Genomic DNA, 130,533 nt, shown 5'->3' with positions numbered 1-130,533 from the left:
ATGAACGAGCCAGTTACATCCAAATGTGAGAGTCGATGAAGTCACTCACTCACTATTTCTTTTGTTTTTTATTGTTTGAATTATACAATATTTCAATTTTTACGAATTTGACGATTAGGACTTCCTTGCCTGAAACACAAGATGTTAAAATAATTTAATTCCACGTGTTCAGGGAGGAATGAAACTTCATTTCACATGACAATGACGAGAAAATAAAAATATTTCATATAATAAAATACAAAAGAAATAGTGAGTGAGTGATGTCATCAGTTTCCTCATTTGGATGTAACTGGCTCGTTCATATACCTATTTTGTTGAAAATAAGCGAAAGTTTGAAATGCCATAACTTTCTTATTTTACATCCGATTTTGATGAAATTTTCAGTGTTATGCTTGTTGAATTTTTCTCTTTTTTTTCAAATCAAGTTATTGTTGGGGTGGACTTGTCCTTTAATCTTTGACGTAATCTGTTACAAAAGAATCCATAAATAAGAATGCATCGGGGGAATACATAAAGTACCCAAATAACATTGCAGAGTTCATCGTTTGTTTTCTTCTTATCTACACTCTTAAGATGTTGGGTAACTACTGTCCATACAACAGTTGGTTAAACCTTTATCCAATTCTGGGTAGATCTTTGGGTGAAAACTGCACAGTATTGGTTGAAACCTACCCAGAGTCGGATTTTTTTTAACCCAATTGTTGTGTGGACAGTATGTTGCCCTGCATTTTAAGAGTGTATCGCAATATTGGTGATGGATCATCAGGAGTATATCCAGTTAAATAAATGCTATCAATCTAATAAAAGGGAAAGGAAAAATGACGGCGTGTCACAGGGGAAGGGGGGGGGGACACAACTCCCTCTATGATTTTACAAGTAGTGAAAAAATAAGACAGAGAGGAGAAACTCGAGGAATAAATAAAAATAGAATAGAAATTAGGTATAGGTTATGTAACTCTATAAAATTATTGCCTTGGTTTTTTTTTCATGAGAAAATATATGACATCTATCATATTAAGACTGTCTTGCACCCCCTAACCTGGCACCGCCCCTGTATACGAAAAGATCATTTGAACCAGACAACCCACTTCAAATTTTAATATTCAATCCTATTTTCGGTGTGGTCTTATACCAAACATGCACTGATTCGAAAAAGACAACCCAGTTCACATTTAAATGTTTCATCCCGATTTTTAATGTGATGTTATACCAAACACCGATTTGAACCAGACAATCCAATTTACATTTTAATGTTTCATTGCTATTTTCGGTGTGATATTATACCAAGCAGTGATTTGTACCAGACAGTAACATTCACATTGGGCAGCTTTGGTTTAAGATATCCTCATTTGAAGATTATCGTGATATTTGCTAAGTACGAAGACAAATGCTGATGGGATTGTTAATTGTTTGGATCGAGATAAAATTCCTCAAAAGCAAATAGGCCCATAGTAAACGCCCTAAATTACATAAAAGCCTGTAAACCATGATTTAATTCACTGTATACTGTCTTCCCTTTTCTATTAAAGAGGAAGTTTACCCTGACAAAAAGTTTATTGTAAAAATAGCAGAAAATAATTTAAAAAATATCATCAAAGGTTTGAGACAAAACAATCAAAGAATAAAAAAAAGTCATTAGAATTTTAATATTTAATTTGTAACGTCATGTGCAAGCAGCTTTCCCCCATATCCTTTGATAAAAAAAATAAATGAAATGTAATTTTCTCAGAAAATTAACGGTTTTTACTGTACCATCCGTTCAGTATATCTAGAGACAAATAATTTCACACCCGTTTTTAAAATTCAAGTCACCACGAACCATTAAAAAAATGACAATTATGCATTTTACACTACTCGTTTATGACGTCCCAAATCCAAACGTTTAAATTCTAATAAACTTTCTTAATATTTAATGTATTTTCCTCAAACCTTCACCAATTTTTTTCTGCTATTTATATAACAACCTTTTATTCAGGGTGAACTTCCTGTTTGAAGGAAAAGAAATCTGACCCTGAAGAAAATTTGTTGTTTTTGTTTCTGTTCATGCTATTTCAAAAAACATTGTCATGATATGCTTAATATACAGTGAATAAAGATTTATTCATTATAATTGTTATATCCTGTATAATTGTTATATTAGTACTATTATCATTATACAGTGGCGCGGACCTAGGTTTTTGCTAAGGGGGGGGGGGGGGGGTCGACAAGTTAGTTTGAACCAATGACGATGAGCTGAGACCCCCCCCCTCGTAGATCCAACACAGTTCTGCTCGCTCAACTCCACTCTCGTAAACGGGGAGGGTGTTTGAGTTACACTCCTTTTTTCAAATTATTTTTAGGGAGCTCGGGGTGGCCGGTTTTAACCCCCAATCCGCCCCCCCCCCTCCGAGACCCGACACTGTATGTCTCGTGATTTTGATTGACACTGTTATTATTGCTATTATGATCATAAATCTCATTAGTGTTGTAATATCGTGAAAATTAGGTCCCCCTTTCTCAGTTCTCTAAAACAACAACCGTTTCTTCTCAAATCCCCTTTTTCACAATAATTATATAATAATTAATAAATAATATAGCGCAGCTATCCACCTTTCTAGGTGCTCAAGGCGCTCCTATATTACCTCGGCTAAGCTTTATAGTCTACCGAGCTGGTGTGCACAGCTTTTGAGGAATTACTTCCTGCCGGTACCCATTTACACTCTAAGAAATGAAGTGCTAATTCAGCTCTTAAAGAGCGTGTATAGTGACTGCACTTCGGAGTGCTGATTTTTTTCGTTCAAATTTGAACTAGACAAATCAGCACTCCGAAGTGCAGTCATTTTACACGCTTTTTAAGAGCTGAATTAGCTCTTCGTTTTTTAGAGTGTACTTCACCTGGGTCGAGAGCAGCGCAGTGTGGATAAATTTCTTGCTGAAGGAAAACACATCATGGCTAGGATTCGAACCCACGACCCGTTTGATCTGTTTGAAAGCCGAGAGTCAGAACCACTAGACCACGACGCACCCAGTTATCTTATCTTTTCATTCTAATATTTCGTTCACATTCCTTCCATTTTTAAAATTCTTGTTCTTACTTTCCTTATAAAGGCAATGTCTAATAAATTGTCGATAATTTTGTATGCACTTATTTACAATTTTCAGTTTGATTTCACATGACTTACAATATACTCACAGTAATAATGAAATAATCGGGTGCACGAAATAAAGAAGCAGGGATAGACAATAAAAATGAATGCATATATCACTTTATTATTATCTCCTTCAATTCTCAGTCCAGTTTTTACTTCAATGTCTTCAGACTTCACATACAAGGCTCACGTCATATATGATCAAAATACAAGGTTGTACAGTGCGTCCCACAAAAAAGGAAACCGAGATTTATCGATGGTTTATCAGTACTTAATCACAAATACAATCGATAGACAAATGGCCTACCATTTTAAAGCTTAGAATCTCCTCTTTTACCTGAAAATACTTAAATTATTTTTCATTCATGCGTTAATGAGGAATAATCTAAGTAGTATCAGATGAAAGAGGAGATTCTAAGCTTTTCGTTAATTGGTTGGTCAGATCATTTGTCTATTTTATTTATGATAAAGTTATGATAAATCACCACTAAATCTCGGTTTCGTTTATTTTTTTTTTTATCTTTGTAGTTTTTATTCGTCATAAAAAATAATCAAAATATATAAAACATATCGTTGCACTTCAATAAAAAAGAACATTGTATAAGTACATACAACATAATCTTAATTTACAAGAAAATTGTACCCCAGCGCTGCCGACAGGACGATCCATTAACAGAAAAAGGGAGGGTACGGCCATACCTAACGGTCCAGAGTCGACCTGGCGGCATCGCCGGGGTATAGCGCAACAACAAAAAAAAAATTATGACAATTTCATGTATTAACATGACCGGAAGCACCACTACAACATGAACAGAAGATAAAACAAAGTCACAAAAAAGGATAACACAAAATATGAATCTACAGTGGTTACAATTTATGCAATGGAAAAATACTTGTTTATGTTTTGCCATTTTACATTGTGTTTACTGAGTTTGTTTTTCTTTTTTGCAATAATTTCTTCGGTAACTTTATAAGATAAAAGATAATAATTAAATTGTTTTAAACTAGGGAGAGTCTCTTGGTATTTACATCGCAAAATGAATTGTTTACCAAGTAAAATTAGAAAATTAAATGCTAAGGTGGATGGAGTAAGTGGTTCTAGTAATCCAAATAAAACAGTTTCTCGTGAAAGGAAATAATTAGGACTAAAGTCAGTCACTCTCGTACGCAACGCATTCCAAAAGGATGCTATTTTAGGGCATACAAAAAACAAATGATCCAATGTCTCGGGTGTCGCATTACAAAAAGAACATAATGCATCGGTCTTCTTTCCTATTTTTGTGAGCCATTCATTTGTAGGTATTAAGTTATTTAAAATTTTATAGTGTGTGATTCGAAGTCTGGTGTCAATAGTGATTCGTAATGGAAGAGTGAACAATTTGGAAGTCTGTTGCCTATCGATGTTGTAAAGTTGATTAAAGTGAGTAAACACCTTGGAGGTTTCAGAGTTATTAATGTTTAAAAAAGTGCGATAAAATTGCTTTGTCGATATATTCTGAATTTGTCTAAATGCAGATTCACAGAAAAGAGAAGGGAAATCCTCAGGTTCTTTTACAAGATGATGGTAGTCTTGTTGTAAAAAGAAAACTTTCCATTTCCCTGGCATTATTTTATAGCAATCTAACAATTCAAAATACTCAGTAAACTTTAACCCCCTTTCCTTCGCTTCCCTCCAGCGTAGTGGGCGTCCAAATTCATCTAACATATCAGTAATTTTGGTGAATCCCTTTTCTTTTATGTTTGGTCTATAGATAGATTTTCCTTTAAATGTGATATATTGATTGTTCCATATAAACTCATTGGTAATATCTATTTTCCTTTCCAATAAACACCATGTTTGTAAAATGTCCATCAACCAATTTGACACTTCAATATTCAAATATTTCATATCAAAATTACAATAAAAAATGTATTTTCCACCGACAGGTGACAACAATTCTAAACATATACCTTTCCAGCCCTTCGAAGTTGAAGAGAAAAGTCTCGAAACCCATTTCATTTTCTGAGCTTGAATAATCGATTTGAGGCAAGTCATCTTTAACCCCCCTTCATCGTATTCTTTAACTAAAACTTCACGTTTTACTCTATCAGGACCACCCCAAATGAATTCATACAGTAATGTGTTCACCTTATGAATAAATGAATAAGGTATAGATAATATGCTGGCTGCATATAACAGCTGAGAGGTAGCAAAAGTTTTTACAATTTGGATTTTCCCGTATAATGATAAATTCCTGGCTTTCCATAAATTTAGTTGAGATTTAATGTTGGATAAAATTCTTTGTAATTGCGCCATTCTATCCTCAAAAGAGTAAGAGATGTCGATTCCAAGAATTGTCAAAACGGTTTCGTTTATTCTGGGACGCACTGTATAATATGCCTACAGTTTGACTATGAAGGATCCTCCAGGGGACCGTTTCATCAACATTTTTGTCCGACAAGTTGTCAAATCTGACATCTTTCCTTGATTCTGATTGGCTGAAAGGCACTGTTACTATAGTAACTGTTGGATAAAATGGGACTTGTCGGATAAAACGTCCGACACTTCATTTAATGAAACGCTCCCCAGGACACCTTTCACCCTAAAAGCCAACCATTTAGAGCTTTTCATATTCATTCAACACTTGGCATGGTGCAGGCATGCAATACACGTTGACATGTGCTGTACATATACATTCAGGCCCTATGTCTTAGAATTATGCTTGCACTACATAACTTTCTTTTATTCAGGTCCTATGTCAAAGAGTTATGCTAATTACACTGCATAAATTTCTTTGTTCAGGCTCTATCTAAGAATTATGCTAAATGGTGGTGATTTTTTTTTACCTGATTGTTAATAAGAAAGCACGAATGCGTTTGGGAAAGCAACCAGAGGACCAACGGATTAAAGTCCGCTCCGAGGGACTTGGTAATTAGTGAGCATTAATGCCTTACCAAAGGGCACACGTGGGAATCGAATTATCCTTTAGGTGGCTTTAGCTGAGCTGCCTAGGCGCTCAAGCATTCAAGGAATTTCCCGGGGGAATTTCTTCCTACCGGGTATACCCATTCACCTCACCTGGGTTGAGTGCAGCACAATGTGGATGAGTTTCTTGCTGAAGGAAATTACGCCATGGCTGGGATTCGAACCCACGACCCTCTGTTTCAAAGTCAGAAGACTAATCCACTGGGTCACAACGCTCGACCTGTACGTTCTACATGTGTTCTTTGTCATGTGTAATAAAACTGCAGATTTTGTTGGATCTAAAATTTATTGCCAATTTGCCCCTACCCATGTAACATTTGTCCCTATATAGTAGGCCTTACCTTTTAATGTTTATATGACACAGGAGAAATAAACCGCTTGAACTAATCATCTTTCAATCTCTAATTTATTTCGCCTCCATTTTTTTTCTCTAACTGCTTCCTGCTAACCTCCCATCTTATAAATCTGCCTTCTGGGGCCCGTTGCAGAAAGAGTTGCGTTTAAACGCAAGCCAAAAAATCAATCGCAAGTCTAAAATGCACGCTGATGATTGGTTGAAAATCAAGTTGCGCATGATTTTTTAGAGCTGCGATTGATTGCAACTCTTTCTGCAACGGGACCCTGTTTCCAATCTCTCATATTCCATTTTCTATAGAATTTATATTCCCTTCAACAACGGTGTCTGCTCCATGCTAATTTCTTATCTTCGCTATCCCCTTTCTCTCACTCTCTCTCTTCTTTGTCTTTATAATTTCTCTCTTCTCACCTCTTGGTGTCTGCTCCCTGCTGACGCCTCCTCTTCTCTGGGGCCCGTTGCAGAAAGAGTTGCAATCGATTGCGACTCTAAAAATCATGCGCAACTTCATTTTCCACCAATCAACAGCGCGCATTTGCGACTTACGATTGATTTTTGGGCTTGCGTTTAAACGCAACTCTTTCTGCAACGGGCCCCTGATCCCTTCTTTCAAACTATCTCTCTCATATTTTCATCTCTATAATTTATACTTTCTTTTATCTCCCCTCATCTTCTCGCCTGTCCTTCCTCCGTTTTATTCTGTGCCCATACCCTCCCTCTATTTCCCCCACCTTTCTAAAAAAAAAAATCGTTTCTCCTTTCGGTTCCATCTCATTTGCTCCTGCAACAATCAATCCGATGGAAAATCGGTACATTATCCAAACTAAACCTTTCTATAAGCATTATCCTTACCTTTACATTATTCCGAAAAAACCCTATTACAATCCTAACTAACTCTATGTCCTCTGAGATATTAAGACCGGAGCAAAAGTCGCCGGAGCATATGTGTTCAAACACCATCATTCACATTTACCTTGAATGTTCACAACACATTCAAATTTCTGATCAATTACTTACAAAAATTCAAAATATTCAACAACATACCAAAATATTCAACACAAGTGCAGAACAAACCTGCAAATTTAATTCAAAATTTGAAATAAACAAGCCATCATGAATGGAACTTCAATTCTTTTAAAATACTTTAAAATGTAGCAATTATGAATAAATATGTTTAAGGTTAAATTACATTTGATTCGATCAACATTCTAAATTGATTACAAACTTACAGTAACTGTCGATAAAAACTTTCAAAATACGCAGATGTCATGAGTCCAACTGGAGAACAAAACAATGCCAACAATATTTTCATATTACCAAGCAGTTTATGTACAAAGCTAACATTTTAGGGGGTATTATTTATTTTACAATGAAAGTGATGAATATAATTTAAAAAATCATAAATTTTCATCAGGCTGTAATGATAAATTGAGGCTAAGACTCATATTATAAAGGTATTACTTACACTGCAGACATTTTCGAAACTTTTAACAGCTTTACAAATATATATATACATGAATCATCACTTGGCAGTACGAAACACCCAATTACTTGAAGTCTTAATAGTGCTTTCCATTGACTCATCATAATTTTGTTTTAATATTGATTTCCTTATTTTTTTTAAATGTAACTGAAGAGTGCATGGTGGTGCAGCAATGACATCCTGGTTTAAAGTATACAAAAAAGAAACATATATATCAGTTTTATTACATTTTCTCTAATAAGCATGAATGTATGTTAACATTCACTTCATCTGATAAGAATCCCCTCACATCCAATGACCGGGGTAATAATATGCTGTAACGCGCTTTGAGCCATTCTGGGAAAAGCGCTTTTTAAAAATTGGGTATTATTATTACATCAATTTGAAATGAATTGAAGAAATGTTCTTACATTCAGAATACATGAGATTTAGGAACAGTTACCATTTCAATTTTAAACCGGTATTATGCTCTTGTAAAAGGGGTAAGTTCTGTGAATTAAACATCTACCAGCATCTTCTATTTTTTTTTCAATATAATACAAAACTGTTGGGGTTATCAAGTTGATATTTTTTCTCTAGCTGCCTTGATTCAAATTTGTCATTTTAACACCACCTTTTGGGATTTTTTTGTATTAATAAATGGCCTTTTGAGCACTTACAAATCTAGTAATTGGACATCAGAAAGATACAGATTATTCAGCCCTTTTCATGTTTAAATGATCACTAGAATTAATAACAGTTCACTATGAATGAATACTAACCTTCTCTTAAGATTGAAATGTTATTTACCTAGTGCAGTATAGTTCACGTTATTGATCCTTGGCCAACACCTTTAGATACAAGTTCCTTTAATATAAGTGCAAATTTTTGTTTTAATGGTTATGAATAAAATTTCTATCATCTCTATTTTTTTCTCTAATATTCTTCTGTGTGAGAGTCTTTTTGTATTCTAATTTTATTTTAAAAAACATAAAGATAAATAGACCCTGTTTGGATCTGCATATTTTTGTTCAAATTGCGTGTTATTTAAGAATATATTAAAGATAAGTAATGAGGGAAATAAATAATATGTTTTCATTTTCAATTCAATTTTTCAATTCAATTCAATCTTTATTGCAACCGTATACAAGGTTGGATTAGGTACAAAATAAAAATGGTTGACAATTATAAATTTCATATCTTACAAAGATTGATATTTTTTTATATTAAATTTGAATACAAATAAAATATCTAAAGTTAAAAAATATAATTATACATTTAAAAGGAGTGAAACTTACAGACATACATAAAATCAGGAAATACTGTCCTATAATGCACGCCCATAATAATGCTATTAACTCAGTCCAGTATCAGTCTCAGTATCATTGCAAAATATATAAGCACCATGGAAATAAAACTATTTTTCATACCTATTGGTTTTACACTTTGGTAGGTCAAGATTATTGTTTTTTCTCACTGTGTATCTGGTTTCACGTTTTACTGGTAAAAGACAGTTAAGTTTGTGGTTTTGTACATGTTTGAACAAATTAAGAGAGAGCTTTTTTCGACGATTGCATAGATATTCAAGATTGAGAAATGAAATTGCCTCATCGTAAGACATTCCTGGAGTTATGATTTTCAGTGCTCTCTTCTGTATTGATTCTAACCTATCAGACTGTTCTTTAGTTAATCCTCCGTGATACACCTGACATGCATAATCAAATATCTTAAGCAGGATGAATCTCATGAATCCCTGCTTTTAAGGATTTATCATAATTTCAATTTACAATTTTAAATTACCATTTGATTTATTTAATTTACTATGGAAATTTGAATTCATGTATAACTTTGACATTGGTTAAGAACACCAAATTAAGTAAAATTATTCAACAACTTTATTTCGTGTATGTCTGACAACACATGCATTCAACTTATTACCACATTTTGAAACATATTTACATAAAGTTTTTATCAAATTGTACTTCAAATTAATATTTATATTTATTTGATAATGGTTTATATGTCAAAAATTTATCATATTGTTTCTAACACAATTCTATTTGGGAAGATGAATTTATTCACTTCTTTCATAAATAAACATTTAATCAGTTTAAGATTAAATATCAGAAATTCAGTGAAATTTTGAATGAAGAATCTTTCATTTTCAACATTTATGGCATATAGTTCACTCCCAAGGCGAATTTGCAATACGAAACAGATGTTTGAATGTATCTACAGATGTAGGCCAAATAAAATTTCAATCTAAAAAGAAAGTGATGAAGTTTAACTATCACAAATCAACTTAAACTTCTTGTTTCGGATAGCAGACCAGCATTGCAATTGATTTCAAGACTTACGATTGATTTTTTTTAAACCAAAAATTGACTTACAAGTGATTGCAATTTTATTGCGATGCTCTCAAGTAGACAAACATTCTCAAAAACAATCTGTAGGTGATTGCTGTGTAATTAAATAGAAATAAATTCCAATCAAATTTACATCTCATACTTGCATGTACATGTAATCTACAACAGGTAGTAAATTTCAACTGAAATATACTCGACCAATGAACATTTCTTTTTTTCTTTGAAGATAAACAACATTCCAATCCAAAGTACCTCAGAATTTACACTGGTGGAATTCAATGCACCTGTGTCTACATGTACTTGATTTTCTACATATTACACACATATATATATAATATATACATATATATATATATATAAATATATATATATATATATATTACACTGTTGATAGAGAACACTCAGTTGAAAAAAATAATAAAAAGTATAAATTAATATCTTTGTGATATATGGACATGCAATGCTATGAACTAATTAAGGGAAAAAGCAGATAAATAAATGATCAAGTTAATGAATTTCATTTAGATTAATTGTTTTCATTTCAAATTTGAAAGCTTCTAAATTCTAGAATGGAATCATTCGCTAAAAAAAATCTATTTATGCATTTGAAATATCATGTAATTCATATCCCAATTAAATGAATTTGGTAATTACCTAAGGAGGTTCATGTCTTGAAAACTGCATAATACACAAGGGTTATATTTCATTGGTTTGTATGACGTTCATTTCTGACTGCACAGTTTTCTTATTGCACTGTGTGTTTGCACCGAGACACTTTCGCTTATGTCTTCTGTAATAACTTCCATCGCTAAATGCCTTACCACATTGATCACATACATAGGGCTTCTCACCTGTATGGATTCGTTTATGTTTTGTGAGATCTGCATCTAGATTAAATGCCTTACCACATTGATCACATACATAGGGCTTCTCACCTGTATGGATTCGTTTATGTCTTGTGAGACTTATTTCTTGATTAAATGCCTTACCACATTGATCACATACATAGGGCTTCTCACCTGTATGGATTCGTTTATGTGTTCTGAGATTACCTTCTAGATTAAATGCCTTACCACATTGATCACATACATAGGGCTTCTCACCTGTATGGATTCGTTTATGTTTTCTGAAAGTACTTCCATCACTAAATGCCTTACCACATTGATCACATACATAGGGCTTCTCACCTGTATGGATACGTTTATGTGTTGTGAGATGATGTTCACGATTAAATGCCTTACCACATTGATCACATACATAGGGCTTCTCACCTGTATGGATTCGTTTATGTCTTGTGAGATCTGTATCTTGATTAAATGCCTTACCACATTGATCACATACATAGGGCTTCTCATGAATTAGTTTATGTTTTGTGGGATTGTGTTCAATAGTACACAATATTTCACCAACATGATTTTCTTTACCTTCTGAGTTATTATCTGGAAATTCATTACATTCTTTATCAAAAATATCAGAGTTCCTATTTGTTTTGATATTTTCAACATCACCTGCAAAGAGGTCATGTTTAGGTATCTTATTTTCATCAAAGCATTTCATCTCTGCTTTACAATAATTTCTGATCTTAGAATTAGACACAGCCTTGCTACCATGATTTATTATATTAGTGTTGATCTTCATCACTCTACTGAGAGCAGGTTTTCGTATTTCTCCTTTGATGAACTGTAGAATGTCCTCCTTGGGTGCATCTGCTGGAGGGATGACACCACGATGACCATGTTTGTACTTGAGATGCCTTGCCAGGACCAGAGGAATAGCATAGAGTGATCCACAGTACTCACATCTATAGACTCCAGAATCTAAAATGATGAGGGGTAATGCGGGAGGGGAGAATACAGACAAAGTCAATGACACAAATAAATTACATAAATTTCAATTTCATCAAAGCCTCTGTTCTGATAATGAACCCTTGCCTATAATCATTCACATTTATAAATATATGTTATGAACATAAATGTCCTAAGATTGTTATGGTTTTAATTTTGAATCACCTTACAGTGATTTATTGCCTGTAAATATTGAAGACTGGTATAATGACCAATACCTCAGGGCCCGCAAATACAGCAATTTATATCCGTATAGAGGCCATACTGAATTCATATTGCTTAAAACAAGTTTTTAATTCTAATAATGAACTTAATTAAGTAAATATACCAAAATGAATAATTTACATTATTTGATTCCATGTAATTTTAAAAAGACAATCTATTGATTCCAGTCATGATCTTCATAAGATGTAGACTCATTTTTTTTCGTAAATATGACTTACACATCAAACACATACTTCTATTTAGGAATACCTTTTTATATATTGTAGGGAAATTTCCAGTTCAATCTAATTTTAAGACAAATGTGCATGCATAAGGAGAATAAAAAAGACAGAAATGGAAAGGATACAGAAAAAGATAGAGGAGGAAAGGAAGAATCTTCTGAATATACATTTTGAAAGGTGCATTCCTGCTATATGGCAAATATTCCTGAATCAAATACCTGTTTCTACACTGAGTTTATTGAGCTGTGATGTGATACCGAGATCCTTAGCGTACTGCTCCCCATAGTAGACCAGTAGCTCCCTTCCTGGACAGATCGGTTTAAAGGTACGATAGTAGATCTCACCAAGGTACTGAAATGCTACAAGGTTCTGTTCACCCTCATTGCGTGCACAATTGATGTATCTCATCCAGTTTCCTGTTAGCTCACTGTTACTGTCAACGTAGTGGTGGGCTTTGCTTTCTGTACAGATCTAGCAGGTGGAAAATTGAAATAAACATTGTAATTGAACTTAAAGGGATGGTCCAGGCTGAAAATATTTAATTTCAATAAATAAAGTAAAATGCCGAAAATTTGATCAAAATCGGATAACAAACAAACCAATTGAATTTTAAAGATTTGCATTATTGTGGTGACTCAACAGTTCTAGTCATGTCTTTATCAATATTCAATAGGCGGGCTGATGATGTAATATTACCTACTTGTTATTTTGTATTTCATTATATGAAATCAGGTTTATTAAAAATTTTCTACCAAGAACTAAAACAATTGAATTGATAATTGATTTAGTGCATTAGTTAAAACTTTAAACTTCAATATCTTTGTTATTTGTTACCTAATTTTGATGAAATTTTCAGCATTTTTCTCTGTGAATTTTACTCTATTTATTGAGATAGAAATCTTTTCAGCCCAGACTTTAACATAGTAACTGAAATAGAGCTTGAACAAGAAGTTGGGACTGAAAATTGGACAGAAAATGTTAACGATTACACTTTGCAACAAAGTGACAAAATGGATTTTCAATCAATTTGTAGTCGTAATGGCATTTAAACTGTAACTTGAAATTCACATAAGAACAGAAAAGGGGAGTTACAAATTTTTAATCATGGTTTTGTGATAAATTAAAAAATTTAAGTGGAAATTCAGGGTCACATTTAGCTATCACATTAAAGGGATCATTGCCTTTTGTAAACAGCTGATTGAACAATTTTCAAACTAAAGATGATTCATTTGTAAGAGTGATTTTTAAATCAGAACAAATTTGAACGATGACTGCAAAGCTTCCACTCTTTAAGTAATGTCAGTGTTTAGAATCTGGACCATTTGAAAGGGGGCCTATTTCATAAATCTTGTTAATTTCATGATAAACAATTTGCAATAACAGAGAAGCTACAGAAATGATTCAATGTGATTGGCTGATGACTTAATATTATACGGGACCTACAAGCTTAGAATCAGGAAATTCATTTAAAACAATTAACCCTAACTAGGCCGAGCTTTTTTGGCTGTTCCTTGGCCAGGGGGGAGGGGTGGGTTGATTCAACCCCCTGAGATCTCGGCCGCCGATCGCGCGAGTGCCGCAAAAATTTGCATGCTGGTAGTGTGCGATGTAATCTACAAGGCTGTATGGTAAAATTTTCCAAAATAATGAGATTTTATTTTATATAAATTAATTATGCAAATTTATGCATAAATCATACTTTTTGCTCTAATTCACTAAATAAAGCTCCTAGAATGCTAATTTTTGGTGAAAATATTCTTTGTAGCATTATCTTAAAAATCGCAATTTAAAAAAACTTCGTTTTGGAAATCAATTTCTTATGTATTTTAATGTTTTATGAATTTCTAATGTAATTCTTTGTTTTTCAACCATTTTTTTTGTTTTTTTCACCAGATTTATTGCACAACCTTTTGAAGCATAATTATGCCAAAATCAATTTATTTCAGCTTTTTAAACTAAAAATAATCATATCTTTATTAATAAGATGAGCAAACTCAATTTGCTTTGACTTTGTAGACAAAATCAAGTTTTGGAACAATTTTGGGTCTGACATGCAACATGAAATGTTGCATAATTTCGGAACCGCATACTCATGTGTCGTAAATTTGGTGTCAAAAGATGCGCGAAACTTTAAAAAATAAAGTCTGTGAATGGCGCGGTCAAAAAATTTCGCGCGGCGGAATGATCGCAGAAAATGTTGAGGGGGTGGGGTTGATTCAGCCCCCCCCCCGGCCATTTTAGGATTAAACTGAGAACAATATCTAATAGCTTCATGTAAAGTATTGATATCAGGCATGTTTCTTGACAGAGAAAAAGATCAAGTAAAAAATCAATCGCACCTCCCAAGCATATCCACTATCATATCCGGTTTCCAGGTCTACAATGTCGCCCTCATAAGGGCCAAAACGATATCCTTTAGGAATGAACTTGGTAGCAAAGACTCCCTGACCAGCCCCTGGTATTGATGACTGCTTGACCATTAGACCATCTGGTAGAGTCTTTATTGCTCTGTCCTTACAGCCTTTAGCGATGGGGTTGTCTTTGATGATGGTGAGGGGATGTTTGGAACACTCACCCTCAAAGACCTCATGACAGTCCTCACAATCTACAGAAAAGATGAAGTTAGACACATCACTATCAATCACTGAATTTAACATACAAAGAATTCATCTCAGCAGAATTCATTGAAATTGGGGTAATCCTTGATAATGGAGAGATGTTTGGAACACTCACCCTCAAAGACCTTATGACAGTCCTCACAATCTAAAAGAGTTTATGTTGGCTATAGAAAAATAACGTTGCAGATACTATTTACTACTGCACATGTCTCTTTCACTTCTTATCCTACTATAACAAGACTTTCACTTCTCCTTTATCATTATCTTCTCTTATCTTTTTTGCTTCATTATTCTTGCCTTTATGTTCCTTTTCCTCCTTATCCTTATTCTAAATCTTCTCTTTATTGTCATGACCCAATCTTTTTTTACTTCCTCTTATTCTTCTCTCTATAAAAATCAGAATAAATAATGTACAAACACAAGGAATTTCACAAATGAGAACATCAAAACAAACAGTACAGAATTCTCACTCTATTCAGAGTCATTGATATACTAGTGATAGCCAATATAGATTTGTACTTAATCTGTAGGAAAATAGGTGTGTAATTAAGGTAATATGTCTCCATTATATGTTTACTTACAGATGTAATGATCATCATCAGGAACATCATCTTCTTTGTAGCACTTCCTGGATACGGATCTTCGAGGATACCTAGATTGTCTTGGCGATGGTTGGGATTTAGCTCTTCTCCTTTCTGAAACCAAATAGCACAAATTGATAAGGATCTTCTTACCTCATAAGTTACGGCAATGATTTACTATAAATATTTTCATCAAATAGTTTCACAGGACTCAATTACAAAAAAGATGTCTGCATTAAAAACAAATTCTATCCTCCTCTTTAACCCTATCTAGGCCGGGGTATTTTGGGAGTTCATATGGCCGGGGGGGGGGGGGGGGGGGGGGGGGGGGCCTCCCAAGCCCCCCCTTAAGATCTCGGCCGACGACCGTGTGATCGCGCCGAAAATTGGCACGTGGGTTGCCTGGGACATAATCTACAAGATGGTATAGTAATTTTTTTCATGCGAATTGGTATTGAGTGGAGCGTTGTGGCCCAGTGGATTAGTCTTCGAACTTTGAAACAGAGGGTCGTGGGTTCGAATCCCAGCCATGGCGTAATTTCCTTCAGCAAGAAACTGATCCAAGATGTGCTGCACTCGACCCAGGTGAGGTAAATGGGTACCGGTAGGAAGTAATTCCTTAAGAAGCTGTGTGCGCTATGAACGCCTAGCTTAGCCGGGTAATATAGGAGCGCCTTGAGCACCTAACAAGGTGGAAATGTGCGCAATATAAATATCCTATATTATTATTATTATTATTATTATTATTATTATTAAGTGATTATGCTAATTTATGCGTAATTAGTATGCAAAATCATTCTTTTTCCTCTAACTCCCTAAATAAAGCTCCAAATGTACTAATTTTTGGTATAGAAACTCTTTGTGGTGTTCTTAGCAAGTGTCCATGAAAAAAATTGCGATATCAAATCATTTTCTTATGTATTATATTTTTTTTGCAATTTCTTATGTATTTCTTTGTTTTTTTACCTTTTGTTTTTCATTGTTTTGTCAATGAAATTTGTTGGGGACTCTTCTGTGATCATAAAAAGCATAAAATAAATACATTTAGACCAGCAAAACTAAAAATAATCATGCATTTATGAATTTTGGTTGAAAACACAATTTGCATTGACTTTGTACACGAAATCACGTTTTTGAGCAATTTTTGGTCTGACATGCACTTACATAATGTTGCGTAATTTCGGAACCACGTACCCGGGTGACGCAAAATTGGTCTCAAAAGTTGCGCAAGACTTGAAAGTAAAAAGTCAGCGAGCGGCGCGGTCAAAAAATTTTGCGCGGCGAAAATATCGCGCGATTCGTTGAGGGGGGGGCCTCCGAGGCCCCCCCGGCCTAGATAGGGTTAAAAAGTAAGATTATAATTAGATGGGGTACCTCAAACAAAGAAGTTACATTTTATCTGTTAATCGGAAATTACTTTCAAATCTTAGACTGAAAAATCTGTAATGTTTCCTGAAACTGTCTTTTCAATAATCGATTACATTTGGAAAGTACTACTGGTATTTGAATGGTTCTTTAGCAACTTCATAGGCAAAACTGTCAGTCACACGTGATGTGGGAATTTTAAAGTGAAAGAAATTAAAACCTGGGGTCCGTAACACAAAGGTTAGCGATTGATCGCTATGTTCAAAGAGCAACTTCTGATTGGTTCATAGTAAGTCTACTTTAGCAAAATGCGCATACAATGAGGATCTTGATTTTGAGTGGTCATTCTATTAAGCAATTTATTGTTAACCTTTGTGTTATTGCATCAAGGTGATGACTAAGCAATCGGATTAATCTCTTTACAGAATGGGGTACCTTTGACATGAAGGTCTTGTGTTGGTGTGGGTCACCATTTCATTCAGAGTAATAATGATAATAATAACAATAACAGCAACAACAATAATACACTACTACTACTACTTTGATCTACTACTACTACTACCACTACTACTACTACTACTACTACTACTACTACTTCTACTACTACTATACTACCACTTTTATATAGCAATTTTTCCAGAGGATAAAAAGGACCAGCTTTTATTTTATAATAACAATACATTCAATGAAGAAAACTGATTGTGAAGATTCCTCCCTGAAACGTTAGATGGCAGAAAATTACCGTATTAGATAAAAACATTAAATTAAGTACTTATGAGATATTTCATGGACATATTTAGACCATGTTAATTTCACCTGACAGAGACTTGGCCTTTCCACCAGCTTTCCCCCCAACTTTCATGCAGGATTGGGATGGCTTGGAAGTCCGCTCCTCTGCTGGAGATGCTTCTGTCAAGGTTTGCTCAGTCTTCTGATCACCTGACTGAGGCCCCTGATCACCTGATGATGTTGGATTGGTATGTGTCTGGGTAGCTTCATCATAGTCTTTCCATTCAAGGAGATCGATGATCCGCTCTCCTCCGATGTGATTGGCATCATCCAGTGGATTGCCATCATCATCATACAGAGTACCTGACGTTACAGTGTGCTAGAATAGTAATCGAATGTAAAACAATGTTAAAATTTGTTTGAAAGTACTTCAAAATCACATATTGAACAGAAAGATTCTTGATTGCAGCATTATTGCTATTCAAATACATACATATCTTACGTCAAGTTGTTATCATATAAAGTATGAGCATATTATAGCATATAGTTCTGCAATTTAAGCATTAAAATAAATGATCACAAACCCTGATGTTGGAGTGTGCTAGAAAATGAATGTCCAGAAATGTTTAATAATAATAAAATATTGATCAGAATGTTCCAAAGAAAAGAACTCCACAACCATAATCTAAAGATTTGTTTAATATAACAAACTTTTGTGAGACCAACAGCTTCTCACTTACTCTCAGGCACACAAAACAGATAATGTGCAATCCTTGATTGTATTATATACATCTAACATCAATGCTGTTACCCTGGCTTAATGTAAGAGCATACTATAGCATAATGTTGTGCAATTAAAGAAGTCAAATAAAATTACCAAAGTGCCTTGTTTGATTGATCAAGCAGGACACTCTGAGAGAATTGATATTCGTAACTTTGAATGCATGCAGCATTCCATTTTTCTCTATCAAAATTGATATATTGCTTTACTTGTATTTTGCTCTTATCTTACATACTTATTTTGTGTTTTGATCTGTTTCTTTTTTTGATGTTTTTATTAGTACTCACTGGTTTTGCACACTCTTGAGATGATGTTTTCTTCTTTGTATGAACTGGTTTGGGAACTTTCTGCTGGACCTTGAATGGTGCATGAAAAGATCCTGCAGGAATGACATGCATAACAATATCAAGATCGCATCATCATCTTCTCATATACCATAATTATCATCATTTTGGTTGGGCATTAGAAACTTACCCATACTTCTTACCTTTGACATGTATAAAACATGTCAAACAAACGCCTTTTTTTCTAGTTCACATAAACAACTGTAACACTCTAAAATCAACAGGGATTGAACCTTGAACAATTCAAAAGCTAAAGCAAGCATAGGGGGATGGTGTTGATGACCAGGAAGGTGGGCTATTTGATTTTACAGAATACATAATATTCCACATTTATATAATGCTTAAAACATCAGAACAACGTCTCTAAGCGCTTTACTGATACATTATTTCCCTGGTCATCAGATCACTGCACGTCCGCATACAATGTATGCACCTTCTCCACTCCCTGGGGAGCATTCCAACAAGAGTTCTATTGAAGACTCAATTGCTAGGCATACTACATAATAGGCTTTCCCATCCTACTGGGTACCCATGTAACACCTGGGTGGAGAGTGGCAAATCGTTGAATGACGTCTTGCCAAAGGACGCTAGGCCATGGTGGGATTCAAACACACAACCCTCTGATTACAAGGCAAGAGCCAGAACCGCTACATGTACACCACGGGCGGCGCTTCCAATTAACCCTGGCTCTTACCTCTTGATTTCTTTTTAGCTCTCTTAGGTTTCCATTCCTTGTCCTCGCTGTCACTCTCCTCAACGATTTGTTTCTTTCTTCCTCGCCGAGGTCGCATGAACTCTGGAGGACCAACCTGTAACCCTGCATCAAAATAATAAATCATATCCTAGTCCAATTGATTTTTAAAAAATATAAAAAAGAAGCTCCATGTGTTAATGTGGTGAGAAAAAAGTCGCCTGAATGATACACAACCTGCTTGTAAATTTTCAACTAATATCATAGCATCAATTTTAACATAAGGGAAATCTCATATGAGGGTACTAGTCTAGCAGAAGTTCACAACAACTGCAACAATTCGTAATGACACCTTTTATATCGCATGACATGATACTTATTCCTTTATTTAGTTTCAAATCATTATTTAACATTATCTAAATATAATAGGAGGGGGTAATATAGGAGCGCCTTGAGCACCTAACAAGGTGGATATATGTGCGCAATATAAATACCCTATATTATTATTATTAAATCATTTGAATAGAATGAAAGCTTCAGTCTGTTTCACTGGTTGTTTCCCTAGACTCAGTTTTGCTTCACTACACTTAAAAGAACAATAATAAAATGATTGAAAAATCTATAAGATACATTTCAGTTGTAGATGACCGCTGATGAAATATAGATTTCATCATCGCACAGTTGTACCACTCTGCATTCTGGTTTTTTTTTTGTGTGTGTGTGTGGTCTAGAACAAGTTTTATAAGGTAGATCATGGCCATAATGCTTTAATGTAGATCTGCAATGTTTAGAAATATATATTTTCAACCATCCCAATAAAAAAAGCACAAAGCAAGCTGTTTTTTTGTAGGTTGAGATCTGATATGGAAATACTGCAAAATTTACCATTACTTAGGTCTGAAACAAATTGATAGAAAACACTGAATATGAAATTATATGCAGTAGTACTAAAAGTTACTGTGAAAATCAAATGTCAATGTACATGTACGTACTCAGCCTTAGACTACAAACACCTATACATTATTTTCTATAAGTTTACAAAAGATATCAAGAAAGTTTGATTTCACCATGTCTAACGCCTAAAAACTGCAGACAATTTACTTAATAAGATTCCCTATTTATGTCGAGCAATATATTGCACTTCTTTAAGTTCTATTCAAATATTTTCCACACTTGTTTCTTAATACAGAACTTTAAGATTAATTTTGTAGAACAAAATCTACATTTGCTGTCCACTGCGATCTGCAGTAGATCAAGAACAATTGAAATTTGTTAAGGATTCCTTTTGTAAAAAATGGAAAGAAACCAAATTACTTTACTCTATCACAATTTTTTCTTCAAATAGTAACTTTGGATCCATAAGAATCAAATTTACATTTTTACATGAAGTCAATTGTGATCTGCAGTAGATCGAGAACTTCTATTTCTTTTGGGATTCCTTTTGGAAAAACCCCTCCCTTTTCTGTTAATCTAGATTCAAAATATTTTTAATAATATCAAATCATCACATCTTTTCTTTGTAAGGTTTAGATCTAATATAAAAAAAACTTTGCAGTCAATTGTGTTCTAATGTAGATCAAGAACTCCTGAATTTTGTTTATACCTCTGGTCAGAATACTTTTTTTTTGCTATAAATAATCTAGCTTTTATATCAGTGAAGAAGATGTAGCCTAATACTGACAGTTAAATACAGATCCACAGTAGATCTCGATAGAAAAGTATTGCAAAACTGAACTTATCTGAAATCTCATCTTTAGCTTTCCATTCATACATAAATTGCAACAGGCATTCCAATTACAAATGCACAGATCCAGAGAAGATATGAACACATTGCAAAAGTTTTTAATCAGCATCCCTGAGCCAATGATTAGAAATTAAAACAGATGAAATTACTTTTGAAGCAGATGAATCTAAGATTTTGTAAATGGGGAGGCCCATCGAACTATTTTAAATGATTTTCTTTTCTTTAATGAGCTTCTTTTTGCATTATGCGAGTAATGAATCATAGGTAAATTGCAAATTCGTCCACTGCCATCTCATCCAGTCACCGCATTGTCTACCTTCATTTAGTCAAATGCCCTTTCATCCATCAAAATTTTGTATAAAAACCATTTTGTCCAATAACCATTTGGTCCAATCATCACTTCGTCTAATCACCATTTCGTCTATGACCATTTTGTCTAATAAGCAGTTGGTCTAATACCCGCTTTCCTTTCATTCATTCAAATTAGACCAAATGGTATATGGACTAAATGGCTATTGGACCAACTGGCTTTCAGACAGAATTGCATTAGACTAAATGAAAGTAGACCATGTGGTGAGTAGACAAACTGATAGACCAAATGGTAGTAGACGAGTTGGCAATTGGACAAATCGGCATAAGACGAATTGGAAATAAACCGAATAATAAACCAACGAACCCCAAATAAGTGATATTTTAAATTACACTCTAGAAAATGTAGAATACAAAAAATATCTTTGTTGAAAGTAATGTCAACGTGGTTGAAGATTAACAGGAACAATTAATTCTCTTTCATTGGTTCATCACTATCCCCATTTCCGAATTTCTAGGAAATTTTGACTGAATTTCAAAGGAAAAAGTACTGCTTTGGGAACGCTTGGGCCCCATCTTACAAAGCGTTGCAATTAATCTGATCAACCTCAACTATGGAAAGCCAGCAACGTCCACATCTAAATTGCATGTGTGTTAAAAAAGTTTTCTTCTAGATTCCTTGGTGGAGGGATTAGCTAAGAGAGAGAGATTATGAAGTATCAAGCATCCCATGAATTCATTGTTTTCTTTACAATTCAGTGCGTTCGACTTTGTTTACAAAGGACAATTTGCAAAATCATGACACTGATCATGGATATCCATAGAGTTACGATTGCTTGGATCAATTGCAACACTTTGTTAAACAGGGCCCTGGCCTACAGCATGTACATACCAACTTCAATCATCATCTCGTAGTTCTCTTTGATGTTCTTGAGACGAAGCTTCTCATAGTCACTGGTCTCTGCCCATTCTTTGGCTGTGAAGAAAGCCTTAACAGCCGAGTAATCATCCGGTGCTGGGAGAGGCATGATGACTGAATGGTCTAGATCAAAATCAAGCCCAAAGATTTCCTGTGGATAATAAAATGTAGATCTAGCCATTTAGGTCCAGATAAAAATAGATTTGGTAGTCTAGAGGTTGATGTTGTACATGTTGATTTAGACAATAAGGTACACTGTGGTAGGTATACTAGATCTAGAGGTATTATCTACAGCCTGAGTAACTGAAGATTCATTAATAAGAAAATAACAGAAATAGATCTACATGTAGGTGTAACTAGGGTCTAGAACTAAGATTCTCACTGGTCTAGTCTAAGTAAAATCTATGCTGGTCAATAAACCTAGATTCTAAAATAACCTAACGCTGGTTAGGCCTCGACACAATAAGATCTCTACGACCTGGATTTGTCTAGATCTAAATGTAAATCTTGTCTAGGCCTAGATAGAGATAGAGTATCTATAGGCAGCAATTTTTTTATTTTTATTTTATTTCTTTTTTTACATCACTACAGAAAAATTTGCATGGCGGTAGCCACTCACTAGAACCATTTTTCCAGATGGTCCAGTGGGTGGCCACCTCATGTAAGACAGAATATTTTTTTTGCTACCTACAAACTGCATGATTTTTTTGAATGGAAATTGAAGTCTTCCTTATATTTTTTTTACATGGCATCTTAATAGAAATCTTTTGTGATAAAACAATATCATTATCAAGTTTCTACTTTATTCTCCATTCTAATATGAGTAATAATTTGTAGAAATCTATAAAATCTGACCTTATGACCTTCTCCAATGCCATGTCAAAAAGTAAAGTAAGACTAGATCTACAAATCTCCAACAAAAACCTGCATTTGTATGGATTCAACATAGGTTGGCCACCCACTGGACCATCTAGAAAAAATGGCTAGGCCTAGGCCTATTGTGAGTAGGCCTACCGGTATAGTAGCCACTTCTTGGCACTTCCATGCAATTTTTTCTGTAGACCTAAATTTGTGTCTAAACAAGAATTTCTACAGCAAAATAACGACCATTGAATTCTTTCTCATAAATAAAAATCATATTAGAATCAGATCCCTTGACTTAATATCAAAGTGAACAAATAAAGTTTCTGTAGGCCTAGGCCTAAATGGCTTAAAAACATAAGATCTAGGATCTAATACTAAATTTGATGATAGATCTAGCTTTTTTAGATCTAGGGCCTAAGTTAGTAGGCCTAGGTCCTAGATCTACTAGGCCATATATATCTAGATCTAGTAGGTCCTAGATCTAGATCTATTTCTTAACTGGACCTAGACTAGAGTCTAATCAATTTCTTAACTGTCTTAGATTAGGCTAGATCTAGTACTATAGAAGTTAAGAAACTGCCATTTTCCGTCCTTAAGTCACTAGCATACCATCTGACCGAAGCCTGGGCCTAGGCCCTAGATATCATAATAATGCATGGTAAAAAAATTGGTACGGTAGGCCTAGCCTACCGATTTCTAAATGAAACCATGATAGGCCTAGATCTGTACTGGTAGACCTACTCTAGTTCAAGTTCTGCTTTCACCGAGTAGATTTAGGGCTCCATTACTGCGGCAGCCCGAACACGTACTGTCTGAAGACGTGTCGGGGTCCCGGGGCAAGGGCTCCATGACCATGCCAGATAGGCCTATGCTAGGCCTACTGCTAGTTAATAATTGGTGCAATAAACTAAGTTACTAAGTAGGCTATGGCAGTGAGTCCAAACTTCGCGCGTGTCCATACTTCGCGGACGGTCATTATCTCAAAAACTAGCCAATATCCTTAAAATCTGATATCATTAACGTGAAAAGCGACCTAAAATTACCCTTTGGTGAAAGTTTCTTTAGGATGAGTTCAGTATTCATGAAAATATTGGCAAAAGATCGGCAAATTTGTCACCGCTGGCGCCCGTTTTGAAGAAATCAACAAGCATCACGATATCACCATTTTGCAAGCAGAAATCATCAAAAATGTGAGTTAAATGTGGTACTAACCGATTCCATAGCATTTTGTCATCATTCTGATATAAATATTTCACTTTTTGAACTTGAGTTTTGTTTAAATCTCCACAAAAGCTTTGGTGCGCGAAGTTAGGTCACACTTTTTCTGAACGGTTTTCCAGCACAGCCCGCATTCGCCGATCGGAATAGAATTTTGAGATCGCGATACCGGCGAAACCCCTTGACCTACTTTACATTTTCGTCCATGATTTTATAGTTTATGATCTTGCCGTCAATGTGGTAACTGTTTCTTGAATTGGTTTTGTATAAATTATGAACATTTTGTGAACAAAATTAAGCCTGATGAATATTTTTGAAAAGTGCGCGAAGTTTGGACACCCCATCATAACGTTAACGTTAGAGACTAGATCCAAGTCTAAGTAAATTTCTGAAGAGATAATCTGCACACTACTTTTACTAGGCCTAGTCTAGATCTAGTCTTTTCTAGATCTATAACTCATACTATAGACTATCCTTTTCCTGTTGTTCCCTGTCAGCGGTTATCCGCAGATTGGTTGCGCGTGGCCGCCTGCCGCGGCGGCCAAGAAATTTAGCGCAGGCTAGGCGACGCCAGCTAACTTTTTTTAGTGCAAAAACAGTTTCGCTTAATTGTCTTATCTTAGGCCTGGCTACAGAGTCAGACTCAGAGGAAGGTCAACCCCCAAATTTCACACTTTTCTACTTTCAACTTCACAGCCTTGTATTATTATTTAATACATCATAATACAGTAATAAATGAAGGTTTTGCTTACGTTACTTAGACAGTGAGAGTCGGTAATCCAAATGAACGTAACAAAAGTGTAGGAAAGAGTGAAGTTGCCGCCATTACGCCTCTCAAGATCGATCCCGCTTTAATATCGCGATCGTTAACATACGATGTCCATGCATCGTCATCATGCATAGGGATTTTGGAGTTGAATAAAGTCGTTCGATGACTGCGCATCATAGAGTTAGGTTTATATAACTATGCTGCGCATATGCAGTCGCGATCAGTGGAGATGGAGCCCGGGGGTGCCACTCAAATACACACGCGTGATCAAGTAATTTCCAAACACCCACTAAACGAGTTTTTCTCTGTTTGAAAATAACACCCTAAACAAGTTTTCGCGGGCTTTAATTACCTACTCATTTTGGTTCCTATATAGGTTGTCGCCAAAATATGACCTCTGGGGAAAAAGCGGAGTGGGGGGGGATGCCCTCGACACGAATTGGCTAGTCTTGAAGCTTTGCCGAGGAAAAATAAAAACCTTATCGTTTGACCCCGCGATTGACCATTGACCATTTTTTTCAAAGCCACCCTTATTCTTGAAAATCTGTGGTTTTGATACCCTTAACGAGTCCAAGCGCGCGGACCGCGTCCAAAACTGACCCCCCCTCAAAAAAAAAATACCCCTCTAATTCTTACAGGCGTTTGACCCCGCGATTGACCATTTTTTTCAAAACCATCCTTAATTATTCTTGAAAATCTGTGTTTTTGATACCCTTAACGAGTCCAAGCGCGCGGACCGCGTCCAAAACTGACCACCCCCCAAAAAAATACCCCTCTAATTCTTACAGGCGTTTGACCCCGCGATTGACCATTTTTTTCAAAACCATCCTTAATTATTCTTGAAAATCTGTGTTTTTGATACCCTTAACGAGTCCAAGCGCGGACCGCGTCCAAAACTGACCCCCCCCCAAAAAAAATACCCCTCTAATTCTTTCATTAGATGTACGGTCCATTTTGCTTCAATTCTTTGGGTGAAATGCTGATGCAAAGGACTCCAGGAACCCGTAACACAAAGGCTAGCAATGGTCGCAGAACATTTTTTCTACCATTGATTGCATAGGCTACAATGTACAATCAACGTGAAAATCAAGCGTACGATTAATCGTATAACCTTTGTGTACCGGGACCATAATTCGCATCATTAACTTTTTGATGTGTCTCCTTGTTGCATATGACTTGCTGGCGACCAGTAATAATAGTTAATTTCGTTGTTTTGCCATTTGTTGTGGCCCTGCTTTGCCATATTGGAGGTTGCAGCAGCAAGCTGTTGTGTGGTGGATATTGCATGCAGTGGTTGTGTGTGTGTGCGTGTGTTGTGGGTGTTTGTGACTTGTACATAAACCCAGGGCAACACATTTTTTTTAGGGGGGTGGAGAGAATTCCTATGATTTTTAAAAGATTTTGGACAAGGAAAATGTTGCCAGTGCTAGCTGTTGAATGTAGTTTTCAATGCACTGAGCATGCCCAGTACGTGCTAAAAAAGGGGAAATCTCAGGTTTTGAGGTAAAACCCACAGTTGGAACCGTGCCATGGTTTAAACAAATGAACGTAGAGGGCAGCAACACGATTGTTTGTTGCTGCCCTCTACGTTCATTGGTTTAAACCGTGGGTTTTAGAAACCATCATCAGTGGAAACCATCGATCGTTTGTGAACCACATTTCATGTTTTAGAAACCGTTTTTTTTTCTTCAAAAACATGGTTTCTAAAAACCGTGGTTTCAAATGAAACCACTTTTGTGAATTCGGGCCATAAATATTAGGTCTCATGTTGGCCTAATAAAAATATTTTGAACACCATGAATTACATTTTTCCTATAAAAGGGGTCGGGAAATAGAATTAAATAACTTTTTTTTAGATATCATTTCTGGAAACTTACTTAACATGACATAGGGATTAGCTGCTTATCTGTGACATCGCAAATCAGAACTTTCGAAATTCATGAATTAAATATTCTATATTACGGATTTTCACTAAACCTTCACCAATATTTTCTATGATTTATAGTTTGCTATAAAAATCAACTCATCGTCAGGGTGAATTTCTCACTTACGGCATCGTGGTCTAGTGGTTAAGACTCTCCACTTTCAATCTGAGGGACGTGGGTTCGATTTTCCAAAGCCATGGAGCGTTTTCCTTCAGGAAACAAATTTACCCATATTGTGCTGCATTTAACCCAGGTGAGGTAAATTGGAAAAGGGTACTGGCAGAAATTCCTAAAAAGAAAGCTGTCAGTACCAAAATTGGAAGACTAGCTTAGCCGGGTAATAGGAGCGCCTTGAGCACCTATTTCAAGGTGGATATACTTGCACGCAAAATCCTAAATTAATTCATTTTATTTAACAGAAAAAATACAAAAATGGACAATAAAATGTCATTTATGACGTGGAACTGGCAATACTTTTTTGTGCAAAGTTCGTCATTGAAATTATGACATTGATGGATTTCCACATACTTGAGCTTGTAAGACTGGGCCCAGAATTCACTATTGTGATTTGATTCTATGATTCTAAAATACGGTTCATGCATAATTTATGCCCTAATTACGCTTTGATATATGCACTTGTATCAAATCACACTAAATTTGTGTTTGTTACCAAACTTATTGCATTAAAGGGGAAGTTCACCCTGACAAAAAGTTTATTGCAAAAATAGCAGAAAAAATAATAAAAAATATTGCCTAAGGTTTGAGAAAAATTCATCAAATATTTCAATTACTTGATTTGTGACGTCATATGCGAGCAGCATTCCTACATAGCGAATGGTAAAAAAATAAATGAAATCTCATTTTCTCAGAAAATTGAAAATTGTTTTCACTGTAACTTTTGTATATCTATAGACAAATCATTTCACACCCGATCATGAAAAGAAAACAGAATTAAGTCATCAGGAACCATACAAAATTTGAAATTCATACATTTTATATTATATAACACATGGGGCAGCTGCTCGTTTATGACGTCACAAATCCAAAATTTTGAACTCTAATAACTTTCTTAATCTTTAACGGATTTTCCTCAAACCTTCACCAATATTTTTTACTATTTTTTCTGCTATATTTACAACAAAGTTTTCTTCAGGGTGAACTTTCCCTTTAAAGAGTTAATACAATTAGATTGTAGGTTAGTAATATATTAAATTAGCGTCCTGTGGCAAAAGCATTCATTATTTTACCATTTCTGAATATATATATTATGCTAAATTAAGCGTATAATGAAATTCACAATCTTATAGCATGTATTTAAATTTTCATAGGTTGTGACTTAATTTGGATAAAGAAATAACCACTTAAAATAATTACCCTTCTTAAAATTTTGGCTCTTATTTGTATTCGAGTTTATTCAGAAAAAAATACACAATTAAGAAAACGAAGACAAATTCTGCAAATCATGTTTGGCCAAAGTAAATTACAAAGTACCTGTACATAGGAGCAATCGATTAAATCTCATGTAATAATCGTAACGTTCACATTGAATGAAAATGAGACTCGGGGCAAAGTTCATTATCATGCTCGCTGGTAAAAAAGATTCAGTCAGAAGAACCACAAAGACATAATACATATCCAGCTTCATGAAGAAGGAGGAAAATCATTATTATGACTGCTTGGTTCGTTCATTTACAATGCAGATTAAAAAAACACTTTAATTTAGAATGTGTAATGAATGGCTTAAAGGTAAAAGTAGCTGCAACAAACAATTATTTCATGAGAGGGTCTTTAAAATCAAGATTAAATGCCACCATATTACGACAAATCTAGATCTGGTACATTGAAATAAAGTTATCTTTGAGAAATTGTAAAACTTAACTGAAAACCATCATTCTGATGATCACTAACACAAGGCATACGTGGAACAGCGGATTAATATTGCTTGGAAAAATACCCAAAACTTTGAGGTCGTTACCACTACTGGCATTTATCTCCGTTTCATCTTATTTATGCTTTATTTTGACAAATCTGTGACAATTTCACTTCCACTAAATGACAATTTTCAAAAGCTGATCATTTACAGACAAGTAGGAAATATATATATATAACAAGGATTTTCAATTAATGGAAATATGAAGGAATCCTTAGTAGCAATGTGCTTGTAGATAAGGTTCCCTTTTAATCCTGACAGAAGACACTAAGAAATCCCGGTTCAAATGGGGTGTACGATACGTGTGTACACCTCGCAATACCATCGAGGTGCAAGTTAGCTCTTATGCGAGAGTATGTTTCTGTTGTACACCCCTGTATTCTTTGCGCACACCCCACCAGTCTCGCTGCTAGACGTACATGGTATGGAAAAAGTTGATTTGTGATCGAAGATTACCTGAAGTAACAATGCACTAACGCCACACTTTACCTAAGTGAAATGATTTTTAAAATATTTAATATTTATGTGATAATTGTTTCAAAAACACATTTGATTACGTATACAATTGGAGAAACAGTAAATAGAGCTACTTGAATCACGACTATCAGCACAAATCAAATAAAATTCGGATCATATCGCTAGAGACCTCATCCATTCTCAGTGCTTCTCGCTGGCATAGCGGGAAGAATCTTGACAACAGATAAAAATGAGGTGAGTTCGAGTCCCAACAAAAGTAACTAAAAAATCGATACAGAAATTGAATGGACCGGAAGTCTCGATAATCTTCGTTATTTTAGGTGGGTTACATTATGCACTCTAAGGGGTAGACGTGTACACCCTCTAATGGACACCAAAAATAGGGGTGCACACTGTACACCCCGTACGTGTGCACCCCTAGGGGTACTCGTATAGGGACAAGCCTGTGCGCCCCTTGGGGTGTAAAATTTAACCCAAATTTCTTAGTGTGTTCCCGACGGAGGGGATGCATTATCGCCACCCCTCAACATATCATGCAATAACCACTTGAAATTTCCTGACTGCACTGCTCACAAAAAAAAGGCTGTGAATTTTTTCGTCAAAACAAAGAAATACATAATAAATTTAAGAAACAAAAAACATAAGAACTCTATTCCGGTCCCATGATTTTACTATCGTAAAAACTGCTATAAAAGACATTTACACACAAAAAGTATCTTTGTAAAAGCTTCCTGTATCACAGCGCAAAACGTATGATTTTATTAATAAAATAGCTGAATTCATATAAAATGGTGACAATCACCTCTGCAATCACATTGATTCATATCATGTTCTTCCACAATTTATTGTCATTGAGAAGAGACCAAGAAAACGATACAACTTGAAGATTTATATTTAGCAGAACAATTTTTCTTTGTATTGTATCGCAATTTGCTCAATATTTTTGAAAGACTGCTAAACAGATGATTTCTGTGTAGGAGAATTTTACAAATGACCGGACAGAAACGTAGATGAGAGCATTTCTCTTATAAAGTGCTTATCAAATTTGGCAAGCAAAAATCACTCCATAGTTTTATGGAGTAATATAAACATTGCCAGGTAGGTTGGACAGACAATTACTGAAGAGCATACTGTTTCTAACAAGATATTGGGAGTTATGTAAAACTGGAGAATCATCAGTGAAAGGACCCTGTGAGAATTTCTGAAGTAATTCATGCACACAATGAAAAGACATGGCCCAAGAAGGGATCCTTGAGGAACACAATGAAGTAGATGTTTAAATGATGCACTAACACCCTTAAAGTGTGAGTCGACATCAAGACATCAAGGAAAAGTTGATTCAAATAAATTAAGAAAAATCAAACAAGCCTAACACTGAAAATTTCTTTAAATCGCTTATGAACAAAGTAAAGTTCAATGCACTATATGCACAAAACAGTTGTATGAGCATCATCAGTGATGAACTACACAAATGAGAAAGCTGATAATGTCACATACTCCCTATTCATTTTGTATTTCATCATATAAAGTACACATTATTTTTTTTCTACTTCATAATAAGGTTTTTCATTTATTTTTCGATTCAATCATGTAAAGATGCAGCAATGATATTTCCACATTTTCAGGGATAAATCAAACATAATATAACATTATATTAGAGGATAACAAATGTAAATTTGCATACAATAAAATACCAAACATATAGTATTTGGATAAGCCCAATTCTTTTGTAATCTGCAAATTATAAACAGTACCCTTATTTGCATGCTTACAACCTCACTTACGTACACGTATATCACTCTGCTGTTCTGTGAACAGAAGCAAATCATGAAATGCAATACTTCTGTAACCATAAGTTAACCATAATTCTGTGAAAATAAGCAAATCATGAAATGCAATACTTCTGTAACCATAACTCTGTGAAAATAAGCAAATGATAAAATGTAATACTTCTGTACCACACAAGTTTACCGTAATACTAAAGTAAGCAATCAATTTAGATTAAATGCTTGCATTGCACACATGCCCTCTATATTACCCTTCAGTGAAAATGAAAATCATTAAAATGTAACTGTCATTTTGATCAAATTTTGATATTTTTCAGTCACTTTTCACTGAATTTTCTGAACACTAAGTCAATGTCTTTTAAAAAGCATTCTTACACAGTAATGTTTTCAGGTTGCCCTTGAAGGTGGTTGCTGAAGTCTTGGTTTTCAAACTGTGTTGGAGAGACTTACATAGGCTAGGCCCTGCATTCTGAGCAAAGGCCCGTTTTCCCGCATGATTTGTTAGCAACTGGAATTTGTAAGAGATTATATGATGAGGATCATATATATCTTGAGGGATGGTGATTATGCATCAAAGACTAATTACAACTGTTTGAGACTAAAGATCACAAATAAAGGGCTTCAGTCAGACCGCAGGTCCCTATGCTAATGAGCAAAAAGGCCAGATTCATCCAAATCATCTCGTGGCGGAATCCTCCTTGCAAAATCTCATGATTCGTGAGATTTTCTTTCTCTAAGAATTTACCTGTTTCAACCTCCAGTTAAATGAAATATTATTGCACCATCAGATAGAGTAAAAGTTACTCTTTCATTTTGGTCATTTATTTTGTATACAATATTTTGTTAAATAAGTAAATTTCTGGCCAGAAAGTGTGCCTCAAAACTGAATTTTCTTCCTCTGTTTTCTTTTGCAAATTGTGCAAAACTATTTATTTTGAGCCTGAATGATATCTATATCACCATAAAGCTGAACTTCTGTACTTTCTCACAATGCCACTCTTGATATGCGGCACTTTTTAATCGAGTCAAGATCACACTTTTCCCACCAAGGTACAAGACGAGATTTCTGAAATTTTGTACTTGCATGAAATCCAGAGTCCTGATTGGCTGGATAAGGTTCACAGAACAACAGGCGCGGGGTATTTGAGATTACCACATGGGAAGTGTGACCTTCCCACGAACCCAGGCACTGGAACCGTTGGAATTTACCACTGGGTGGTCTCTTTGACCAATCAGAGTGCAGTATTCTTGTTTTCAAACTGCTTTCTGTACTTGGCAAATGAAAAGTGTGATCTTGACCCGATTAAACCAATTCTTATTTTGAAACCTATATCATTTCAAAGCATACATATTCAGCTTTATCATGATATAAAAATCATTTGGGCTCAAACATAAATAAAGTGTGAAAATAGCAGCTTTTGTCGGGTGAAAATATTTATTTTGTAGAATACCTTAGATCGAAATTTTAACCTATATTACAGAATCTTTGAATAAATCCAAACACACGACCTGAAAGAATGATTCTTCTTCTTTACAATGGTACCAAATTCATGAAATTCGATGCACAATTAGAGCAGCAATGACCGAATGAAAAGAGGTGTTTTGGTCCGCATCAAGCTCATTAAATATGCAAAACAACTCAAGTCATGAATATCACTTGGATGAAAGAAGCCACTTTCTTGGGACCTGCAGTCTGACTGGCTTCTGGCCTGTAAGTTTTCTTAAACAATTCTATAACTAAATGGTTCACAACACTTATCACACAAAAAGGGCTTACCGGTATCACATGTATAGGTTTACTTTTTTTCTGAAAGCAGTTACATCTCTATATATGCCTTACAACTGTATCACTTCAATGGCCTGAATTCACAAAGGTCGGTTTTTAAAACCCACGGTTGAGTCCATGGTTTATGCAGATTTCCTGTATAAATTACGCTTAATGTAGTGTGTATCGGGCTCGTTTAAAAAACATATCCAATGCTGATGCGCGCTTTTGTTACAGTGCGCCAAATTGACGCCTGTTGCAGTGGTTATCCACATATTTTATTCATGAATAAAATTGCGTATCTTACCATGGTAACAGGAGTACAATTTGGTGCACTGTGACAAAAGCGGGCATCAGCATTGGACATTTTTTTAAACGTGACCGATACGCACTGAATTAAGCGTAATTCACACAGGAAATCTGCATAAACCATGGATTCAACCGTGGGTTTTAATAACCACCTTTGTGAATTTGGGCAAATGGGTTTGTTTGTGTATGGTGAGACTACAAGATTGACTTAATGCCGTATCACATTGTTCACACATATTAGGGCTTCTCACCCATATGGGTTCGTTTATGATTTCTGAGATGAATTCCTTGACTAAATGCCTTACCACATTGATCACATACATAGGGCTTTTCACCTGTATGGATTTTTTTATGTGTAATGAGAGTAGATACATGATTAAATGTCTTGCCACATTGATCACAAACAAAAGTTTTCTCACACACAAAGCCTGTATGTAATTGTTTGTGTATTCTCAATGCACTTCTATCACTTAATGCTTTACCACATTGATCACACACATAGGGCTTCTCACCTGTATGGATTCGTTTATGTTTTGTGAGGACATTTTCTTGCCAAAATGCCTTACCACAAAAATCACATACATAGGGTTTCTCACCTGTATGGATTCGTTTATGGTTTGTGAGATGATTTTTTTGACTAAATGCCTTTTCACATTCATCACATACATAGGGCTTCTCACCTGTATGGATTCGTTTATGTGTTTTGAGACTAGACTCGTGTCGAAATGCCTTACCACATTGATCACAAACATAGGGCTTCTCACCTGTATGAATCTGCATGTGTCTTCTGAATGCACTTCTATCACTTAATGCCTTACCGCATTGATCACACACAAAGGGTTTCTCACCTGTATGAGTTCTTTTATGGCTTTTGAGGCCATTTTCATATCGAAATGCCTTACCACATAGATTACATACATAGGGCTTCTGACCTGTATGGATCCGTTTGTGTTTTATCAATGCGCTTCTATCATTTAATGCCTTACCACACTGATTACATACATAGGGCTTCTCACCTGTATGAATTCGTTTATGATTTCTGAGACGGATCTCTAGACTAAATGCCTTACCACATTCAGCACATACATAGGGCTTCTCATCTGTATGGATCCGTTGGTGTCTTGTGAAATGGGATTTTCCATTAAATGCCTTTCCGCATACATCACAAACATAGGGCTTCTCACGTGTATGAATTCGTTTGTGTGTTATGAGTGTAGATACACAGCTAAATGCCTCACCACATTGATCACAAACACAGGGTTTGTTACCTGTATGGATTTGTTTGTGTCTTCTCAACGCACTTCTATCACTTAATGCCTTACCACACTGATCACACTCATAGGGCTTCTCACCAGTATGGACTCGTTTATGGCTTTTGAGGCCATTTCTCTGCCTAAATGCCTTACCACATAAATCACACACATAGGGTTTCTCACCTGTATGGATACGTTTGTGTTCTTTGAGACGGGATTTTTCATTAAACGTCTTGCCACATGAATCACATACATAGGGTTTCTCACCTGTATGAATTCGTTTATGAGTTCTGAGATGAATTTCGTGACTAAATGCTTTACCACATTGATCACATACATAGGGCTTCTCACCTGTATGGATACGTTTGTGTCTTGTGAGATGGGATTTTATATTATATGCCTTGCCACATACATCACATACATAGGGTTTCTCACCTGTATGAATTCGTTCATGATTTCTGAGACGAATTTCGTGACTAAATGCTTTACCACATTGATCACATACATAGGGCTTCTTACCTGTATGGATTTGTTTGTGTCTTCTCAACGCACTTCTATCACTTAATGCCTTACCACACTGATCACACTCATAGGGCTTCTCACCAGTATGGACTCGTTTATGGCTTTTGAGGCCATTTCTCTGCCTAAATGCCTTACCACATAAATCACACACATAGGGTTTCTCACCTGTATGGATACGTTTGTGTTCTTTGAGACGGGATTTTTCATTAAACGTCTTGCCACATGAATCACATACATAGGGTTTCTCACCTGTATGAATTCGTTTATGAGTTCTGAGATGAATTTCGTGACTAAATGCTTTACCACATTGATCACATACATAGGGCTTCTCACCTGTATGGATACGTTTGTGTCTTTTCAACGCACTTCTATCACTTAATGCCTTACCACACTGATCACACTCATAGGGCTTCTCACCAGTATGGACTCGTTTATGGCTTTTGAGGCCATTTCTCTGCCTAAATGCCTTACCACATAAATCACACACATAGGGTTTCTCACCTGTATGGATACGTTTGTGTTCTTTGAGACGGGATTTTTCATTAAACGTCTTGCCACATGAATCACATACATAGGGTTTCTCACCTGTATGAATTCGTTCATGATTTCTGAGATGAATTTCGTGACTAAATGCTTTACCACATTGATCACATACATAGGGCTTCTCACCTGTATGGATTCGTTTGTGTCTTTTCAGTGCACTTCTATCACTTAATGCCTTACCACACTGATCACACTCATAGGGCTTCTCACCAGTATGGACTCGTTTATGCCTTTTGAGGACATTTTGTTGACTAAATGCCTTACCACATAGATTACATACATAGGGCTTCTCACCTGTATGGATACGGCTGTGTCTTGTGAGATGAGATTTTTTACTAAATGCCTTTTCACATTCATCACATACATAGGGCTTTTCACCTGTATGGATTCGTTTATGTGTTGTGAGACTATAAGATTGACAAAAGGACTTACCACACTGATCACAAACGTAACGTCTCCTTTCAAGTATATTTTCCTTGTTTCGTATTTTCAAAATTCTCTTTTCGCCAGGTGTAAAATCATTAGTTTTGCACATGGATTTTTGTATTTCTCCTTCAACAAACTGTACAATGCGTTCCTTTGATGCATACGATGGCAAGACAACACCATTAAGCCCATGTTTGTACTTGAGATGCCTTGATAAGATGAGAGGAATAGCATAGACTGATCCACAATACTCGCATCTGTAGAGTCCAGAATCTATCAAGAAAAGACAATACATACCCTTTATCAACTATTTGAATAATTCTCTAAAAGTGCCCGCATTGAAGAATGCCAGTGCAGGAAATCTTATAGCATGACTTCTCTGTATTAGTGCATGCATTGTCCCGACACATTCACGACACGTTTCAGTAATGCACATAGTTTATGCAACGTTCATGCACTGTACCCACATGCTTTCAGCAAATATTCCCAACACCTTATTTTGTAATGTATCTTGCCAAAATTTAAATATTACTACATGTACACCGATCTTGTGGTCTGCACAAAAATTTTTGCGCATATCATTTGCAAACTATTTTTAGCCTATGCGCAAAGTATGAGTGCCCCGCCGTGAGCTTGTCATGAAATGTACACTATTACCCCGGGGTGTGCCCACAATTTTTTGCACCACAAAATTTCTATTTTTCAACGCCAAGCAGCGGCACACACTGGCACGGCTAATGTAGTGCATAGTTTACAAAATGGTTCATGAATTTGTAATACGTCCCCAAATTTTGACACTCATTTCACGCACAGGTATATATGCAAGCTGGCATGCATTTTTCCCGCACTGGCCAACATAGTGCATGCCAATGTCCAAACTATGTGGCAACCACAATGCATTTGTCCTTCAGACTTCATTAGGGATTAGGACAAGAATAGGCCAGTTCGTAGTTCCACTCTGAATATGATCAGAAGATTCTGCCCATGACCAGAGGAAAGTCATTGGTGGTTTAAAACTTAATGAAAAAAGCACCAACTTCGAAGTCATGACTTTTCAAATATCCTTTTGAATAGTGTTTTTCATTGACATACACAAATTAATGCATCCACGAATGACTGGTATTCACAGTTTGCAAAGTACATTGTACAACATGCTATAATATCAGACCTGCCAACCTGAAAGAGAACATTTCAGTATTTTTAAAGCTGAAAATCAGTATTTTGGTGAGGAAATCAGTATTTTCAGGACAAGACAAAAAGCTGAAATTAAAAAACAATCAGTGTTTTACATGAAACAAACAGCATTCTTCTCTCTTTTCAGTACTAAATACTGAAAATCAGTACTACTTGGCAGCTCTGTAATATGCATTCAAAGTAGAAATGCAACAAATTCCTTTTCTAGAGTGTTCATTGATGTGCTACTGGTCACCTGGTCTATTCCATTTCTCCATCCTGACATGTAAGGCATGCTAAATCTATCGCAATGAAAGAAACGAAAGGTCATTTGACCAAAATTATCCATGAAGTAACTAAGTACTGGTCTATTTGTCACAAGATGGAGACTTGTTTCCAATATACTATGCAAGTCGTAAACTGCTAGATCGCAAGCTAAGGTATTCAATGGTTGAGGGTGAATGCTTAGCTTTGGCATGGGCAGTTAAGGAGTTGAAAAAAAATGAAAATCCATAATTTATTGTTCGAAATAGACATGAAATTAAGTACTCCGAAAATTTGCTTTGTCCAATTGATCGCGGGCCCGGCAGTCACTGTGCAGTGCCAGATCGACAAGGCTCTATCCCTTTAATCGTTGAACGCCAAACAGAGTAGCAGCAACTCCCATCTTTTAACGTCTTATGGTCTGATGTTGCAGGGGCTTGAACCCCTGACCTCCCGGTTGTGAGACGGACGCTCTACCAACTGAGCCAACACACTGGTAGTTTACCTACTACTTGTGCAGAAAGAAATTCAGATACCAACTTATGTCCCATTTCATTAAGCTTGATATAACAAATATGCAATAACAATTTAAAGGTACTGAAATCCTGCAATTTGATAAGTTGATTCAAAATTTGTCATAGAAATTTTGCCCTTGTTACTGTAACAAGCCTTTATGAAACCGGACCCAGATCATCATCCTCTGTCTTATCTATCAAAACCTCAACTAAAGAATACAAGACTTCCGTGCTTGGGGCTCGGATTGCAAGCATATATGCACAGCATTCAGGGAATAAAGCCCAGCCACAGCGTAATTTCCTTCAGCAAAATATTTATCCACATTATTCTGCACTCAACCCAGGTGCTCTTGCATTCTTAGGATTTAATCCTGCCGGGTACCCATTCACCTCACCTGGGTTGAGTGCAGCATGATAGAGCGCTGAAAGGCTCGAGCTAAAGCCGGGATAAAAATAATAACAACGCGTGTCGGAATAGAATATTACACAAATGCATCAGGCTTTGAGAAAGTATTAGTGGGATATATTTTTCCAAGGGTGGTCTGGCAATTACTATTTTTTCCCCAAGAGGCGAAGCCCGAAGGGTAGAATAGTAATATTGCCAGTCCAACTGAGGACTAATAATTCCCACTATTCATTTGAAGGAAACGTCTGATATATTTGTTTTTCATCCCTTCTTTAAGGGAGAACTGTTGTGTAACCAATCTGGACCAAAACGTTAGATCGTCCCAGCTAAAAAACAGGTCTAGACCTGGCGCTTGAGCTAATGCTATCCAGCTTCTGCGTAGGCTGTGCACGGCTTCTACCCAACTCCAGTTTATGAAAGGTCCGCTGCGCTGTGCTCCTGCTGTTTTTTTTTCACTCAAGTCAAATTGCAACGCGCTGGCCGGCTAACGTTAGTTACATCAGATGTTAATTGATCAAATGCTTCTTCACAATTTAATTATCCTGTATGAAGTTGCAGAATAAAGCGATCTAAAACTCTCGATGATCAAAAGATGGCACTTTCTGCAAGTGCCAGGGCATACGTAGCATCCCAGCGCAGCTCGCCGAAACTTTCCTGTTGCATGCAGCATATACACAAGTCTGGTATATTAGTGCTATCTAGCAGCTTTAGTGCGTCGCATTGCACAGCTCGCGAATCGAGGGGGGGGGGGTCGAAAAAACGCATATTTCATTCTTACCCTCTGGAAACAAGTGGAATGCCTCTGGCCGTCTCACCTGCATCACGCGATTCAACATAGCAGCAGTGCTGACTTTGAAAACTACTATAACTCGCACAAGATGTTCAGTGATACTTGGTTACTCTTATTTCCACGTTTTATGAACTAGACCAATACACTTACAGAGACAGGATGGTAATTCAACAAATACCCCCAATGTGGCCAAAATTCATTGACCTCACATGACCTTTGACCTTGATCATGTGACCTGAAACTTGGACAGGATATTCAGTGATACTTGATTACTCTTATGTCCAAGTTTCAAAAGTCAGATCAATAAACTTGCAAAGTTATGATGGTAATTCAACAGATACCCCCATTATGGCCAAAGTTCATTGACCTTTGACCTTGGCCATGTGACCTAAAATGCACACAGGATGCTCAGTGATACTTGATTACTCTTATGTCCAAGTTTTATGAACTAGACCAACATACTTTCAAAGTTATGATTGTAATTCAACAAATACCCCCAATTCGGCCAAAGTTTATTGACCCTTAATGACCTTTGACCTTAAACTAGCACAGGATGTGCAGTGATATTTGATTACTATTATGTCCCAGTCTCATGAATCAGATCCAAAAACTTTTAAAGTTTTGATTTTAATTCAATAGATACCCCCAAATCCGCCAAAGTTCATTGACCCCAAATGACCTTTGACCTTGGTCATGTGACGTGAAACTCATGCAGGATGTTTGGTGATACTTGATTAACCTTATGTCTAAGTTTAATGACCTAGGTCCATATACTTTCTTTCTAAGTTATGATGAAATTTCAAAAACTTAAACCTCAGGTTAAGATTTTGATGTTGATTCCCCCAACATGGTCTAAGTTCACTGACCCTAAATGATTTTTGCCCTTGGTCATGTGACATGAAACTCTAATAGGATGTTCAGTAATACTTGATTAACCTTATGGCCAAGTTTCATAAACTAGGTCCATATACTTTCTAAGTTATGATGTCATTTCAAAAACTGAACCTCAGGTTAAGATTTTGATGTTGACGCCGCCGCCGCCGTCGGAAAAGGGGCGCCTGTACAGTCTCACTCTGCTATGCAGGTGAGACAAAAAATGGACTATGCGTGACATCAGCAAGGAAAATGAACTATTTCATGGCAAATATATTATTTTTCTTCTTGTGCACACTCTCAATGCGACATATCTTAAGGGTATAATTCTAGATAGATGGCGCTTTATAAATGCCTATTATAAGGGAACAGAGAATAGGTGCACATAATACAAGTAGATGTTCTAAATTCTTTTTATTTATGGCTTTTGTCGAAAAGGAAGGGGAAGTTTGTAACAAGCATTATTTTTCATTTTGACACTCAGGCAAAATCAAAATTTTTTATTTTCATTAAGTGTTTAATGAGAAAATATGAAGGTGTAATTTTCGCATACATTCGTAATTCCGAAGCTTCATTATTTTGAAGGTTTGGATATTCCGAAGGTTCGTAAGTCCAAAAACGAAATGAGCTTCGTAATTCCGAAGGTTTGTTAGTCTGAAAACAAAGTGAGGTTCGTAATTCCGAAGGTTCGTTAATCCAAAGACGAAATGAGGTTCGGAATTTCGAAGGTTCGTTAGTCCGAAATTATAATGATCAACAAACCTTATTTCGCTTTTGGATTAACGAATCTTCGGAACATCGAACCTTATTTTGTTTTCGGATAAACAATTCTTCGGAACAATAAACCTTATTTTTGCTTTTGGATTATCGAACCTTCGGAATAACACCACAAATGTTTGGATTAACAAACCCTTTTACGTTTTCGGATTAACGAACATCGAGGTATAGGCAATTTATGTGTTTCGGAATTACGAAATCGTAATCGTAATTTTGAGAGCTTAGTAAAGGCATGGACCTGCTACAACTAGACATTCAACGAATCCCTCCTTTAGGTGTAAGACCATTATCATCAATATAAACAGAGCCCTGGCAGCTGACGACCACCAAGACAAACAAACATCATCAAACAAGCCTTCACTGAAGGACAGCAGAAATCAATTGTGCCTCATACAAATCACCTTTTGACCCCTACATCTAGATTACCTTTGACCCCATCACTCTCACAGGGTCACATGTGGTACATGTATTACCCAAAGAGAATTGATGCAGAAATAAAGAAATTAGAGCAGTTAGAACAAAAACTTAAACTTTTGATCCCTAGATGACCTTTGACATCATCATACGTGTGAACTTAATTGATGCAGAAATATAGAAATGAGAGCAATTTGAAAATAAACTTGAACTTTTGACCCCTAGGTGACCCTTGACCCATCATCCTCAACAACACACTCATGCGGTATTTCCAAAGGATCCGTGGAACCAAATGTGATCAAGATTGACGGAGAAATAAAGAAATGTGAGAAAGTTGAACAAAAAACTTCACATAAGAATGAACATGACCACATATCGTTTGACCTTTTGACCCCTAGATGACCTTAGACCCCATCATTCTCATGGGGTCAAATGTGTACTACCCAAGGATCTTATGTCCAAGTATTACCAAAACTGATTCACAAATAAATAAAGAAATAGGAGCATGTGGAACAAAAACTTCAACATTTCGGAACAGACTAACAAACCTACAAACAGACAAATGGACTACCAGCCAAACTTCACACAACTTTTTATAACCATGGTTGGATTCCCCCTTTAACCGAAGATTCGTTAATCCAAAAACGAAATAAGCTTCGCTGTTCCAAAGGTTCGTTTATCCGAAAACGAAATGAGGTTCGTTGTTCAGTTTGTTTTCGGACTAACGAACCTCCTTTCGTTTTCGGATTAACAAACCTTCGGAATTACGAACCTCTTTTCGTTTTCGGATTAACAAACCTTCGGAGTTACGAACCTCATTTCATTTTCGGATTAACGAACCTTCGGAATTATGCCACAAATATTCAGATTAACAAAACCTTTTTTGTTTTCGGATTAACGAACATCGAGGTATAGGCAATTTACATTTTTGGAATTCCGAAGTGTAACCTGATTATCATGAGTTCTTCTACATGTAGTTCTCCTTGTGAGAGGGGGCATGTTAGGAAGCAAGGTACCCTTTAGAACAGTTAAAAGATGCCCGAGGTGTAGCCGAGGGCATTTGGTCTGCTCCAAAGAAAACAAGTGTGTGTAATCATTCCAGTCCTCTCTGTTAATAATGAAATTAATAATAATAGCAATCTAGTTTCCTATTCAATAGCGCACTTTATATTATCCCGGCTTTAGCTTCAGCTGCTGATAGCGCTTGGTGCATTCGAGGAATCAATCCTGTTGGATACCCATTCACCTCACCTCGGTTGAGTGCAGCACATTGAGAGTATATTTCTTGCTGATGGAAAACACACCATGGCTGGGATTCAAACAAACGTCCCTTTGATTGAAAGACGAGAGTTGTAACAAGACCATAATGACCCATATTACCATTTATTTCACAAAATATTGTACTAAAGAGTTTCCAAAGCTGTTGTCCAAGTGACTTCTCCCACTTTAGTTTTCCAGACCCCAATTTTCCTGTTGCACTCTAGTTTTTAAGAGCCAAATTAGGAGATGGACTAAATCATCAAGCCCCTTTACGAGAGTCGTAAACAAGACCATAATGACCCATATTACCATTTATTTCACAACATATTGTATTAAGAGTTTCTAAAGCTGTTGTCCAAGTGACTTCTCCCACTTTAGTTTTCGGAAAATTTCCAGACCCCAATTTTCCTGTTGCATTCAAGTTTTTAAGAGCCAAACTAGGAGATGGACTAAATCATCAAGCCCCTTTAGTCATAAGCAAATTAATTTTTTTCAGGGTATGGTTTAAGATTTTGGGGTCACACAAACTTACCCTTTTCAATTATAGACTGGAATTGGGTTGGAGTCTTGCCGTCTCCTGAAGCTTCTTCTGCTTTCTGATCACATGATGGTATTGGATTGGATTGTGTCTGGGTAACTTCATCATAGTTCTTCCATCCCAGATCATTGATTTTTCCTTCCCCATTGTGATCAGCCTCACATATTTCTGCCTTCTGATCACATGACGGAGAGACAAGATCACCTGACTTGGTCCTCTGATCACCTGATGATATTGGATTGGATTGTGCCTTGATAAATTCATCATAGCTCTTCCATTCAAGATCAGTAATTTTCACTTCTGCATTGTGATTAGCCTCACATATTTCTGCCTTCTGATCATCATCACATGATGGAGAGGCAAGATCACCTGACTTGGTCCTCTGATCACCTGATGATATTGGATTGGTTTGTGTCTTTGTAATTCGATCATAGTTCTTCCATTCAAGATCATTGATTTTATCTTCTGCATTGTGATTAGCCTCACATATTTCTGCCTTCTGATCACATGACGGAGAGACAAGATCCCCTGACTTGGTCCTCTGATCACCTGATAATATTGGATCGGTTTGTGTCAGGGTAATTTGATCATAGTTCTTCCATTCCGGATCAGTAATTTTCCCTTCTGCATTGGGATTAGCCTCACCTAGCAGATTGCCATCATCGTCATACTCGGCCTCTACTTTTATAGTGAACTAAACATGAAAAAGGGAATAAAAAAAGAAACTAGTTACTAAACATTCCAAACATGAAAATAGTATGATTTTCTTATTCACTAGATAACCGAAGACACCTACTTGTTATGCTTAAGTTCCGCTATTAAAGCGCAAACCATCCGAAAGGTACACCAATTCTTTGCACCAACATGCAGTCTTCCTTTGCGCTCATGAGCAGCCCATAAGCAACACCATTCTTCTTCATACTGAGCCCACGACACCAGGGGCACGCTTCCTTGTGGAAGAAGCTGATGGGCAGAAGACCTTGAGTTCTATAAATGGGCTTGGCACCTGGTAACGGCCATCAATCCCTTCTTTTTTCTTTTTTTTAATGAGTTTTATTTGTAATTCACATTTTAACAAACATACAGTCGTCCTCAAAATTATTCATACCCTTGTTGATATTTGTGATTTTTCATGTTTGTGATGAAATGAATGCATTTTATCAATTTTCTCTATGATTTATGTGTGACCTACTAGTGAAAGAATAACAACAATGCACAATTCAAGAAATTTCTCTTTTCAGGGGTATTTTATTCATAGATATTCAAACAATGTCATGTTCAAAATTATTCATACCCTAGGTTTTCTGAGTCCAATGTCTTTCATTAATAGTCAATAGCATAGCCTTTGTTCTTTACGACTGCTTCTAGACGATTCCTGTAAGTGTCCACAAGCTTCCTGCACGTCTCCTGCGGGATGTTGGCCCATTCTTCCTTGGCGTAGGCCTCAAGCTGGGTCAGGTTGGTCGGGTTCCTAGCCATCACTCTGACTTTCAGGTCTCGCCACAAGTTCTCGATCGGATTCAGGTCAGGACTGTGACTTGGCCATTCTAGGACGTTGACATCATGGTCCTTGAACCATTTCTTCACCAGCTTGGCGGTATGCTTTGGGTTATTGTCTTGTTGGTACTTCCAGTTGGGGCCAAGCTGGAGTTTTTCGGCAGATTCCTTCAAGTTCTCATCAAGGATCTGGATGTAATCCTCCTTTTTCATGATTCCTTTGACTCTAACGAGGTTCCCTGTGCCACTGGAAGAGAAACATCCCCATAGCATTATGTGCCCACCACCATGCTTGACGGTTGGCACAGAGTTCTTTGGATTGTATGCTTCCCCTTTCTTCCTCCAGACGTATTCAACATCCATATGGCCAAATAACTCCAACTTCGTCTCATCAGACCACAGGATGGTTGACCAAAAGCTTGGATTTTGCTTCAGATGACCTCTAGCAAAGGCCAGTCGAGCCTTCAGGTGTTTCTTCCTGAGCAACGGTGTCTTCCGAGGCCTGCGTCCATGGAGACCTCCTTTGTGCAAGACTCGCTCGATGGTGGACCGGGACACCTTCGTCCCTGACAGGTCAAGCGTTTCAAGTAGGGCCTTGGTTGTGGTCCGGGGGTTGTTGTTGACCTCTCTGCAGATTTTCCTGGCAAGTTTAGGAGACACCTTGCACTTCCTGCCACGCCCACTAAGGTTCTTCACAGTGTTGTACCTCTTGTGCTTCTTGATTATGCTCTGGACTGTTGCCACAGGGACGTCATACTGCTTTGAAATGGCCTTGTAACCCTTTCCCTCAATGTGGGCATTCACAAGACGTTGCCGTAGGTCCTCACTGAGCTCCTTCTTCTTGGCCATGATTATCAGAGACTGAGAATTACCAGAATGCTTTCCTCTATTTATACCCTTTTAGAAAGATGTTATTTTCCATCATTGTTTAATGGCTTGTTTAACAAAGAGGGTATTTAATTCATTGGAACATCTTGAAATAACTATAGAACAAAGAATAGCACATTCCCAGACAGTGAAAATAATGCGCATTGTCATAAAAGGACATTTTTGTTGAGGTATTGGCAAGGGTATGAATAATTCTGAACAAGTGCAAAAAATAACTTTCGACCCTATCTATTATTATGCTAATGAAGACTTGCCAGCTCATATGTCAAATCATGCATAGCAAAAAGCAGACAAAAGATACAAAGAAAGTTACATCATAATAGCTTTTACAAGTAAAGAATCTACCAAAGAATGTTTTTCCACAAGGGGTATGAATAATTTTGAGGACAACTGTATCTCAAAAAAGATACAAATTCTTTTACATTCATATAGATAAACACCATGCTAGGTTGAAGTAACATACAACAGATCTAATTCAAAACAACAAAAAATAGATCTATACCCTTTATTCTTTCAGAGTAATTATATTCCACTTTTTCCTGTGAAACTCTGAACGATTATGTTTAAAAGAAATGAAGCGTTCTGTTTTTTCTAACTGTGTTATCAATCCCTTCTTTGTAAAGTGAGGCCGCTCCTCCCCCGAAGAGGTGCTCATCTTTCCAGCTGCCTCAAAAGATAAAGCCTTGAATGTCCTTGGAAACAATCAACTTAAAAAAAAGCTGTTCCCTTCAGGCGAACTACGCCGTGCCAGCTGCAGTGGTAGGCTGTATTCACTGACCCGAGATTAGTTACAAGAGGTATGCTAACGTTCGCCGTGACGTTCCACTCTGATGCTTGAGCCTGTAAGCCCAGCAGGGCTCCAGAAATGGAGTGAGCTCAACTGATCAGCGGGTATGATGCCCCTTTCTGAGATCTGACCTCTGTACAGCAGAGAACTCTGGGAAAAGTGGTGTCTAGTCTAGCCCTTACACGACAGAGTTTGGAAGAGTAGGAATTGTGGCAAAAAACACCTTCTAATCTAATAAACGGAAAAGAATTTGTCACAGCCCAGTGGCATCCCCATGAGAACGGTGGAGGCGCGGGCCTGGTATGCTGGCCTCTCGGAGGCAGCCTTAAAATCCATCATGAGCGAGGGGTCCGAGGCAGAAAAGAGGGATACTTGCACTCCATCTACGAGGCCAATCAGGGGGTAGATGTGAGGAAGGATCCGCTCGAGGAGCTCAGTGTCATCCTGTGCGGCAGGCGAGAAGCGTAAAGCCAGGCGAGTCTGTAAATGGTTTATCAGAGGACATAACCTGCACAGCCCGTGGATGACTCATGGGCAGATATGGGAGTCTGCTGACAGAATGGGGACAAAAACCAGTGTGTCGGTAGCACCTGCATATTAGTGGGGGTTTTTCGTGCAGACGAGTGGGCCGGCAATGACGAATCTCTATGAGACTCTCCAGAGTATGGGATGGCGAGCATGTGCTTAATCTGAACGGAGCTCGGGGACACCAGCGACAGAAGCTGACGTGGAACATGGGGGAACAAACCCACACCACTCGATGGTGTTCTGGGGCAACATATAAAGTAACGACACCTGTCCATTGGCACAAGAATCAGAAAAAAAAGGCCTGCGCGAGATAACAAAGTTTACAATCTTAGTTTTCTACTTCTTTTCTTATGCAAACTCCTTCGGGGGAGCAGAAGGTACAGAAGACTGGGGAGAGAGCGAGTTTTCTTTGCGGCGGCAGAGAAAAAATGTCTCATAAATCTGACGGGTAAGATTTATGCGTCAAGCTCAACGAGGTAGGACTCCTGTGTATCCTACAACTAAGGGCTGGTAGCCCTGTCCCTTAGGGAGGCTGACAAAGCATCAAGCCCAGTCAATGCCAAGAAAAGAGTCCTGCTCTCTTATCCCAGTCTTGTTGACCCGATAGCCGATAGTCGAGCAGCCCTGCAGGAGAAGTTTTCTAATCTAGTACAGACTTCTCGCCAAAAGAGTGCCCGACGAGGGATCCTTGGCTATCACTTGGTGGGTGCGTGGCCGCAACCTCATGATTCCACCTTATTCTCCTAGTTACGTGACCGTCTGGGGCACGTGGACTCGCAAATCCACGGCTCCTCCCTTCTTCTCTGTAAGGAAAAATAAAGTATTTATTTTTTAATTAATATGAATCAAGTGTTGCTAATTAATTAAGCAAAAATACCGCTTAGAATGAACAGGTCAAATGACAGAAGAAGCCCTCATGAAAAAAAACCCCAAAAGACAGATTAATTATCGTTAATTCATTAAAAACAATAGAAGGCTTCTGAGAAACAAAGCCAGAAGACAAGAAAACAAAAAAGACCATCTACAAGAACAAAATTTTCAAGGAAGGCTGCAGACCATCCATAAGAAAATTTTGTAAAGACAAGAAATTGATAGCACAGATTAACCTAGAAGGACTGGGCATGGTGGCATGTAAATAGCTGATGTGGTTTATGGTACACCATATGGAGTATTATAGGAACAGTGGATAGAAGAAAAATAAATGGATAGGCAAGAAAGTGGAAATTTGAGAGTACAGTAATCTTTCTTTAATGTAGTCCTGAAAAGGACTGTAAACCAGAAGAGATTGATGAGTTGAAACAGCTTGAGTGGTAAGATGAATGAGGAGATGCTGGATTACAGATGATTAGCAGAAGCATGAGAGACTCAACGTTTCAGTCAGGTTGACTGTCCATCTTCAGATGTGAAGACAGACTAAGCAACGCCAAGACAACTCCATCAAGTACAATTAATTCAAGACAAGGCAGGAAAAGATTCAAAGCAAAGCAAGAATTCAAAAGCTAGCGTCGCACATAGAGCACTGAACGCAAAAAAAAAATAGTAACACGAGACCTCCGGTCGAGAAAGCATGAAGCGTCCCACCTGCTATGACTGATGAGAGGCAAAGCAACATCCCGGAAAAAGAGAAACAAAATATTATCAAAATTTTGGTGAGGACACTCGTACGGAAGACATTACGATCATAATAAAAACACGCTGGGTAAGACTGTGAGTCGCTAAAATTGTAAAAAGCGCTATAACCATGAACAAAAAAATTGCTAGATTTAAGAGCATCAAGCTGAACATCCATCCATGATGGAGGGTGAAACAGAAAGAGGAAGCAGTATGGCATTGCTTATACAATGGGCTGCATACAAGCACAGGGTAGACTGCAAGCTGGCATAGAGAAATGGTGTACCTTTCGGATGGTCTGCACTTATAATAATTTAAATTCAACAATTCAAATTCAATTTATTCTTATTAAAATATTATCAAATTGTACATTCGTATAATATCATTACAAGAAAAGGAGGGCAACAAAAAGGTTTACGGTTGAAAAAGAAGAAGCCTCCAAAAAATATAGTTACTGAAGTAAATTATAAAACTGAACATTTTGAAATGTCAAATGATGCAAATAAACACATGCTTTTAAAATACCGTAGAAATTACCATAGAAATGTGGGATTATTATTTAAGCGTAATAGCCATGGATTAAAAACTGTATTACATGTATCTTGTAATGGTTGTCAACTCAGCATGTACTGACATTGGCGGCGGAAGCCAACTTTAGGAGGAGTCCACCTGAAATTTTGTGATGGACACATGTAAAAAATTTGACAAGCAAAAAAAAAAAAAAAAAAAAAGTAAGGTCATCAACCAAAATTTTAGGGGGGTTTAGGGGGTCCAGATGAATTTAGGGGGGACGCAGGAAACAAAATTGACAAGCAAAAAAAAAAAGTTTTCAACTCATAACTTTAGAGGGGATTGTCCTGTCCCCCCCATCCCCCCACCTATATATACTGATCTGTCCCAATGAATGAAGAGTCTTGCCAATATTTTCTTGAATGCTCGTACTTACTGTATTCAAATTCTCTTTGTGTAATTCATTCTTCTCTATAAGACATGGATTGGGATCATGAACATCGGAAGATCCTAGAGAAGAGATGGATTAATAACTTCACAGTCATATACAGGGCGTTCCACAAAAAAAAACGAAACCGAGATTTATCATAACTTAATCACAAAGACAATGACAAATGACCTACCATTGTAAAGCTTAGAATCTCCTCTTTCATCTGATATTACTGAGATTATTTCTCATTCACGCATGAGTGAGCAAAAACAATTTGAAGAGGGGATACCAAAAGTCATTTTGGCGAGCTGTATCTGGGTTTCAATAAGAGAACTACATTTTCAGAAATAATATCTGCTCTTTAATTTGATACCTTAATTACAGAAAATGGTCAAGAAATAAAAAAGTTCTGGTTATTTGAAATTCAATAATTTCATAAAATGAAGAGGTTTTACAGGCTAGCGTTCACAGGCTTTCTTTTTCAAATTCAGATACACCCCGCGTTTTTGGTATCCTTTCTTCAAATAGTTTTTGCTCACTCATGCATGAATGAGGAATAATCTAAGTAATATCAGAGGAAAGAGGAGATTCTAAGCTTTACATTAGTAGGTAATTTGTCTATTGTTGTGATTAAGTTATGATAAATCATCGCTTAATCTCTGATTCGTTTTTTTTCTGGGATGCACTGTATACATATTGTTATAAAATGGGTACCATGCATTAGGAATCATTGTACAACGCCTACTTAGCTTGTTGTACGCAATCAAATGGGAGGCTGAATGTCACACATTCGTACCGTTGCACACAAGACGTACCATCCAAAATGTACCATTGCACGGCTTTAGGAGGTGACGTCACAATGCGATTTCATTGAATAAGGTAACAATGCGCGTACAGCCCGCTGGCTAAATGCGCAATGCTGTCCAAGATCATGTGCGCTTGTGGGCCCGGCTTGTGGGATTTTGCTTTTTGCTTTCAATATTTTTGCTCCCTTTTCATAGATTACTGGAGGGAAAAACTCTTGTGTTTTTTCATATTTTCGCTAGATTCCGAGGCGTTGTACAACACAAATAGCGAATATTCTTATTCGTGCAATGGTGCGAGATTTCGCATTCGGTGAAAGAAAGAAACGCTCTATTCAACTCGGCTAACTCCTCGTTGAATAGAACATCTTTCTTTCACCTCATGCGAAATCTCGCACCATCGCACTCATGCCTATTCGCTATTTGTATAATGACATATGGCTGGTCATGTATCCAGTCATTACTTGCATGCTTTATTACCGGATACATGGCAAGACAGGTGTTGGTAATGACTTATGCATGGTTGTACAAAAGTGATTTTTCTCCAGAAAATTCCACCATTATATAAAACAAATGATACACAGGTTTGTTTGTGCATCGGTCAGGCTACTGAGCACGCGGTAACAATGGAAACTAGTCTAAACCCACCCGGCTGAGACTCGTGGGTTCAACACTTTCACAGTAATACCTTATGCCCACAAAACCAACCAATGCACTCACATCTGCATATCAGTTAATGCCATTGTCATTGCTCATTTAAAATTACATACTCACTTGACTTTAATTTTTCTGGTAACATAATCTTCTGGAATCATCATGTTCAAACAATGAACCAAGTTCAATTCCAATCAATCAGCCGAAATTTAATTCTGACTCTGGACAATTGAGATACATCAAACAACACTTGAATAGCATTTGTAAGGCCTTCATACCCGAAAGATCAGACCGTTGAAAATCACTTCAAAATTTAGTGCTTGACTTTCACAAAGGTGATATTATTTTTTTTTTGAAGTAGGCCTACCTAAAAAAACAATTTACCTTTGCATAAATTGCCCAAAAAACAATATACGTTAATAGAGCTAATCACAATTTGCATAGTGCAAACTTCTGTTGCTATTATATTGCTAAGTTAAATTCACAAACCTCTTGTCTCTGCCCCCTTATCCTCACCTTCCTCAATTATCTCTGTCTGTAATCTCTGCTGACGTTGCATGAACATTGGTGGGTTGACCTGTACCCCTGTGTATATAAAACAATTTTTTTTCAATGTTGGTATGAAACACCAATATTATTGACAAAAACAAATTGAAATATTGTTCAAACAAATTTCCAGTGAAAAGATGATAATCTGATTATCTATAATGCGCTTAAAGGGGAAGTTCACCCTGACAAAAAGTTTGTTGTTAAAATAGCAGAAAAAAATAATAAAAAATATTGCCAAAAGTTTTAGAAAAATTCATCAAAGAATTAAAAAGTTATTAGAATTTTAATTATTTGATTTGTGACATCATATGCGAGCAGCATTCCTACATACATGTAGGGAATGGTGAGAAATTAATGAAATCTCATTTTCTCAAGAAAATTGAAAATGGTTTTTACTGTAGTTTTCGTATATCAATATACAAATCATTTCACACCCGATCATGAATAGAAACAAAATTAAGTCATCAGGAACCATACAAAATTTGAAATTCATGCATTTTATATTACATAACATACGGGGCAGCTGCTCGTTTATGACGTCACAAATCCAAAACTTTGCATTCTAATAACTTTCTTAATCTTTAACGGATTTTCCTCAAACCTTATTTTTTCTGCTGTTTTTACAACAAACTATTCTTCAAGGTGAACTTCCCCTTTAAGATATACATTGAACTTACATGTACAGTATCTACAGATTTATTTAGTGTTACCCCTGTCAATAAAATCAAGCATTCATTCCTGCACACAATGCATGCACATTCCCCACTCCCTGGGAGTATTCAAGCACATAATTAAAATAAAATGCCCAATAATAGTTACATTTGTAATATTGCGCTTCATATGACCCTGGTCATCAGATCCCGGCATGCCCACACACAATGTACAAAAAGCACTTTCTCCACTCCCTGGGAGTGTTCCAAAAAATAGACTTTCACACCCTAACAGGCAGGCCTACCCATACAAGACCTGGGCCCCATTGCATAAAAGTTACATGGTAAGTTTACCATCCAATCAGTGGCGTACCTAGGATGTTCCACAGAGGGTGGGGGGGGGGGGGAACCGTCCGCCAAAAAAATTGACAATCTTGAGAAAAATGAATAAAAATTATCAAACACAAATAGAGGATTTCGTAGCACATCAATAATTGACAAACAAAAAAGGGTTTTCAATCATAAAAAAAGGATTTTGTACCAGAAAAAAAATTGCTTCATACCAGAAAAAAATTGACAAGCAAAAAAAAAAAGTCTTCAAGTTCGTCAAGGGGGGCAATAGGTATTCTAGTTCTTCCGGGGGGTGGGAAAAGTCTTTCAAGCTCGTCAGGGGGGCACTTTGAATGGGTGGTGGCTCGTCAGGGGGGGCGGACTGCCCCCTCTGCCCCCCCCATAGGTACGCTAGTGCATCCAATGGTAACAATGGTCAACAGCCAATCAAAATCAAGGATTCCATGAAAGATACCATTGCATGGCTAAGTTTCCATTATGGTAACTTTTATGCGACGGGCCCTGGATGGAGAGTGGCACGGTACGATAGATGCCTTGCCAGAGGACGTTCGACTGAATTGGGATTCACACACCTGACAAGTGGCCTAGCTTCAAAGAATTAAAGGCCTGGGCTACCTATACTGCATAAAAGAACACCTCCAGATTCCTCTAACAAAAGAGATAAGACTCTAGTTTGCTGACATTACAGCTCTCACTTTAACATGTAGGTTGTTGACTTGTTGTAAGCATGGAAAAGCCAAAATAGAACCAAACTTTAGTGACTCAACTGATAAAATTCTATTGGGTAATTTTATAAAATGTCTACACCCGACCCCATGCTTTGGGTACCTTCAGGAAATTTTATGTTTATGAGTCCTTGCTCTTTTGACAGTCTGTAATGCTCTCAAATGATGAATTGGTCAGTTTATGAAGTGATGTAAAACTTGAGAAAAAAATGGGGGCCGGATGTACAAAAAGGTTATTTTATAGAATTGCTTTATTGACAACTAATTGTACCAATATACCTTCTCTCATTACCCCCAAATTTTCAATCAACATTTTTTTCCCCTGAAATAATGAATGAACAAAAGCTCCAGTGACAAATTACTGCACTTACCAACTTCTATCATCATCTCATAGTTTTCCTTGACATTCTGGATACAAATCCTCTCGTAATCGCTGATATCTGCCCATTCATTGGCTGTGAAGTAAACCTGGACATCTGAATATTCATCTATCTTTGGCAGAGGCATGGTGACATCACTTTACTTGGAAGCCGAAGTGAAGTTATCAAGATTATCCTAGGATGGAGAAGGATAAGACCAGTATCAATTAGGTTCCGCATACATTCGTAATTCCGAAGGTTTGGATATTCCGACGGTTCGGATATTCCGAAGGTTCGTTATTCCGAAGGTTTGTATATCCGAAGGTTCATAATTCCTAAGATTTGTTAGTTCGAAAACAAAAAGAGGTTCGTAATTCCTAAATAAAGCATGAACCTAAGGTTACACTTTGTAATTCTGAAGGTTCGTAATTCCATAGGTTCTTAATTCCGAAAGTTCGTAATTCCAAAACACGTAAATTGCCTATACCTCGATGTTTTTTAATCCGAAAACGTAAAAGGGTTCGTTGATCCGAACATTTGTGGGGTTATTCGGAAGGTTCGTTATTCCGAAGTTTCAATAATCCGAAAACAAAATAAGGTTCGATGTTCCAAAGGTTCGTTAATCTGAAAACGAAATGACTAACGAACCTAATATCGTTTTCGGACTAACGAACCTTCGGAACAACGAACCTTATGATGGTTATTTAACAAAAAAAACCCAGCATGGCTCAAAGTTCATTGACCTTTGACCTTGATCATGTGACCTGAAACTCGCACAGGATGTTCAGTGATACTTGATTACTCTTATGGCCAAGTTTCATGAATCAGATCCATAAACTTTCAAAGTTATGATGGTAATTCAACAGATACATCCAATTCGGCCAAAGTTCATTGTAATCAAGTATCACTGAACATCCTGTGTGCATTTCAGGTCACATGACCAAGGTCAAAGGTCAATGAACTTTGGCCGAATTGGATGTATCTGTTGAATTACCATCATAACTTTGAAAGTTTATGGATCTGATTCATGAAACTTGGACATAAGAATAATCAAGTATCACTGAACATCCTGTGCGAGTTTCAGGTCACATGATCAAGGTCAAAGGTCAATGAACTTTGAGCCATGCTGGGTTTTTTTGTTAAATAACCATCATATCTCTGTAAGTTTATTGGTCTAGTTCATAAAAAGTGGACATAATAGTAACCATGTATCACTGAACATCTTGTGCGAGTTAGAGTAGTTTTCAAAGTCAGCACTGCTGCTATATTTAACTGCGTGATGCAGGTGAGACGGCCAGAGGCATTCCACTTGTTTTATTTGTAATGTGAGACAAAAACTATTTTCCACGTAAATCGAGGCAAAGCCTTACGCGAAGTCAGCAAAGTGTCCAATCTTTTTACTGTAAAGACTTTGGTGGAACGTTTTTTGCAGGGGATCGTCCCGTATGTTGCTCCTTGTCCCAACAAACCCTTCCCGGGTCCCGTATTTCAGAATATTGAACAAAATATACATTATCATAAATGACGAATTTTCATCAAATAACCAACAGATGATGAAGCAGAGACAACATTAAAATTTACTGTAATCTTTTGCGAGTTCTGCATGCGATGATTTTCTTGCTAACCCAATAGTCAGTACATTGCAATAAACTGGCCTCCTGCCTCCGTGTGACAGGCAACTAGCTAGGCATGTAGGACCGTAGCAGATTCTCAATGGTGCAACAAATCACATGACAGTTTTTACACCAAAATAATCACAAAATCGGCGGGAAATTTTTATAATTATGTTATGAATAATGCCTGGATCGCTGATCTGGAGATGTATCAGAGGAACAAGTTGTTGAGTTTTCAACTAGATCTAGTTGTTTTGGCTTTCGTTTTGAGACTTGTTCCTGGTCTTGCGAAGTTTGACAATGTTTCACTTTGATATATCATTCGTTTCTAAAACATTTTATTTCAAAATTTAGAAAAATATATCAAAAAACACCAAATATTGATTTTTGTTAAATGACAGGATTTTTTGTTTGCTTGACGTTTGAACTTTTTTCTTCTTTCTTTTCTATCCTTCTTTCTTCATCTTTCCTGCCCGGGGGGGGGGGGACTCAGTATATAATGCATAGTGGGTATGTGCCGCTGAGGGGACCCCCATTTTTACACCCAAATTTCCGTTCCAAGGGATAGCATTTTTGTCTTATTGAGAAAAAAATCAAAGAAAGCCGCTCCAAGGCATAGCATTTTGTTCTTATCGAGAAAAAAGAAAGAAATCCGGTCCAAAGCTTCGCATATTTTTCGTTACGCCATTCCGGTCGCATTGATCTGCTGCAATTTTGGTGAAAAGCGGCCGCCAAGCACTGTCCGACCATCGTCTCTGTTCGAGCTCACCCGGCGGAGGCCGCGCTAGCTGCATTATGCACGCATACCCATTCCATAGGGGTGCATACGCACGTACTCGCACACTGGCGATCCATTCCAAGGGCACCTGTTTTCACAAAATTGTAGTTCTGAAGCCCTTTCCGAGGACCCTACCTTTTTACAAAGGCCCCCGTTTTTGTCTCGCCCGCGGCACACCCCTACCACTTTTTTTGTCGAGTGCCCCCCCCCAGGCTTTCCCCTTTCTTGTTCCATCTGTCTTTATTTCCTGATCCTTTCTCTCTGTGTTCATTTTTCTTTCTTTCCTTAATCTTTCCTTTGCTTCCTTTTCCCTTCCTCTCCTTTTCTTTTCATTCTTCTTCTCCTCCCATTACTTGTTCTTTCCACTTGTTCACTGCTACCACCCTGCCTGTGGGGAATCTAGATGTAGGACTATGGTATGCCAATGTTGTACAGAGCACACACTTTAAAAAATCATTAAAATATCACTTTTGTGACCAAAATTACTAATTTCCATACAGTTGCAATTTATTTTTCATTACTAGTAACTTAAGAATAATTTTTTCATTCACCAGCACGCTCAAAAACTTGAATTTTGGGCATATATTTGTGTGCACCCTCTATTGGTGGAAAGTAATATGGCAAGAAAATTTTCATTTTTTGATCTCTATTTTTAATTAAGAAAAAATGATTTAAAGAATCAAATTTAAATAAGAGCCAAGTTGTATGAATAATAGGTGTATTGGAAACTGTCAGTGTAAAAAAATCAAGCATTTGCCCCAAAGAAAAAGAGAAAATAAAGTTTATTTTCTCTTTTTCTTTGGGGCAATGTTTGGTTTATTATAAACCAAACATTGCCACCCTTATTCAGTCAGAAAATTGGGATCGTCCCAGTTTACAGGGACTGTCTCAGTTTATAAGGATTTCTTCACACAAGAAATCTAGGAAAGTTCTTTCACCTGTTAAGTGCCGACACCAATCAAGTGTGCTAGTCAATGTAAACATATCAGGTTTCATAACAAGATTATTGGAAGACGGTAAGTCATGAAAAATAGACGGTGAACTGGGGGGGAATTGAGGTCACTGAATCTATTTTTAGCACTCTCAATTTCCGTAATTGCTGTCTTTGTCCCGTAGGGGGAAGTGAAAAAAAAACATCCCCATAAACAAGGACAGTCTCAATTTATCAAGACATGATTTGTCTTGGTTTATGAGGATATCCTTGTTTTCTGGGACAATCCCAATTTTTGGACCAGTGCCTCTGTTATTTTGCCACAAATACTGAGAACAAGGTTATATTATAACCTTGTTCATTGAATGAGTGGTTCTTTCATTCTCTCCTCCCTCCATTCTTTGTTCCCTCTCCTTCATCTTTTTTTTTTTTTAAATATTTTCCTACTAATTTTTTCCATTATCCCTTTCTTTCCTTCCCTTCCTCCTACCATCAATCATGACCATTCCCTCAGTCAGGCTCAACTCAAGTTCCTGTTTTTTCTTCTTTCTTTCAAACAATGAGGTTAAAATTAACATGAAATTAAAAACTTCGTTCGTAGGATGAGTGGTGCTGGTGCGAGGTTAGTACTAACCTCGCAATACGTGTGAGTGCATCAAGTCATGCCCTTGAGTGGCCATGGCCATGCCCATGGGCATGGCCGATCCACGCCGTATACGAGTATACGTACGTGCCGCACGCCACCGGCACCGCTCCGTTTGAACTCGACCATCGACGCGACGTGACCATAGCCCTGGCTATGCACTGTCTGATTACTTACCAAAAACGATCTCCGATGAATACATTGGAAAAATTGCAAAGATCTGCGTTTATACTAATAAGTTTCTTGTCGGATTGAGAAAAAATGGAAATTGGCACGCCTATCGGAATACAACAGTCGGTGGAGTAACCACCAGCATGCAATTTTAGATTTTTCCCTTTTTGGTTTGTATTGTTAAGCGTACAGTATAAGGGAAGTATGGAAAGCTATTTGTGCGCGCAAACCACTGATCTCTCCCCTAATACATGTAATAGGGGAGAGATCAGTGGCGCAAACTTACGGCAAATCACGAGCGGTCACTGATCAGTATCCCAATGTTACATAATAAGCCTGTTAGAACAACAAATTTGCAATAACAATCTGAAGCAACGGAGATCATTAATTTTGATTGGCTGATAGTTAACTTGTTAAAGAAGTATGCATTTATTATCATAACTAGTCTCAATGAAAAAGGGATCATAATCAATGCAAACATTAATTTTTATTTTTTTTTTGGGGGGGAGGGGGATTGATCACCTGCTATCCTTATAGAAGGGTCGCTTCATTTTTTTCTTCTTAATCCTAGTTAGGTTTGACTAGAAATGACTACTGATTTTTTGTGAGGAAGTAAGGCCGAACCTAATTTTCAAGCCCATATATATGAAGAGTTCACTTGCACTCAGGGTGACCAGATTTCACAAAATGAAATACGGGACAATCGACAAAAGGATCAACAAAAATACAGTGTTAGACTTGTGTAAAATATAAGAATTGAAAGGGAGGGTAAATGAAAGAATGAAGGAGAGAAAGACAAGACAAAAGAAAAGAGATGAATTGAAAAGAAAGAAAGAAAAACGATATGAAGGGGAAAATGAAGAGAAAAAATGAAGAAAGTTAGAATAAAAGAAGGATGAAAGAAAGAATAAAAGAGAGAGAGAAAAAGTTTCCTTCATTCTTTAAAATGAATATAGAAAGAAAGAAAAACGATAATAATAATAATATAGGGTATTTATATTGCGCACATATCCACCTTCTTAGGTGCTCAAGGCGCTCCTATAAAAGAAAAGGAAGGGAAGATGAATAAATGTGTGAAAGACAAAAAGGAGAGAAAGGAAAAAAGAAAATAAGAAAAAAAGGGGTGGAAAGAACGAATGAAGGAAAGAAAAATGTTTCTTTCATTCTTTGGAAGAAAGAAACAAAGAAAGAAGAAAACAGGAAGGAAGGGAAAGAAATGATAAGGGAAAATAATTAGAAGGAAATATATAATAAATAATGAAAGAAAGGAGGAAAGAATGAAGGGAAGAGAGAATGAAAGAAAGAGAAATAATGGAAGGAGAAAAAGAACAAAAAAGAGAGAAAGGGGAAGGAGGCAAAGAAAAGTTTAAGGAAAGAAAGAATGAATTCAGGAACTAAAAATGAATATTTAATAACTTAGGAAAGTGTACAGAGAGTGTACAAAATCATCATATTTTATGTCCGGCCTCTCCTACATTAAAAAAAATCATTCTATATTTTGTGTTTGTTATCTTTTGCCTGAAAACTCAAGCAGAGGCCACACAGAAAAGGTTTTTGATAAGTTACTATGAGTATCAGGAGTCTATATAGTTTCAGTTTTCCTCATTTAAAACAAAACAGTAACCAAAACCATCATAAATACAGTTACATCAATTGAAATGTAATAAAGAAACGTATGTACATTGATCTAAATTATACATTTGAAACCTCAATATGGATCATGAAATATTTGTGGCTGAAAATAACATGCTGGAAATAGATAGGCTTCAACGATAGTGGTTCAAGCTTAATAAATTTGTGGTATATGTATACCTCTTCATGGTATCACAGCCCTTTACAAGGAAACTTATGCTTTTCACACTGTACTTTTTTTTCCTAAATTGGTGGGGTAAGGGGGGGGGTCTTAGCCCCACCAATTTCCCGGGGTTAAGCTTAGCCCACTTCGTTTTCACACTACGTTTTAGCAAAGTGGGCTAGCACGGTAAATAGTATGGTACTATCTGGCCCTGCAAAAAAGCAGGGTTAGCCGGCTTATTGTCGTGCTAGCACAATTGCGGTGCTCAGAGATGCAGTGTGAAAACGAAACAGGGCTAAGGAAAGTGGGGCTATTAAAGCATTAACCAATCACAGAAGTCGAATTGCACATTAATCACACTCTGTATGGTAAAATCATCAGTATTCATGAGCTGAGGGATAGTCCGGGGTTAAGGCATTAACCACGGTTGAGCAGATAGTATGGGGTTAAGAAAGACAGTGTGAATCGAAAAAAAGATAGTATGGGGTTAAGGATAGTCCGAGGTTAAGGATAGTATGGGGTTAAGGAAATGCAATGTGAAAAGCATATTAGTGCACTGGTAATGTCAATGTGAACGTACATGTAGGGTACAAGCCGGAGTACAAGTCCACACCAACAAAAACTTAACTTCAATAAAAAGAGAAAAATCCAACAAGCACAGTTGCAAGAATGAAAAATTCATCAAAATCGGATGTAAAGTAAGAAAGTTATGGCATTTTCAAGTTTCGCTTAATTTCACATAACAGTTATATGCACATCCTGGTCGTTATGCAAATGAGGGAACTGATGATATCATCCGCTCACTATTTCTTTATATTTCCTTATATGAAATATGAAAATTTTATCAACAAAGTTTTATATCTTCCCTAAATGTGAAATTACCATTGTTTTAACATTTTATGGTTCAGTCAAGTTGGTTCTTATTGTCAATTCTGTAAAATTGAAATATTGTATATTTCAAACAACAAAATGAATTGTGGTTTATGTTAAACCTGCCTTCAGAATACAGGCCTATGACTTTATGACATTACCAATCCTGCAATATGCAAATGGTCTTTGTGGGATAGAGGAGTTTTCTTCTATCAAAGTAATTTTTTAAAGGACAAATCCACCCCAACAGAAACTTGATTTGAATACAAAGAGAAAAATTCAACAAGCACAACACTGAGATCACTCACTATTTCTTTTGTATTTTATTATATGAAATATTGTTTTTTTCTCGTCATTGTAAAATGAAGTTTCATTCCTCCCTGAACACGTGGAATTCCATTATGTTAACATTTGTGCTTCAGGCAAGGAGGTCCTAATTGTCAAATTTGTATAAATTGAATTATTGTATAATTCAAACAATAAAAAACAAAAGAAATAGTGAGTGACATCATCGACTCTCTCATTTGGATGTAACTGGCTTGTTCATATAACTATTTTGTTAAAGATAAGCGAAACTTTGAAATGTCATAACTTTCTTATTTTACATCAGATTTTGATGAAATTTTCAGCATTGTGCTTGTCTGATTTTTCTCTATTGATTCAAATCAACATTTTTCTGAGTTGGACTGAGGTGGACTACGAACCTTCAGAATAAAGAACCTTCGGAATTATGAAGTGTAACCGTATCTTTGTTACTCCTAGTTCGATTTTGATGAAATATTCAGTTTTATTCATCAGAATTTACTCTAGCCATTAAAATCATATTGTTTTTACTTAGCCTGGAACGTCCGCTAAGGACTTATATGAACATCAGAAATAATAACAAAAAATAAAGAAATCAACAAAATGCATTAATATTTCACCAATTCTCTCTTTAATATGGCAACGTTCTCATAATATATTTATTTAGTTTACTCCTGATATTCTTTTGAAGTTAATAATGCATTCACATTGAATTCTGATCTGTAGCATTTTTCTCAGGTCACATGGTCCTAAAAATAAAGTATACTTAAAAACAAAGCACCATTCATCAACTATTGAGAATTGAGAAGAATACATGGTGAATAGGACGTATCAATCGTATGTCAGTAAATAATTTCAACTTTCCTTGTATGAGGAAGTAAAAACTATCCATTCTCCACATAACTTATGCGAGAAAAAGGCAATCAAATAACAGGGGGTTTCTATTTTACTACATGTATGCATATATAGGATACAATAATGTCTGTACAATGCATCCCAGAAAAAAAGAAACTGAGATGATTTATCATAATGTAATCACAAATACAGTAGACAATTGACCTACCATTGTAAAGCCTAGAATCTCTTCTTTCATCTGATATTACTTAGATTATTCCTCATTCACTCATGAGTGAGCAAAAACAATTTGAAGAAAGGATACCAAAAAATCACTCTGCGGGGGGGGGGGTATCTGAATTTCAAAAAGAAAATCAAATGCCTAAAAAGTTCAATATCTGCTCTTTTATTTGATACCTTAATTACAAAAAATGGTCAAGAAGTACAAAAGTTGTTCCCTCGAAACAAGGCTTGTATTTCCATAATTTCATTAAACGTGTTTTCACCGGTTTCCCACAGAAGCTATCGTATGGTTAACAAAAGACTTAATGCATGGCTGATCGTTAACAAAAGTGAGTTCGAACGCAGGCCTGTAAAACCTCTTCATTTTATGAAATTATTGAAATTCAAGCCTTATTTCAAATAACCAGAACTTTGTTATTTATTGACCCTTTATCTGTAATTGAGGTATGAAATTAGAGAGCAGATATTGAACTTTCTAAAAATGTGGTTTTCTTCTTGAAATCAAGATACAGCCCGCCAAATGACTTTTTGGTATCCCGGCTTCAAATTGTTTTTGCTGACTCATGCGTGCATGAGAAATAATCTAAGTAATTTCAGATGAAAGATGAAATTCTAAGCTTTACATTGGTAGGTCATTTGTGTCTATTGTATTTGTGATTAAGTTATAATAAATCATCGATAAATCTGTGTTTCTTCTTTTGTGGGACGCACTGTATTATACTTATATATATAATTCATCTCATGATTGATGCCAGAAGTATCAGTCAATGTAGTACTTCAAAGACGAAAAAGGGACAGTTGAATCCGTATACATTCGTAATTCCGAAGCTTCGTAATTTCGAAGGTTCGGATATTCCAAAGGTTCGTTAATCCGAAAGCGAAATAAGGTTCGTTGTTCCGAAGGTTCGAAAATCTGAAAACGAAATGAGGTTCGTTGTTCATTTCGCTTTCAGACTAACGAACCTTCAGAATTACGAACCTCATTTCGTTTTCAGATTAACAAACCTTCGGAATTACAAACCTCATTTCCTTTTCTGATTAACGAACCTTCGGAATTACGCCACAAACGTTCGGATTAACGAACCCTTTTTCGTTTTCGGATTAACGAACATCGATGTATAGGCAATTTACGTGTTTCGGAATTACGAACCTTCGGAATTACGAAGTGTAACCATTGAATCAACATAGGCCTAGATCAAAAGTCTTAGGGGAAAAAGAAATCCCCTGAAATGGAAATTTGGCAGAGAAGTATGAAGTGTGGGTTTTAATTTTTTTGTTTTTAATAAACCACAAAGGGCTAATCACCTGTATGGACTTACTTGTGTATTGTGAAACTATATGATGGACTAAATGCCCTTTCACATTGATCGCAAACAAACAGTTTCTCACGTGGATGGATTTGTTTATGCCTAACCACAATGATCACATACATAGGGCTTTTCACCTGTATGGATGCGTTTATGTGTTTTGAGACAAGATTCTTGATTAAATGCGTTACCACATTGATCACAAACACCGGGCTTCTCACCTGTATGGATTTGTTTATGTACTGTGAGATTGGATTTTTCATAAAATTCCTTACCACATTGATCACATAGATAGCGCTTCTCACCTGTATGGATACGTTTGTGTACTGTGAGATTTGACTATTGAAGGGCTTGTTACCTGTATGAGTTTGTTTATGTGCAGTGAGCTGTTGTATTTGATTGAATGCCTGCCCACATATATCACATACATAGTGTTATATATAAGAATAATTGTAAAAGAATTTTAAAAGCAATTACATTCATCTATTAGTTATTTCCCTTTAAGGATAGCCAAGAATTGTAAAGAACATTCTAGAATGTCTTTTTATTATGCAGGCCTTGCCTATTTAAAGGCCAAGGAGTTTTATTGTTGAATAGGGAAAAGCCAAACAATAGAATTGTATTGGTAGTGGAAATGAATAGGCTTAGGTATTTTGTTTACACATGTTGATTTCAATGAGGTCATTCAAGAATGTTTTAGAAATAAAGAAGCTTCCAGAAGAGTGAATTCTAGAAGCTTGTAGATTAGTTGAAATTTGAGAATGATCTAGAATACTTGTAATTAGTATATAAGGCTGGCAGATTTTTCAAGATCATCATCACATCATATGAGAGTAGGAGATCACATCACATCATATGAGATCACTTCACCAGATCAGATAAAAGCAGTTTATTTCCACCTGGAATATCTATATTGTGTGGAATTATTTGCCCACCATCAATGAACTGTTTGCAGTTATTTTGAGAGAGAAATTATCAGTTCTCATCGAGATCATCAACATCATCAACCTGTTCAATGAACACGCTTCAACCCATGGATTGCTGAAATTGACTGTTAATCATCATCAACATCGTCTTCACGGACATTTCAACTCGTTACAGTGACTCTTATTATTCATCGTACTTCAACATCAGTTTCATCATCGCCATCATCAATAAGGAATCTTCCCAGCCTACCTGGAATATATATTGGACTATAACAGTGAACTATAACCCTGGATTGTACATCAGACACTTCAAGAGATTAATGTAAGATTATTTGGTTTTATTTTGTTTAAGTACATGATTTATTTCCTGTAATAAAAAAAGGGAAATTTAAATTAAATCTTGTTTGTTATTTGTTGCAGTATCGTAGCAATATGGCGTTTCACCAGTGTGGACTCGTTTATGTCTTCTAAGGCTACTTTTTCGACTAAACACCTTACCACATTGAACACATCGAAAGGGTTTCTCACCTGTATGGATGCGTTTATGATTTGTGAGATCATTAGATTGATTAAATGCGTTACCACATTCATCACATACATAGGGCTTCTCACCTGCATGGATGCGTTTATGTATTGTGAGAATGGATTTTTCATTAAATGCCTTACCACACTGATCACACTCAAAGGGCTTCTCATGAGCATGGACTAGTTTATGGGTTGTGAGGCTACCTTTGTGATTAAACATCCTACCACACTGATCACAAACATAGGGCTTCTCCCCTGTATGGATGCGTTTATGTGTTGTAAGATGATATTTTTCACTAAATGCCTTACCACACTGATCACACTCAAAGGGCTTCTCACCTGTATGGATTCGTTTATGTCTAGTAAGATCTCGTATTTGACTAAAAGCCTTACCACATTGATCACATACATAGGGCTTCTCACCTGTGTGGATGCGTTCATGTGTTTTAAGATAAGATTTATGCTTAAAAGCCTTACCACAATGATCACAGAGATAGGGCTTCTCACCTGTATGGATACGTTTGTGTACTATGAGATTTTTTTTTGCATTAAATGCCTTACCACAATGATCACATACAAAGGGCTTCTCACCAGTATGGACTCTTTTATGTATTGTAAGAGTATATTTATGATTAAACGCCTTACCACATTGATCACACTCAAAGGGCTTCTCACCAGTATGGACTCGTTTATGGTTTGTGAGGCTACCTTTCTCACTAAACACCTTACCACATTGATAACACTCATAGGGCTTCTCACCAGTATGGACTCGTTTATGTCTTGTGAGGCTACCTTTTCGACTAAACACCTTACCACATTGGATACATAGAAAGGGTTTCTCACCTGTATGGATGCGTTTATGATTTGTGAGATCATGAGATTGCTTAAATGCGACACCACATTGATCACATACATAGGGCTTCTCACCTGTATGGATGCGTTTATGTGTTGTAAGATAATATTTTTCACTAAATGCCTTACCACACTGATCACACTCATAGGGCTTATCACCTGTATGGATTCGTTTATGTCTGGTGAGATCTTGTATTTGACTAAAAGCCTTACCACATTGATCACATACATAGGGCTTCTCACCTGTGTGGATGCGTTCATGTGTTTCAAGATAAGATTTAAGCTTAAATGCTTTACCACACTGATCACACTCAAAGGGCTTCTCACCAGTATGGACTCGTTTATGGATTGTGAGGCTACCTTTATGCCTTAACGCCTTACCACATTGATCACACACATAGGGCTTTTCACCTGTATGGATTCGTTTGTGTATTATCAATGTATTTCTAACACTGAATGCCTTACCACACTGATCACACTCAAAGGGCTTCTCACCAGTATGGATTCGGTTATGTCTAGTAAGATCTCGTATTTGACTAAAAGCCTTACCACACTGATCACATACAAAGGGCTTCTCACCTGTATGGATTCGTTTATGTCTTGTGAGATGATATGCAGTAATAAATGCCTTACCACACTGGTAACATACATAAGGTTTCTTTTCAAGTATCATAGTTTCCTTATTTCCTGTTTTCAAAGTTCTCTTTTCACCATGCATAAAATCATTAATTTCACACATGGATTTTTTTATTTCTCCTTCAACAAACTGTAGAATACGTTCCTTTGATGCATACGAGGGCAAGACAACACCATTAAGCCCATGTTTGTACTTGAGATGCCTTGATAAGATGAGAGGAATAGCATAGACTGATCCACAATACTCACATCTGTAGATTCCAGAATCTATTAAGAAAAAACAATACATATGCATCAATAATTTTAATGATTCATTGAGGAGACAGGTGCCCTATTACGTTAATCTATCATTGAACTAAAACTCACCTCCAAAACACGGTAACCTATGTATCTCAGGCAACCCCTATTTCATCTTCCTCGTGTAAGAACTTCATTTGCCAAAAGGAATATCACTTTTACAGGCCCTAAATTTTGGAATGCCCTCCATGATGATCTTTTACATTCACCCTCAATATATGTCTTTCGACGAAAGCTGAAACACCATCTTCTCAAGGACTATACTTAGCACGAACTCAGTTGTGTACCTTTTTAATTAGTTATAGCCTCATTCCATTTGCTTTACAGGTTTATACCAAATTGATTTTTTTTATGTCTTATTCTTTCATTGCTCCTCTATCGTCGTTGCGCGTGGGTTGTCTTAATCCTTGAAGATGTCCATTCATCTTATTGCTGCCTTATGCCATAAATTTTCCATTTCCCACTCTTAGCAGTGTTTATTTCCATTTTTCTACAGGCTCGAATTCAATTCAATTTGTTGCTTTCTACTCTTATTTCTTCCTACTCATCATATATGTATTTGTGTATCCCTATTTTTTGTTTACTTTTTGTTTGCCCTTTTATTTTTCCCTCTTGTCGTATTGATATTTTTACGGGACTCTCACTGCATATTCCTTGGAGCCTTCAACCAACAAGCTCTGCTTCTACTTTTGGCTCCCCATATCTTCACCTCACATTTTCTTTCACTGTCATTATATCACAACAATTTACAAGAATGCATTTTAGTACTTTTTTTTATATATTAAATATACTTTTCATATTTCACGACATTTATTTATGCTTACCTATAATAATTTGTATTGTATGTTATTATTGTTTGTTTTGTATAATATTATTGTTGACACTGTTGAAAGTGTGGTATGCTTGATATGAATAAAAACCTTGAACCTTGAACCATGAACCTTGATTTCGTTTTCCCCATTTAATAAGTGGTCAGCACCTTGCAGCTTCCCATGAGAGATTATTTCCTTCAGCCGTACTCCTCATTTTCTTACATCCGAGTTTAAACTCTTCCTGGGGTTTTGCCCAAAAAGGATAGGAAAAGATAGGAAATTATACTTGTTTAAAAATAATTCCTTGTCCAAAAGTCACGAATACCAAAATGAAAGTCTGAACAACGCAAAATTACGCAAAAATTGCGATGCAAAAAATTTTAACTGAAAACTAGCCCTGCAAGTTGCATAGCGCTGGACACATGAGGAGCTAGCTGTGCTTTTTCTCTCTAGCTCTCTCCCCCTCTTAAAGGGGAAGTTCACCCTGACAAAAAGTTTATTGTAAAAATAGCAGAAAAAATAATAAAAAATATTGCCGAAGGTTTGAGAAAAATTCATCAAATAATTAAAAAGTTATTAGAATTTCAATTATTTGATTTGTGACGTCATATGCGAGCAGCATTCCTACATAGCGAATGGTAAAAAATCAAATAAATGTCATTTTCTCAGAAAATTGAAAATGTTTTTCACTCTACCTTTTGTATATCAATAGACAAATCATTTCACACCCGATCATGAATAGAAAACAAAATTAAGTCATCAGGAACCATACAAAATTTGAAATTCATGCATTTTATATTACATAACAAATGTGGCAGCTGCTCGTCTATGACGTCACAAATCCAAAACTTTGAACTCTAATAACTTTCTTACTTTTTAACGGATTTTCCTGAAAACTTCACCAATATTTTTTACTAATTTTTCTGCTATTTTTACAACAAAGTTTTCTTCAGGGTGAACTTCCCCTTTAAGGAGGAAGATTACAGTGTGCCCCAATTTACGTTATCTCAGTTGTGTCCAAAGTTTTATCAAGTATATATGCTAGGTTTTCATCCTGCTATATTATTGTGCTGAAAGGACTAGGTATGTTACAAAGGGCAAGAATAACACACACAAGGTACATGTATCCTTGGAACATGGGAGCATTACATGAAAGGATTTGTCAGATATTTTATCCTACAAGTACTGTTTTATCTGACAGTTACTATGGTAACAGCGCCTCTTTGCCAATCATAATCAAGGAAAGCTGTCAGATGTGAGAACTTGTCGGACGAAAACGTTCATGGAATTGCTCCTCAGATCTATAACATTCCACATTTCGCAACATATTAAAATAAAACATTTGCCAAAGCTGTAGTTGTCCGAACCATAGTATCACACATGACAGTCGAAACCCATTTTAGAGTAAATCAGTCTCAAAGTTTACTATAATTTCCACACTTTGTTCCCCAGCCTTACAACTTAATCCTTGAAAGAAAAATATATGATTGGAAAGATCAAAACAATTGCTTGACATTTGTAACTTCATTTATACATAAAACCAAGAATCAGGGAAAATATCGCAAAAGAGCTACATACTTATGATTTTGGTTTGAGCCGTTTATATTTTCTTTGTACAAGAAAGACATAGGAAAAACAACAACCCTGACCGTGAATTCAATGCGCGGTTTCAGTCAAAACATATTGCTGTTCCATCTGCAAAGTCAATGATGGTTTGGCTTACCATGTATTTGCATATTAAGTGAGCACATCTGTTTTTTGCTTTGCTACTGTACTCGTTTCCAATGGAATTTGCACATTTTATCAACAATTTGTACAGCATCGCCATGAAAATCCCAACATATTCCTGTTGCATTCTAGTTTTCAAGAGCCAAATTAGGAGATGGACTATAACATCAAGCGCCCCTTTAGTCATAAGCAAATTTAATTTTTCAGGGTATGGTTTAAGATTTTACATGTAGGGCCACACACGCTTACCCTTTTCATATATGGATGTGAATTGGGTTGGAGTCTGGCTGCCTCCTGAAGCTTCTTCTGCCTTCTGATCACATGACAGAATGATCTGATCACCTGACATGGTCCTATGATCACCTGATAATATTGGATTGGTTTGTCTCTGAGTAAATTCATCATAGTTCTTACATTCCAGATCAGAAATTTCCCATTCTGCATTGTGATTAGCCTCACATATTTCTGTCTTCTGCTCACATGACGGAGAGACGAGATCACCTGACTTGGTCCTCTGATCACCTGATGATATTGGATTGGTTTGTGTCTGGGTAATTTGATCATAGTTCTTCCATTCAAGATCAGTAATTTTCCCTTCTGCATTGTGATTAGCCTCACATATTTCTGTCTTCTGCTCACATGACGGAGAGACGAGATCACCTGACTTGGTCCTCTGATCACCTGATGATAATGGATTGGCTTTTGTCAGGGTAATTTGATCATAGTTCTTCCATTCCAGATCAGTAATTTTCCCTTCTGCATTTTGATTAGCCACACCTAGCAGATTGCCATCATCATCATACTCGGCCTCTACTTTTATAGTGAACTAAATGTAAATAAAAACAAAGAATAAAAAAAATCAACTTACTAAACATTCCAAAAATAAAACCAAACATTTTGACATGTCAGATCATGCAACAAAAAACATGCTAAGAAGAAAATATTATAGAAATATAGGATTATATAAGTATATGCCAGAACTTAGCTCAGGACATCGTTTCATAAAACTGTTCGTACGTTAAGAGCGACTTCAAGAAAGACGGTGAACCCTTCCTACATGCTAAATCATCGCCAATAACATTTACCACAACAAAGGATCACCAGTCATTCTTAAAGTCGCTCTTAACTTACGGACAGCTTTATGAAACAACCACCTGGATTTAAAAATCTATTATGTTGTAATCATTGGCAGTTAAGAATGTACTAATGTGTCCTAATAAGCTCAGAGACATGCAAATATTTTCTTGCATACTCGTACTTACTGTATTCAAATTCTCTTTATGTAACTCATTCTTCTCTGTATGACATGTATATCCCTGTTGATTATGAACGTCAGAAGACCCTAGAGAAGAAAAGAGATGGATTACTATCTACCTGCAAATATATATAGATATAGAATGATTACCATGCATCCAGTAATCACTGACGCATGGCTAGCCATGCATCCGGTAATTACTTATGCACAGCAAATTTACTGGATGCATAGCTAGCCATGCGTTGCCAATTACTTACGAATGGCCGTAAATATTGATTTTTCTCCAGAAAAGAATTCTATAAAACAAATGATACACAGGTTATTGTATATTAATCAAAAGCCACAGCCATTGCTGATGTAATTTACATAGTCACTCAACTTCAATTTTTGTTACATACAATAATCTTCCGGAATCATCATCCTCAATTCCAATCAATCAGCAAAAAAAATTTCTGACTCTAGACAATTGTGAATATTTGTAATACATCATACAACACATGACTCCTTAGGCCTTTATACCTGAAAGACAAGACAATTAAAAATCACATCAAAATTTAGTGTGTAACTTTCACAAAGAAGGTGATATTCTTTTCATTTTTTGAAAGGACACAAAAAAAAATTTACCTTTGCATAAATTGCCCCCAAATCATTATCTGTCGATACAGCAAATCACAATTTCAGTGTAACATTCTGTTGATTTTATATTGTTAGGTTTCATGTAGAAACATGGTACATTCACAAACCTCTTGTCTCTGTCCCCTTATCCTCACTTTCCTCATTTATCTCTTTATGAATTCCTTGCTGACGCTGCATGAACATTGGTGGGTTGACCTTTACCCCTGTGTATTAAAAGCAAAAATTGCCTTTTCAATGTTGGTATGAAACACCAATATTGACAAAAAACAAATAAACTCTTCATGCGTTCACCTGTAAACCCCCTGTGTGTTGCATTATTTTAGCGTGATCCCCTCTACGCAGTATAATACACTGTTATTCAGGGTGCAGTAACTTTTTATCTGATCATTTAGAAAGAAAATGTTGGGTAGCAAACCTGTAGAGTGTTTCCTGGGCTTTCTTATCGTATATAAATTTATTGGATAAATTATGGAAAAATGTATAGTAATTTACATTTTCTAAATGCTTTCTCCTAATACTTCCAACAAAATTTGTGCCATGAGTCACAGACTCCTAACAATAAACCTGGCCGTGGTATTGTTTGTGAGAATGGTTTTTATTGATTTTCTCCCCTCCTTTTTCAATGAACTTCCTGGCTGTGATCAGGATGTATTGATTTTTTGTGAAAACTCAACGATTCTGTAATTTGTAAACTGCGATAATCCGTCGAACGCTAAACTAATGTCACGCGCCATTGGTCGATCGCTACACATGTACGGTATACACAAACGCCAGGCTATACATTGTAGCTAGTCACGCTCCGTGGCATGCAATTGTTCCAAAAACAAAGGGACAGAGGACGTCTATGGGAAATGTGTGGTTGTGCAAAAATGCGAACAAAACACGCCTACGGATGTGCAATAATGCGAACGTAATGCATGAAGAGTTAACTGACATTATTCAAACAAAATTCCCATGAAATGCTAGCAAAACTCTGCTAGCAAAACTCTACAAGCAGGGGGTTCTGTCTAATCTGTCATAGAGCTGTTCGTAAGTTAAGACTGAGTTTAAAGGACAAGTCCACCCCAATGAAATGTTGAAATGAATACAAATAGAATCCAATGAGCATACCAATGAAAATTTCATCAAAATTGGATGCAAAATAAGAAATTTATGATACTTTAAACTTTCTCTTAATTTCACAAAACAGTCATATGCACATCCTGGTTGGTATGCAAATGAGGAGACTGATGATGTCATCCACTCACTTTTTCTTTTATTACAGTATGAAATATTTCATTTCTCCTTATTGCCAAGTGAAACAAACATTAATTCCTCACTCAACATGTGGATCATTGTTTGATAATATATGTTTCTGTCAAGTTGGCCCTTATTTTTCTCACTTTCAAAATAGATCTAGGAATGATGAGGTTCCAGGGCATCTATTCAATAAGCCAGTTCGTAGTTCCTTTCTGCGCATGATCAAAAGATTCTACGCATGATCAGAAGAAGGTCATTTACGCGTACTAAATTGAAATGGTGCTTTAAAAGCTAATGAGATAAGCACCAACTTTGATGTCTTGATTATTCATGTATTCTTTTGAATTGTCGTTTTCATTTACATCCACAAAAAACAACAATGCTTCCACGAACGACTGGTATTTCACAGTTTGCAAAGTACATTGTGCAACATGCTAAGATATGCATTTAAAGTAGGAATGCAACAAATGCCTTCATTAAGTGTTCATTTGTGTGCTATTCTAGTCACCTGGTCTATTCAATTTCTTCATCCTGCTATGTAAGGCAAGCTTACGTAATATCTTGCTTTGAAATCTGCCTATCATGATGAAAGAAATGAAAGGTCATTTGACCAAAATTTCCATGAAGTAACTACGAACTGGTCTATTGCAACGATTGATTTTGTAGATATTTTATGCCTACTTAAAAATTTTACTTGGCTTGTAGAAGTATTTAAAAATCATGTTCAGATCACATCTAAGTATTTTAGTTTATAAAGTAGGTTCAGTTTTGTAGGTATTGTACTTAAAGAAAAATGAAACCTTTGGAACAAGAAAGCTTATGAGCATTTGAATATTGCAATCACTAATGCAATGGAGGTCCTCTAATTGGCAATGCGACAGAGATGTGTGATGTCACTTGTGAACAACTTTCCCATTACTTTAGTATATATTTCACTTAAACTGCCTCTATTATCACATCTATCAGAAGATCATGGATTCTTTCTATAGGAGGGCATGTATTTACAGATTTTAAAAGAATACATTAATAATAATTAATATAGGGTATTTATATTGCGCACATATCCACCTTGTTTTATTTGAAATTATTTATTGGTATATATGCACATAGGTTAGGTGCTCAAGGCGCTCCTATATTACCCGGCTAAGCTAGGCGTTCATAGCGCACACAGCTTTTTAAGGAATTACTTCCTACCGGTACCCATTTACCTCACCTAGGTTGAGTGCAGCACATTGTGGATCAGTTTCTTGCTGAAAGAAAATTACGCCATGGTTGGGATTCGAACCGTTTCAAAGTCCGAAAACTAATCCACTGGGCCACAACGCTCCATAATGAATAAAGAGTTTGTATCACCATAAGAAAGAACAAAAAGAGACATTTTGGGGGTATTTTATAGTCCATCAAAGGGAAAGTTGTTCACATGTGACACACATCTTTGTCGCATTGCCAATAGGAGGATCCCCATAGGATTAGTGATTGCAATATTCAAATGCTCATAACTTTCTCATTATTCGTCCAATTTTTCTCAAACTTTCTTTGTTCTTCTTCTTAGATTTTTCTATTTCCACCCAAGCCAACTTGTTCGAAAGGTTTCATTACCCTTTAACACTTTCATTTGGCTCGAAGAAATATTTAAAACTCATATTCAGATCACATCTAACTATTTTAGTTTATGAAGTCAGATTTAAGCAAACCATTGTGACTTCATGAAGTTTGAGCCAAGAAAAGTGCAATGACTGTATCCATGTGTGTGCAGTATGCATGACTGCGTGTATCATAACTAATGTTGCACACAAGCCAGACTTAACTCTAATTCTCCCGGGGGGGGGGGAGATTTTTTCGCGATATATCTGCCGCGCAAAATTTTTTGACCTCGCCGCTCTCTGACTTTTTACTTTCAAGACTCGCGCAAATTTTGAGACCAAATTTGTGACGCCCGGGCACGTGGTTCCGACATTACGCAACATTATGTAAGTGCATGTCAGACCCAAAATTGCTCAGAAACGTGATTTCATGTACAAATCCAATGCAAATTGTGTATTTAGCCAAAATTCATAAATGTATCATTATTTCTACTTTTACTGATTAAACTTAATTAATTTTGCCTTGTTTATGGTCAGAATGAAGTCTGGAGTGATTTCCATCGAAAAAACAATAAAAACAAAGAAATACATAAGAAATTAGAAAAACAATAAAATACATAAGAAATCGGTCTTGAAATCAGATTTTTTTTCATTTTTAATTGTTAGAATGCTATAAAGAATATTTTCACTAAAAAATAGCATTCTAGGAGCTTTATTAAGTGAATCAGAGCAAAAAGTATGATTTCATGAATAAATTAGCATAATTAATTCATATAAAATAAAAATATATGAATTCAGTGAAATTTACCAATGCAACTGCGTAGATTACATTATTCTCTACCATCATGCAAATTTTTGTTGTGATCGTGCAATCCGCGGCCGAGATCTTAAGGGGGGGCCATAATGCCCCCCCCTCCGGGAATGACAAGAATCAAAATACCCCGGGAGATTTAGGGTTAAGTCTGGTAGGCAAAATTACAGTTGAATACCAAAGATGGTTAAGTATTTTACTCGAGCAAAAATGCTGAGTAAAATACTTAATATTCTGGCCTAAGAATCGAATTGATTACCGACCCAGGTCTTGAATTAATCTAATAACCAAATTTCAATGACTCATTTTTTTTTCCAATGAATGGAAAAAAGTTCTTTTGACAAATTACTGCACCTACCAACTTTTACCATCATCTCATAGTTTTCCTTGACATTCTGGATACAAATCCGTTCGTAATCGCTGATATCTGCCCATTCATTGGCTGTGAAGTAAACCTGGACATCTGAATATTCATCTTTCTTTGGCAGAGGCATGGTGATTTCACTTTACACGTTTGCAAACTGAATGCACCGAGATATCTCTGTACCTAGGATAAGATGGAGACAGAACCTGTGAGAAAGCTTTTAAAAAAATAACAAGTGGAAGGCCTCTGGCAGTCTCGCCTGCATTACACAATTCGATACACAGCAGTGCTGACTTTGAAAACCGTTCATGAAAAATTACTCACAAAAGAAAACATTCATATAATAATTGAATATTCAGTCCATTGACCCAAAATGACCTTTGACCATGATCATGTGACCTAAGATGTGTGTGAAACAATCATTCATACAACCCTTGTGTCTATGTTTCATGAACTACACATAGATCCATAAACTTTCTAAGTTATGATGCCAATTCAACAAATACCCCAACATTGCCAAAGTTCATTGACATTAAATGACCTTTGATCGTGGTCATGTGACCTGAAATGTGCACAGGATATTGAGGGATACATGGTTGCTCTTTTGTCCAAGTTTCAAATTAGTTATGATGACAATCCCACAAATACCCTCAATATTACCAAAGTCAAATGTATTGCTGTACACATGCATGACCAAATTATTTCCAATCACCCCCTATACAAGTTTTTCTCTGTATGCGGAATAACCTCTTAATAATAATAATCCGCTTTTATATAGCGCTTAATCCATCGGAACGACGTTTCTAAGCGCTGAAGCCTGTAAAAAAATTGTTTAAGATCTGTAAAGCCTTTACAGATCTTAAACAATTTTTTTACAGGCTTCATTTACACATTTTGGCCCTCAAAACAAGTTGTCGCCAGAATATGACCCTTACCTTAAGTTTTGTCTACTAGCTAACAATAAGCTTAACTACACAAAACTTAACTTATGGGTACTGCATCCCCCCCTGCAAAACAGTTATGGTTTAAAACTGGAAAAAAAACATCCCTTCAAACCCTTTTTTTGGTCACGCATGTGTACAGCAATATATTTGACAGCCCCCCCCCCCCCCCCCCCGGCTGGACAGTTCTCAGTTAACGGGGGTGATAGTAAAAAAATGTCTGTAATTGTTGAATAAATCCCCAGAAACGACGATTATTCCTGTCTAGATTATGGCATCTTGCTCTCTGATACTTCTACCTGTGGGGAAATAAGGTTGCCAATGACCAATTGATGTTTGACTCATTTTCTCTTGTTCTTTGGGGGAAAAATGCTTGATTTTTTTGACACTGTCACTGGCATTTAGACTCTATATTCATAATATACCTTGGCTATCTTAAAGATCTAGACCACTTGTCTCAGCGCTCGTTTCCAACTGAGCAAAGCTGTCCAATATTTGGAGCCAAAAGAGGTCCGTTTGGTAAGTAAATTATCATTTTCTGATTTCTATATCAAAATTATTGATAGAAATAATTAAAATCCGCATTTCAGCAGGTAAAATAAATTATTTTATCAACAATTAAGCAATTATTTTGGGATCTAGAGCGCGATTTAAATCGCCGAAATTGTTCGCGGCGCACAACACTTTATGTGTCCAATATTTAGAAACTGCGTCCAATTTTTGGCAAAAAACAAGTTTCTGGTAATTAGTAAATTATTTTCCATTTACCATAATTTTTTCCATTATATTTTTTATGACAATAACATTCAAAATTTGTACTACTGAAATAAACATGATTTTCATTTGATTCAATGGTTGTATTTTTGTTTTGGTCCAATTATGCTTAAGTGTGACTGTCCAATATTTGGGCACTTTTATCGGAACACAGAATCCTGACATTGAGGCACAAACTGCACTGGACCCTCAAAAAAGGAAAAGTTAGACCTCTATGTTGCCTTCGGTCTCAGTATCCATCAGCCATTTTGTTTTCAATTTTGACAGCGGGAGTACGAACTAGACAGAACTTAAGATTTCCTTTTTTTGAAGGTCCAGTTTGTACATACGTGCCTTGATGTCAGGATTTTGTGTCCGGACAGACTTTCTTTCATTCATATACCATCAAGGTAAGTGCATATTTTTTCACCCTTTTATTTGGAGTGCTATTTGTGACCACATTCTACCCCATTTTGGAGAGTATGTTTGACTTGTACGGACGAGTCCTGGCCCTGCCCCTGGGCTCCTGCCCACTTTGCCAGAGCTCCATCCCTGTCCCTGGGTTAGGGATTGCCATGATCGGTCGATCCGAATCACGCTGCATCGTTTGAACTTGACCACACAATGCACTGAATGAAATTAACTAGGCATGCATTCTCCTGGTTTAAGTCACCACTCAGTTCACTGCCGTTCATTTCGTCAGCGTGGCGACTTCTTTCCTCTCCCATTACCTCAAGTGATGTTCCTGCAGGCTCCACTCCACTTCTGCTCCACCTACCCGAACATCAAGTCGGTGACTTTGTTTGGATACTCGGAGTGGCAAAGTTGGGGAAAAAAGGGATATTCATTGCAAAAATAATATGAAAAAGATGGCTCAGAATTGAATAATTCTGGCATTCCATCCCGCGCCATCCAATACAATATAAATATTCATGTTGTTTGACCTGCGACCTGCGCATGCAATATTTTGAAATCGGCCGAGGGGTCTTCTAGCATCCAAACAGGTCAATATACAGAAAATAAAGAAGATCTATTCTATTTTCTTTTTTGAGCCGTGAATGATACGTGCGGGGAATTACTGGAATATATATGCGCCGATCGTACGCGATGTTTTGAAATCAGCGGTGAATAATACGTGTGAGGAAAAATATACTGGCCCAAAATCACCAATTTTTAGGATAATCGGATGATGGAAACGGAGTGAAATATGGGTGAAGAGTAAGAAATTATAAGGATAACTAGTTTTCTCATATTTTTTTCTTTAATCCTTACGACAAGAGTGTCGCTAAGACAAGCACATAATACGCTTGTCTGTACCGCCAAAAAATGGAGCCATTGGTCAAGCAAGAAAAGTGGAAGATGGCGACTTCACCTTTGACCTCCTGACCTCAAAATCAAGAGAATTGCTAGGATCTATGCTAGTATTACACACACCAAACTACATGAGCCTAATTAAGTTCAACTAAAGTTATTGCATTAACTAGGAGTTCAGAAGGATAAGATGAAAACATGTCACTCTGATCTTGACCGTTGACTTTTTGACCTCTAAATCGATAGGCTTGCTGGGATCCATGCTCGTATCATACACACCAAATTATATGAGCCTAGGTTAAGTTCAACTTAAGTTATTGCGTTCATAAGGATGGCAGAAGAGTACAACGAAAATAGGTCACAGTGACCTTGACCTTTTGACCTCCCAATCAATAAGCTTCCCGAGATCCATGCTAGTATCATACAAACCAAATTATATGAGCCTAGGTTGAGTTAAACTTAAAGGTCAAGTCCACCTCAGAAAAATGTTGATTTAAAAAATCAGACAAGCACAATGCTGAAAATTTCATCAAAATCGGATGTAAAATAAGAAAGTTATGACATTTCAAAGTTTCACTTATTTTCAACAAAATAGTTATATGAACGAGCCAGTTACATCCAAATGAGAGATTCGATGAAATCAGTCACTCACTATTTCTTTTGTTTTTTATTGTTTGAATTATACAATATTTCAATTTTTACGAATTCGATGATTAAGACCTCACTGCCTGAAGCACAAAATGTTAAAAATGATGGAATTTCAGGTGTTCAGGGAGGAATGAAACTTCATTTCACATGACAATGATGAGAAAATACAAATATTTCATATTTCATATAATAAAAAACAAAAGAAATAGTGAGTGATGTCATCAACTCTCTCATTTGGATGTAACTGGCTCGTTCATATAACTATTTTGTTGAAAATTGTTTGAATTATACAATATTTCAATTTTTACGAATTCGATGATTAAGACCTCACTGCCTGAAGCACAAAATGTTAAAAATGATGGAATTTCAGGTGTTCAGGGAGGAATGAAACTTCATTTCACATGACAATGATGAGAAAATACAAATATTTCATATTTCATATAATAAAAAACAAAAGAAATAGTGAGTGATGTCATCAACTCTCTCATTTGGATGTAACTGGCTCGTTCATATAACTATTTTGTTGAAAATAAGCAAAACTTTAAAATGCCATAACTTTTTTATTTTACATCCGATTTTGATGAAATTTTCACCTCGTTCGTAGGATGAGTGGTACCATCCACTCATTCAATGAACAAGGTTATGATATAACGGTAACATCCTGCCTGTGGGGAATTGCCAATGCTGAACTATTTTGGTGAAAGGCATTGGATACAGCCACACGCGTGTGGTTATATCCAGAACACCTATCTGTGGATACCGCCACACGCCGCCAGTAATAACAGTAAAACACGTACCGCGGTATGTAGGTCTGACCGTCTATATCACGATCAAAATAACCTCATTTCTTCATTAAATTCTTACATTCTAAACCCCTTTGATTTCTTTAAATCGTTTCAATTTCATTCTCACCGTCTTCTTTCCTTGCTTTTCTTGTCTTGTTACAAAAGGCCGCCTGTTAAATAGCAAATTTCCACACTTTTTCTACTTGTGTTGATTCTCTACTGAATCTAGGCTATGTGCGCGTACGTACGAAACCCAAACTGTGTATGTCTACTACTGCGCTGCGCTAACGCTGTATGGCCTTATGGGTCTGCCACCGCGAAGGAAGCCAGAATCGGCACAAGTAAAAAAAGAGAATTTGCTGTTAAACAGACGACCGTTTGTAACAAGACAAGAAAAGCAAGGAGAGAAGACGATGAGAATGAAATTGAAACGATCTAAGGATATCAAAGGGGTTTAGAATGTAAGAATTTAATGAAGAAATGAGGTTATTTTGATCGTGATATAGAGTCAATAGACGGTCAGACATACGTGTTTTACTGTTATTACTGGCGGTGTGTTCTTCTTCTTCTTCTTCTGTGTAGTCTGCTTCCTTCAATCCTGAAGATTCTTGCAGAACTTGGTGAGGTGTGTGTCACAAGGATAAAGTGCATGTGCCAAATATATACATGGTGCAAGTAAAAACAGGTATTGATCTAGCTGTTGTTGCCTTTCGTCAGTTGCAGACGAAAGGCTTCGGTTGATGGTGCTGTCACAACATTTACTGGGAGAGTGTTCCACATCTTGATGGTTCTGGGGAAGAAAGAGCATTGATGTTGTTGGGTCCTTGATTGAGGCATCAGATATCCTTGAGTGTGAACAGCTCTTGTTGATCTGGTACATTTGGTGATGTATGCATCAGAGTTGAATGGGACAAGCTCGTTGTGGATCTTGTAGAACATCACAAGGCGAGAGATTTCCCGTCGTTGTTGAAGGGATGTCCATCCTAGCTCCTGCAGCATCGATGACACACTTGATGTGTTGTGATATCGATTCAGCGTGAATCTAGCTGCTCTGCGTTGGATCATTTCAAGCTTGTAGATGTTCTTGGAGGTTGATGGATCCCAGACAGTAGATGCATATTCCACCAAAGGTCTGACGAGTGATTGGTATGCTGTAGCTTTCAACTTGGGAGAGTTTACTCGCAGGTTTCTTCGTAGGAAGGCAAGGGTGTTGTTAGCCTTTTGACAAACATTGCTGATGTGACTGTTCCACTTCAGGTCTGATGTGATAGTGACACCAAGATACTTTGTTGCTTCTACAGGAGTAAGGATAGCACCTTTGAGTTTATACTGGTGTACAATCCTGTTTCGCTTCCTGGTGACTGTGATGACTTCACACTTATTGGTGTTCAATTCCATCATCCACTTACTGGTCCACTCACATAGTCTGTTGAGGTCTTGTTGTAACTGGTCAGCATCAGCATCTGACTGAACTGTGAGGTAGATGATAGCATCATCAGCAAACAGTCGAACTCTTGACTTGAGTTGATCAGGCAGGTCATTGATGTAGTAAAGAAAGAGACAGGGGCCGAGGACAGAGCCCTGTGGCACGCCTGAAGTTACGTCGACTTGAGATGAACTACGACCATCCAGGAGCACCTGCTGTTTCCTGTTATGAAGAAAGTTAGCAATCCAGCGGTTGTTATGTCCTCTAACTCCATAGAACTCAAGTTTCCGGAGAAGGCGCTGGTGACCGACCTTGTCAAAAGCCTTGCTAAAGTCCAGCACTAAGATGTCTGTCTGCTTTCCACCTTGAAGGTTGTTGGTCAGATCGCTTACCAGTCCTAACAATTGTAGCTCACATGACCTGTGTTGTCTAAAGCCATGCTGAAGAGGGTACAAAATATCCTGGTGGTTTCCATGCTTCATGATGTTACTTGCAAGGATATGCTCCATCAACTTACATGCGATGCAAGTTAGTGAGATGGGTCTGTAGTTGCTTGGTTCCGCTCTATCTCCCTTCTTGTAGACAGGCACTACGTTGGCATTTCTCCAGTCCTCTGGTATCTCCCCGGTGCTATAGGACTTCCTGAAGATATCCCTCAGGGACGGTGCGATAACACCTGATAGCTCCTTGAGTACTCGAGGAGTGATGCCATCAGGACCGGGTGCTTTCCTTGGCTTCAGGTTGTCAAGCAGTTTCTTGATACCATTCGTTGTGATGATGACATCTGGCATGGTTTCATAAGGCGAAGAAGGGGGAAGCAAGTCAGGAGGCACTGGAGTCTCTTCAGTGAATACTGATTGGAATTGATGGTTGAGTGCATTGGCCTTATCAGTGGGGTCAGTAAGCTTCTTTCCAGCTGATTTAAGATGGGAAATTCCTCCACTGTCACTTCGGTTGAACTTAATGAAGCTCCAAAATCGTTTCATGGCCATGAATTGATTGTCTTCATCATCAGATCCATCAAAGATAGACTCAAGATATTTCCAGTATTCTTTCCTGATCTCTGACTGGATGATCTTCTTAAGACTGTTACTATACTCTTCAAGGTTATATGGAAGAAGTCCTCTGGATTTCAAGATGTTTTTACATTTCTTGACAACCCTACTCCTTTTCTTGATGAGCTTTCTAATTCTTGCAGTCACCCAAGGTAGGTTGGCTCTGGGCTTCAACATTGCATGAGGAATGTGTGCCTCTATACCATTCTTGATTCCTGCTTGAAATATGTCCCACAATTCACTAGTGGAGGCTCCCTCGAGCTTGGATGATATTTCATCAGCTACTTTTGACATGCTGTCCTTGAACCCTTCCCAGTCTGCTTTGCTGTAGACTGGAACCTTTCTAGGCATTTGATGTCTTCTTGATGGTTTCATGTCAAAGGTGAGCAGAGGACAGTCATGATCCGATATGCCAGGAAGAACACACACGTTGAAGGCAAGGGTGGGATTGTTGGTGAGGAACAAGTCCAGAGTGTGATGCCGTCTTGTAGGTTCTTCTACGAGTTGGGTAAGGCCATGATCATCCAACATTTCCCCAAACTTATGATGAAGAGCAGGATGGCTGCACGCTTTCACTGTCTGGCTTGTCCAGTCCCAGCCTGGAAGGTTAAAGTCGCCCCCGATGACAACAAGCTGACTTGAATTCAATCTTGACAGTGATTGTTCAAGCGCAAGCAGGCTGGTTTCATCACCTTCGTGTGGTTTGTAGTATGATGCAATATGAAGCGTCCTGGATCCAGCCATCTCAAGCTTGCACCATACAATCTCGCAGTTTGTCTCCAGTTCTTCGACTCTGCTAGAAATCAAATCTTTCTTGGCTGCGATAAAAACACCTCCATGGGCATCGCCTGGTCTGTCCCTCCGATAGATGTCATATATTTCAGTTTGGAAAATTTCATTATTTAGAATGTTATTTGAAAGCCACGACTCTGTACCTAGGATGACATCTGGGTCATGTTTTGCGATGAAGACTTGAAATGACAGTTTCTTGGCCCGAAGGCTTTGACAGTTGACATTAAGTATTCGTAGCTGGCGTCCCTTTTCTTTTGTAGCCTTTCGAAGTGGTGCCATATTGGGTCTGGTTGGAGATGAGGCACGACGTGGCAAGTCAAAGCTTTCGTCCAGTGATAAAGAGGTAGACGATTCAATACCATCATGATCCAGGGAGCTGTAGGCATTTTCTTCACTGATATCAGCCAGTCCTGAGACAGAGAGGTTGGATCTGCTTATGTTGTGGATACCGCAATGATTACATATCCAGACCACTGAGCTGTTTCCAAAAGTATTGTACTCCGTGGAGTTAAGTCCTCTACACTCAGAGTGGAACCACAGTTCACATGGTCCTTCACATTGTACACCCTTTGACTTCCAAGTCACTGCCTTGTGACATAGGCCACATGGAAATTTGGGCTTCCTGGGCATGACCAATATCAGATTATTATTACAAAGTCAAAAATAGCTGGTTGAACAGTAGGCTTGTTCTCGTATCGAGAAATTTAATTTAATTATTTACCACAAGCCATAAAGCATTAACATACTGACAAACCCGCTAATAATGCTTCATGCATCGTAGATATGAAATTGTGATCATCAATATGATGGGCAAGAGAAGGGCAAGAGTCCAATACAGAAGACTAAACAGAATAACATGTAGATGTAGCCTTCAGTTTTCAGCCACCAATAGCAATCAATACATGAATGAAGTTATGATAAATGTCACTCAGCAGCTATTTTCAACAAGTACAGAAGGGCTTTGTTTCTCACATCAAAATGCCCTGAAAGCTACAGAAAAATTGGCACATAAAAACCTGGTATCTCGATCTGGTTTTTCTCTAGATGAACAATGACTTGTGCTTCATCTCATAGATAGGCTGAAGTCCTTCCAAGCCAGCAGTGTGTCAGCTAAAACTCTGTTATGAGTTGATCATCAGACACTCAAAAGCAGTACATGGGACTGTACTACATATACCATAAATCATGCCTTCAATCCTTGATTCCAATATTGATCCTCAAAGTTCCTTTTCATGCAGAAATTCTCTCCAAATAGCAATTATGTGACAGATAATGACATCCTACACTAGATTCTTGAATGGATTCCTGAATATTGATTAGGATGTGGAAGATATTTGTAGATTTTGAGAGGAGAATTTTAGATACCCCTTACCCCAGTGACACACACACACGTGTGGCGGTATCCACAGATATGTGTTCTGGATATAACCACACGCGTGTGGCTGGATGGTAAAGACACACGCGTGTGGCTGTATACTGCCTTGTTGAAAATAAGCAAAACTTTAAAATGCCATAACTTTTTTATTTTACATCCGATTTTGATGAAATTTTCACCTCGTTCGTAGGATGAGTGGTACCATCCACTCATTCAATGAACAAGGTTATGATATAACGGTAACATCCTGCCTGTGGGGAATTGCCAGACACAATTTAAAAACTCATTTTAAATATCACTTTTGGGACCAAAAATACTAATTTCCATACAGTTTCAATTTATTTTTCATTTCATTAGTAACTTGGGGGGAATTTTTGTATTCACCAGAGCACTAAAAAACACACTCACACCCACTCAGTACTCATTCAATGACAATGTCAATGAACAATATTAATAAATCACTCACTCAGTCATGTCAGTCACAGTCACAACTCACACACTCACAGTCACAAGTCACAACACGATCACGAGAAGAGAGGTGATTTATTTTAGGATAAGGCCATTAACTCACCAAAAATTATTCCGACGAATATTCTACATTGGAAGATTGCAAAAATCTGCGTTGATGCTGATGGATTTCTTGTCGGACTGAGAAAAAAGTGGAAATTGGAACGCAGTGGCCGTGTACGGTGTCAGAACGGTCGACGGCTGGTTTTGCATTTTCAGATTTTTCCTTTTCGATTTGTATTGTTAAGCGTACTGTATAATGAAAGTATGGAAAGCTAAATTGTGCGCGCAAACTTTTGGCCAATCGCGAGCGCGCGCAAGTGGTAACTGATCAGTACTACCACCCAAATGTGACACTTCCCTTGTATTTGCTGGATTTCATGTTTGAAGCTATATCTCTATACAGACAAGTGTCCATCGACTGACTGAGGGGCCCTTGTAGGAGGAAGTGCTTCCCACAAGGGCCCCTTTTTATTTTCCACTTCAGGTAGGTTAAAGGCGTTTGTCCCCGGTTTGTCCCCTGGAAAGATCAAACCTCAAGATGTTGATGGACCTGAATCCACCGACGGGACATTCGTAACCCCGTAACTCTGGTACGGATGTGGGAGGGGGCTCTTCTTTCTTTGCCTGTCTCTCTTTCAGTCATTCCAAATCAGTTCATTTTTCCCTATCTTATCACTTCTTGATCTCATAAATCCTTTCTTCCTCTGTCTTTACGTACTTTACGGGTCAATAAAACCCCAGAAAATTATCATAGGCCACTGAGATTATTGAATTGTAAAGAAAAAAAAAACAAATATAACACAAATGATGTTTGGTACACTGAAAATTCAGAGTACAGAAAACTTGTTAAAAAGTTAGCCCCTCCCCCCTTGTTAGAATGATTTTCTTAGATCATCGATCAACGACCTTATAGTATTAAATGTTTTGTTTTGTTCGTTTTTTCATAGAAAAAAAGGAACGAATATACAAGAAATGATTGAAAAAAAGGGAAAAAATGAAAAATGAAAATGATATTAGTCAATAAAATTGTTACCCAACTCTTTATACAGTGAGTGGCAAAAATAGTCAATTATGACTTATTGCTAAATAAAAACAAGGAATGGAATGGACTATTATCCTATTGCCCACTGGATAAGGGCCCATATCAATTTGTTGTGTACAAAAAACGCTCCTTTTATAAGGCATAGAAATGGGACGTTTAACGCACAGTCACTAATACGCGCCGCTGTCTTCGCATCGTGCAGGCAATCTACGTGTATAGTGGCGGGCTGCTACATTGTGGTGCAGGGGTGTTCAACTTACATATCGTGAGCGCACTCAGCTGCGTGTTTTCACTTCTTCTCCTTTCTCTCCTTTTCTTGTCATTTTTCCTCGCATTACTTGTTTTTATAAATTTCCCTCTCACTTTCCTTGTTTTCTCACTCCCTTCAGTTTTGTAACTCTTCTTGATCACTTGCATTCATTGGCACACCCCCCGGTCAAAAGTGGTACGGTCCTATCCAACATACACTCAAGTCGTCGCTGTACGAATAATGAAAACGTGCAAAATTCTTCACGCGCTGCGTTGCCTAGCTATGCGTGTGTACTGTGTACACACAATGCCATCGGCTGAACCCGCCAAACTATAGTGACCAATTATTGCAAAAGCTTTTGCAAATGTGAAAAGTGACAGAGGTTTTTTTTATCCAATCAAAATAATTCTTAGGTATTCGCAATCTACAGCATTTTCTGCAAAATGTCTTTTTTTGATAGGGTCTATTGTGACGTATATATTTTTTTACAACAATGTGAAGTCGCACCAAACGTTTCGTTTCCTGCACTTGCCCATTGGCTCATGTACAAATGGATTTCCAAAATCATCAAGAAAGGTTCCAAAAACCTTAAAAGTGACAGAACTTAATTTGACTAAAATTAAATGAAAATCATATCATGTTCAAGGTGAGAATCTGCTCTATTCTATTCTGTTTTGATAGATCACCTTGTTGACGCGTTTGGGAGATATCTTAGCAAATCCGTCAAAAAGGCGTATTTTTCTATTATTCTCCATAGGGAAATAATTTAACACGCTACGCACTGCAAAAAAGGAGCGCAAACAAATTGATATGGGGGGGGGGGGGGTCTCACGAAATAAGGCATACTGGGATGTGCCGCTGAAAATAATGGGTCGCTTTCTTGGAAGAAATCTTCAAAACAGCAAAGTATGGTCTTATGCTGGAAAATCCCTAGACATATGCCCCCAAATCTATAGATACTGATCCATGGCCCCAATTTTTTAGATACTGGCCTTAAACATGGATCGATTTTCTCCTTATATTTTGGATGATATCCCCTTTTTTTGCTTGTCAAATTTTAATAGTTCCGTAATAGTGGGCACCTTTTTAGCTCAAATGACCCATAAATATGGGTAGTAACCTTCAACCGCACACCCCTGTCCAAACCAAATACCCCCCCCCGGTTGGATATAACCTGTTATAATAACAAATTTAAAATAGAGAGAGGGGGGGGGTGAAAGTTTGGGTTAATGCATTTTTTCCTTTCATCTTTGAGCAAATATTTTTTCCTTACTTCCACGGAGCCCCGGATATATAAATGGTGCGCCCCTAAAGCAATGGAGATCATTCGTTTTGATTGGCCGATAAAAGTATACATTTATTATCATAACAAGTCATTCTTTTTGAAAAATGGACCATCATTGATCAATCATAACATTCAAGATTCTCATATACATACTCGGAAGGGGGGTGGTGCCCTGCTCTCCAAGAAGGGTAAGGGAGTGACCTGCTATTACTTTTCTTCTCACTCAGTTGGGTTTGATTAGAAATGTAAGCTGGCCGAACATTATTTTAAGCACAAATATATTAAAGATATGAAATAATTATAATTTTGTGTAATAAAATGAGCAATTAGGAGTGGGTGGGGAGAAGAGGCATCATCAGGCGAATTATTTTATGAGGAGAGGGACGGTAGGAGTTGAGGTGCTGTGGCCGAGTGGCCGGTCTATAATTAAGGCACCGTAGGCACGTTTAAAGTCCGGGGTTCGATGCCGTCTACGGGTCACGGCAACGGTGCTCTAGTTATCCAAAATTCAAATAGACTAGATGGAATTCTATATACATTGGTGCTACATGTGCACTATTTTTTTAATATGGCATGCTCAAAACATTTTTACAAAATATTGCACATCTTTAGAGTTTAATAAATTCGATTGTTTATCAGATTTTAATGGAATTTTTGCTCATCACTCTAGGATTTATTTAAAATTAGTTTTATAGGCCAGAGTACCCATTTAATCCCCTCATTTCATAAGCAACTTGTGTTCCTAAGGGAAGGACGGTGCACATCCGGCCCGTGCTCTCCCCCCTCCACCCCCCCCCCCCTCTTTCCTGGAGAGGCACAGAACTGGAGGAATATGACATGCATGATGGTCCTTATTTTTTGCTTATCAAGTTTCTCTTTGCACACAAATATCCCCACCCCCTCTATACAAAATCCTGGATCCACCCCGGCTCGGTGTAAAAATGGCAGAAGAAAAATGGTAAAGGTAAAAATAGCAAGGGTAAAAATGGCAGAGGTAAAAATGGCAGAGGTAAAAATGGCAAAGGTAAAAATGGCAGAGGTAAAAATGGCAAAGGTAAAAATGGCAGAGGTAAAAATAGCAGAGGTAAAAAAGGCAAAGGTAAAAATGGCAGAGATAATGACAGCCGTTATAATGGCAGAGGTGAAAATGACAGAGGTAGCTATTTGGATTTTTTGGCATGGGAGTTACTCCCATGCCAAAAAATCCAAAATCCCCTCCATGCATACACTTATGTTCTGAGAAGAAAATTGCAATTATAATGTTTGACTAATGGAAAGCGTAACATTTGTAAATAATACTGTAAATTTTCTGCACTAAATTGAAACTTTTGGAATGATGAGAAAGCCCGAGGTGGATGAGCCCAAAGATCTGCCTGATCTGTAGTGATTGGTAAATGAAAGACTGTATTGTGGTGCTGATCCACGAATACTACATGGTGTAATAAAAAATATAGGCCTATATGAAAATGTCATTTTCTTTAAAAAAAAAATTAAATAGTTTTTATTGTACCTTAAGTATATCAACATAATAATCATTTCACATCCGCTTCCGAAAGTATTTTTTTTTTGGGGGGGGGGCAATCACGAACCGCTGATTAGAAAAGTATATATTTTGGTAAATAGAATACTGGGCAGTTGCTAGTATATGTCGTCACAGATCAAAAACTAAAACTTCTAATAACTTTCTTAATCTTTGATGGACTTTCTGTAAACCACCAATTATTATTCTGCTAATTTTACAGTAAACCATTTGCCAGGGTGAATTTACACTTAAAAATAGGTCGATAGAATGGTACCTAAGAAACACCTATGAATTTAAATCCCTGATTCGCTACACATTTCAAAATTCATGCGGTAATCGTTACCATAGAAACTAGTTTAGGAACCTGACATCCACTAGGACTAGGTGTAATGAGGTATTAATCTAAACAACTGAACACTATATTGCTATTATTATATCATTTACATTAAACTACATGCGTATCATATCAATGATGATGTTGAAATGTAAAAAAAAAATTATTACGGAGCATTTTATTATTTTTCTGTTATCCAACAAGTTTTCTTGTCTTTTCTTTTCACATAAAAATCCTGATACTCTTGTAAACATAGTAAATACTGAACTCAGATGTATTCATGAATGGATCTGTTGTAACAAACTTTCTTTAAATGTTGCAAAGACCCAGTGCATGCTTTTTAGTAATTCAATCACAGCTCTACCCAGGAACGTCTTTCTTAATAATATTTTAATCGATATTGTCGATTCAACGAAATTTCTTGGTCTATATATAGATAACAAATTTTCATGGAAGCCGCACATTACGTATTTATCAAAACTTTTATCTAGAAATGTTGGCGTCATAAACAAACTAAAAACTTTTTTGCCTCCAAACGTTTTATCAAATTTGTATAATACCCTTATTCTTTCTTACTTAAATTATGGGATATTAGCTTGGGGCAGTTCCTCTAGAAATCAGTTGGATAGACTACTACTTACACAGAAAAGAATGAGAATCATTTGTCATAAACACAGATTAGCTCACTCAGATCAATTGTTCTTCTCCAATAAAGTTTTAAAAATACAGGATTTGTACTCTCTTCGCCTGGGCTGCTTTATGTTTCAGTTAAACCAAGGAGAGCTGCCAACTTCCTTAAGTTTACTGTTTTTAAGAAACGAGATTTTGCACAGCTACCCCACCAGATTATCGTCATCTTTCCATCTTCCGAAGCTCAGAACTTTTTACAAACAGAAGACTATTGTTTATACTGGTCCCCATCTTTGGAATTCTCTAGATGAATCTTTAAAACTGACACCAAGCTTATTTTCGTTCAAACATAAGCTTAAGACTACACTGATAAATAACTATAATGTTACACTATGATTTTCCTGCAGGAGGCTGTTCATTGTCCCATGTGTGTGCTTGAGTTGTTCTGATGTACTTGTCCCGTTTAGTGTAGTCTTGTATCGTCCCGTCTAGTTTGTATCTTTTTATACCATTTTCATTAATTAATGATACTGTAATATTATTTTGGGGAACCTGAATTACAAGCTCCGCTTTCCAAGGTTTCCCCCACAATATACAGCTAGCATTTAAGTTAAAACTGAACTTTCTAAAATTCAATTATACATTATATCTGTGTACTGGACCTTTGTGAACTATTTCAATATTTCTAATTGTTAATTTATTCTATACTCACATTTCTGTTGTAAAATAATTACCTTTGCTGTTATTGTGGAAATAAACGAAATGAAATGAAAAGTTACGCACGTGGTTCGAAGAAATCCCAAACTTGTCTATTTCAGTGTGTTAATGGTAGCGCACATTGGTGTTAACATTAAAATTGGTTGGGTATGTATGGCATGAAGTGCTGTTCTAATATACGAACTGGCCAAGATAAATTCTTTCATCAATCACCAATTGAAATCATTTTGTCATGAAAATGTTTGAGTTTAATCATAACAACGATAAAGTATAGACCTAATATGATGACAAAAAATCATTAGATCATAATACTCATTTTGTCGAGAGGAGTCAATTTAAGTTCAATAACGACTGATATTAACCGAAAGGCTCTGTCTTAATTCCCTGTTGATGTAGCATGTCATGATCTTTAACTCTGTCTTTTATGCCTCTGCCATTATGCCATTTATTTACCTCTGCCATACCTCTACCATTTTTACCTCTGCAATTTTTAACTTTGCCATTTTTATTTCTGCCAATTTTACCTCTGCCATTTTTACCTCTGTCATTATTACCTCTGCCATTTTTACCTCTGACATTTTTACCTCTGCAATTTTTACTTCTGCCATTTTTACCTCTGCCATTTGTACCTCTGCCATTATTACCTCTGCCATTTTTATCTCTGCCATTTTTGCCTGCCATTTTTACCTCTGCCATATTACCTCTGCCATTTTATTACCTCTGACATTTTTACCTCTGCCATTTTTACTTCTGACATTTTTACCCGGCCTCCACCCCGAGGGGGAGGGGTACGAAATAAGACATACGGGGATATGCTCCTGGAATGGGTCACTCTTTTGTAAGAAATTCTAGAACATTGGGTAACCTAAACTTCTAATGGTGCGTCCCTCAACCCTATCTAGGCCGGGGTAGTTTGGGAGTTCATATGGCCGGGGGGGGGGGGGCCTCCCAGACCCCCCTAAGATTTCGGCCGTCGACCGCGCCAAAATCTAGCACGCGGGTTGCCTGGGACATAATCTACAAGACGGTATAGTAATTTATTTCATGCGAATTGCCATTAAGTGAATATGCTAATTTATGCGTAATTATAATTAAATCATACTTTTTCCTCTAACTCCCTAAATAAAACTCCAAATGTAATAATTCTTGGTATATAGAAACTCTTTGTGGTGTTTTTAGCAAGTGTACATGAAAAAAATTGCGATGTCAAATCATTTTCTTATGTATTATATTGTTTTTTGCAATTTCTTATGTATTTATTTTTTATCTTTTGTTTTTTCAATGAAATTTGTTGGGGACTTGTGATCATGAAAAGCATAAAATAAATACATTTAGACCAGCAAAACTAAAATCATAGTCATGCATTTATCCACAACGACTTGAACAGTTGAAAATCCCAACTCTGGCGTATCGAAGAGTTAGGGGTGATATGATTGAAACATATAAACACTTTAATAGTTATGATCAATGTACGAAACTTAATCTAAAAGAAAGATATATTGAACATACCAGAGGTCACAGTAAAAAATTGTTCATACCAAGGACAAAGACCCAAAAATATAGGAATTCTTTGTATGTTAGAAATACTGGAATAGCCTAAATAATGATGTTGTCACTGCCCCAAGTGTGCACAGTTTTGAAGCTGCCCTGGATTGATGCTGGAAAAAATTTAATGAGCCAATAAAATATGACTACGAAAGCCCTGTTCCCGGAAGTGAGCCAGCCATCTTGAGGAGGAAAAACCTAGAACTGAATACAGAGGCATAACATGCCTACATTCATAAACTTCTTAGATTGTTGCGTAATTTCGGAACCACTAAGCCGGGTGATGCAAAATTGGTCTCAAAGGTTGCGCAAGACTTGAAAGTAAAAAGTCATCAAGCGGCTCGCTCGGTCAAAAATTTCGCGCGGCGAAAATATCGCGCGATTTGTTGAGGGGGGAGGGGGCCTCCGAGGCCCGGGCCCCGGCCTAGATAGGGTTAAATTGTTATTTTAACAAGTTTTTATCCAACGGGGGGGGGGGGGGTACTTTGATTTTTTTTTGTACGGGGTGTGCGGCTGAAGGTTCCAAACCCATACCCATATTTTTACGGGCCATTTTGGTTAGAAAGCTAGGTGCCTAGCTAATATTGGCAAAAAAAAAAGAAGTTATCACCCAACTTGACCCAAGATTGGAGAAGTATAAACCCATGTTTAAGGCCAGTATCTAAAATCTAAAATTTGGGGCATGGCTAGGGATTTTCCAACATAAAGCCATACTCCATGTTTAAGGATTTCTTCAAAAACGGTGACCCATTCTAGCTGCACGTCCCATTATGCCTATTTTGTAGTAACCCCCCCCCCTCCGGTTTATCCAACAGGCAATTCAATGGGCTCATGATTGGCCAAAAGTTTGCACGCACAATAGCTTTCCATACTTTCCTCATACAGTACGCTTAACAATACAAACCAAATAGGAAAAAGCAAATCTGAAACTGCATGTTGGCGGTCGACCGGCCCGGTCCGATACGGCGTCCCAATTTCCAGTTTTTTTTCTCAGCCCTACAAGAAACCCGGTATTAGTATCAACGCAGGCTTTTGCAATTTTCCAATGGAGGCCTAGACTATTCATGGGGATTATTTTTGGTGAGTTAATTTCATTCATTGCATTGACATGTGGTCGACCGTCGAGTTCAATCAAACCTACACAGTGCCCCCTAGGGCGGACGCGGTAGCCCGTAGCGGGCATTTGAGGGGAGCGGACGCGGGCGTCTTCCCGCGTCCGCTCCCCTCAAATGCCCGCTACGGGCTACCGCGTCCGCCCTGGGGGCACTGTAAAAAAATGAGTTGAAAATGAGTGCCCTAGGGAACTGCCCGCGTCTATCCCCGGGGCACTGTGACGTTTCCCGCGGCCGGCACTGTAACACTAAAACTTTTCAAAAACTATCTTTCAAATCGGAAGCAAAACATGCAAAAGGTAGGCCCTAATAAGAAATAGAAAACTGGGAGCCCGGACTGAGAGAAGGGGAAAGGGGAGAAAGAGAATAGAGGGGGGGGGGGGGGTGCAGCGTTCTCGCCAGGATTTTTCTTACGCGTGTCGCAAACCCGCCGATTCGGTGGTGGCCGATTTTACACGTGATGTTTTGATTTTCACATGTGCTTTGATGATTTGATCCCGGTAAAGTCAAGTTTCATTGCCAATCCGCGAAGTTCACTGTAATATTCTAATCGGCGGCGCACACCAATACCTAAGTTGATATCAGCAAAATGTTGAAATGTTAAGTTGCTGTTTATCTAAAAATGTATGGGTCTTTTTGTCTGGAATGACTGGAAATGTTTTAAAGTGTTTTGAGCTGTATTGACTTAAAATATATTTGAAATACCTGTCGTTATGGACTCCCGTTCTCCGAGAAGAAATATAAATCACGCATCTATCAGGACATGTTTTAACATTGTTTTGAGGTGCTTGAGTTGAAATATATTTGATATGCCTTTCGTTACGGACTCCCGTTCTCCAAGAGTAAATATAAATCACGCATTTTTCTGACAACCGCGGGAAAGAAAAATAAAAGAAAATAGAAGTCACAAACATCTCAGATTAATGAACGATCAATTAGGTATGTTGTAAAATTGTTTTGAGGTCCTAACGAGTTAAAATATATTCATATACCTTTCGCTATGAACTCTCTAAGAATAAAAATCACACATTTATTCTGACAACAGCGGAATTGAAAATGAAAGTATAGAAGTCACAAACATCTAAGATTAATGAACGATCTATCGGGACATGTTTTAACATTGTTTTAAGGTGTTGAATCAAAATATATTTGATATATCTTTCAGTACGGACTCCCGTTCCCCGAAAGGAAATATAAATCACGCATCTATCAGGACATATTTTAACAATAGTAAATAGTGGTAGTAAAATACGAGCTGTGATTGGCTGGATTTGTACCACGTGACCTCCCTTCAAAAAGTTATATTGTACATATGTACAATATAACTTTCGATTTTTGGATGGCAAAATCCATGATGGGGGGCTTAGATTGAGGGATCTATTTACTATAATAAATAGTGAACGTTCTATCATACAATATTACTGGACTATATGAACTCCAAATATAAAATTATCCCTCGTGCAAGCCTATTTCACCTCGGCCTTCGGCCTCGGTGAAATAAACCTGCACTCGGGATAATTTTATATTTGTCGTACATATAATCCGGTATATTGTACAATAGATTGTACACTATTTATATATTGTTTTGAGGTGTTTGAGTTAAAATATATTTAATATGCCTTTTGTTATGTACTCCCGTTTTCCAAAAATAAATATAAATCACGCATTTTTCTGACAACCGCGGGAAAGAAAATAAAACAAAATAGAAGTCACAAAAATCTCAGATTAATGAACGATCGATTAGGTATGTTTTAAAATTGTTTTGATGTCCTTACGAGTTACATGTAAGATATATGTTATGTTACCCCTCCCTGGGTGGGATGGGCGTTAAACTGTAAATAATAATGAAGAGAGAAACAATTGTCAGTCACATGTAGCTTGTATGGGCATCAACAAGGTAATGATCATACATGTACGTTTATTAAAAAGAATGTCACAAGAACCATTTCAAATAACAATTAATATCAAGAATAGACATAATCTATCAAACTAATTTCTCAACTTATGATTATATAATATATTCACTTGTTCTTTAACATACTTAAATAATAAACGAATGTAAGTACTAAAATCAATACAAATATAACTGCTAACAATCAGTCTAAATTATATGAATTAGAGAATACTTCCTAATTCTTATTAATAGTCTCTAATTCTAATAACCAAACATTGATGAAATAAAGTCTGAACTACTAGACTAAATGATAAGAGAACACATGGCCAATTGATACAGGGGAATACATCCTAAAGCCTCAGGTCTAAACTGTTAAGATGGTCCCTGATTCTTATGGAACTTTTATGTACAACTTGAGAACTTTCTTTGTTCTGACATCCAAAAAGAATCCCTTGCCATTTCTGAGGTGATCCCTTAATTCTCTCCAAGTTAACTCTTTCACTCTTGGAATCAGTAACCAATATACACTAACATACTAACAATGTCTTCCAGCATGCTATATGGCTTAATAACCCCTAATCTACCACTAACTCCTAACATATCTTAAAAGTAAACACAAGTTCCAGGAGTCAAGGTAACAAGCTGAAAGTTGAAGAGCCTATTTACATAACACGTTGATAACAGATACTTTCTTGAGAAGAACAAGAAGAAAGGAGTATACAGTATAGGTATATGTACATGCACCTCTGACTACAGAATCTAATATTATATACAGTTCAAGTACACATTAGAAGGAAATGTCAAAATAATATACTGATCAATACCTATTTCTATTTCTATACCAAAAGCTTCAGTAACAACTATAACTAATGTTTTCACTATTAATTGGTGAATATCTCTGTATTGAGATGCCAGTGATATATAACAGTATACTCTCAATTATAATGTTCATCCTACCCAATCAGTCTATATACTTTCAGGAAGACATATCATACAACAAAAGTATCATTACAATCATATAAACAGAATATATATATATATACAACAGTTTTGGGTATTAATAACAATAAAAATGTATCTTTTCTTACCTGTAAATAATAATGAAGAGAGAAACAATTGTCAGTCACATGTAGCTTGTATGGGCATCAACAAGGTAATGATGACCAACCACATGCTTGACAACTGAGATGGAGGTTTTGGGTTGCTCCACTATAAAATAGGGGTGTGCAAGTGTTCTAATTGAGGGTTATATAATACACAATAATGAATGGGTGGTATATGTGAATAAGTAGCTGAGTAAATTTTGTAGGGGTGCCCTATTTTTGGAGGGGCCTCACATCTTTCCCTCCTCAAAGAAATGTCGTCCTCGACATTTACGACAATATTTACAAGTAACAAATACATAGATGCTAATCAACGAAAACAAAATATCGATCCAAAAACGGCTGTCCAAGTAATCAAGGGGATTACTCCTGACACAAAATTCTGAATAAATTTGTATACAAAATGGTTGTGTATAAACACATGTCTACTCAATGAATTTTCGCAGAAGAATAATATCCTAAATATGGCAAGTTTAAGAACATTGCGTGAAAAGTGTAAACATACCAGGCGGCCTTTCCTGATAGTCTACAACTCTCGATCAGTTAGATCTTTATACGAAAAAAAAAAATTCATACAGCACAATTAGTGTGTTTGAGCAGTCCATTAAAAAAAATCACTTGAGAGAGATGCCTGATAACCAATGCATTCTACATTTCATAGCTATATAACTATAAAAAATGAAATTTAGAAATGCCTATGTCTCTATCCCAACTGCGCAGTGTCTAATTTAAGTTTCTGTGCATCTCATCTCCCAAAACAAATCTCTATCTGATCATTAAATAGTTCTTCCAAAACTATTAATTTCGGAAATGATTTTCAATCAAAGTTCTTTAGCACACGAAATTCGGGTACACATGCTGATTCAGTGTGGAATACTGTGATGGTTGATTTAGATATACTCCACCTTGGTTGGGGTAAGAGTAAATGTTATTACTGCTTGGCACATATTCTGGGGCATACACCGTCTGTTGTGGGGGCATGTGGACATACATTCCACCTATATTTGAGTTCATACTTTGCCTGTCTGGTTCTCCGAGTCCACTGTAGGTGAATTGGTTGGGAGGTCGTCGATCCCTGGCGGGCCATCGTGGCAAGTTAACCTCATCCGGTGTAAGGACCTGGTCTGTTGAGTTGTCCACAGGCTGCATCTCATCCAGTCCGGTTGGCTGCAAATCAAGATAAGCATCAGCTCTGGGATACTTAGATGCTTCCACTGTTGGCTGGTTTCTGTCTACAGTCACTGTTGGGTCTGGTAAAGGTTGACCTCTTTCAGAAGTAGTACTTCCATCAAGAGTGGTGCCCTCATGGAGACGGTTTGCAGGTTCAGGAATTCGCAGAGGAACATCCTCAACCGGGTCAGAGCAGTCTAAAGGTGCCTGTTCTGCCAGCGGTGAGTCTACCCTGGCTGTCTCATCTAGTGCATCAGAAGTTGCTCGACGATAATACTCAGTCAAGTATGCATCTTCGTCATCTGAGCTGTCTAATTCTGCTTGATGGGATTTCTCACGTTGTTCTTCCTTCTTAATAGAGCGTCTGTTAACCTTCTTAGTTGTAGTGGGAAGTTGTGTCGTCTGGCTGCTTTCCAACGAGTCACAGGGGAAGAGAAGATTGCGGTGAAGAGTCCGGGTTCTCTTTTCACCACTCTCAGATCGCAGCTCATACACTGGCAAGTCATCCTTCCTCGCAACTACCACGTAGATGTCATCTTCAAAATAAGCTCTCAGCTTACCTGGACCATTTCTTGGTTTACAGTTTTTGATGAGCACTCGATCTCCAGGCGAAAGAATGACGTTTGCAGTAGTCTTCCGGTCATGATGCTGCTTTGCTTTCTCTGACGACTTCTGTGCATTCTTCCTGGCAATAGCATAAGCCTCATTGAGTCTGTCCTTCCATTTCCGCACATACTCTCCGAGGTCACGAGGCGGAATGGACTGAGCAGGGGTCAAACCGAAGGCCAAGTCAATGGGCAGTCTAGGAGAATGCCCAAAGAGAAGGTAGTGTGGAGAAAACCCAGTAGTCTCATGCCTGGTGTTGTTATAGGCATGGATTACTTTGTTTAGATGCTGTCTCCAATCTTGCTTCTGTTCATCAGTGAGAGTTCTCAGCATCGACAGCAGGGTGCGATTGAAGCGTTCCACTTGACCATTTCCCTGGGGATGGTATGGTGTAGTCCTTGAGTGCCCAACACCTGTCAGTTCCCTCAGCCTTGCGAAGAGATTGTTTTCGAATTCCCGGCCTTGATCATGGTGGAGACGCCTCGGATAGCCAAATTTCAGTACAAAATCATTGAAGATTTTGTCAGCAGCAGTTCGCCCAGACTTGTTTGAAGTTGGATATGCTTGAGCAAATCTCGTAAAATGATCCATGACGACGAGAATATATTCGAACCCTCCTTTACTTTTTTCGAGATGAAGGAAGTCAATGCTGACAAGTTCAAATGGTTCAGTGGTGATGATTGGAACGAGTGGAGCCTTTGGTTGTCTGGTTGGTACTTTCTGCTTGACACAGCTACACCTGCTAGCAATGTAGGTGCTAATGTAGCTCTCCATGTGGGGCCAGTAGAAACGGTCCCTCGCGAGATGGAGTGTCCTGTCTGTGGCCAGATGTCCCATCTTCCCATGGAGTTCATCACAAATTAGGGACCACCACTTTTCAGGTACAACTAGTTGTGTCTTGGTTTTAGTGTGCCGTCGGAGAATCCCGTCGTCTCCCATCCTCAGATTTCTCCATTCATGCATCATTGTGGTGGTGTTCTTGGATTCACCATTTCTCTCCTGAGTCTTAGGCCATCTATCTTTCTTTTTGTAAGATAGAATTCTAGAGATAGCAGGATCTTCCGCTTGAGCTCTTCTGATTTCGTTTGGACTGAAGATAGCTGGTTGCATCTCTGCATCTATCCCTGTGATTCCGACATCAAGAGGTAAAGACTGGGCTAAGGAGAAATATGGATGCTCCGTTATTTGAACCCCCTGGATGGCTGCTCCCATGACGTCCGGCGAGATCTCTTCCGAGAAGGTCTGGTTAGCATCTTCAGGGTCATTTGGCATCCTGGAGAGAGCGTCAGCATCTCCATTCTGCTTGCCAGGTCTATAGCGAATGGTGAAGTTGAAGTCTGCCAACTCACCTACCCATCTGTGTCCTATTGCATTCAACTTGGCTGTTGAAAGGATGTACGTGAGAGGATTGTTGTCGGTGTAGACCACAAAGTTCTTGGCATAGAGGAGGTAGCTCCTGAAATGATCTGTTATGGCCCATTTCAGAGCAAGAAATTCCAACTTCCCAGAATGGAGATGATAGTTCCTCTCTGCTGGGGTCAAGGTCCGGGATCCATATGCTATTACCCGCAACATTCCTTCTCTTTTCTGATAAAGCACGGCACCAAGACCTTCCTGTGATGCATCTGTGTGAAGTATGAATTCTTGGTCGAACTCTGGGTAGGTCATGACAGGTGGGTTGATAAGCTCCTCAATCATAGAGTCGATAACAGCTTGATGCTTCTGAGTCCATATAATTCTAGTACTGGATGGAGCTTGGCCATGTTGCTGCTTCTTTCCCGACTTATTAGACTTTGCTCTAGGCTTCGGGGTACTTGGTGGATTCTGTGATTTTAGAAGCTCGTATAGTGGCTTCGCCCGCTTGGCATAGTCCTGAAGATACCTTCGGTAGTAGCCTGTGAGACCCAGAAGTTTCCTCAGATCACCTACAGTCTCTGGCTTCTTATCTCTGATGGTTGTGAGGGCCTGTGTCTCCTTGGGATCCGCTCGATACCCTTCTGCTGAGATAATTCTTCCCAGGAACTTGACTTCGCTCTGGAAGAGACTACATTTTGATGGTTTAAGCTTTACCCCATGCTCACTTAGGCGTCGCAGGACAGTTCTAAGATGGGTGAGATGTTCTTCAAAGCTCTGGCTATACACAGTTATATCATCAAGATATACCTCACAGATGTTGTGATTCAAGCCATCAAGAATTGTCTCCATGCATCTCTGGTAGGTTGCTGGTGCATTCCGTAACCCAAATGGAATCCGTTTCCATTCATGAAGTCCCCATGGAGTTACGAATGCTGTCATTGGTTGACTCTCCTCGGCCATGTAGCCTTGGTGGTACGCCTTACCCTGGTCCAGAGTAGTAAACCAGCGATTTCCTCCGAGACTGTCAAGGATATCCTGCATACGAGGGATCGGCTGTCTATCAGGAATCGTCTTCCGGTTCAGCTCACGATAGTCAATGCAGAGACGTAATCCTCCATCTTTCTTTCTCACGCAGACTACCGGGGATGCATAGGGGGACTCTGACTTCTTGATCCACCCTCTATCCAGGAGATCCTGTAGGTACAGTTTTACTTCCTGATACAATGGGCGTGGTATAGACTGGTAAGTACGCTGCACTGGAGTATCGTCGCTTAGTCTCAGAGTCATCTGCAATTCAGGAATTGAACCCATATCTTTGTCACCCCTAGAGAAACTTGCCTCTTCCTGTCTGAGTAACTCCTGTACTACTGATCTCTGCTCCTCAGGCAAATGGGGGAGTTGAAATGTCTGGTCATTGTTTGAAGAGTCGGCAGACTCTGCAGACACTGAACTAGTGTTGACGAACATCTCATCACGTGCAGGTGGAGGGTAGCCAGGCAACACAGAACGAACATGGAGTACCTGGCCTAGTATAGTGCGGCATGGAATGACGAGTGGTCGGTCAGAATGATTTGAAACAGGAATGTCAATCCGACAGGAGTTCCCTTGAGGAAGTCGCAGTAGATACGGCTCAATCTCCAGTCCCTCAGGCCATTCGCCATCACAGTTGGGCTCAAATAAGACTTGGGTGTCTTTGGTGTTAGACCTGGCTCGTACTCTAGTAGCTAGGTTGATTGTTGAGTTGGCTGGTACTCTCACAACTGACCTTCCAGTCAAAACAAAACAGATCTCTTCAGTCTCCCTTGCTTTGATGATGTTCAACAACTTCATGGCTTTGTCTTCGGATAGGTTTGGAATTGATGCTTGTAGAGTACTGAGTGGGATTTGATCACCATCAAAATTGTTAATTACTTCTCCAATGACATTGGAGCCAATGATGGGTTCCCGGAGGTCATCTGTCGCAACAAGGAATGGCACCGACAACGTTGGGCTCCTAGAGGACAACTGCAAATCAATTGGAATCCATCCAATGTAAGGCATGACAGTCTCATTTGCAGCTGCCACCCTGAGTCCACGTCCAAGTAGATCATCTACCTTCTGAAGAGCAACATCAGGTAGCTTTTCTTTCCACCTTGCGTCTGTCACCACAGACACCTGAGCTCCTGTGTCCCACAACGCTGTTGCATCCATGGCGTTCATGGTGCATTTTACCAGGCAGCGTTCTCCAACGAGTTCAACAAGTTTCCGGGGTCTTGGGGTTGAGTACATCTGGTTCAATGCCACATTCTCTTTGGGGAGCTGATCAATTAGGGTTAAACCCGGTCCCCTCGGGTTGACCCTTGCCCGTTTCCCTGGTTCCTCTTCCTGCATCCACGGGCATAATGTTCAGATGAACCACACTTGAAACAATGACGGCAGTCATTTCCCCGACCTTGCTCTCGGCATCTCTCACATCCCTTAGGCCGGGGCGGCCTGCCATCTGCCGGCGTTGGTCCCGGTGCAGGTGTCCTATCCTGCAAGGCTGCCACACACGCTTTGAGTTCGGCCAGTTGTGCCGCAAAGCCCTTCATCATCTCAAACTCCGGGTGCTGGCTCTTATTCCTTTGCTTTGCAGGTTCTGCATTGTCCTCCGTGATGACATTCACCCGTGCTGCGGGTCTGATCCCAGCTTTCAGTTGCCGCTTTGATTCCAGGGCAACTGCAGTGTGCAATTTTTCCAGGAGTTCCTCATCACTGGTTGCGACAGACAAAGATGACTTAAGATCTTGTCTGATCTGGTCATTGCACAACCCAGTAATGATCGTGTGAATAAACATATTCTGCACCAGGCTGACGTCATATTTCAGCCCAGTTGTTGTGTCCTCGGAGGCTCGGATTATCCGCTGGCGCAGATCCAGAGCCCGCATCACGAAGCTCTGTGCTGATTCAGTCTTCCCCTGGGTTGCCTGAGAAAGCTCTTGATACAATTCAGTTGCATCCTGCTCCTGATAATGCGATTTTAGAAATGCCTTTAGAGTACCAAGATTGAGGTTGGAGCAGCTTTCCAAATACGATCGAAGCCTTAGGCTGGGGTGAATGGCCTTTAGAACACTCTCAACCACCTCAGCTTCTGAATATCCTTTCAAAAGGGCTGCATCTATCTGGTGGTTGAGGCTAGATAGAGTAAGCCTGTCCTTGTGACTCGAATCACCCACTTGACCACTGATTCGCAGCTCCTTTCTGATCATCTGCATGGATTGAACCGGAACCGGAATTGAAGGCTTCTCCTCCACCGCATCTTTTACAACAGGCAGGTGCAAGTCTGGTACCTCTTCTAGACTCTCGTCCTTCAACCCTTGCAGAATGTCCTTTAATGCAGCCAACGTGGCCGCACCAGCCTCATTGTCTCCCAGCTCCCTCACTAGCCGTTGAAGTCGACGGACCAGAAACTTCCTGGGCTTCCCCTCTGTCTCCGATGATGGGATAGCTAGATGGGTGCAAACCATTGGCAGTTGTCCTACTGCCAGACCAAATATCGCCTCCTCCACCTCGAACACCAAATCCTCGATGTCTGCCATGTTGACGAAAGCTATGCTGTGGATCCTCTGACTGGTCCAACTACCACTGGTTTGCCCTTTTAGAACTCTTTTAGGTAGTCTTGCAGTTCCCTGTCCACAGCTTTCTTCCAGTCACCTTCACAGCATCAATGATTTGAGTTCAGATGTTTATACTTCAAATGGGCCTGGTCGCATCCTCACCGATTCCAGGTGGTCGTCCTTAGACAGCAGTCTTAAAGATTTACATCGAAAGTTGCTGTCCTGGCAGGGTCGCCAAAATGTTACCCCTCCCTGGGTGGGATGGGCGTTAAACTGTAAATAATAATGAAGAGAGAAACAATTGTCAGTCACATGTAGCTTGTATGGGCATCAACAAGGTAATGATCATACATGTACGTTTATTAAAAAGAATGTCACAAGAACCATTTCAAATAACAATTAATATCAAGAATAGACATAATCTATCAAACTAATTTCTCAACTTATGATTATATAATATATTCACTTGTTCTTTAACATACTTAAATAATAAACGAATGTAAGTACTCAAATCAATACAAATATAACTGCTAACAATCAGTCTAAATTATATGAATTAGAGAATACTTCCTAATTCTTATTAATAGTCTCTAATTCTAATAACCAAACATTGATGAAATAAAGTCTGAACTACTAGACTAAATGATAAGAGAACACATGGCCAATTGATACAGGGGAATACATCCTAAAGCCTCAGGTCTAAACTGTTAAGATGGTCCCTGATTCTTATGGAACTTTTATGTACAACTTGAGAACTTTCTTTGTTCTGACATCCAAAAAGAATCCCTTGCCATTTCTGAGGTGATCCCTTAATTCTCTCCAAGTTAACTCTTTCACTCTTGGAATCAGTAACCAATATACTCTAACATACTAACAATGTCTTCCAGCATGCTATATGGCTTAATAACCCCTAATCTACCACTAACTCCTAACATATCTTAAAAGTAAACACAAGTTCCAGGAGTCAAGGTAACAAGCTGAAAGTTGAAGAGCCTATTTACATAACACGTTGATAACAGATACTTTCTTGAGAAGAACAAGAACAAAGGAGTATGGTATAGGTATATGCACATGCACCTCTGACTACAGAATCTAATATTATATACAGTTCAAGTACACATTAGAAGGAAATGTCAAAATAATATACTGATCAATACCTATTTCTATTTCTATACCAAAAGCTTCAGTAACAACTATAACTAATGTTTTAACTATTAATTGGTGAATATCTCTGTATTGAGATGTCAGTGATATATAACAGTATACTCTCAATTATAATGTTCATCCTACCCAATCAGTCTATATACTTTCAGGAAGACATATCATACAACAAAAGTATCATTACAATCATATAAACAGAATATATATATATATATACAACAGTTTTGGGTATTAATAACAATAAAAATGTATCTTTTCTTACCTGTAAATAATAATGAAGAGAGAAACAATTGTCAGTCACATGTAGCTTGTATGGGCATCAACAAGGTAATGATGACCAACCACATGCTTGACAACTGAGATGGAGGTTTTGGGTTGCTCTACTATAAAATAGGGGTGTGCAAGTGTTCTAATTGAGGGTTATATAATACACAATAATGAATGGGTGGTATATGTGAATAAGTAGCTGAGTGAATTTTGTAGGGGTGCCCTATTTTTGGAGGGGCCTCACAGTTATATACCTTTCGTTTTGAACTCTCTAAGAAATAAAAATCACACATGTATATGACAACAGCGGAATTAAAATAAAAGAACAGAAGTCACAAACATCTAAGATTAATGTACGATCTATCTCAGGACATGTTTTAAGGTGTTGATGAATTAAAATATATCTGATATACCTTTCGGTATGGACTCCCGTTCTCCGAGAAGAAATATAAAACACGCAATTTTCTGACAACAGCGGGAAAGAAAATAAGACAAGATAGAAGTCACAAACATCTCAACGATCGATTAGGTATGTTTTAAAATTGTTTTGAGGTCCTAACGAGTTTAAATATATTTTATATACCTTTCGCTTTGAACTCTCTCAGAAATAAAATTCACACATTTATTCTGACAACAGCGGAAATGAAAATAAAAGAACAGAAGTCACAAACATCTAAGATTAATGAACGATCTATCTCAGGACATGTTTTAACATTGTTTTAAGGTGTTAATGATTTAAAATATATTTGATATACATTTCGTTACAGACTCCCGTTCTCCGAGAAGAAATATAAAGCACGCAATTTTCTGACAACAGCGGAAATGAAAATAAAAGAACAAAAGTCACAAACATTTTAGATTAATGAACGATCTATCAGGACATGTTTTAAAATTGTTTTGATGTGTTGATGAATTAAAATATATTTAATATAGGGCAAGTCCAAGAATTCGCGCGTGTTACGTATGGGACATTTCAGAGGCTTTAATGACCTGAAAAATAGTGTTAAATGACTTCGATTAGATTGAATACCCTCATGATGGTAGACATCTAGTAAAAGAATAATCATGCAAAAAATGGTGACATTTGACCTTGATCTTGACCTTTTAGAGGGAAAAGATGGGCCGTTACGTATGGGACGCAGAAAAAAGACAATTTTCGAAACATTTTTTTCAAGTTGAGAATTCTCTAAAAGTATTTCATTTGACAACTTGTAACTTACTGTGATAAAAGTCACAATACTCTAGTATATCTAAGGCAAGTTTCATGTCATAAGCGAAATCCCTCTAATTACAGACTCTAATTAAACAAATTAATGACATGTTACGTATGGGACAGTTACGTATGGGACATTTTGTCCCCATAGAGAACGCACACAATTTTCCCCATAATTAAAAAAATTGAAATAATTTAAAATATGGAGATAACAAAAGAGTTTCAGTCTTTTAAAATGTTCTATTGAGACATATTTGATATGACTGAAGAGGAAATTAGCCATTTCAACATTTTTTTTTCTTGTTTTTTCATGGTTTCATGAATTTCTTATGTATTTCTATTGTTTTTATTTTTTTATATTTTTCCATTTTCACAATTTTTTTGTTTCAATTGCTTTCATTAATCAGTATTCATAACAATTCAGTCTTTAAAAACTAAAGAAAAGGTAAATAATCACTTTTTAGAGCACTCTTGAAATTTGTTTTTCTCCATTCACTTTGTACACAAATCTCCCCATTGACATTGTGTGTAAATGTCCCATACGTAACATGTTGTCCCATACGTAACAATTTTTTAATTAACTTTTAATTAAAAGGTGAACTCTATTTTTGAAACTTTTTTGGGTATAACATTTTCATACTTTATAAATTAGAACTTCCCAGAGATGCAACAATACAAGTATTGTATTATGAGAAATAACTTAAAAAAACGTCCTCAAAATGTTACGTATGGGACATTCCATCCTTGGACAAGACCTAATTTGCATAATTAATTAGATGACACCACTTTTTTCCCCCAAAAGTAATAAGATGTTAGGGGGTCCATGTCCCACCTATGACTAAATCTCACAAGTTTTCTTTTCATTTTCTATGAGTTTTTATAATTGTCCCATACGTAACGCCCATTTTACCAATTATGCAAATTAGGTGCCCCACATTAGCATAAATATGCATATTATCAAATTTTTCTTAATGAAATTTTAAAATTCAACATTTGGGCTTTCTTACCCCACCAAAGATAACTTCTTAAATTAAAGATGAAATTTTGCCTTCTAGGGTGACCTTTTCTTGGACTTGCCCTATACCTTTCGGTACGGACTCCCGTTCTCCAAAATTAAATATAAATCACGCATATTTCTGACAACCGCGGGAAAGAAAATAAAACGAAATAGAAGTCACAAAAATCTCAGATTCATGAACGATCCATTAGGAATGTTTTAAAAATTTTTGAGGTCCTAACGAGTTAAAATATATTTTATATACCTTTAGGCTTTTGCTATGAACTCTTTAAGAAAAAAAAATGAAGCTACAGCCAAAGCAAGTGATACCTCCTTCGTCATATAAGGTACATTGCGTAATACCTTGGGTGAAGCAGCTGGGCTAGATCTGTCATCAGGACACTCGACAACAAATTTAGATAATCTGCCAAGATTTGCTGAACCATTAAATCAGGTAAACATGAGATGAAAATCGTTTCTCTTGGGTATCATTTGGGCAGCCACTGAGGTCATTTTAAAACATGAGCCATGAGAGCGATTGCTTTGGGTGGTGACGGACATTTCATTGATATTTTTTTTCATTTTTTTCAATCAGCGACTATACAAATAAAAAAAAATTATACAAATTCTAATAACTTTTAAAGTCTTTGATGGATTTTCGTAAAACTTTCATCAATGCTTATCATTATGTTTAACCCTAAATAGACTGGGCTATTTCGACGCCTAAGAAGACTGGGGGGGGGCTGATTCAGCCCCCCCTTATGATCTCGGCCGTCGATCGCGCGATCGCGACGAAAATTGGCACATGCGTTACCCATGGCATTATCTACAAAACTGTAACATCAAATTCTGCAAAAAATCTCATGTCTCATTAATTATGCTAATTTATGCGTAAAATCATAAGTTTGCTCTAATTAATAAAATAATGCCCCTGAAATGCTAATTTTTGTTTCACATACTCTAGATAGGCATCTGATCAAATTGATTTTTAAAAAATTTCAAAATCACATTTATTTTCTAATGTATTCTATTGTTTTCTAAATTTCTTATGTATTTCTTTGTTTTTCGACTTTTTGTTTTTTATTGTTTTTTCAATGGAAATTGTCGGGGACTTTATTTCGACCATAAAAAAGATAAAATTAATTGATTTTAAGCAGTAAAAGGAAAAATAATGATACATTTATGAATTTTGGCTAAGAACACTATTTGCATTGGATTTGTACACAAATTCACGTTTTTGAGTAATTTGGGGTCTGCATGCACTTACGAAATGTTGCGTAATTTTGGAACCGCGTACCCGGGGGTCACAATTTTGGTCTCAAAAGTTGCGCGAGACTTGAAAGTAAAAAGTCAGCGAGCAACGCGGTCAAAAAATTTCGCGCGGCGGATTTATCGCGAAAAATGTCGAGGGGGGGGCTGAATCAGCCCCCCCCCAGTCTTTTTAGGGTTAAGTTCTGCTATGTTTACAATAAACTTTTTGTCAGGGTGAACTCCCGCTTTAATGTTTGGTCACTTGAAAATGACACGTATCACGAACGTGTGTTTTCAGTAAGTTAATTTTCAGTTGGGAAATATTGGAAATATACAAAATCACTTATTCATTTTTACCATGCTTTATTTTTTTTCAGGTTGAGACTTCGAAAATGTGTTGACCATTTTCATCATTTTGCAATTCAAATTCCCTTTAGAGAGATGTTGCAAAGTCTTAGGCATATTTCTGATCTGTACGATGCAGGATCTAGGGGCGGGGGAGTTGGCATGACATATCGATTAAAAATACCTAAACATCGATCTCACGCCACCCCCCCCCCCCTAGAACATCAATCAATAGAACTGTACACACATGTGAAAAACAATACAAGAAATTATAGTCTGTTTTAGATGAAAGAATGAAAAATAAATGGTGAATCCAGCAATTAGCTGTCATACAAATAACATTAACATCTCGCTCCCGGGATCTCGCTTTTTTCCTTTCACAAAATCCACATGTATATCGCAAACCGTTTTAATATTCATTCACATTTTCTAATATCAAGAATTAATTTCTTGATGTCAAGTATTAATTTCTTGATATTAAGGATTCATTTCTGATTTCGAGGGTCAATGTATTGCAAGAAATCATTCTGATTTTCAATCAGAAATTCTTGATATCAAGAAATTAATTCTTGATATCAAGATCTTCATTTTCATTTCTGATTTTGTGCATGCATCAATATATTGCAAGAAATCATTCTGATTTTTATTCACAAATGAATTATTGATATCAAGAAATTAATTCTTGATATCAAGGTCTCCATTTTCATTTCTGATTTCGTGCATCAATATATTGCAAGAAATAATTCTGATTTTTATTCAGAAATTAATTCTTGATATCAAGAAATGAATTCTTGATATCAAGAAAATCATTCTGATATTTATTCAGGAATCAATTCTTGATATCAAGAATTCATTTTCATTTCTGATTTCGGGCGTCAATGTATTGCAAAAAATCAATCTGATTTTTTTGAAGAAATGAATTCTTGATATCCAGAAATTATTTTTTTATATCAAGAATTGAATTCTTGATATCACAAGAAATGAATCTTTGATATCAAGAATTCATTTCTGAATTCGATCGTCAATTTATTGCAAAAATATCATTCTGATTATTAATCAGTAATGAATTCTTAATATCAAGTTAGAAATTAATTCTTGATATAAAAATAAATGTTTTTTGGTATCAAGAATTAATTTCTTGATATCAAGAAATCGTTTTATGATATCAAGAAATGAGTTCTTGATATCAAGAAATGAATTCAAGAAATTCTTGATATCAATAAATCTAATTATTTTTTATATCAGAAAATGTTAAAATAGCTTGCCATACGCACGTCGCTGATTACAGTTCATACATCCAAGAATTTCAACAATTATTTCGTTGTTACATGACAGCAGAAATTGAGAATGAACGTTAAGAATATACTTAGCAAGTAATTACCAGGAAAATTATATGGAACAATTCATTTTAAAATCAAAATTTCTTGAAAGTTATCAGAATACGGTATCATGTAAAAATGAAAAGTTACGTCGCATCGCGGACAATTCAGTTCCAAACATTGCGTGCAGGTCCGGCTCTGGCTCAGCTAGCTACCCGCGCCAGCGGGCTGGCAAAGCTAGCGTGGCTGGGTGGCTGGCTAGCCGGCTGGAAGTGGAAATGCGCCAGTGTCTATGCATGGATATTATCCGGTCAAGTGATAAGATCGTAGTTTGTCTGTTGCCGAAATGATTCTGAAACATTCTATGAGGATTGATGATGAATGATGCAACAATTATTTTCGATGATTTTCCCTCACTTTTATAATTTTTTTTTTGCCCGTGTCGCTCACTTTTTGCGCGTGACGCACCAGGAGCTTGTGGAATTTGCGTGTGTCGCATGCGACGCGTGTGTTCTACACTGGCGAGAACGTTGGGGGGGTGAAGAAGAGAAAGAGGGAAAAGGTAAAATGGAGAAGGGATAAGGAAGGGGAAATTAAAACAAGAAGAACCTAGAGAGAAAGAAAACAGGGGTGATGAAAAAAAGCAAAGGTGAGATAGAAAGAAAAGAGGGAAGGTGGAAGGCAAATAATAGCGATCGCAACGGGTTCGCGTTTAACACATTTCCTATTCTGCCAACACACAAAATGGGCAAAATTCATTGAGCCAGTGTATCAACATTTCAAATCCTTTTTTCATAAAATGTTACGATCTTTTTCTATTATATCTAAACTTCTTATTTCTAGTCAATTTACTCACATTTGCATCGCCAAAATGTTGTTTTTAAGGCCGTTTTTCGAGAGCACCACCTGTCCGTCGTCGCACGATGGAAGTCGCCATTTTGGAAAATATGACTCCAGAACCGGGTTAATCTTGCAAGTTACTTTTACTTGTTGACACCCTCTAGGGGCATCAAATAACCATGTGTTATGTATCATTAAAATCGGCAGACTTTCTTCTACAAGTTAGTGACGATTTCATTTCAATGTCGGCAATGTTTTTTGTTACAAAAAGGAGTTTTTTGGACACTTAAGGTAAATCGTGTTTCTATTATCTTACTTCAAAGCCGTATAAACAGAAAATTTCCCAGGGAACGGTCAAATATCAGATATAAATTAATTCTTTGAAGTGTATTTGTATCAGAAAATCTAATTTTGATATATAAGAATGTGTCGCATAGCTGCGCAAGAGGCGAATGCAAGCCCATGTTGTGCCGCCTAGAGTGTGATTTTGGTGCCATGGCTGACCGAAAGGAGTGAGTGGGCGTGGTGGCCGTGGGTGTGGTACTTGATGCATGTATGTTATTGTTAAACCCATTGAAATTAGTTGTAGGTGATAAGTTGTGCATTTGATTTCTGCATGAATTATGTGTATTGATGATAAATTAATGATAATTTCAACTTAATATTTCAAGAAAAAAAAAAAGGTGGGAATTAAAGCACTTTTAATTCCAGTCTCTTTTTTTTTCATGGTGTACAGGCGCAGACCATGCATTGACTGCTGCCTGGTACTGGTATTAAAATGAATAGATACATGACTATATCTATATTCTGTTGTTTTGTGTCATCATATCAATAAGCTGTCTCATCAATTCACATGATGTACACAATAATGGGTCCCTGTTTTATTATGTTAACTAGGAGGGAGATTATTTTGTAAATGTGATTTTAAATGTAGTAGAAATTCAGATAATGTCAGAGACTTGCTTTTTGTCTCACCTGCGAAGCAGAGTGAGACTATAGGCGCCGCTTTTCCGACGGCGGCGGCGTCAACATCAAATCTTAACCTGAGGTTAAGTTTTTGAAATGACGTCATAACTTAGAAAGTATATGGACCTAGTTAATAAAACTTGGCCATAAGGTTAATCAAGTATTACTGAACATCCTATTAGAGTTTCATGTCACATGACCAAGGTCAAAGGTCATTTAGGGTCAATGAACTTAGACCATGTTGGAGGATCAACATCGAAATCTTAACCTGAGGTTAAGTTTTTGAAATGTCATCATAACTTAGAAAATATATGGACCTAGTTCATGAAACTTGGACATAAGGTTAATCAAGTATCGCTGAACATCCTGCACGAGTTTCACGTCACATGACCAAGGTCAAAGGTCATTTAGGGTCAATGAACTTTGGCCGAATTGCAGATATCTGTTGAATTCCCATCATAACTTTGAAAGTTTATGGATCTGATTCATGAAACTTGGACATAATAGTAATCAAGCATCACTGAACATTTTGTGCAAGTTTCAGGTCTCATGATTAAGGTCAAAGGTCAAAGAGGGTCAATGAACTTTGGCTGAATTGGGGGTATCTGTTGAATTACCATCATAACTTTGAAAGTTTATTGGTCTAGTTCATTAAACTTGGACATTAGAGTAATCAAGTATCACTGAACATCCTGTGCGAGTTTCAGGTCACATGATCAAGGTCACAGGTCATGTAAGGTCAATGAACTTTGGCCATGTTGGGGTTTTTTGTTGAATAACCATCATATCTCTGTAAGTTTATTGGTCTAGTTCATAAAAAGTGGACATAAGAGTAACCATGTATCGCTGAACATCTTGTGCGAGTTAGAGTAGTATTCAAAGTCAGCACTGCTGCTATATTGAACCGCGTGATGCAGGTGAGACGGTCAGAGGCATTCCACTTGTTAACTTTATATATTCCAATATATTTAATGTTAATATATTCTATAATTCTAAGCAGTGGAGTACATTTCTAGCTACTGTTGCAGCTCCAGCTGTCTGATCTCGCATTCTCAGATCTGCAAACAAAAAGAGACATCATGGTAATTATACAGAATACAGAGTGAACATGGACAAAAAGAAAGAAAAAAAAATTTACTTGCAAAACTTAATTTTCCACTTTTGAATGATATAAATCTTACAGATACCGGGAAGTATAGTGGGACATTCATTTTTATTTTCTGATTAAAGTCTGTTGAGGAATGAGACCCCCAAGAGTTGATTAATTTTTTTTAACAACGCAAAGCGTTCCATGCAATTCTCTTGTCTTATTCTAATTTGTTATCTTACTATATTTTCACAAATAGAAGCTGTTTGAATAAGAAAAATATGAAGGTAACACAGCCATGCTCTACAAGATCACCTCTTGTGTTGCATTTTAGTCAAATTAACTTAGTAACCTACATGAAAAAAAAGTATGGAAGATATGGGTACTTGTCTTGGGTGGCAGAAAAGTTCTGCGTATAGCGTCCCTTTAAGAGGCCATATCTTCAGTTATGGTGCTCCAATTGTAATTTGGTCTTCACCATTGAATTTGTCTTGAAAAAACCTTTCAAGTGATGTATAATTTGTCTGTATTTAAAAAAAAAAAAAATCATGTAATATAGCTACAAATAAAAGAAAGAAGGATAAAGAGAAGGAATAAGGGGTGAGAAATTAAAAAGGAAGGGAAAATTGAGAAAGATGAAATAGCGGGGATAAAAGTTACTGAAGGCGAGAAAGAGAGAGGGAAAGGGACTAAGAAAAGAAACAAGGAAAAGGATACGACTATTCTTATCAAAATACTGGAACCCCTCTCTAATTTTCATCATTTTTTATCCCCTTCCTGATTTACCTTTATCTATCTCAACCACTAGCTCTCATCTTTTCCCGATGTTTATCTGTGGACATCATTTTCATATGCACCTCTCATCATCAAATTTATTTTCATTTATCGTTTAGTTCTTTCTCAATCCCTCTCTAAAACTACTCTTTCTCTCTTCCCAACATATAATGCTATGTTAAATTAAGCTACTTATACATTTCTATAGAATACAAGAAACTGTTGTTTCGCAATATAACGGAGGGGGTATTACAAAAGAAGGGGAAGGGAAAGCAATAGAAAATAAAGGGGAGAAACAAATCAAGGAGTGAAAGGGGGCACAGAAAAGGGATAAAGGAAAGGGAAAAAAGAAGGAAAGGGAAAAAAATATATAGAGGGACAGCAGAAGGAGGGAAAAAGAGAAAAATATGAAGGGGAGCAAGAAGGAAAAGAGTGAATAAATGGGGGGGGGGGGGGGGGTAAAAAGGAGGGGAAAGGGAGAGAAAGAGAAAATATAGCGGGGGATATCGAGCGTGATGATTAAAGGGATTTTCGACTATATTGTATAGAGGTGAACCCGGACGGGCTTTTATTTTTCAACTTGGCTCGACTAACTCCTTTGTTCCCCGAAAAGAAGTTAGGTTTGATAGTTAGCGTTTGCGTGAGCACCCGCTAAAATTCTTAATAAAAGAAAAGAAGGGTTTGTATAGCTCCATTCTTGCTTTGTTGGCAAGTGATAATTAACTCGTTAAGTACCCATTCCATACAACACGTCATAGTAGCTTTCAAAAACATACTTTTGCTTGGGTTTAAGCATTTAAGCTAAATGCGTTAGGAAAGTTTTTAATAGTTACATATATGCAAATAGTTTTGTTGTTCTGCTCTGGAGCACATTGAGCATCTAATCAAGATGGAAAGTGCGATTTACAAATCTCATGTATTATTATTTTTATCTTCCATATAACACTGAATTATGTATTGTACCAAGCTGTGGTTTGGTTTTGTGATTTCGTTTTATCATTTCCAATTCATATAACAAAATATATTCGAAGGAAAATATTGTTTTACTGAAATGAAATAATTGAAACAATGTCTAGACCCTAAATGATATCCAACTAATCTATCAATATAAAACCGCAGTTCGTAAAAATGATAGGTTAATCTTTACTTCGACGATCATCATATAAGTGTATCAAGGATATTAATATTCGTTTTAAACCCATCTATAACTTTTTATAAAATTGCGCGTAATAAATGCGTTGGACAAGTAATCTTTACTTTGATTATGTTAATTATTATTATCTTCCCAATCCGAATATCTACCGATGTAACTAACACCGCAATCGAGAGCAGATAATGTAATCAGATGTTTTAGCAAAAAGACAAACTTGTTAAATCTGCAACATTGGGGTAAATTTATACTTTTTACAGGGTGGGGGTTTTAAAGACCCGATTTGAACCGAATTGAAAAGAATATCCTTATTCATTGTTGTTGACGCATCAGATAATTAATACCCCCCCCCATTTCTAAGAACATCCTGTCATAAATTGGGAAGCGGATGTGATCAAAGGAGAGGGGTCGGCGTGGACGGGGAGCAAGACTCTCCCAGACTGCACAATAACAAAAGAACCAAATAAAAAAAAATCGATGAGCACAACCAGTTTTGCTGGGGTTCGCTTTTTGCGCATCTACTTTTTATGATGTGAGAAAGAACAATTTTCCCCGATATGAGAGGGTTTTTTTTGCTCCCCCCCGGCCCCCTATATACCCCGCTTATTATGATAAAGGTTTATAAAATATCAATACCGAAATGAGATAAAATGACAATAAGTGGGGCTCTTGCCTTCCGTGCATGATGTGATGTCGAAAGAACACACCAACGTCCGATCGTAATCGACAACCCCCTTTAAAGAAATCAAAGAAAGATCGTGGCACAAAAAGGAGGCGGTGAAATATCATGAGTCGACCTCGCGCATGACCGATGTCATAAACACGTCGTAACGTTGTATCGTAATGAACGATCGTTGTGACTATTCCAGCGAAAGGAAATGGTAAATGAGCACTGAAAAAATGTCAAGACTCGGGGAAGGCCTTCGTCCGAGAGTATATGCATGTATCTATATTTCGAAAAGTTTAGATTCATTGCGATAAAAGCTTCGACGTTCCAGCCGGGGTGACCAGATTTCACAAAATTAAATACGGGACAATCGGCAAAGCACTACATAGGATCGACCGAGCCAGGCCAAAAAAATCAACAAAAAAAAAGGCCACACAATGTTAGACTTGTTAACAAAATATATCAAGAAAGGGAAGGGAGGGCTAGTGGAAGAAAGAAGGAAGCAAGAAATGAATTGAGAGGAAAGAAAAGAAAAAATTAAGGAAAATTCAAAGGAAAAAGTATGATTAAAACGTTGAAAGAAAGAATAAAGGACAGATAACGGTTTCTGTCATTACTTGAAATGAATAAAGAAAGAAATAATTAAAATAAAGGAAGGGAAGATGAATGAATGTGTGAAAGAAAAAATATATTGAGAGAAAAGAGAAAAGTAAGAAAAAAGAGAAAGAAAGAAGGGAAGAACGAAAGAAAAATAATTCCTTCGTTATTTGAAAGAAACAAAGACAGAAGAAAAACGGAAAGGAATAGGGAAGGAAAGAAGGGAAAGAAATAATAAGGGAAAAGAATTAAAAGGGAAACAGAAATTAAAGAATAAAAGAAAAGAAAACAAATAACATCTTAAATCAAATATTCAACCTACAATAGATCCCGATCACGCTAGTTTAAAAACATAATGGTCTATCACAAGATAATCAAAGTACATGTACATGTAAACATAGTGCAATGTAGCTAGGATTTACGAGGGTAAGTGCGGGCACGGCCAATATTATATAGCATGCGGGAAACCGCGGGCCCGTCTAAACGCCCTAGACTGCTCTCCTTGAATACCCTTGGTTAGACGCGAAAGCCCCCTAGGCTGTTTGCGTGCTTGGGCGTGACGTTTCCCGCGGCCGGCACTGTAACTGTACACATTCATTTTTGACAATGAACAAGGCCAAGGTTTGTTCTCACTGAAGTCTTAGGCCTATATCTCCATGTGTGACAAAATAAGGGTGGCAATGTTTGGCTTATTTTCTCTTTTTCTTTTGGGCAATGCTTGATTTTTTTACACTGAAAGTTTCCATTACACCTATTATTCATACAACTTGACTCTTATTTGAATTTGATTCTTTAAATTATTTTTTCTTAATTAAAAATAAAGATAAAAAAATGAAAATTTTCTTGCCATATTATTACTTTCCACTAATAGAGGGCGTCCAAAAAAATATGTCCAAAATTCAAGTTTTTGATTGCTCTAATGAATACAAAAATTAATCCCAAGTTACTAATGAAAAATAAATTGCAACTGTATGGAAATTAGTAATTTTGGTGACAAAAGTGATATTTTAATGACTTTTTAAAGTGTGTGCTCTTTACAACATTGGCATACCATAGTCCTAAATGTAGATTCCCCACAGACAGGGTGGTAGCAGTGAACAATTGTACTGACGCTGACGTAGGACTAGGATTACTCTCAATGAAGCCAGGGACCTGTTTCTCAACACATGGACAAGTTAGTCATATCTCTTATCCACAAACCACGGAGTTAGTTCTAATATTCAGTAGAGGCGCACGGCCAATTGGTATTGGACTTTGGAGACTGTCTCCCATGAGAGAGATGGATGTATCTCCAATATCAGAGACTTTTATAAAGAATTTGGGTATCCAATTTCAGTTTGGGACTGGGAGACCAATTTTCTTTGTTTACATTTGCTTAAAAAGGATTACCTTGGCGGCAGATAAAAATGTGATAAGCAGATTCCTAGCGATGCCAAACCAGCCGCGCGTTCGCATCGGTATGCTCTGCCCCTGTGTAAAACATGGTCTCAGAAAACTCTTTTCCAGTCTTTAAATATTAATTCAGTAACACTCTAACCAACGAAAATCCGCAGATTATGAAATTGAAATAGGAAATTTTTACTTTACATTCTGATTTGAGGTAAGAATCGCCAGATATTTTGCACTTGAAATGTGTCTTGAAAGAAACCTGCCTGATCGGAGGATGCGCGCTGCCATTTTGAATCACAGAAGCCAAAAGTGGAAAGTACTGCTCATGTCATAATCATGTGACACACACAAGATTTTGACTTACACCAGTGTTTGAATCGTTAGTTTGGTACTTTTGCTCAGAAATTATGTCTAAAAAATCCGACTTTTTTTTGCATTTTGATATCATGATTTGTTGAGATTTTGTTGATATGGTGATTTGATGATGACATGAATGTTTTGACCCCTTTATCGTACCCCTACACATGAAAAACCAAAAAACTCCCACCGAGATGCCAAGTTCAAAGACCAGCTATGCGTGAGATTTTCTGTGAATCTGAGTGAGATCACAAACATTGTGTACAATGTATATGGGGATAGGCTGTGATAGTTGCGTGAGACAGAGATTTGAGGGGATGAACAAGAATCCAAAATGCTTGAGTCTCATGCATAATGCGTGAGACTTGGTAGCTCTGCTCCCAGCATCATGAGATTCTTTGAATTCTAAGCTTTGTAATGATACCAAACTTGTTACCAATTAGCAAACCGCGAAATACCGCCAGCGGGAAAGATAAGGGCTTGCACTGTCCTCAATCTGGAAAATTCAGGGTCAATGCAGAGACTGAATAGTCTGTTGAGTAGGGTTGTTTGGTTTTTGTTGATTATGTAACAGATGGAGATGGACCTTTCTTGCCCTTTTAAACCCTGATTATGGTCCAAGGCCCAATCTTTTTTTTTGCCTGCTTTACTATGTCTAGATCTATGTTTACCCCTTCCATAATTTTCCCCAGGCCCCTGCGCCTGCGTATGTTTACAACCCTCCACCTCACCCATAATTGCCATTATTACTCGCCCCAACCCTATTTTTTTTTTTTTTGGGGGGGACTACCCTTTATTGGTACTTGTCCAACGTCACCGGCTCCGCAGCCCCTACCCATCCCAACCCAATTTTTGGTAGCTACAATGTACCTTTAAGCATTACCGCCCCCCTCCCCCATCCCGGCCCCTGGGCCCCGACCAAATTTTTTTTATTTTTTGAATTCTTTTAAGCGTTCTTTAATTTGTCCAACCTTACCGGCCCCTCCCCCCCCCATCCCGACCCATTTTTTTTTTCTTTTTTTTAGCTTTCTTTAACTTGTCCTCTCAAAAAGCACCCTAAACACGTATTTTCCATATTGTGAAAATGCATCCCTTAACAAGTATTGGCTTGTGAAACCCGAAACCCTATCCTTAACAAGTATTGACTATTGGAAATAAAACAATTTATATAGTAAAGGGTATCAAAAACACTGATTTTCAAAGAAAGGATTGTTTTGAAAGACTGGTCAATCAGGAGGTCAAATGTGTTTAGGGTATGTTTTATCTCCAAACCTTTTCCTCTGGACTTTTTAGATTATTACCTGATGAATTTTGGATGACGATTATTTCAAGTGTTAACAATGTATTTGTTTGTGGTATTTTAACCCTAACTGCACAAGAGATGGGTTGGGGGTTGGGGATGCAATACTATATATTCATGGGTATTGTCAGCAAATAGACAAAACTTAAGGGTCATATTCTGGCGACAACTTGTTTAGGGGCCAAAACGTGTAACTGAAGCCAGTGAAAGGGGGTTATAACTGCACACAGAGAAAAACTCATTTAGGGGGTGTTTGGAAATGATTTGGTCACATATGTGTACAGCAATACATTTGACTGCCCCCGCCCCCCCCCTCGATGAAACATCGACAGAAGGGCAATCATCGATTATTAATCAAGTATGAATTATTGTTTTGCACACATCTTAGGTCACATGATCATGGTCGAAGGTCATTTTGGGTCAATGGATAGAGTATTTTATTATATGAATGTTTTCTTTTGTGAATAATTTTTCATGAGCAGTTTTCAAAGTCAGCACTGCTGTGTGTCGAATTGCATAATGCCGGCAAGACTGCCAGAGGCCTTCCACTTTTTTTTTAACCTTTCTCACAGTTTCTGTCTACATCATATCCTAGGTATGGAGTTATCTTGGTGCATTCAGTTTGCAAACGTGTAAAGTCAAATCACCATGCCTCTGCCAGAAACAGATGAATATTCAGATGTCCAGGTTTACTTCACAGCCAATGAATGGGCAGATATCAGCGATTACGAAAGGATCTGTATCCAGAATGTCAAGGAAAACTATGAGATGATGATAGAAGTTGGTAGGTGCAGTAATTTCTCAGAAGAACTTTTCACCTTTTATTGGAAAAAACAAGAATTAACCATTGAAATTTGGTTCCTTAGATTAATTCAAGACCTGGGTCGGTAAGCAATTTGATTCTTAGGCCAGAATATTAAAATATTTTACTCAGCATTTTGGTTCAAGTAAAATACTTAACTATCTTTGATATCCAACTGTATTTTTGGCTAAGTATTTTTCTTAAATCTAAGTCAGCTGCCTACCAGACTTAAGACTGGCTTGTGTGCATATATTAGTTGTGATACACGCAGTCATATATACTGCACACAGATTGATACAATCATTGCATGTTTCTTGGCTCAAATATCACGATGTCACAATGGTTTGCTTAAATTTGACTTTATAAGCTAAAATACTTAGATGTGATCTGAACATGATTTTTAAATGTTTCTACAAACCAAGTAAAATTTTAAGTACAATACCTACAAAATTCATATTTCCAATTAAATAGAGGCCCTGGAACATCATGATTCCTAGACCTATTTTGAAAGTGAGATTGGGTAAAACAGCAGCATTATAACCAGGTGGGTGTTTCATAAAGCTGTTTGTAAGTTGAGAGTGACTTTAAGGACTACTGGTGATCCTTTCTTACATGCTAAATAATCACAAATGAACAATGGTGAATAGCATTTACCACAAGAAATAATCACTAGTTGTTCTTAAAGGTCAAGTCCACCCCAGAAAAATATTTACTGAATAAATAGAGAAAAATCAAACTAGCATAATGCTGAAGATTTCATCAAAATCGGATGTAAAATAAGAAAGTTATAGCATTTTAAAGTTTTGCTTACTTTTCAGAAAACAGTTATTTGCACCTAACTCAGTGACATGCAAATGAGACAGTCTGTAATGTCCCTATTTCTTTTTTTGATTGTTTGAATTATACAATATGTAATTTTTTACTGATTTGACAATAAGGGCTAGTGTTACTGAACCTTATCAAGCAATTCTAATTCCACATGTTCAGGGAGGAATTAATCTTTGTTTCACTGGGCAATAAGGAGAAAATTAGAATATTTCATACTGTAATAAAATACCAAAGAAATATTGAGTGGATGACAGTCCCCTCATTTGCATGCCTACCACTGTACCAGTATGTGCATATACATGTATATCTGTTTTGTGAAATTAAGTGAAAATCTAAAATATCAATTTCATATGTTATTCCCGTTTTTGATGATATTTTGATTGTTATGCTCATTGGATTTTTCTATTTTTATTCATTTCTAATTTTCATGGGGTGGAATTGTCCCTAAACTTAATTTACGAACAGCTCTATGACAGAACCCCTGCTTGTAGAGTTTTGCTAGCATTTAATGGGACTTTTGTTGGATTAATGTCAGTTAATTTGTTTTTTGTCAATATTGGTGTTTCATACCAACGTTGAAAAAGCAATTTTTGTTTTTATTTAATACACAGGGGTACAGGTCAACCCACCAATGTTCATGCAGCGTCAGCAAGGAATTCATAAAGAGATAAATGAGGAAAGTGAGGATAAGGGGACAGAGACAAGAGGTTTGTGAATGTACCATGTTTCTACATGAAACCTAACAATATAAAATCAACAGAATGTTACACTGAAATTGTGATTTGCTGTATCCACATATAATGTTTTGGGAGCAATTTATGCAAAGGTAAACTGTTTTTTGTGTCCTTTGAAAAAATGAAAAGAATATCACCTTCTTTGTGAAAGTTACGCACTAAATTTTGATGTGGTTTTTGTCTCACCTGCGAAGCAAAGTGAGACTATAGGCGCCGCTTTTCCGACGGCGGCGGCGGTGGCGGCGTCAACATCAAATCTTAACCTGAGGTTAAGTTTTTGAAATGACATCATAACTTAGAAAGTATATGGACCTAGTTCATGAAACTTGGCCATAAGGTTAATCAAGTATTACTGAACATCCTATTAGAGTTTCATGTCACATGACCAAGGTCAAAGGTCATTTAGGGTCAATGAACTTAGACCATGTTGGAGGAATCAACATCGAAATCTTAACCTGTGGTTAAGTTTTTGAAATGTCATCATAACTTAGAAAATATATGGACCTAGTTCATGAAACTTGGACATAAGGTTAATCAAGTATCACTGAACATCCTGCATGAGTTTCACGTCACATGACCAAGGTCAAAGGTCATTTAGGGTCAATGAACTTTGGCCGAATTGGGGATATCTGTTGATTTCCCATCATAACTTTGAAAGTTTATGGATCTGATTCATGAAACTTGGACATAATAGTAATCAAGCATCACTGAAAATTTTGTGCAAGTTTCAGGTCTCATGATTAAGGTCAAAGGTCATTTAGGGTCAATGAACTTTGGCCGAATCAGGGGTATCTGTTGAATTACCATCATAACTTTGATAGTTTATTGGTCTAGTTCATTAAACTTGGACATTAGAGTAATCAAGTATCACTGAACATCCTGTGCACGTTTCAGGTCACATGACCAAGGTCAAAGGTCAATGAACTTTGGCCGAATTGGGTGTATCTGTTGAATTACCATCATAACTTTGAAAGTTTATGGATCTGATTCATGAAACTTGTACATAAGAGTAATCAAGTATCACTGAATATCCTGTTTGAGTTTCAGGTCACATGATCAAGGTCAAAGGTCATGTAAGGTCAATGAACTTTGGCCATGTTGGGGTTTTTTGGTGAATCTCTGTAAGTTTATTGGTCTAGTTCATAAAAAGTGGACATAAGAGTAACCATGTATCACTGAACATCTTGTGCGAGTTAGAGTAGTATGCAAAGTCAGCACTGCTGCTATATTGAACCGCGTGATGCAGGTGAGACGGCCAGAGGCATTCCACTTGTTAATATATTACATCAGCAATGGCATTGATATACAATAACCTGTGTATCATATGTTTCAATAGAATGACAGAATTTTCTGGAGAATAATTTTTTTACACCCATTTATAAGTAACCAGCGATGCATTGCTAGCTACGCTTCCCGTAAATTTTCTATGCATAAGTAATTACTGGATGCATGGCTAGCCATGCATCAGTAATTACGTATGCATGGTAATCATTCTATATCTATATATATTTGCAGGTACATAGTAATCCATCTCTTTTCTTCTCTAGGGTCTTCTGACATTCATAATCAACAGGGAAATACATGTCATACAGAGAAGAATGAGTTACAAAAAGAGAATATTAATACAGTAAGTACGAGTATGAAAGAAAATATTTGCATGTCTCTGAGCTCATTAGGACACAATAGTACATGCTTCGCTGCCAGTGATTACAAGATCATACATTTTTTAATCCAGGTGGGTGTTTCATAAAGCTCTTCGTTAATTTAGAGCAACTTTAAGAATGACTGGTGATCCTTTCTTGTGGTAAATGGTATATTGAATTGGCGATGGTTCACCAGTCGTTCTTAAAGTCGCTCTTAACTTACGAACAGCTTTATGAAACGATGTTCTGGGCCACGTTCTGGCACATGCTTAAATAAAAATCCCATATTTCATGATAATTTTTTTCTTCTTTGCATGTGTTTTTGTTGCATGATCTGACATGTCAAAATGTTTGGTTTTATTTTTGGAATGTTTAGTAACTTGATTTTTTTTTATTTACATTTAGTTTACTATGAAAGTAGAGGCCGAGTATGATGATGATGGCAATCTGCTATGTGAGGCTAATCACAATGCAGAAGGGAAAATGACTGATCTGGAATGGAAGAACGATGATGAAATTACCCAGACACAAACTAATCCAATACCATCAGGTGATCAGAGGACCAAGTCAGGTGATCTCATCATTCTGTCATGTGATCAGAAGGCAGAAGAAGCTTCAGGAGGCAGCCATGCTCCAACCCAATTCCAATCCATATATGAAAAGGGTAAGCGTGTATGGCCTTAAATCATACCCTGAAAAAATGAATTTGCTTATGACTAAAGGGGCTTGATGATTAGTCCGTCTCCTAATTTGACTCTTGAAAACTAGAATGCAACAGGAACATTGGGGTCTGGAAAACTAACTTGGGAGATCACATCGTCGCTGTTCATGCAAACGGTCGTATCAGTCAATTATGGTAAAAAAAAATTGAGTGTGTGTTTTTTTCAGAAATTATAAGTAAACGTCCTATTTATATACTTAAATTTCTAGTCAGCATTCTATTTTCTGAGATATCTAGGGTTTTTAAACCGATGCCATACAAATTGTCGATAAAAATGCGTAAATTCCATTAGAAACGAGTACAGTAGCAAAGCAAACAACAGCTGCGCTTACTTAATATGCAAATACTTGGTAAGCCAAACTGTCATTTACTTTGCACATGGAAGAGCAATATAATATTTTGGTTGATGACGTGCATTGAATTCACCGTCAGGGCTATTGCATCTCCTTGGCGTTCTTGTACAGAGAAAATATAAATGGCTTAAACCAAAATTACAAGTATTTGTAGCTCTTGCAATATTTTCTTTGATTCTCGGTTTGATGTAGATATGAAGTTACAAACATCAAGCAATTTTCTTGGTCTTTCCGATCATGTATTTTGCTTTCAAGGATTATATTGTAAGGCTGGGAAACAAAGTGTGGAAATTATAGTAAACTTTGAAGCCGATTTTCTCTAAAATGGGTTTTCACCGTCTTGTGTGATGATTTGGATGACTACAGCTTTGGCAAATGTTTTATTTGATATGTTGTGAAATATGGAGTGTTAGATCTGAGGAGCAATTTCATCAACATTGTTGTCCGACAAGTTCTCACGTCTGACAACTTTCCTTGATTATGATTTGCTAAGAGGCGCTGTTACCATAGTAACTGTCAGATAAAACAGTACTTGTAGGATAAAATGTCTGACAAGTCCTTTTATGTAACGCTCCCATGTTCCAAGGATACCTTGTGTGTGTTGTTCTTGCCCTTTGTAATATACACACCTAGTCCTTTCAGCACAGTAATATAGCATGATGACAACCTAGCATTTATACTTGAAAAAACTTTTGGACACAACTGAGATAACGTAAATTGGGGCACACTGTAATCTTCCTCCTTAAGAGGGGGAGAGAGAGCTAGAGAGAAAAAGTACAGCTAGCTCCCCATGTGCCGAGCACATCGCAACTTGTTGGGCCAGTTTTCAGTTAAAATTATTTACATCGATAATTCTGTATAATTTTGCGTCGTTCAGACCTTCATTTTGGTCTTCATGACTTTTGGACATGGAATAATTTTAAACAAGCCAAATTTCCTACTTTTCCTTTCCTGTTTGGGCAAAATCCTGGGAAGAGTTTAAACTATGACGTAAGAAAATGAGAAGTACAGCTGAAGTTAAAAAGAAGAAAATCTCTCATGGGAAGCTGCAAGGTGCTAACCACTTATTTAAATGAGGAAAACGAAATAGGGGTTGCCTAAGATACATAGGCTCCCGTGTTATAGCGGGGATTTTAGTTTTAATGATAGATAAACGTAATAGGGCACCTGTCACCTCAATAAATCATTCAAATACTTGATGAATATGTATTGTTTTTTTCTTGATAGATTCTGGAATCTACAGATGCGAGTATTGTGGATCAGTCTATGCTATTCCTCTCATCTTTGCAAGGCATCTCAAGTACAAACATGGGCTTAATGGTGTTATCTTGCCATTTTATGCATCAAAGGAAAGCATTCTACAGTTTGTTGAAGGAGAAATACAAAAATCCATGTGTGAAATTAATGATTTTACACATGGTGAAAAGATGAGTTTGAAAACAGGAAATAAGGAAAACATAATACTTGAAAAGAAACCTTATACATGTAATCAGTGTGGTAAGGCATTTATTTCTGCAAATCATCTCACAACACATGAACGCATCCATACAGGTGAAAAGCCCTATGTGTGTAATCAATGTGGTAAGGCATTTAATCAGATATCCAGTCTCACAACACATAAACGAATCCATACAGGTGAAAAGCCCTATGTGTGTGATCAGTGTGGTAAGGCATTCAGTGTTAGAAGTACATTGATAATACACAAACGAATCCATACAGGTGAAAAGCCCTATGTGTGTGATCAATGTGGTAGGATGTTTAGTCAAAAAGGTAGCCTCACAATCCATAAACGAGTCCATACTGGTGAGAAGCCCTTTGAGTGTGATCAGTGTGGTAAGGCATTTATTGATGGAAGTGCATTGAGAAGACACAAACGGATCCATACAGGTGAGAAACCCTATGTTTCTGATCAATGTGGTAAGGCATTTCATGAAACGTCCATTCTCAAAAGACATAGACGATTCCATGGAGGTGAGAAAACCTTTGTATGTGACCAGTGTGGTAAGGCATTTTATGAAAAATCCGATCTCACAGTACACAAACGTATCCATACAGGTGAGAAGCCCTATGTATGTGATCATTGTGGTAAAGCATTTAATTGTGAATCTCATCTTAAAACACATAAACGCATCCATACAGGTGAAAAGCCCTATGTGTGTGATCAATGTGGTAAGGCATTTCATGAAATATCCATTCTCAGAACACATAAACGAATCCATACAGGTGAGAAAACATTTGTATGTGACCAATGTGGTAAGGCATTTTATGAAAAATCCAATCTCACGGTACACAAACGTATCCATACAGGTGAGAAGCCTTATATATGTGATCAGTGTGGTAAGGCCTTTAATCGTCAATCTGATCTCAGAACCCATAGACGAATCCATACAGGTGAGAAACCCTATGTATGTGATGAATGTGGTAAGGCATTTCATGCAATATCCGGTCTCACAACACATAAACGAATCCATACAGGTGAAAAGCCCTATGTGTGTGATCAATGTGGTAGGATGTTTAGTCAAAAAGGTGGCCTCACAATCCATAAACGAGCCCATACTGGTGAGAAGCCCTTTGAGTGTGATCAGTGTGGTAAGGCATTTATGGATGGAAGTGCATTGAGAAGACACAAACGGATCCATACAGGTGAGAAGCCCTATGTTTGTGATCAATGTGGTAAGGCATTTCATGAAACGTCCATTCTCAAAAGACATAGACGATTACATGGAGGTGAGAAAACCTTTGTATGTGACCAGTGTGGTAAGGCATTTTATGAAAAATCCGATCTCACAGTACACAAACGTATCCATACAGGTGAGAAGCCCTGTGTATGTGATCATTGTGGTAAAGCATTTAATTGTGCATCTCTTCTTAAAACACATAAACGCATCCATACAGGTGAAAAGCTCTATGTGTGTGATCAATGTGGTAAGGCATTTCATGAAATATCCATTCTCAGAACACATAAACGAATCCATACAGGTGAGAAAACATTTGTATGTGACCAATGTGGTAAGGCATTTTATGAAAAATCCAATCTCACGGTACACAAACGTATCCATACAGGTGAGAAGCCTTATATATGTGATCAGTGTGGTAAGGCCTTTCATGCAATATCCGGTCTCACAACACATAAACGAATCCATACAGGTGAGAAACCCTATGTATGTGATGAATGTGGTAAGGCATTTCATGCAATATCCGGTCTCACAACACATAAACGAATCCATACCGGTGAAAAGCCCTATGTGTGTGATCAATGTGGTAGGATGTTTAGTCAAAAAGGTGGCCTCACAATCCATAAACGAGTCCATACTGGTGAGAAGCCCTTTGAGTGTGATCAGTGTGTTAAGGAATTTAGTAATGGAAGTGCATTGAGAAGACACAAACGGATCCATACAGGTGAGAAGCCCTATGTTTGTGATCGATGTGGTAGGGCATTTAATCTTGAACATGCTCTTAAAATACATAAAAGAATCCATACAGGTGAAAAGCCCTTTCTATGTGATCAATGTGGTAGGGCATTTTATCAAAAAAACAATTTTATAGTACACAGATGTATCCATACAGTTAAAAAGCAATGTGTTTGTGATCAGTGTGGTAAGGCATTTAATGGTGAATATCATCTCACAAAACATAAACGAATCCATACTGGTGAGAAACCCTATGTGTGTGATCAATGTGGTAAGGTGTTTAGTCAAAAAAGTACCCTCACATCCCATAAACGAATCCATACTGGTGAGAAACCCTATGTGTGTGATCAGTGTGGTAAGGCATTTAATGATAAGTCCAATCTCACAGTACACAAACGCATCCACACAGGTGAAAAGCCCTATGTATGTGATAAATGTGGTAAGGCTTTCAGTCAAATACGAAATCTTTCTCTACATAAACGAATCCATACACTCGGGTAAAAGGCCCGTCATATTTGATCAATGTGGTAAGGCATTTGACCAAAAATCCAGTCTCACAGTAGACAAGCGAAACCATACTGGTGAAAATCCCTATGTATGCAATCAATGTGGTTGGGCATCATCAAATACAACAGCTCACTGCACATAACGAATCCAGCCATGTGAAAAACCCTATGTTTGTGATCAATGTGAAAGGGCATATAGTCTCACAATACATAAGCAAGTCCGTACAGGTGATTTATCTATTGTTTATTTTTGATTATGTAAACAGGGTGGTCTGATCAGCATAAAAACATACAATATACAAAAAACATTGTAACAGGACATTATGAGATACAGGAAAAAAGAAAAAGTAAAATCACGAGAACATGTACGAGATACAAATGGCAAGGTACATGATATAAATGTGCAATTACAAACATTAAAAAGCTAGTTCCTCAGGGCTCTGATTATTAAAAAACATTACAAATATGAATAAGGCAATGTAATTTAATTTAGGAATAAAAAGCCAAGCAGAAGACATCATTTGGTAATTTTATCACTAATATACATGGAGATATAACCCCCCCCCAAAAAAAATGTTTTACTCTTATGGAATGAAGTGGGAATAACGGAAAGACAAGAAAAGAATAGGAATCGAGATTAAGTGTATTTTAGGAACGGCACAGACAATGGAATAGCGAATTAGTACAGCATACTCATTTAAATGAACGATGTGATTTGTCTATATGAGTTTAAGTTGGTATTTGAAAGAATGAACAGATTTTGAAAACCTTATATGGTCAAGCAGATTGAAAGAGCCTAGAAAAAGAAGATATTTTTTGATAAAAACTCTTAGAAGAGCAAATTTGTCAGAACTATGTGTGGTTCTCTTTGAAACTTCATCGACAAAAGAAAATCTAACGTATAAAATGGCAGGCAATAATCAGTTGATACACTTATACATAAGAACACATGAGGCTCTATGGAGAACTTTGTTTAAAGAGGGCCAATTCAGTTGTTTAAATACGATTTCAGAACGTTTCACCCATGTACGATTTTATATCGGGTACGCTGCCATTTTATGTAAACTGTAAAGCGTGAAATAATTTCCTTATTTGCTAAACAAAACAGAACGATAGAGGATAGGGGGTATGACATATCCCCAATAAAGTTTGGAAAGTTTAGATTTATTAAAATAATGTTTATTCCTGCTAATAATGCCAAGCTTACGTTTGATAAGGTTTGACATTGAACTGGTATGTTGCTTAAAGTCAAGGCAATTATTGATTGTTATACCCAGACACTTCACTTCATTTACACATTGTAGAGTACATCCTTGTATATTTATTGATATTTGTTGATTATGAGTAGTACTTAGTTTTTGTTTTGACCCTAATAACATTACTTTTGTTTTATCATAGTTTAAGATCAGTTATTTTGTAACCATGAATAGGTAGGCCTATTGTATAATGCCTGGGTTTGATTGTTTTTGACCTGTGCTTAAGTCTTACCAGATACTGAAATAGTAGTGTCAGTCATCTGCATACATATACACTGAGGCACTAGTAACATGATTTGATAAGTTGTTGACAAATAGTGAAAATAGAACTGGAGCAATAATTAAGCCCTGAGGGACACCTACATGAATTTATTTTGTACAAGACTTTCCATTACCAATAGAAACGAATTCTATTGATACTGAATGGGCTAAGACAGTTCCATTACATGTACATCACACAAGCATCTTTCCAACTGGTTTTCTTTGAACCCCAGCCAGTTTTCATTATATATTCAAAATTAATGCAAATTGTTTTAAATATTGAAGTATGGATAAATTTGAATATATTTAAAGCAATGTTTTTTGACAAGTTAAAAGTTTGCTGTCCAAGACGTGGTGACATAGCACCAAATAATATATGCAAACTGGATTCTAGCAGAAGGTGTTTGAAGGATTGGATGGTGGCAAAAACAATCCCTGAAGTTGTTTATATGGTACACAATATGTAAAGACCTGGAAAGGACTGAGATAAAAGTTGATAGAGGTAGAAGAGAAATAGAGAGGCGAGAAAGAGAAGGTTAGAAAGTAGAGTATCTTTTGGAAATGAGTGTAATTTTAAAGAGGACTGTAAACCAGAAAGAGTTGAAAGCTTGAGCAGTAGGCAGAATGAGATCCTTGAGTGGAAGGCTGGTTGAGTTGGAGGAGTGAGAGATTGAATAGATGAGAGAAGGCTGGCTTGCGTTGTTAGTGGAGTTGTAGAGTAGGAGTGGGAGAGAAGACTCAACATTTCAGGCAGGATGACGATCTGATTGACAGGTTGACATATATTATTTGCTGCTATGTCAGACAAATCTCTGACAAGCTTCTAGGATGTCAAAAAACAACATTTGCTTTAAATATTCAAATTTTATGCATACCTTTTAAGTTACGCATATAATTTGAATATGTATGTATGGATACCTTTAAAGTTTGAATATATTTTGAAAACAGACTTTGGTTTGACAAAGTGCGATCAGAACAATTGGAAACATGCTTGCGTGATGTCAAGGAACTGCCAATACAATGCAAATACAGAATCACTTTTTTTAAATGAATGCAGCTGAAGTCCTTTAGATCTGTAGATGGCCCCAAACATGTAGCCTGTACTCTACAGACATGATTGTATCATATTATGCATACATTTAAGGACGAACAATCTAATCATTATTTACTGGCATTGATCTGTCCTGTTTGCCATGTATCCTGAACCATTTAGTATGAAACATGTTCAGGGAAGAATTAATTGTTGTTTCACTTGGCAATGAGGAGAAAATCAGAATATTTCATATTATAAAATACAAAAAAAATAGCGAGTGCATGACATCGTCAGTCTCCTCATTGACTAGGATATGCAAAAAGCCGTTTTTTTAATTAAGCAAAACTTTTGAAATATAATTTTCTTATTTACAACTCAGTGATTTTGATGAAATTTCCAGTGTTATGCTTATTGGATGTTTCTCTTTTTATTCAAATCACCTCTTTGTTGGGGGCGGACTTGTCCGTTAATTCCGTAGTTGACGAATGGTGTGGTCTTTTTTATTATTGTTTTTTTAAGCATGCTTTAGTATGAGGACTAGCTATGTGTCCTGATAGAGATTCTACAGAATTCAATGTGAACACATATTTCATGTTGAAGAATATCAGGAGTAAACTAAACAAATATTCT

The 130,533-nt window shown here is 37.2% G+C and overlaps 5 protein-coding genes and 1 pseudogene across 6 annotated transcripts; 1 reads left to right on the top strand and 5 right to left on the bottom strand.

Moving 5' to 3' along the window:
* Window positions 1–10,738: 10,738 nt before the first annotated feature.
* Window positions 10,739–17,992, bottom strand: LOC121417679 (histone-lysine N-methyltransferase PRDM9-like). The gene is made up of 5 exons (XM_041611412.1): window positions 17,947–17,992; window positions 15,766–15,879; window positions 14,906–15,171; window positions 12,785–13,037; window positions 10,739–12,093 (listed from the first exon to the last, which is right to left on the bottom strand). Exons 1-5 carry the CDS (start codon window positions 17,990–17,992, stop codon window positions 10,973–10,975), a joined length of 1,800 nt encoding a protein of 599 aa, XP_041467346.1. The 3' UTR covers window positions 10,739–10,972.
* A 1,669-nt stretch (window positions 17,993–19,661) lies between these two features.
* Window positions 19,662–25,661, bottom strand: LOC121417678 (probable histone-lysine N-methyltransferase PRDM7). The gene is made up of 3 exons (XM_041611411.1): window positions 25,482–25,661; window positions 22,621–22,798; window positions 19,662–19,801 (listed from the first exon to the last, which is right to left on the bottom strand). The coding sequence occupies exons 2-3, from the start codon at window positions 22,754–22,756 to the stop codon at window positions 19,662–19,664; spliced, it is 276 nt and encodes a 91-aa protein (XP_041467345.1). The 5' UTR covers window positions 22,757–22,798; window positions 25,482–25,661.
* An 8,181-nt stretch (window positions 25,662–33,842) lies between these two features.
* Window positions 33,843–58,723, bottom strand: LOC121417304 (zinc finger protein 665-like). Of its 2 annotated transcripts, XM_041610960.1 has the most exons (7): window positions 57,930–58,723; window positions 53,800–53,983; window positions 51,643–51,738; window positions 49,703–49,776; window positions 43,440–44,139; window positions 35,800–36,708; window positions 33,843–35,295 (listed from the first exon to the last, which is right to left on the bottom strand). In XM_041610960.1, exons 2-7 carry the CDS (start codon window positions 53,933–53,935, stop codon window positions 33,929–33,931), a joined length of 3,282 nt encoding a protein of 1,093 aa, XP_041466894.1. In that variant the 5' UTR covers window positions 53,936–53,983; window positions 57,930–58,723; the 3' UTR covers window positions 33,843–33,928. The 2 variants fall into 2 exon arrangements, with proteins under 2 accessions (XP_041466894.1, XP_041466893.1); XM_041610959.1 differs by having other exon boundaries at window positions 33,843–36,708.
* A 5,830-nt stretch (window positions 58,724–64,553) lies between these two features.
* On the bottom strand, window positions 64,554–84,752 carry LOC121417305 (zinc finger protein 271-like). The gene is made up of 6 exons (XM_041610962.1): window positions 84,597–84,752; window positions 74,934–75,122; window positions 71,050–71,145; window positions 70,314–70,393; window positions 69,301–69,877; window positions 64,554–66,481 (listed from the first exon to the last, which is right to left on the bottom strand). The coding sequence occupies exons 2-6, from the start codon at window positions 75,067–75,069 to the stop codon at window positions 64,590–64,592; spliced, it is 2,781 nt and encodes a 926-aa protein (XP_041466896.1). The 5' UTR covers window positions 75,070–75,122; window positions 84,597–84,752; the 3' UTR covers window positions 64,554–64,589.
* Window positions 84,753–92,754: 8,002 nt separating this feature from the next.
* Window positions 92,755–127,910, top strand: LOC121417302 (annotated as a pseudogene).
* LOC121417303 lies at window positions 101,253–104,342 on the bottom strand. The gene is made up of 2 exons (XM_041610958.1): window positions 104,100–104,342; window positions 101,253–102,949 (listed from the first exon to the last, which is right to left on the bottom strand). The coding sequence occupies exon 2, from the start codon at window positions 102,656–102,658 to the stop codon at window positions 101,414–101,416; it is 1,245 nt and encodes a 414-aa protein (XP_041466892.1). The 5' UTR covers window positions 102,659–102,949; window positions 104,100–104,342; the 3' UTR covers window positions 101,253–101,413.
* Window positions 127,911–130,533: the final 2,623 nt, after the last annotated feature.

The sequence above is a fragment of the Lytechinus variegatus genome, chromosome 6, assembly GCF_018143015.1.
Source record: "Lytechinus variegatus isolate NC3 chromosome 6, Lvar_3.0, whole genome shotgun sequence".
Taxonomy (NCBI): Eukaryota; Metazoa; Echinodermata; class Echinoidea; order Temnopleuroida; family Toxopneustidae; genus Lytechinus; species Lytechinus variegatus.
The sequence above is the reverse complement of the archived record's forward strand: the minus strand, read 5'-3'. Positions and strand labels throughout refer to the sequence as shown.

What these genes read in the sequence shown, in the direction of transcription:
- LOC121417679 (XM_041611412.1), bottom strand. Translation starts at nt 17,992, where the DNA reads ATGAAAGTTGGGGGGAAAGCTGGTGGAAAGGCCAAGTCTCTGTCAG. An exon ending in AAAGGCCAAGTCTCTGTCAG is followed by an intron (nt 15,880 to 17,946) that starts GTGAAATTAACA and finishes ATTTGGTTTCAG; the next exon opens with AAAGGAGAAGAGCTAAATCC. An exon ending in ATAGTGGATATGCTTGGGAG is followed by an intron (nt 13,038 to 14,905) that starts GTGCGATTGATT and finishes TCCACCTGCTAG; the next exon opens with ATCTGTACAGAAAGCAAAGC.
- LOC121417678 (XM_041611411.1), bottom strand. Translation starts at nt 22,756, where the DNA reads ATGCCTCTCCCAGCACCGGATGATTACTCGGCTGTTAAGGCTTTCTTC. An exon ending in CGAGATGATGATTGAAGTTG is followed by an intron (nt 19,802 to 22,620) that starts GTATGTACATGC and finishes ATTTTGATGCAG; the next exon opens with GGTTACAGGTTGGTCCTCCA.
- LOC121417304 (XM_041610959.1), bottom strand. Translation starts at nt 53,935, where the DNA reads ATGCCTCTGCCAAAGATAGATGAATATTCAGATGTCCAGGTTTACTTC. An exon ending in ACAAAGAGAATTTGAATACA is followed by an intron (nt 44,140 to 49,702) that starts GTAAGTACGAGC and finishes TTTCATGTTTAG; the next exon opens with TTCACTATAAAAGTAGAGGC. An exon ending in CCAGTCTATAATTGAAAAGG is followed by an intron (nt 36,709 to 43,439) that starts GTAAGTTTGTGT and finishes TTTTCTTGATAG; the next exon opens with ATTCTGGACTCTACAGATGC.
- LOC121417305 (XM_041610962.1), bottom strand. Translation starts at nt 75,069, where the DNA reads ATGCCTCTGCCAAAGAAAGATGAATATTCAGATGTCCAGGTTTACTTC. An exon ending in TGAGATGATGGTAAAAGTTG is followed by an intron (nt 71,146 to 74,933) that starts GTAGGTGCAGTA and finishes TTTAATACACAG; the next exon opens with GGGTAAAGGTCAACCCACCA. An exon ending in CACATCCATATATGAAAAGG is followed by an intron (nt 66,482 to 69,300) that starts GTAAGCGTGTGT and finishes TTTTCTTAATAG; the next exon opens with ATTCTGGAATCTACAGATGT.
- LOC121417303 (XM_041610958.1), bottom strand. Translation starts at nt 102,658, where the DNA reads ATGGCAGACATCGAGGATTTGGTGTTCGAGGTGGAGGAGGCGATATTT.